The sequence below is a fragment of the Sebastes fasciatus genome, chromosome 3 (assembly GCF_043250625.1).
Source record: "Sebastes fasciatus isolate fSebFas1 chromosome 3, fSebFas1.pri, whole genome shotgun sequence".
In the NCBI taxonomy this organism is placed as follows: domain Eukaryota; kingdom Metazoa; phylum Chordata; class Actinopteri; order Perciformes; family Sebastidae; genus Sebastes; species Sebastes fasciatus.
In genome coordinates, this window is record NC_133797.1 from 38,628,893 (window position 1) to 38,762,644 (window position 133,752).

The 133,752-nt window shown below is 40.5% G+C and overlaps 8 protein-coding genes, 2 long non-coding RNA genes and 9 other non-coding genes across 25 annotated transcripts in view; 16 read left to right on the plus strand and 3 right to left on the minus strand.

Annotated features, from left to right (window-relative positions):
- Positions 1–4,193, minus strand: part of atf4a (activating transcription factor 4a) — a 5,516-nt gene extending 1,323 nt beyond the window's left edge. The window contains exons 1-4 of the mRNA XM_074630861.1: positions 3,995–4,193; positions 2,086–2,265; positions 1,523–1,840; positions 1–434 (exon numbers count right to left, since the gene is read on the minus strand). The exon at positions 1–434 is cut by the window's left edge and continues 1,323 nt beyond it. Coding sequence (XP_074486962.1) covers positions 1–434; positions 1,523–1,840; positions 2,086–2,134 — 801 coding nt within the window. The 5' untranslated portion in view covers positions 2,135–2,265; positions 3,995–4,193. The remainder of the gene's footprint in view (positions 435–1,522; positions 1,841–2,085; positions 2,266–3,994) is intronic.
- Positions 4,194–7,254: 3,061 nt separating this feature from the next.
- Positions 7,255–10,143, minus strand: rps19bp1 (ribosomal protein S19 binding protein 1). Its single transcript, XM_074630860.1, has 4 exons — positions 9,904–10,143; positions 8,295–8,483; positions 7,864–7,961; positions 7,255–7,678 (listed from the first exon to the last, which is right to left on the minus strand). Exons 1-4 carry the CDS (start codon positions 9,956–9,958, stop codon positions 7,529–7,531), a joined length of 492 nt encoding a protein of 163 aa, XP_074486961.1. The 5' UTR covers positions 9,959–10,143; the 3' UTR covers positions 7,255–7,528.
- Positions 10,144–21,610: 11,467 nt separating this feature from the next.
- On the plus strand, positions 21,611–22,852 carry LOC141765041 (uncharacterized). Its single transcript, XR_012593358.1, has 3 exons — positions 21,611–21,766; positions 22,474–22,567; positions 22,745–22,852. It is a non-coding gene; the product is annotated as an uncharacterized LOC141765041 (long non-coding RNA).
- A 903-nt stretch (positions 22,853–23,755) lies between these two features.
- LOC141765373 (uncharacterized) lies at positions 23,756–24,816 on the plus strand. The gene is made up of 3 exons (XR_012593468.1): positions 23,756–23,922; positions 24,017–24,106; positions 24,291–24,816. It is a non-coding gene; the product is annotated as an uncharacterized LOC141765373 (long non-coding RNA).
- A 3,110-nt stretch (positions 24,817–27,926) lies between these two features.
- Positions 27,927–30,085, minus strand: LOC141762892 (ecto-ADP-ribosyltransferase 4-like). The gene is made up of 2 exons (XM_074627052.1): positions 29,985–30,085; positions 27,927–28,841 (listed from the first exon to the last, which is right to left on the minus strand). Exons 1-2 carry the CDS (start codon positions 30,060–30,062, stop codon positions 27,927–27,929), a joined length of 993 nt encoding a protein of 330 aa, XP_074483153.1. The 5' UTR covers positions 30,063–30,085.
- An 11,670-nt stretch (positions 30,086–41,755) lies between these two features.
- LOC141765438 (small nucleolar RNA U3) lies at positions 41,756–41,971 on the plus strand. Its single transcript, XR_012593489.1, has one exon. It is a non-coding gene; the product is annotated as a small nucleolar RNA U3 (small nucleolar RNA).
- Positions 41,972–43,023: 1,052 nt separating this feature from the next.
- LOC141765466 (small nucleolar RNA U3) lies at positions 43,024–43,239 on the plus strand. Its single transcript, XR_012593515.1, has one exon. It is a non-coding gene; the product is annotated as a small nucleolar RNA U3 (small nucleolar RNA).
- A 743-nt stretch (positions 43,240–43,982) lies between these two features.
- Positions 43,983–44,198, plus strand: LOC141765447 (small nucleolar RNA U3). The gene has a single exon (XR_012593498.1). It is a non-coding gene; the product is annotated as a small nucleolar RNA U3 (small nucleolar RNA).
- A 597-nt stretch (positions 44,199–44,795) lies between these two features.
- Positions 44,796–45,009, plus strand: LOC141765436 (small nucleolar RNA U3). Its single transcript, XR_012593487.1, has one exon. It is a non-coding gene; the product is annotated as a small nucleolar RNA U3 (small nucleolar RNA).
- Positions 45,010–45,447: 438 nt separating this feature from the next.
- Positions 45,448–45,663, plus strand: LOC141765440 (small nucleolar RNA U3). The gene has a single exon (XR_012593491.1). It is a non-coding gene; the product is annotated as a small nucleolar RNA U3 (small nucleolar RNA).
- A 582-nt stretch (positions 45,664–46,245) lies between these two features.
- Positions 46,246–46,461, plus strand: LOC141765455 (small nucleolar RNA U3). The gene has a single exon (XR_012593504.1). It is a non-coding gene; the product is annotated as a small nucleolar RNA U3 (small nucleolar RNA).
- An 853-nt stretch (positions 46,462–47,314) lies between these two features.
- On the plus strand, positions 47,315–47,530 carry LOC141765442 (small nucleolar RNA U3). The gene has a single exon (XR_012593493.1). It is a non-coding gene; the product is annotated as a small nucleolar RNA U3 (small nucleolar RNA).
- A 595-nt stretch (positions 47,531–48,125) lies between these two features.
- On the plus strand, positions 48,126–48,341 carry LOC141765449 (small nucleolar RNA U3). The gene has a single exon (XR_012593500.1). It is a non-coding gene; the product is annotated as a small nucleolar RNA U3 (small nucleolar RNA).
- A 1,995-nt stretch (positions 48,342–50,336) lies between these two features.
- LOC141765448 (small nucleolar RNA U3) lies at positions 50,337–50,552 on the plus strand. The gene has a single exon (XR_012593499.1). It is a non-coding gene; the product is annotated as a small nucleolar RNA U3 (small nucleolar RNA).
- A 19,988-nt stretch (positions 50,553–70,540) lies between these two features.
- Positions 70,541–72,907, plus strand: LOC141765038 (SUN domain-containing protein 3-like). The gene is made up of 8 exons (XM_074630866.1): positions 70,541–70,681; positions 70,863–71,263; positions 71,478–71,572; positions 71,705–71,828; positions 71,947–72,065; positions 72,207–72,377; positions 72,472–72,561; positions 72,746–72,907. Exons 2-8 carry the CDS (start codon positions 70,918–70,920, stop codon positions 72,851–72,853), a joined length of 1,053 nt encoding a protein of 350 aa, XP_074486967.1. The 5' UTR covers positions 70,541–70,681; positions 70,863–70,917; the 3' UTR covers positions 72,854–72,907.
- An 8,053-nt stretch (positions 72,908–80,960) lies between these two features.
- LOC141765040 (SUN domain-containing protein 3-like) lies at positions 80,961–83,169 on the plus strand. Its single transcript, XM_074630868.1, has 6 exons — positions 80,961–81,067; positions 81,193–81,331; positions 81,446–81,573; positions 81,713–81,883; positions 81,995–82,084; positions 82,253–83,169. Exons 1-6 carry the CDS (start codon positions 81,008–81,010, stop codon positions 82,358–82,360), a joined length of 696 nt encoding a protein of 231 aa, XP_074486969.1. The 5' UTR covers positions 80,961–81,007; the 3' UTR covers positions 82,361–83,169.
- A 1,713-nt stretch (positions 83,170–84,882) lies between these two features.
- Positions 84,883–90,375, plus strand: LOC141765046 (3-mercaptopyruvate sulfurtransferase-like). Its single transcript, XM_074630887.1, has 3 exons — positions 84,883–85,475; positions 86,100–86,164; positions 89,382–90,375. The coding sequence occupies exons 1-3, from the start codon at positions 84,949–84,951 to the stop codon at positions 89,678–89,680; spliced, it is 891 nt and encodes a 296-aa protein (XP_074486988.1). The 5' UTR covers positions 84,883–84,948; the 3' UTR covers positions 89,681–90,375.
- Positions 90,376–91,434: 1,059 nt separating this feature from the next.
- LOC141765044 (uncharacterized) lies at positions 91,435–119,847 on the plus strand. Of its 6 annotated transcripts, XM_074630880.1 has the most exons (12): positions 91,435–91,745; positions 95,843–95,995; positions 107,080–107,138; positions 112,546–112,766; positions 112,870–112,984; positions 113,078–113,180; positions 114,097–114,184; positions 114,277–114,416; positions 114,600–114,804; positions 116,564–116,657; positions 116,801–116,879; positions 117,944–119,847. In XM_074630880.1, exons 4-12 carry the CDS (start codon positions 112,667–112,669, stop codon positions 118,940–118,942), a joined length of 1,923 nt encoding a protein of 640 aa, XP_074486981.1. In that variant the 5' UTR covers positions 91,435–91,745; positions 95,843–95,995; positions 107,080–107,138; positions 112,546–112,666; the 3' UTR covers positions 118,943–119,847. The 6 variants fall into 6 exon arrangements, with proteins under 6 accessions (XP_074486981.1, XP_074486982.1, XP_074486984.1 ...); XM_074630881.1 differs by lacking the exon at positions 95,843–95,995; XM_074630883.1 differs by lacking the exons at positions 91,435–91,745; positions 95,843–95,995 and adding an exon at positions 106,565–106,810.
- Positions 119,848–122,829: 2,982 nt separating this feature from the next.
- tmprss6 (transmembrane serine protease 6) overlaps positions 122,830–133,752 on the plus strand; it is a 16,922-nt gene continuing 5,999 nt past the window's right edge. Inside the window, exons 1-14 of one of the 2 annotated variants that reach the window (XM_074630870.1) lie at positions 122,830–122,972; positions 123,192–123,414; positions 124,506–124,629; positions 125,880–126,022; positions 126,104–126,171; positions 127,508–127,665; positions 127,757–127,798; positions 129,275–129,479; positions 129,817–129,953; positions 130,059–130,171; positions 130,362–130,471; positions 132,034–132,176; positions 132,290–132,388; positions 132,669–132,782. In XM_074630870.1, the coding sequence (XP_074486971.1) occupies positions 123,340–123,414; positions 124,506–124,629; positions 125,880–126,022; positions 126,104–126,171; positions 127,508–127,665; positions 127,757–127,798; positions 129,275–129,479; positions 129,817–129,953; positions 130,059–130,171; positions 130,362–130,471; positions 132,034–132,176; positions 132,290–132,388; positions 132,669–132,782 (1,531 nt within the window). In that variant the 5' untranslated portion in view covers positions 122,830–122,972; positions 123,192–123,339. The remainder of the gene's footprint in view (positions 122,973–123,191; positions 123,415–124,505; positions 124,630–125,879; positions 126,023–126,103; positions 126,172–127,507; positions 127,666–127,756; positions 127,799–129,274; positions 129,480–129,816; positions 129,954–130,058; positions 130,172–130,361; positions 130,472–132,033; positions 132,177–132,289; positions 132,389–132,668; positions 132,783–133,752) is intronic. The other variant, XM_074630871.1, reaches the window with a different exon arrangement.

Sequence of the window (133,752 nt, forward strand, 5' to 3'; positions counted from 1 at the left end):
GATGGTGGCTGTGAGGGATAGGGGTGTTTTCTCTGCATCCAGGACATCCACTTCACTCCCTAGCTCCAATGTGTAGGCTGGTGAGGGAGGTGACGTAGACGGAGCCAGGGAGGGAGGCTCAGACTTCATAACAACCTCCTGATCGGGAGCCACCTCGGTCTTCTTGGCCTCGCCTGCCCCAGGGAGAGGGAGCTCCAGAGGGAGTGAGGGGATGCTGGGCAGCGACAGACCCACCTCCAGGCTGTCCTGCGGGACGGGGATGGTTGTGTCAAAGGAGTCTAGATCCAGATCCATGTGGGACTCGAGGGAGGCCAGGAGATCCTCGGGGGAGCTGGGAGACTCGTCGGATGAGTAGGAGCCAATGAGGGAATCCAGGTCAAATTCACTCAGGTCGATTTTCTCTGACATCCAGTCCATGCCCGCAAAAGCATCATCTGCCGGCAGAGATGATTTATTCATAAATATTTGATCAAAACAATTATGAAGATAGATAAAATTATACAAACGCAAATTACGGCCACCCCCTCTTAATCGATTAGTCAAGTAATCGGTCGTTTCGGTCTCGGTAGATTAAGATTTCTTTAGTTGATAAGTCATTATTCAAAATGCTGAATGACTTATTTCCACCTCTGGTAAATACCAGATTTAAAGTGGTGCTTTTGTGTGATTCTTTGTGGAGTTGTTTCACATTATATTGAGTCTCTTGATAATTTATTCAATGATTACCTCAAACACAAATTCATCTTTGAGATTCCCAACCTGTATTGTTGAGATTTCGTGACTAATAAACACGTGCAATCGTATATCCAGAACACCAGGAACCTTTTGCTTTTAACGGCTGCCAGGAGCCACAATGAGATTCATACCAGTGACGGAGGTTATGGCAACAAAAGGGGAGATGCGTCATTATGAAATACCACATTTAACAAAACCAGTTTGAGGCCGCCTCAATTACACACTTGAGTCACACCTACCAGCTGCTAACCAATGATCGTCTTCAAGGCCCCACACACCCACCAATTACGCATTCATGCCCTTCAGTTTGGTGTGGGACAAACGTCAACTCCCATATATCTTTTGAACAACTTGGCTATAGGAATGTCATTATGTGGCACTGTCTTTTAAAAAAAAGGGACAATGTCACAGAGCACAACCTAATTTTAACATCTAGGACATGCTGCCTGCAGGGCAACCCTGAGTGCTTTACTGACACAGAACGGCCCCTATAAAATATTAACCACTAGCCTGAAAGCAGTCAGCATTCCTAACTTTACAATGGCCTCGCTGCGGTGGAAAATGTTCAGCCCTTAAATTTACTTTCCACAGAAGATCTCACTGATAAAGCATGTTTCTAACTTAGCCTGTAATTCTACTTTGCAAATCAGCTCCCTTTTAGTTAGTGATTTATCTTCCTCTGCTCTCATACAGTTGCTGTAACCCTTCTTCAACTGTGCTTCCAATCTTTGCCCCTTCTGATTATCAAGAATATTTGATATATAAATGTGAATTTTAAGTTGCTCACCGTTGCCATCGTCTGCTCCAACGTGGGAGTTGAGCAGGTCGCTGGCACCCAGCCAGGAGAGAGACAGGGAGTCCACTCCGGCCTTGGTTCCCAGGAACGAGGAGGGATGGGTGGGGGGAGGAGGAGAGGGAGGCGGGGAGGCGGAAGAGAGCGGGGAGGACGACATGGTCTGGTAGGGAGACGGGGAGGATGCATAGGAGAAAGAGAGGGGGGGCGAAGCTGGCGCCTTCCCCTCTAGAGAGGAGGAGGGAGAAAGAGCTTCTTCTTCATCTTGGTCCAGAAGGGGCCCCATGGGGTCAGCCATCAGAAACGAGGACCCTGTGGACAAGGACCTCCTCATTAATACTTATATCCCTGCTAAGTGTAGCCATCAGATGATCAGACTTAAAAACCAGAGATGCTTTAAATAAATGAGATTATCTTATAGGTGAACTGTAGGTTAATGCCACAAATACAAATCAATTCATGGTAAACCGTCCAGCGGTTTTATCCAAACTGAGTTGCTCTGTATTCAGTAATGTCTGTAATAGTGCTTAAGGAACATTTGTCATCACAACACCAACCTAAGTACAGGGCCTCCACGTCCTCCATGGCCAGCTGGGAGAGGGTCATGTCTGCTGCTGGTCAGTGTTAGCCGTGAACGGGTGAATAAAATCAAAGGGGACTCTGTTGACGTTAGTAAGTCGAGGCGTTCGGTACTGCTGTCGACGGCAGCAAAGCTGTGGGTGGTTGCTGAGAGAGACCTGGGTAAAGGAGACAGAGATGCACATTTTTGAGTGTTGATTTCATGGGTTAAATATGGGTTCTTAAGAAAATGGAAAATGTAAACGTATTGAAGTCCTGTGGAAATATGCCACGGGGCTTACGTCACTTTAAAGTAGGCTAACCTCATCGTTTATCTGAAACACTCCCCACATAATGTCTGCACTTTATCTTTGATATCTGTAACTTCTACTGGAAAATGTGCTTTTTGGTTATTTATGGTTCAACATAAGATATGAAACTTATAGAATATTATACTAAGACATTTTCATGCCATACAAAACTGCGGCTTTTAATGAAATACTATGCTATGACTATTCTTCGTCAATGTCTTTCTCTCATTGTGCTCTTTGGTTCAACAGAAGATATGAAAAAGTATTTCCTAATCATTCTCATATTTTTTCAGTTTTATATTCATGTAAATTCACTAAAGTAAAACCTCACTTTCATGGTTTCCACATAGGAGTTGAGCTAAATATTACATGGCAAGGCAGCTACAGGGCAATTCAACGTGCTTTATATAAACATTCAAGAACATTGCGACAAAGTGCAAAAGAACATTAAGACATAATTAAAACAGTTATAATAACATTAAAGATTATAAAATAAAAACAAGCTAAAAATTACAGCTAGGATAGAAGCTAAAGTAGAATATAACACAAGAGTAAAAGCTCTAGTACTGTTATTTAGAGGAACTTTAAGATATGTTGTTCCCATGTTTTTTTTGGGGCTTTTATTGCTATATTCCTATGTATTTATATGGATCTTATTGTAACTTGTCCCTCCAACTGCCCCATGCCTTTAATATGTTTCCTTTGACTTAACCAATTATTGGTTGTATGTATGGATGTATGGACTGGGAATGCTACAAATGAATTGACCCCTTGAGGATAAATAAAGTTGTCTGAACTGCAAAACTGATCTGATTTGAAGTGTTATGGTTTATTTGTATCATTGTCCATCGCATGATTGTCCATAGTTTATCGCAATTAATGGCACATTTATTATCTGTTCAAAATGTACCTTAAAGGGAGATTTGTCAAGTTTTTAATACCCTTATCAACATGGGAGTGGACAAATATGCTGCTTTATGTATGTATGTATGTATGTATGTATGTATTATTGTAAATAGATTAACAACACAAAACAGTGACTAATATTGTCCAGAAACCCTCACAGGTACTACATTAAGCCTTTCTCTTTCTCATGGTGAGGATGGGGATGCTAATTTTGGGTTAATCTGTTCCACTGAAGTGACGTAGTGACGCTGAAGAGACAAAACGCCCCGCCCACCGCCCACCACCCTCCACCGGGGGATAACATTTCCTAATTTGGTCATGCTTTAGACGGTGACTCCGCCCTCCTCCTGTATACGTCACCGCTGAGATGAGGAAGGAGGGCAAACCGCCATTTTCACAACAGAGCCATCTGGTAACGGACAGACACTGCGCGCCATTTTGGACCCGCCACGTTGTCAGTGTTTTAATAAACACAACCTAACTCCACCTGACAGGCTGTAATCTGACACCGCCACCAAACACAAACATCTACAGAGTCCTCCACCATGTTAACAACGAGTCTAATGTAGTAGATAGACCCAGCGGAGCTTATTCAACAGGTGTATTATTAACTTTAGCAACACCAGCCTGTCCAGTTGACATTTAGACATTTAGGCGGCTGAAACATGTCAGTATTAAAATAAATACTTACGCCATTTTGCCAGAAATAGCCTGTGCACTTAGCCGCTGCACTGCCGGGTTGTTGCCGCTGCAAAGAGAGCCGCACGCCTTTATACAGCCATGTTAGCGCGGGAGAGCTTTCACCAATAGTCTGTATTCACTTTGTAGATATATGAGGACGAAGAACAGGCGGAGGGAGCTACACTGGTATATATATAGAGCCGAAACACCCCCGTTGTATTCCTCCGCTGAGGGCGTTTGCTTTTAATAGCTAGTAGTGATGAGTCGGTTACGAACGATTCGGCTTTTTGAGCCGGCTCTTTTAAGTGAACGATAATGGTACGTGTCAACAGCGGCGTTTTTTTATCGCGAGGGGACGCGACGCTACCCTACATTGGACACTTGGCTGTCCCCACCTGATTGGACGAACGCTTTCCCTCCGTGGGCTGCTGCTCCCAGCTTTCAAACCGGAAACAGTATGGAAGTTCGTTTGGAAACTTTATTCTCTTATTTCACGAAAATAGATCACCGAAATGTGACGCCACCAGAATGCATGCTTACATAGACAATGAATTGGGAGTGTGGAAAGCACGGTACCTGTGGACACGTACCATAAGAGCCGGCTCCCGTCCGAGAGACTTTTTTTTTTTTCTTTTCTTTCTTTAATTAATTCAAGGCCGAATGATAGGACGATCTTCTCCGCGCCACGGGCACTTTATGCGCTGACTGTGAATGAATGTTGTGTTAATGACGTCCGTGCGACCAATCAGGTGATGAAAGACAAGGATCACACCATCACGCAGGGAGGGGCGGGGGTGCGCGGTGCGCTGACGGTCTACAGGTACAGAGCAGGAGGGAGAGGAGGACAGAAAGAGAAAGAGAGGAGTGCGTGAATAGCAGACAAGATGAGTGACAGTCGGAAACGAAGCGGCATGTAGAATTATGGTATTCTGGAAATTATAAGGTTTAGTATAATTCTATTGAATAATTTAAGTGATATATGTGCACACATACTAATCATAGGTCAAAACAGCTAAAGCTAAATTTGGCTGAATTATAAAAGGCAGAAGTGGTAAAACGGAGAGCCGTTTGGGAGCCAACTCTTCTTGGTGAGTTGAGCCAAATGATCTGGCTCACTAAAAAGAGCCGTAATTCCCATCACTAACTAGCAGCGCTGGCTGAGAGGCGTTTCCCTTCAGTAGTAGTGGTTAACCCAAACACCGCTGCGATTACTCCGCGCTCCAGTCTGATTTGTGATTGGTCGGATGGATAACGTGTATACAGCTGATAAAAGTAGACCCATACGGGGCTTTAAACACGAGATGTACGTCATATGTAGGTCAAATGCAAAATGTAAACATTGAGAAAGGAAACACGTTTTGTGAGTCTTTTGCAAATATCAGTGCTGAGGAGACACACCAACATAAACTAATAAATACTTCAAGTTACATTTCCATCTGAAATCATTTTATTTTATTATTATTTTATTAGATCAGCACGTTTCATTTCCGATGCCCACTTATTTTAGAGGCACATCTCTAATTAAATATGCTCAAAACCACTTAAATTTAGCCTGTTTTATTTATTTATTTTGACGCATCCAACGACACTTCAAAAAAATAACCTTATTTATATTTTAAAATCATGTTGTTTATGGACAATAAAGTTAATAAATAACAGGAGGAAGAAAACTTGTCTGTCACTTCCAGCTTTTTGTGGACTGTCCCTGCACCATAACTATATATGTTATTCCTATGTATTGTATATCTGTACATTAGCAACATGCAGTCTCTTGTGAATTCATTGCAGCTAGTGGTTAAACTGGATGAACCCGTCTGTGGTTCACAGCAAGAACTGGACTGCCCTCTGGTGGTTAGCTGCAGATGTGGATGAAGTATTTCAGTCTCTTCAGTCTTTCATACATTTCAGGATATTGTACAATGGAACAGGTTATAAACAGCTTAGTGTGAGAAAGGCGAATCACTTACTTTAGATTTCTTTACATATTTATGTAAGAGCACACTCAAGTGACAAATAATACCAGATATTTAAACAGGAGAAGCAACCAAACATGCATCAGGAAATTCTGCATAAAACACCACAACACAAATTAAAAGGATAGAAAGAATTTTAAAAGAAATTAACACAATTTTATTTTTTGTGTGTCCAGTCCAAGTAAACTCTGAGGGCAGGTCCAGTCTGAAGCTGCAACGACTGGAGGTTAAGTGACAGTAGTTGGGTGTTTCTGCAACTATGGTCACTTTTGACTCTCCCAAATAAAATAGAATCAACCTCTGTGAATTATATAATTATATTATAGATATATAATAATCATCAGAGTATATAATACATATAATCAGGTACACAAAATTACATTTAATGGTCAACATTTAATCTGTAACATGTTTTTTTACAATGAGGCTTATTTTATACATTTTACTTTTTTAATTTCTATAATATTTTGAAGACATTTAAATTCATTTTCATCAAGCTGTGTGCATCATTGTAAATATTGATATAACAAAATGTTTTTAAAAATATGGGATTTCATGATTTTCTCTACATCCCGAAAAAATAAGACAGTAACCATAGATGTCTTCATACACAAAAATATATAACATGTTGTGTTACATGACAGATATTGTAATACTGTCTTTAAGAACATGTTGAAGAAATCACATCTTTGCCAATATTGCAGATAAATGGCAGCTAGCAAGGTCTGCTAAATTAGCTTTGACTCTTAGAGTTTAATATATACATTATGAATTTAACAGTAATATGAAGTTATTTTTGAAATGTAGTTCAAAATACACAATTAGTAAGCTGTATGGTGAGGACACACAATAAATACTTCAGAAGAGAACGTGGTCGTGTTTTTCTTGATCTTGAGGGTCACCTATGTGGGCGACTCAACCTGTCATCCATGTGCTCACTTACTCATTTGTTCAGGACTCAGAAGTGTGGGACAGGTGCATTTAGATGAAACAAATCATATAAATGATTTGTAAACAAATAAATAATTATAATATGGTGTAAAGTAATATGTATATCAAATAATTCCAATGAATTAGCTCATTGTACGTATCTCACAGTTGTGGAACATGAAGAAAAGTGGTGTTTGGACCCATAAAATGATTACAAGTTTTGTCAAATATTATTTAGCAATTTTATTTTTTATGTAAACATTGCTAGTAACACATTTATCTTATTATAATTAATAATAATACTTCACCCTGTTTTTCTGGAAGGAGTCTAGTAAGCTGTGATCATGGAAAAACTTATACCAAGCCATCCATTTTATGCATATAGATTTATTGCTGTTACACCCTGAATAAAAATAACAAAGTCAACCTGTGGTTCTTGATATTGAAAAATTAATACAGTGTGTTTGAATTTCTGCTTAATAAAAAAAAAAGTCTGAATACAATTAAATTCAAGTCCAAACTGGACTATCCTGATTGTGACTGGAGGAGACCACCACAACGATATATAAAGAAGAATGTGAAGATCAGCAGCTCTGGTGTTTCCACTGTGGACGAAGTGTCTTTGTGTTTCTCGGTGTGCTTTATTTCTTCTTCTCAACAGTCCTGCCAAAGTATTCCTTCTGGAACTGCTTGAACTCCGCCTCCGTGAACAACGACTCCGTCTCCTTGGCCTTCTTGGGGGGTGGCTCCGGCCGATTCCTGGACTGTCTCCCTGAATTATGGCTCAGGATCTAAGTGAGACAGAGCGCAAGTCAACACTGGATCACAAACTCACTTACAGACACAGGTATGCAAACCCATCAGGGGTGAAAAAGATGACAAAGATGCAATGTATTGAAAAAACACATAAAGTAAAGAAAAGGGTCACCATCACTGATGATAGCTGTAATAAGTGAGCGATCTCGGCCTTTCTTACCTTCATAGTGTCTGAATCTCTTGTTTTAACGCCAGCTTCCATAAAGTACTTGAGGTTCGCGCTCATCTGGCTCTTCCTCTGCTTCTTCCTGAACTCCTCTACAGTTAACACCAAAGAAGAAGAGGGAGTTTAGAGCATGAAGAGAGTACAGATGTAATGCAAAACAAACACCAGAGGACTCCAATTACACTACTGTTAATAAATCATGTTTTATTTTACACTTAAAAGAGATTTAGATTGTGACAGAACGGTTATTTAGATCATAGAATTTGTTGCAATTCTTCTTAGCCACTGAAACTGAAACACCGTGCAACAGAGCCACCTAGTGGTTCTGCACTGGGTTGCACCAGCTATGCATAAGTTCAAACGTAGCCTAGTTTGAATGTAATTTCTTGAACGCTGATGCTGAGCAGGACTAGGAGCAGACTGACCCACTGCAGACTTGATCCTCTTGTCTTTGACTGTAGCTTTATTTCTGCCGGGACCCAGGCGACCCTGCAGCCGCTTGACCTGCTTGGTCACCCCCTGCCGCTTTGTGCTCACCAGCTCCATCACTGTGGCTGAGCTGGGCGTCTGCTGCTGCTGCTGCTTCTTCTTCTTCTTCTTCACTTTACTGGCATCTGGGACATAGGGAAAGGCAGGTGTTACATTAAATCTACAAGATTTACTTGGTTTATTGTCCCTATACATTGCACATCTTTACTGTAAACTTTTGCACATACATTTGCAATACCTAAGGAATCCATTGACCTCTGACCTCCAGATATGTGAATGAAAATGGGTTCTATGGGTACCCACGAGTCTCCCCTTTACAGACATGCCCACTTTATGATAATCACATGCAGTTTTTTTTTAATGCAGTATAAAATAGTTATTTTCTCCTATTCTAAAATGGTGTATTTGAATATTTCTGCATACTGGTATACTTAAAAGGTCCTGAATTACATAAATTGGGTATCACTGTAAAGCTGAGACTCTTGTGGATCCAATGAGCCCAACTGTATTCATGTGTGATGATGTTAGTGACCTGTGGTGACCTCTAGGATAATCACAGCCTCATGAAACTTTACAGCCACAAACTAGAGACCTAGAACATTCAGAGGATGGATGGATCAGACTAGAAACCTAGAACATTCAGAGGATGGATGGATCAGACTAGAGACCTAGAACATTCAGAGGATGGATGGATCAGACTAGAGACCTAGAGCATTCAGAGGATGGATGGCTTTCCTAGCTAGATGGACAATAATGGGGTTTCTGAGCAGTTTACGCAACAGAAGTGCAATCGCTGAAATGTGCAATTCTTGCAGAAATCTCCAAATGTCAAATGTTTTTGATCCTAAATCACAGCATGGCATTTTCTATGGTGTTCCTCAAGGTCTTAGTGTCTTAATGTGGTATTTTGGAGGGATTATTGATCATTTTTATCAATTCTTGACTTGTAGTGGGTTGTTTTTGAATGACATGATGAATAATAATGAAAACAAAATGAGAATTAAGTCGCCAGTTGTTTATTATTATTATTATTACTATTATCATTACCATTATTATTACTATTATAATTATAATTACTATTATTGTGATTATTATTATTACTATTATTACATTATTATTATTATTACTATTATTATTATTATTATAATTATTATGACCATTATTATTATTATTACTATTATCATTACCATTATTACTATTATTATTATAATTACTATTATTGTGATTATTATTACATTATTATTATTATTATTACTATTATTATTATAATTATTATGACCATTATTATTATTACTATTATCATTACCATTATTATTACAATTACTATTATTGTGATTATTATTACTATTATTATTACTATTATTATTATTACTACTTTTTTTATTATTATTATTATTATTATTACATTATTATTATTATTATGATGTTAGACAGCAGCAGTGAGGGAAGATGCTGAACTGTCTGTTGTAATCAAACTGCACACCGATGCTAATGCTAATGCTAATGTTAGCCGACTGTAGCTAGGAGCTAAAAGGCTGAACTGACCTTTAATGTCTTCGTTCAGCAGCTCCAGTCCTCTCCGGATCAACGACGCAGACATCCTGAACTTAATACAACCAGCTTTTCTTTAAATGACTACAAACTGCAGCGATGAGAGTTGATGAGCGATAAAAGATGAGAGAGTTCAACTACAACTCTGAACGACGGCAACGTGTGAAGATCAACATCCGGTGAGCTGCTCTTGTGCACCACTTTAAAGTAACCGGCTGGAAAACAGTCGAAGATGTGTAAAGGAAAGGTCCTTCTTTTTTCTTCTCTTGGTTTTATTGGCGGACTGCAAACAGTTTAAAGGTGCATATCGCCACCTATTGTACAGGAGTATGCAATATCACATCATTTCATCGTATTCCTTATATCCTACACTGTAAAAAAAAAAACTTTTTATAGTTTTATTTCAAGACATTTTATATTTTTTGTCTGTATTTCAAAATAACAGAATTTTTTTTAAAAATTACACATTTCATTTGTGATTTATATGTAAATGGTGTTAGATTTACAGTATTTTTTGTAATCACAATCGTACTTATCTGTATTTAAGCTTTTCTTGATAATTTTTAAAGATAATTATTCTGTTTTTTAGAGGTGTATGACTCTATTTAAACAATTAATTTATGTTAGAAGAAAAGGATTTCATGGAAGTCTAAAATATTTCTTGTAAAAATACAGATTTTTTTTGCAAAACTTCTGAGAGTTAATGTAAATTTGGGCTTTTGCAACGTAAAATGACATGTTTCATTTGTGATTTATATGTAAATATAAGATTTGTGATTTACGGTGTATGATTATTCTAACAATAAATATATGTTAAAAGTAAAATATTTCTTGTAAAATTACAATAATAAAGGCTAATTATATAAAGATAATTATTTTATTTTTTTTACAGTTTATTTATGTTAATAAACAGACAGTATTTTTCCGTTTTTTAACAGACATTTTCTGGCGCCCCTGCTGCCAAAATTTCTGTTATTTTACACTTTTCTTTTTTACAGTGTACCCACCAACCCTGTGTTGTTTAAAAAGGAGGAAAGTGCCCTCCCAGGGGGGCTTCATCAGCTAATGTCATGATTCAGGGAGTTTTAAAAAGAAATTTCAAAGAAGTTATTTGCTAATTATCATTATGAAATTTGCAGACCTGTAAAATGAAGTGTTGCCACTTTCGTTGTTGTTGTTTTTTTGGCCGTTTAATGCCTTCATCATAGTGTTATTATTTCTTATGTGTTATTATAGCGAAGCTCCTCCTATAACATTTAAACATTATAATTTAAACATTACAGTAGTAGGCCTACAGTAGCGTACAGGCCTACAGTTATAGGAGGAGCGAAGGAGCAGTGTTAATGTAAATGTACGTTGTTTTGATTTCAAATGTAAACTCACTTTCATTGGGCAGACTATGAACCAATGTGTCAGCTGTTGCTAGGGGACAGGGGGGCCCCAGCAACCAGCCTGACGAATCTGAGCGAAGCTCCTCCTATAAAATTTAAACATTATAATTTAAACATTATAATATACATTTAAACATTATATACATACATTATATACACAGTTATAGGAAGAGCGAAGCTCCTCCTATAACTGTGTATAGGCCTACAGTAGCGTACAGGCCTACTGTTATAGGAGGAGCGAAGCTCTCTTTCCACTGTTCCAACAATCACAAACTCTGGTTTTGGTCAAAATAAACCCTTAATTCATACACTCTAAAAAAAGATCCACTGGCTCAACTTAAAAAAATTAAGGTAACAAATTGCATGGATCTTTTTAAATATTTCCAACTATGGCATTATTGAGTAAATCCTATGAGTCTTTTGTAGTCTGACTAACCCATTTGATTAAGTTCAACCAACTTGATATTAATCCAAACATTGTGTTGATATTAAGTTGGTTGAACTTAATTAAGCCTTTAGAGGTCAAAGCAAATCAAGTTGGTTGAACTTAATCAAATGGGTTAGTCAGACTACAAAAGACTCATAGGATTTACTCAATAATGCCATAGTTGGAAATACTTAGAAAGATCCATGCAATTTGTTACCTTAATTTTTTTGAGTATTAGTGAATCATTTCACTTAAGTCAAAATAAATAACATATTTCAGTTTCAGTTTTTATGATCAAACAGTTTATTTTAGACATTTTAAACACTTTGTCCACTAGCTTCTTTTAACCATGAACATTTATTATACCATGGTGTGTGCACAAAACCATGTCCAATGTTCCTCATTCCCAATGAGATCAGGACAGTAACCAAAACTTTCACCAGGAAACAATTTGTCAAAAGATTTTTTTGGAGATCCTAACGTGTCTTTATTACACGGCTGTGTTGAATACTCAAATCTGAATACGCGATCTGCGGTCTGTAATTTCTTTATAGCAAACCGTTGCTATGTATAGCAGACAGTTTGTGTGTCAGTACGTAGCCGTGTAATAAGCAGGATAATGTACAGCTAGCGGGTCATTGTTGTGAAAGAATCCCCTTCAGGGTGCTTCACGTGGCCCTGTCTGGGATTCTTTCACAGCAATGACCGGCTCGCTGTACATTATCCCTTATATAATAAACATTCTTACAAATTACAGAGGCAGTTTGAGCCTTGAACATGATATGCTGATGTAGGCAAGCTGTATGTTGACAAAAGATTACATACAGTACATAACTTACAATTTCCTGCTGAATTTGAGGACAGCTGTCTGCTTTTTGACATTTTTAGGACAGCAGTTTATTTTTTAGCGACATTACCTTCGGGCTGGCTTTCAGTCCATCTAGTTCGAGAAGTATCTTTTGAAATACCTCAAAAGTTTTCATCAGTTGTTTTGGGTAGCTGAGGTTGAGCGCGTATATCAGCCCCATCAACAAGGCACAGGCTCTTGGCACATCCAGGTTTTCCAGGACTTCTGTCCACTCGATCACTATCCTTGCACTGGCTGGATCAGTCATTATGGCACCCCTGGTGATGACAATCTTCATCACTTCATCAGTATCCTGCATTTCACCATCCTGGAATAAGTAGATCAGAATAAAAATTCATTCATCAAACATTCAACAAGTCATCACATGTAAAAACAGTATATAAACTGTATATAAAGATAAATATACTGTCTATGGTGTTGTAAATTACGTTTTCAGGTTTGGGATTTTTTTCTGTTAATTTTCAGATAGATTTTCAACATAAATGAATATAACCATAATTAAAAAACAAATACAAATTATTGGGGACCCACTCAAAACCTAAAAACACAAATTGTATTGGGGGACCCACTCAAAACCAGCATCACTGCAATGTGTATGAGTGTAACACAAAGTGCAGTGTGTCAGAGCTTAAGCATCTGATTTACTTACCAAGTGTTCTTTGAAGAGATCCTCCTCCTTTTCTCGGAGACACACCACCAGGCAACGGATAGCGACCTCTCTCCTCTTTTCCACCGAATCATCCTGTGAAGGAGAAAAACAAATCTTAAAACTGCTCCTCCATAAGGATGTGTTTTTAATGATTACATCACTGGGAAAGAAGACTGAAGGGTGAGGTTTATGAGGCCTGGAGTGTGGCAATTATTGATTTTGAGCATGTTTACTTAAAATTGATAAATAAATTGATAATTTTAAAGAAAGTCTTTGTAACTCAATTAGTTTACATTTCAATTATGCATTACAAAAGTCAAAATAAAAAATAGATTTCCTTAATCTGTGCTAGAAAACAGTTTATTAACACATCTAGGAGACACTGAGCAAGATTAGTATTCATTTGATTCATTGTATTTTTTACCAGATGGCAAATTTAAAGAGTAATTAAAACCTCAAACCACTTTTTTCATCTTAAAACCAATGTGTGTGAGTATTTAGTGGTGCTGTTGATCGATTCAGATCCAAATCTTGACATTTTAGTGCAAAGTATTTGAATTCTACATATTGTGTTATAAATATGCATAGTTACTGTCCTATACTGGTTGAAACCCGGCTATTGCAATTGAATTTTGCTATTGGTTTCTCTGGTGGCAGGTGACGTATATGGTGGCAGCTTTCGTCAACAACCAACATTCATACATACCTCTAGCAGCATGTTCCTTATCCGCTGAATCTTCATTTTTGCAGCCCCTCCTGTTGACGAGGCCAAGGTCATTATTTTGGGGTAGTACTGGTCCAGTTTTGCCATGAACGTTGTTTCCAGGTTAGCAGTGGTGATACTTCTGAATTCTTTGTTTATCTGTTTAAAATAAGGCACAAATAAAAGGCACAATTTGTTGATGTAGACGCTTGCATACAAGTCATACTGCAAAAATACTCACCTGTGCTGCATCAAAAAGAGCAGGCCATCGATCTTTGAAGTCACTGACTGGTGGTGCTAGATTGACAACTTCATGCCTGCGAATGGAGAATGTCTTAGCCATTTTTTCACCGATGGTCTGACAGTTGTTCCTCTTCTTAACTTCATTAAGGAGCTCCACTCTTTGATGTTCCAAGCTTTCTTCTGTTTCTTCTTGTGGGTGAGGGGGTAAATAGTTTACCTCTGCCTTTCTTGGCTTTTTTATATTCTTTGCAGATGCCTTCTCATGTGCTCTTTTTTTTTAGCGAGAGTTCACATCAAGCTCAGGGCACCCGAGCCCTCTAAGTTTAGATCTATAGTTTCCCATTTTATATTTAAGTCTTTGTTGCCATCCGTAGCATCCATTATATGATCCTGGTTCTTTAAGGCAAGGATGCTTCTGAATCAACGCCTCAGCAACATTAGCAAATTGCGCACTTGTCGGGTAGGCAACATATTGAAAGATGCTTTCAGTTAATTTCTCAAGGATGTCTGGAAGGATTGTGGTAAATTTGAGTTGAACTCCATCCTTCTTGAAAGCCTCATTTCCAGAGGCAAGAACAAGCTCTGTGTCGTAGGCAAAGCGAGGTACTGGAAATTCAATAGGCCAACACTGAGAACGCTGAGTCACGTGTTCAGGTGATGAAAGAATCAGGGTATCCTGCGATCCAGATGACCAACTGCTGTTAGAAGGATGGACGGAGGTCGCTGCATGGACGGAGATGTCTGATGCACTTTCGAAGGAGCTGTCCACATCAGTTAACGTCAGAGTGACTGTGGGAGGTTCAACAATGTGTACCAATTTGATTGTGTCCTTGTCCTTGATGTCATTTGTTGAGTTGAGAGAAAAATATTCCTCTCCAAAATCAGCATCCTTATAATGCAAAATAAAGTCCCTGTCAAGCCCAAATGTCTCTCTTACAATAGACTCAAGTTCAGCCACTGTCCCAGGGATTCCTTGAGGTAAGTCCAGTTTCCGTATGTCATGGTCCTTGAGTACGATTCTAAGTTTGGCCTGATGACACATTTGAGCATCTGTATAAGAAAATACATCACTTCAGTTAGAGTTACATCATTCCCACCCTAACCCCCACATTCAATAGTAGAACAGAATAATAACACTGATAATTACCTAAAACCTAAGCTCTTGAAAAAATGTAATCTTTAAAAGGCATACCAAACCATATATAATTTTCTTATGTGAACCTGCACATGCTGCTAACTGGTGACAGCTAAAAGTTTACGCGCGGAAATTCTGCATAGGTGAATCAATTTACATGCTGTGCATTCTGCATGTGGCTGCGTGCATATACTGTAGCTTTAATATTCCGCCTGCCAAAGTGGCTGGTAATTCTTAGTACTTACTGCCTTTTTTCTGATCCCATTCCGTGCTCAAATGCACAGGTGCGCCAAGTTAATAATCCTGATGAAAACTCCTATGGTGCGTGCATATTACCGTGCGCGCGTGAACGTGCGTTACACTTGTGTCCCGGTATGAGGGTTTGATAATATGGTAACCCAATAGTAACAGTGACTCTCTTGATCACCACTGAATTGTGCTAATATCAAGCCCTGCTTATATGGCGTTTCCACAACGTGGTGTCTGTTTCCCAGACGCCATTACTGCATTTTTAGCTGCAGCTCCATTAACCAACATTGATTTTAAACCGAAGTATACCAGTAAAATGTCAAACAACCCACCCATGGAGCTGCTGACCAAACCTTTATCAACCCAGTGCCAACTTTAAATTAGAACAAAAGTAAACACATCCATTTGCATTTGCAGTGTTACAACTAACAATGTATAAATTCACATGTGCTAAAATGTGAGAATAACAGACTACTCTGAAGACACTGCTAGCTAACGCTAGCTAACGTTAGCTATCAGTGCTTCGGTCTTCCCTTTAGTGCATCATGAAAACGACCACCTACAATGTGTGCTGATGCAGTAAGCAGCTGTTGTGAATGAAATAAAGAAAAATGAATTACTTACCAAGTAACTTGGATGATATTCAGGTAAAACTCCTGTTGCTCCCCCTCCTTGATAGATGCAGTTTTGCAGCAAAAAACAAGCGCGAACATGTCTCCGAGAGTCGTCCGCCTAGTGCCGCCCTACTGTGCTCTGATTGGCTAGTTCGAACCTTCACATGACCTCTTTGTCCTATCCCTAACCACTTCCGACCTGGAGTGTGTTAACTCACTAGATATGAGTTACATTGACTTAGTATTTATTCTAAATTAATATAATTTTAAGTAAAGACAATGTTGTTCATTTTTCAGTTTGACCGACTTATTTTATTCAGTCTTCAACTGACTAAATCAAGTACATGTAACAAACTTAATTTTTTTATGCTGAAAAACATATTTATTTTAAGGGCTATCTACTAACCCCAAGAATCGTTTTTTAGAGTGTAGCATCAACAGATAGATATTCAGTTTGTTCAGTTCAGTAACATTTCTGACTGCACGGCGCTGTTGTGTGTGTTCGTGCGTGTGTTAATCTCCCAACAGAGGGCGCAGAGGACAGAAGCTGCTCGCAGTTTAAACAACACCAATAGCTTACTGTGTGTCACCTAGAATAGTTTTTATAGCATGACTAACTCGAGTTTTGAACTAATGTTTCCCGCCAGTAGTTGGCTAATCACGTTGTTTTGATTTCAAATGTAAACTCACTTTCATTGGGCAGTAATGAACCAATGTGTAAGCTGTTGCTAGGGTTCAGGGGGGCCCCAGCAACCAGCCTGACCATGTTTCCCGCCAGTAGGTGGCTAACCACGTGGGGTGTCTCCTTTAGTCATAGAGCAGTGTTAATGTAAATGTCCGTTGTTTTGATTTCAAATGTAAACTCACTTTCATTGGTCAGACTACGAACCAATGTGTAACCTGTTGCTAGGGTTCAGGGGGGCCCCAGCAACCAACCTGACGAATCTGATGACACTTCTCAAATTAAAGAACTCTGATTGGCTCTTTGTTTTGTGGCCTTCACTTAAATACCGTCTTCACGTCTCCTTCTGCCTCTCTGACTTCTGTTTGAGGTGAGTCTCACGTTAACTGTGTATTTAGCTAGCTAGCCTCACAGATTAGCATTTTAAGGCTGAACTTTATGAAAACATGTAAATGTCCTGTTACTGTTGCTGTGAACATAAATATCTATATAACAGTATGTAAAGAAGTCATAAATTCTCCTCAATGTATATAACGTTACTGCTGTGGTCTAACAAAGGCAGAGGTGTGTGCGTACGCGCGCGTCTCTGTATGTGCGTGTGTGCGCGCGTCTCCTCTAGAGATTTGAGGTCTCGAGCAGCGCAGTTCACAGCAACAACAGTGACTGCTCTTTTGACAGTGCATTGACATCATACCAGCAACATTAAAACAGTTTAAATGTCTCTATCTGTAGAATAACTTTTTTCTGTCTAAAATAATTATAAATTATATTTATAATGAAATGAAATGGCCATTACAAAAGGCAAATTCTATGTAGAATTAAAGGGCTGACAGCAGCAGCTGGTGTCAACAGATTGTTTTATGTGATTTAACTCTGATACAGCCTTTGATAAATTGATAATTTTTGAATGTGTGTTTTTGAGATGCATAATAATAATAATGTAATGAACAACTTTTTTTTCCTACCAGGTTTTTGTTCTGGACTTCCCTCCACGTCTTAACGTAGAGGTGGCTCAGCAGGACTTCATGCCACAGGAGTTTCGTCGCGTGGCGGCACGGATGGGTATGTTAATGAAAGATTTTAGTTCAAGTACAGTTACATGTGTAAGGGGTTATATCTTCTTAGACAAACTGATTGAATACATCATATGATTTCCATAAAAGTCATTGTGGTTTTGTAATTTACATAAAACAGAGTTAAGATTTGTGTATGGATATTTCAATAATTCCTGATGTTTTCTTTTTTTAGGTGTGAAGTACTATTCCATGGCGGAGTACTTTCCGTTTGACCGCCTTGACCTGTGGACTAAAGATGGCGTAAGTAGAATATGTTGTTGTGACATGGCGAATGGAAAAGTTTTATGTACACCTCTTTGTAGTTGATATGACAAGTTCAGTTCATGGCAAATACATATTGAGAGCAAAATATCTGTTTTGTAAATTAATTAGCACTTGCTTTTGCAGGTACACCTGAGTGATCGTAGTGGAATGGAGATCCTTGTGGATTTACTGTGGAGTGCTGCTTACAAGGTTAGCCTTTTTATAAATGCTCTCTATTTGCCTTTCCTTTTGTTTATCTTGGTAGTGTGCTTTAATTCTTGTCTATGTATCTTGTGTATGTAGGTACAGTTTTATTTGTATGTGTGTGTTTTCTTGTATATGTGAAGCACATTGTAAATGTTTTTAATACCTGCTACATAAATACAATTTTTATTTTTGTTATTATCAGCAACTGTACACCCCAGTACCAGTACCAGCACCACAGCCACAGGTTTCTCCCAGACCATCACTGCCAAGGTTCTCTCCAATTGTTGTTGTGAGGGGAGAGGTCAACGTGCCACGTCGACTGAACCCTTACGAGTGGACACTTGTTGGACGGGGCAGGAAGGTAGGTTGAAAGGAGTGATATTTCCTAAAGAGTTTACCTTAGTAATGATCAAAGGGTACCTGTTTTAATACAATCTATGCTATTTGTCATTACAGAGGAGCCAACCTGGGCTACTTGAGCCATCACATGGTGCACCCAAAAAGAGGATGGTCCAGCAGCAAGTTTGTTACGTTTGTATTATGCTTTAACTTAAATGATTAGGATATGTTTGATTGTTGCTTTTTGACGAGACAAATTGTCTACAGTAGTCTTTCTGCATTTTTATTTCACAGGTAGTTCTGAAGGACTGTTCCATCCCGCTAACACCAGTCAGGTTTAGCAGTGCCATGTTGGCTGAGATGGACAAACTTGTTCCATCGCATCTTCCCAGCCCTGTGGAGTGCACAGCAACTGTTCCACAACCCAAAAAGGTAATTTGCATGCAAATTCTGTCAGTTGGTTGAAGCCTAATTATAAAGTGTTTCCTTGTTCCTGACACACTCTAAATTAATAAGAGTCAAGACTGTTTATGTTGTGTAAATGGAGCTATGCCCCAAATATGGCTTAATAAATTTTTTTGTTTGAAATATATCCAGTGTTTTTAATTTGAATCAAGTGAGTGCATTGTGTGACTTAATGTCTTAAACTTGGTATCATGTGTTATCAGACACCCAAACCACAGAGAACCCCACGGTCAAGAAGCTCCCGGATGACGGATGGTGCACCCTCCTGCTCCCGTTATCCAGCTAACAAGGTAGGGATCTTTTCCCCACACACTGCACATTTAAATACAATACACAATGTCTTGAGTTTCATAAACTTTGTATCATGTGTTATCAGATGGCCGAAACACAGACACCTCCACCACAGAGAGACTTCTGGATGATGGAAGAGGCAGGCTCTCCCTCTCCATCTCAACAGGTACATGTATTTTCCTCCACAGGATACTTGTATCACAATCAGTAACATCTTTCGTGGCATGTCACTGTCAGTAAAAATACACAGTGACATCTGCACTAATTCTGCTGTAATGTGAGTGTAACCATTACTCTGGCATTTTTTGTTTGGAATATCCAGTGTTTTGAATTTGAATCAAGTGAGTGCATTGTGTGACTTAATGTCTTAAATTGGTATCATGTGTTATCAGACACCCAAACCACAGAGAATCCCACGGTCAAGAAGCTCCTGGATGACAGACGATGCAACCTCCTGCTCCCGTTATCCAGCTAAAAAGGTAGGATTTATTTCTACATAATTGATACACACAGGACGCATTTAAAACATTTTATGTATTCCAGCTAAACTATCTTTGAAATATGTATGAGTAAAAATAAGCAACAATTTTAGCTAAAATTACGGAAAAAAATAAATAATTTCCATCTCACTAAACTAAATGACTACGGAGGACGTATCCTGCAAAAATCAATTAATGAATAAATAAATGACTTGATAAATTAATAAATATGTCATTAAATGTAGCAAAAAAATATTACAAATAAATGTGGGCATTAATTGATCAAATGTGACATAAATTAATATTTATGTTTAAATGCGTATAACTAAATTTAGAAAATTATAAAAATAAATACTTAAATAAATAAAAGGGAAAATTAAACCGAAGAGTAGATAAATAAGGGAATTGATCCAAAGATAAATAAATAAATTTATTTGGCCTATCATCCCCCTTCTTATAACCTCACTGTGGTCCTCAGACCCCCCCCCCAGCACCAGGCACACTGGTCAAAATGTCTTGCGAAATGTTCTAGTGAAGTCTTACTATTCCTCCTCTTACGGTTTTTGCCGCGCTACTCCTGCCGCAGCGTTGCCAACACCTGTAAAAAAAAAAAAAGTACATCAAAACGTGCGGAATGACCGGGAATGGTGTGCTATGACCTGTCTAAGAGATTCGCGTAGCGGTCTCCGAAAAAAACGCGCGAAAGCGCGATTTCTTTGCTCCACAGGAATGAGTGGCAAATCGATGTGAAGAGAGTTCAAAAACACACGTCTTTAGGGCCATACAGAGTTGCCATACTTTAAACTTTGAATCATTTTTCTACGTTAAAACGGGTCACGAGACTTGGGACTTTATTGGGCCTATCATCCCCCTTCTTCTAACCTCATTATGGTCCTCAAATCCAGTCATGGACATGAATTTCCTTTTGTACATTTCCTAATATAACTAAAGTTTCTAATTGTGCAAAAAAACAAAACAATATTTTCAACTTGATGTTAGGTCAAATAGTTTTGTTAAAAGACTTTCATGCACAGGTGTGTAGTTCCTGTAAGCCTATATTCAACTGGGTTAGGCTGTAATGGAGCACTGATTGAATTTATACTTATTCAAAAACTCAAAAACTGACACAGATAAGTAATAAAAGAGGATAAATATAATTAAAGATAAAAAGCTGTAGCTGAGCGGATGACAGACATCATAGTGTAACATTATACAGACATAACAAGGCTGCTGAATGAGAGAGGCATCCACCGATACGTTACATTGAAACACAGTGTTAATAATAAGCCGACCACCTCACGGTATCGAGTACAATTCTAGTTTATTTATTTATGCACAATCTTCCCTTTGTATTTCACCCCTTATTTATTTCCCAAAACTTATTTATTTCTGTATTCTTTTCTTCATACATTTCTTTATGCATTTCTGCCTTATTATGAAAAATGAAGTGTTACCACTTTTGTTGTTGTTTTTTGCCTTTATCAAAGTGTTATTATTATTATTATTATTATTATTATTATTCATCATAGTGACATTGATGGTTGCCTAGCTACCGGGGCGTGACTATGATCTACGTTTAGGATGTCATTCTAGAATTCTCTGACGCATTACAGCCGTTATGGAACTCAGTGAGATTAGGACTCTGTCTGATTCACTTATTCTCTCACAGCAAGTTATCTGGAGACTCAGCTGAGGACTTTTCAGTGAGCTCGACGCAAAACCGCAGAGAAACCAAAACTCAACGCAAAACATCCACTTCTTCATTATCACAATGTCATCACACAGGCAAAGTGAAGGTAAATCATTGTTTCTCTCCCAGATCTGTGAAACACACACTCAGTAAGCAGAGCAGCAATACCTCTGTATGGTTTCTGTTAGAACAGGTTCATATGTAACCTGATTAATCCTACCTTTGAGAGATTAATATTCAGACTGTGTGAGAGAGATGTTTCTAATCATTTTGTCCAATGGAGTTTGACAAAATGTTAGAAACACCTTTCAAGAATTCATATATATACAATATTTTCAACTTGATGTTAGGTCAAATAGTTTTGTTTAATGACTTTCATGCACAGGTGGTAGTTCCTGTAAGCCTCTATTCAACTGGGTTAGGCAGTAATGGAGCACTGATTGGATTTATACTTATTCAAAAACTGACATTGAGAAGTAATAAAAGAGGATAAATATAATTATTTATATCATAAATATTAAAGAAAAAGTTAAATAAACATCAGTCTATATTCACAAAAAGAAGAGAAGATGGTTAAAAAGCTCATCCAACACAAACTACAACCTCAAAAATGACTTTAGTTGATTCCACACATCTCTGACACAGTGTTTTTTTGGCTCCGGTGTGTCTGACACTCAATAACAGAAAACTATTGACATGCACTGAGTTGCTTCTAATAGTAGAAGTGTTGTAGTTAGAAAAGCCAAAGTGTATGACATAACTAGTGTCAGTGAGTGACTGACCACCTCCTCTGCTCTCTTGTTTGGTTTACAGTCATGTTACGTAGAAGCTCTCGACTGACCAACGCAGGATATTACAACCTTCGAGGAGAACCAGTCATTTCCTACAAGGAGATTTCTACTTATAGGTAAGCTGACGTGTGTGTGTGTGTGTGTGTGTGTGTGTGTGTGTGTCACAGTCATGCTAGTATATGTTCTGTAGCACACAGGCTATGTACAGTATGTGTTTAACAGTCATAACGTCTTCATTATACATCTTCAAAGCTCTCACTCTCTTTCTCATTTTCATTGTAAAATACTTTCAGAAGACCTAGGAGGGTTGCTCCAGACAGCCCAAGAGACACCACCAAGAAAACCGTCAGGTTTGCACCTGGGACCAAAGAGGCCAGCTGGGACGACGAGGACAGCGGGGCCATTCACTGGCTGTTCTACATGCTGTCCGTGTGTCTTGGTAAGCGATCTCTCCTTCTACAAACAATCATATCTTGTTCATCAGCTTGTGTGTTTTATACTGTAGAGTGTCTGTCTTTTGAATTAAACATCACTGACCTGTTTCTCCAATACTTTGTTTCTCTCCATCCATCAGGAATTGTATACGTCACCCTGGCTCTATCCATGAACAGCAACTCTCTTGACTCAGGACCCTCAGCGTCACTTTTCCCATCAACCAAGCGGGATAAGGTATGACCTTCTTTTTATTCTTAATGTGCACCTATAAAACACAATCACAGCCCAAATATGTTCTCACCTACATGTTGAAACACACAATGATGTCAACATCCACCATTCAAATGAATCTCCTGTCACTTACAGGCCTTGAGCACATATGAATGGATGGGGGAGCGGATGAGAATGCTGCAGGACGAGGTGCTGAGGTTAAAGTGGGTCAAGGAGCCACCAGGGGACACTATGCTCAACTTTGCCCTGGAGTCGCAAGGTGAGACATCTAAATCACCCTCATCATTTTTTTCAATCTGTCAGATTGTAATTCACACATGTGATTTTTAGTTTTGAGATCCCTTTTTCACTTTCTTTGTGTGTGTTTTTGTGTGCAGGGGCCTTTGTTTTAGCTCGATTGTCCTCGGAAACATACCAATGCACCGGACCAACCTGTTTTCTTGTATACCTGATACGTCTTTGGAGACCACCTGTAGACCCAAGTATTGTGACTCAGGTAGGAACTAGGAACTACACACACAAAACACATGGCTATGCGGTTTGGCAATATCATCTAATGATTTGGATTGTTTTACTGTCTATTTTGTTATACCTCATACCATCTAAACTTTTTTTTATACTCTTTTTTATTCTTCAGGGAGGACCAATCGTGGACGGACGCTGCTGGCCATTTGATGGTGAGCGTGGACATTTAGTCATAGCTCTGTCCCACCCAGTGACCATCAGCCATGTGACACTGGGTCACATTTCAAAGACCGTGACAACTGACAGCATCTCGAGCAGCCCAAAGATGTTTGCTGTCTATGTAAGTCACAAATTTAAAATTGTTACACTGCAGACGTCACATACACGGAGAACAACAAGGTGCTCAACTGGATCTCTATCTTTCTCTCTTGCAGGGCATGAAGACTAAAGAGGATGAAGGTACCCTACTAGGAACCTTTCTTTATGATCAGGACGGCGAGTCATTGCAGACTTTCAAACTGTCTGTGAGTATTACATCGTGCAACGAAACACATGCACATGCATTTTTTAAATTTCACCCACAAGCTAATATATCATAAGAATTACAGTTTGTCTGTCCTCATTGTAGGCTACTCATTATATCCCTTATTTCCCATCCTCTCGGTTTGTGCTCAACTAACTCTCTCTGTTCATTTCTCTATCTCTCAGGATCAGGAAGCAGGTGTCTTCAGCCACGTGAAGCTGCAAGTCGAGAGCAACTGGGGAAATCCTGACTACACTTGCGTGTACAATTTCAGGGTCCATGGGACCATATAGAAGACGGTGTTTGCTTCTATATGGGATATGGTGTACTGTGAGTGTTCACCATACTTTCTCCCAGCAAACCTCCTGCTGGGGAGAGGTGTGGTGTACTGTGAATGTTCACCATACGCACCTGCTGGGGAGAGGTGTGGTGAGTGTTCACCATACTTCCATAGTTTGAGGGCTGCACGGTGGCAGAGTGATCTGCACTGTAGCCGCACAGAGGAAGGACTGGTGATTGGTCTCTGTCTGTGTAGAGTATTCTCTCCGTGCATGCATGGGTTTTACCAGGTACTCTGGTTTCCTCCCATACACAAATAATAATAATGATTATTGTTCAATAAAAATCAAAAAAATATTTCTGCTTGTTTTATCATCTATTTGAAACCCACAAGTGCAGTGAACTTGATACAAGTATAAAATAACATACAAATATCATTCTTCCATCTTACAAAAGCACATTAATGATCATGTAACAATTCCAACATATAATTTAACATTTACAAATTGAATAACAAACAACATAAATGCCAGATTCAGGTGATATGAAATAAAAAATAAACTTGAAAAACTTAACCTTGATGAATTTTGATTCCAACCATCAGAGTATGTAACACATTTAAACAGGTCATTTTAAAACTCACAGTATTCGGACAACCATGAAAAGTTTCTGTATCTCAATCTGTGGAGTGAAACTATGGAACAGTTTCATTGTGGAGCTAAAGCAATGTCCAAACTTAAACCAGTTTAAAATAAGGTATAAAGACATGATGTTCACAAGGTACAGGGATGAAGTGGGGGTTTGACAATCACAAGGTGTTTACAGGGGTTACTGTTTATTTATCTATTACTGTTTATTTATTTATTGGTTACTTAATATTTATTCTGTATTAGTCTATCTTCATATTTTTTCTGTAAAGAATAATGCAAATTTAAAATTCAAAATCAAATTTAGAATAATGTATTCATGGTCAGATGCTGTGTATTGTATATATATATACGTATGTATACATATATGTATATGTGTATGTGGTGTGCAGTGTGCGCATGTAGTGCAATATGCAATGTATACATATATATATATATATGTGTGTGTGTGTATGTGTATTGCATGTTGTATTGCATGTGCATATTGTATATTATAAATTGTATATTATCAATAATAATATGCGCATATACGAAAAGATAACTAGTCAATATGATTAAGTTAAATATATAAGTAAGTAATTGGTATTGTGATTAAGTTATATTATAAGTAATGAATTGGTATTCTGGATTGATAACAAATTTATAGTTTGATAAGGATAATTATATCAGTAATTAATTCATATTTCTGTATGACAGAGATAAAAGGTAATTATAGTAGACAAATTTAAGAACATTTAATTAGAGTATATGTATGGCTCAATAAGGAAGCTGGTTAATTATTAATGAATGAGTTATGGAGAAGGGGTGGGATTAATAATAATAATAATAATACATTTTATTTAGTGGCGCCTTTCTGGACACCCAAGGACACCTTACAAAAATCAGTTAAAACATTGACAGATAAAATAATCTAAAAACAACAGGACATGACAGAAACATATTTGTACAGAGACATATGATGGGTGATGATGAGTACTAGAGAGAGTAGGCCAGTTTAAACAGGTGGGTTTTCAGGAGGGATTTGAATGATGTGATATTGTCAGACTGCCGGATGTGTGGGGGGAGTGAGTTCCATAACCTGGGATTAAATAAGTTTGTACTTCTTACTCCTTTTCGAATATATAAATCAAGGCATGAAGTGTTTGACAATTTGCTTTTCTTTTGCTTTTCATTGTATGTAAATACTACTTCTTTCTGGTTGTCCACTTGTTGGTATGATCGTTCTCTTTTTCTTTATTTTTTTTGTATTCTACATGTTCTAAATACATTTTTAAATGAAATGAAAAGAAGCTTTGTAATTTGAGGTACCAAACTGTGAGAACAGTCTTGAACTACTGCACCATTTGTGTTTGAGTGAAAAATACAAGGATGGTGCAGATAAATAAAAACATAAATAATCAAAACAGCGACTGCTCTGTTTAATACAAATCTGTAAAGTGAGGGTATTAATTTGGCTGCTTGGTGAAAACGAGGCTGACACTGAAGAAAGATCCACGACTATGAAGCTGGACCGGCCCGCCTCCATGCTGCTGCCTGCACATGCTCGACCTGCATTTCCACCAGATCCGTGATGGAGGGTGTCTCAATGCAGGAGAAGCAGTCGCCAGGAGATTCAGCAGTGGCATCGCCTATTTCTTGCTTCAAGTGTTGTCAGAAGTAGATTTGTTTAAGAAGTTTATATAAGTTGCCTCCAGCTTTCTGTGTGCAGAACCTCCCATTAAACACATGGTGGCAGCAGCACTCCACTGACAGGAGTCAGTCAGCCGGGCATACATGTTACTGCAATATTAGTATTAATGTAACTAAGCACATTTACTCAAGTACAGTACAATTTTGAGGTACTTGTACTTTACTTGAGTGTTTTCATTTTCTGCTACTTTATACTTCTACTCCACTACATCTCAGAGGGAAAGGTTGTAGGTAGTTTTTACTGCACTACATTTATTGGACAGCTTTAGTTACTTTGCAGATTTATATTGTGTATTAATAATCTGAATCAACTAATACATTATGATATACAGTATATATACATATATATATATACATATACATATACATATACATATACATATATATATACATATATACAGTACATAACCAGCTGCAATATTAATGTGATGTTTACAGTACTGCATCAAGACATGTACCATTCAGCATAATAATAATAAACGGTACTTTTAGATACTTTAAGTACAGTATTTTTACACTGTGGTATTACTACCTTTTCTTAACGATTTTGGTAACATTTCATTTTATAGGTCCGCAAATTTCATAGTAATTAGCTGATAATTAGCAAGTAACCTATTTGAAATTTCTTTGGAATTACTGCCAAATTACTCAATTTATCAAAAATGACTTTATTATAAACATGATTTAATAATTGTATGCTAAAATAGCATATAATGGTTAAAATAGGGCCCTTAGGCTTGAGGAGCGTCTGCTCTTCATCGGAGGTGGAAAACTAATAGAAGACACATCTGATCAGGCACAAATCTCACCATTGTGTGACTTATTGAAAAAGAAGAAGTCCATATTCAAAGAAGTTATTTTCTAATTATCATATATTTAACAGCAGACATGGAAATAAAGCATATGAATTAACTTTGTATTCTTTTGAGCCGGCTCGTTCGCGTCCGACACATCACTAATTTCATGACAACTGGGCTACGTCCATCTGCTGAGGAAGATGATGTCATACAATCTAAAGCTCCAGAACAGCTACTAAATGGTCGTTGTGGTGCGACTGTTTTGCTTCAAAGGTCAAGAATGAACTCTCAATCTCTAAATAGACATTTGTTTTAATGAATTCAAGACAGTGAAGCATAATAGAATAGACATGTTGCTGATCTGGTGACAGTAGCTAAACTGATATAGTGTTAAAAGTGGACACTCCTGCTAATTATAAAGGTCCTCAGCCTGGCAGTTGAGACTGCTGTAAACCCCGGCAGTCTCAAGCTTGTAGAAAGCATCACAGTGTAAGTCGTTCTCTCCCGTCACGTTCACAGAGACAATAGTGAACATCTCATACGGAGGAATCAGTACTTCATCTTTGTCCGAGTCAAACTCGGAATAGGACTTGAGGTAGGCGCCAAAACATGTTTCTATCTCAAAGCAGGTCCTCCGTCCAAACTGACGCAAGTCCTTGTTGTGGGAGCTGGAGGCGAATGAGCCGAAGCGAATGGTTTGTCCTAATTCCCCGATGAAGAGCAGTTTGCTCCTCCGGTAGGTGGTGAAGCAGCTTCTTTGGTTGAGTTTGAGGAGCCGGATGGCGTCAGACAGCAGGAAGTGGAGGGCGTGGAATTGAAACGATGTCTTGTAGGAAGCCTTCCCCCTACGGACTGCTCGGTTTAGGTCGTCGTATGACCCCGCTGTGTAGGCACACAGAGCCCTGAAGTGATTCCAGGACAGCGGGTCATACATGTCCTTATTCTTCATGGCTTTGAGGGCACACAGCTTTGTGTATGTGGAGTGCAGACCTTCCCTGGTGCTCCTGGGGAGGTAGTGGCGTTTCACGTTGATCAGCATCTTCTGGGAGCAGCCGTAATACATGTCATCGACGGAGTCCAGAGACAAGCTGAGAGGGATTCTGATGAGCCTGGACAGACCTGACGGGACCTGTACTGCTGCCTTCAGCGAGGCGTTTGTGGTTTTCTGCACGGCAGCCTGAACGGAGGTATTCTGAACATTTACAGGCTCTTCAGATGCTGAAGATGGGTCCACTGTAGCCTCCTGTGGAGAGGATGTCTCAACATCGACCTTTTGGACATCAGAGCGTTTCAACAGGGCCTTTATGGTGTCATGTTCAGGCAACTGTTGAAAAAACAGAACATGTAGTTTTATTTAGATAATGCATTTTACAAAATAACATTAAATTAAATTTTAACGAGGAATAACTGTCATGGCCATTTTTCAAAGGGGTCTCTTGACCTCTGACCTCCAGATATATGAATGAAAATAGGTTATATGGGTACCCACGAGTCTCCCCTTTACAGACATGCCCACTTTATAATCACATGCAGTTTTTTTGCATGCAGTATAAATGGGTCATTTCCTTCTATTCTAAAATGGTGTATTTGAATATTTCTGCATGGGGTCCCTAAACAGTCTTGAATTACATAAAATGGGTATCACAGTAAAGCTGAGACTCTTGTGGATCCAATGAGTTCAACTGTATTCATGTGTGATGATGTTAGTCTCCATAGTAGCAATTTCATTGTAGTGGGACCATTTATTGAAACCTGACCGCACTGTATGAAATGACCTGTGGTGACCTCTAGGATAATCACAGCCTCATGAATTGTTACAGCCACAAACTACAGACCTAGAACATTCAGAGGATGGATGACTTGCATAGGTAGATTGACAATAAGGGGGTTTCTGAACAGTTTACACAACAGACGTGCTCGCCGTCCTATCGCCGAAAAATTCAATTCTTGCAGAAATCTCAAGATGTCAAAAGTTTTTGATCCAAAATCACAGCATGGCTTTTTCTGTGGTGTTCCTCAAGGTCTTGGTGTCTTAATGTGGTATTTTGGAGGAATTCTTGATATTTTTTATTAATTCTCCAGTGTTAAAAAATGGTTAAATTTAGCACCAAATTAAATATTAAATGGTATCAACCCAAAATTGGCTGCAACAATTTATGAGTCATAATAGAGCATGAGAACAGAATCATATACTTCGATCATAATGTTATAAACCCTTACACACTTTTACAATTAATTTTAATTCATTCAGTCATTCATTTTTATTTATGATTTATGACTATAAGAACTTGATCAACTTAATCAAATTCAATTAGGTCAATTTCAGACTTCATCGTCATCAATCATTTTGAATGCGTAAGACATTTTACTAATAATTAGAATACAAAAGTATTTTTTACAGAGTGGTGAAATATTGTAAAATCAGTGGATATTAGTGGCATGTTACTGTATGCATTAATTATCTTACCGTCTTTGCATTCAGAGGTCTTATCCTCACACAGAGGCAGCAAAGGACGATAAACATCAACATACTCTCCTTCATCATGATTGAAGATACCTAAAAAGAAAGCAGGCATTTATTATTCCTGCCTATTAATTCAATCCAAACTTTATTGCAGACTCAAGGTACAGATAAAAAACAAGACATTACATATAAAACATTACATTACAAGATGCACAATAAAAAGTCATGATTAAAATAGATTAGAAATATAAATACATTAATGCCACATATAAAGAACTATACCAATGCCTCCACCGCTGTGATTGGTACCGTGTAGTGTTAAATCTTATGTTAGACAACCGCAAGATTATTTCAATCTCAGAGTCATTTAACCGGCATATAAATTTGTACATGAGATTTCTTAAGACAGTTTTTAAAGTATTTATGCCTGCAGACATAAAACATTTCACTTGCACTGCAACATCTCGGTCTTTTGAGTAATATTCTCACTGCATCATTATATGCAACTTGAAGTCTCTGTAAGCTCACTTTTTTATAGTTTGACCACAAATGGGCTGTAGACAGTACAGTGGTGTACAATATGCTCTGAACAGAGACATCTTCACTCTATCTTGAACACATACTAAACTTCTGTGAGAGAATGTTTGCTTGTGCATACATCTATAGCGGCATTGCCTATAAATATCATCATCTGTCATGTCTTCAGTAATGAAATGTCTAAGATATTTTACCTTATTACAGACACAAAGATTGTTAACAGACAATTTGAAGTCTGGAAATTATAGACATTTTGAGTGTGCTGTACTGGCATATGTATTGGATATCATGCACACCATACACAGAACATACATTGAGGAACTATTAACTTTAAGTGAATAGAAATGCATCACATTCAGATTATAAATCCATTAGCACCAGAGACATTTTATAATAATACAATTATAACTAAAAATCACTTACTTTCACTTTCTCCAAAAAAAATGAAACCAACATTTTTTTTTTTTTTTATTTGAATGATTTCATAAATTGCAACTTTTTGTCCAAATGAAAAGAATACCATAAAATTTACCCCAACTGTTCTCTACATCTTGCAAAGTTAAAAAATAAAAGTGTTTTATTGTGTGTTTATGTGTTGTCATAGCCCGGCTCCTAGGCCATGACAAATACGGGAAAGGACGCAGTGATTGATTGTAAATTAAAGATATTTATTACAAATAAATTAAGGATATACAGAAATAACTACAAATGTGGAGTGTGTCAGTCAGTAACATCAGTAATGTAGATGTGGATGTGTGAGCATGATGAAGTGTGATGTGTTGTGAGTGGAAACTAAAGAAAAGCCAAACAAAGGCAGCCCGGCAGGTTCTGACAGGGATGAGTCCAGGTGAAGGAAAAAAGGGCAGAGCAGCACTTGATTGGGGCTTTTATACTCAGGACGCGCCAGCATCAGGTGCTCTGCATCAGGCATCCTCTCCCGTGATACCTTCAAGGACACAGGGAAAGAATGAATGGCCAAATCCACACTGGCATCTCAGTAGTGAGGCAGGGGCCGTCACACCCCCCCACCCCCTTAAAGTCGGTGTCCCAAGGGAACACCGGCATACTTTAAACCCATCCCACTAGAACAAATACCACTACTCAAAAGGACTAACTAACAAACAAAAGGCAAACAAAAACAAATAACAGAAATAATATACGACCTTAGCACTGAATATTCTTCCCGCAGCTTTCTACCCCATCATCAGCAACCCCGGTACCTGAGAAGCAATTTAAGAAGGTGGCACAGAAAGAACAGGTGTATGAAACAGTACAACAGGACAATATATCATTCTAGCCAGTCACACTAGTGACTAATCAATACAGAGGGGCGCGTGATAGCGCATCAGCAATAATGTTGTCTGTTCCTTTAATATGTCTAATCTCAAGGTTGTAGGCCTGAAGAAATAAGGACCACCTTGTCAGCCTCTGGTTTGGGCATCTAAGAGAATGCAGAAACGTCAGAGGATTGTGGTCTGTATGAACCAAAGTTGGCCCTCCCGCTCCTACATACACGTTGAAATGCTGTAATGCCCAAATGAGAGACAAAGCCTCCTTCTCAATAACAGAATAATTTCCCTGTTAGCTGTTAAACTTCTTTGAGAAGAAACTAACTGGCCTCACCACCCCCTGGTGGTCTCCCTGGAGCAAGACGGCACCTGCTCCCACCTGGCTGGCATCTACTTGGAGCATGAACGCTCGATCAAAACAAGGAGCAGCTAGAACAGGAGAAGAGCATAACATCATTTTTATGTTATCAAAAGCAGTCTGACATCCAGACGACCAATCAAATTTCGCCTTGGTTTTAAGCAGTTCAGTGAGGGGAAACGCAATGGTGGAGAAGTCTTTACAAAAACTCCTGTAGTAACCCACTAAACCCAAAAACCTTTGGAGTTCCTTCTTTGTTGTGGGTTTTGGATATCCAGCTATTGCCATAACCTTGGCCTGGACTGGCGCTACACTACCATTTCCCACCACACGACCGAGGTATGTCACTGTAGCTCTTGCAAAGTCAGATTTGGCCAAATTAATGGTGAGCTGTGCTTCGGCCAAACGGTCAAACAACGCACGGATGCGCTGAAGATGTGAGTGCCAAATCATCAAGATACACAGCACAGCCTTTTAACCCAGACACGACACGAATCATCAAACGCTGAAATGTTGCGGGGGCATTCTTCAACCCAAATGGCATCACCTTGTAGGAATACAGGCCAGACGGTGTGATAAATGAAGATATTTCTTGCGCCCGCTTGGACAAAGGTACTTGCCAATAACCTTTAAGCAAATCGAATTTGCTAACAAACTTGGCGGACCCCACCTGATCAATGCAATCATCCATACGTGGCAGAGGAAATGAGTCCGATTTTGTCACAAAATTCACTTTCCTCATATCTGTACAGAATCTAGGTGTTCCATCCTGTTTGGGCACCAAAATGCACGGTGAAGCCCAACTAGATGACGATGGTACAGCAATATTATTCTGAAGCATGTACTCAACCTCAGCATCCAAATTGTCCAAATTACAAAGTGATTCTGAGTTTTTCAACCTTCCATACAGCAGACTATCGTCAGGTTCTGGCACTCCGTCTCCCTCATGCACCGAACCCTCCGAAGTCACAGTAAGAGCTGGATGAACACCATCTTTCACCTCCTGATCTAGGTCTGTGTCAATTTCTCAGAATTTTTTTTCGGACATCTTTTTCAGACATTTTTCAGATATTTCTTTTCAGAATTTTTTTTTTTAGACATTTTTCAGATCTTTTTTTTTTTACTTTTTTTTCAGACTTTTATTTTCAGAAATTTTTCAGATATTTTTTTTCAGAATTTTTTTAGACTTTTTTTTCAGACTTTTTTTTCAGATATTTTTTTTCAGATATTTTTTTTCAGACTTTCTGTCGGAAATTTTTCAAATATTTTTTTTCAGACTTTTTTCAGATCTTTTTTTTCAGACTTATATTTCAGATCTTTTTTTTTTAGACTTTTTTTGTCCGAAATTTTTCAAATATTTTTTTTCGGACATTTTTCAGATCTTTTTTTTCAGACTTTTTTTTCAGATCTTTTTTTTCAGACTTTTATTTCAGATCTTTTTTTTCAGACTTTTATTTTCAGAAATTTTTCAGATCTTTTTTTTCGGACATCTTTTTCAGACATTTTTCAGATCTTTTTTTTCAGAATTTTTTTTTTCAGACTTTTTTCAGATCTATTTTTCAGAATTTTTTTTCGGACATCTTTTCCGACATTTTTCAGATATTTTTTTTTTCAGACTTTTTTCAGATCTATTTTTCAGACTTTTTTTTCGGACATTTTTCAGATATTTTTTTTTTTTACTTTTTTTTCATATCTTTTTTTTCAGACTTTTATTTTCAGAAATTTTTCAAGAGTTTTTTTCGTACATCTTTTTCAAACATTTTTCAGATATTTTTTTTCAGAATTATTTCTTTCAGACTTTTTTCAGATCTATTTTTCAGACTTTTTTTCGGACATTTTTTCAGACTTTTTTTAGATCTTTTTTTTCAGACTTTTATTTTGAGAAATTTTTCAGAATTTTTTTTCGGACATCTTTTTCAGACATTTTTCAGATATTTTTTTTCAGACTTTTATTTTGAGAAATTTTTCAGATATTTTTTTTCAGAATTTTTTTTCGGACATCTTTTTTAGGTAAATCAGCTACCCAGTAGGAACACTTAAATAGCCCTCATTTAAATTACTATGTACTAAAAGTTTAAATAAATCCTGTCCAACTGGGGGTTTGTTAACTTTATCTCAAATCTAGCGTAATGTGCTTTAAGGTGAGCTAACTTGGCTTGCCATAGTCAGCAAATTTCAGAAAACAGCATAAGCGATATTTTTCTCCATTGGAATGCATTGAAAATCGACGTGAAGAGTGCTCATAAACACTCCTCTTTGGGGCCATACAGAATCGCCATACTTTAATGTACAAGCGTGATTAAAAGTTTAAACGGGTCACGAGACTTGGGACTTTATTTGGCCAAATGGAATTTTTTTGATAGCTGGCACGGTTTTCACGAAATCGCAGTTTACGTTTTGTGAAATTTTCAGACCGTTTCAGATTTTATAATGGGTGTGTATTGCGTGGGTCGTTAAGGGCTAGAGCGCGTGACATCATCGCTAGAGTGCGGGAAAGCTTTGAAATCTTTTGAGAATTTTCCGAACAAATTGCTCTGTAGCCCACAATGTCCACTCCTCATACACAATGAATACATCAAAACGTAGGTATTTTTGTGCCGGTCGCAAACATCTAGCTATGGAATCAGTCGGACTTACACATTTGACGACACATGCCTGAACGTGAGAGCAACTGCAGGCTTCGCTCCCATAGGGCCCCATATTAAATTTCACAGAATTTTTTGGATCAGAGAAAAAAGTTAATAGTTTTGGAAACTGCCGCCGAGGTCACATTTTTGAAACTACAGACCCAAATGTCGCACCATTTGTTCATCAGAGACTCCTAACTGGTCTCATGAACAATCTAAGCGATAGGAGTCACGGTTTCTGTCGTAGAAGCACTTTTATGACATGTACGTCTCTGGTTAACTCCTATTATAAACTGCCCCACTGCAGCAGTGGCCAATCACCACGGCAACTTCAGATTGCTGCTAGACAGCTGATTCACATTAGCCAATCAGAGCAGGCTGACTAACTAACACACACACACACACACACAAACACACACACACACACACACACATTTTAACTATGTAACTCTTATTAGCAAATAGGCCCACAGTTATAGGAGGAGCACAGCTCCTCCTATAACATTTATACATTATAATTTAAACATTATAATATACATTTAAACATTATATACATGCATTATACACAGTTATAGGAGGAGCGAAAGAAAATACATTTTCAGATCACCAACCACTCAAAAACAACCAGTGTTGTAATTAGGTAGAATGAATAAACCGTTTCTATATTCATACCAAACCATAAATACCAGTATATTATCAATTTTAAATACATAAAATATATTAATAAGACAACCATTTCTAGTCTCTTTGGTTCAATGTGCTCTGCAGCGTAATTTCAATCTGGCATTGCAGAACAGAAGCTGCGGCCTACAGTAGCGTACAGGCCTACAGTTATAGGAGGAGCGAAGCTCCTCTTATAACATTTAAACATTATAATTTAAACATTACAGTAGTAGGCCTACAGTAGCGTACAGGCCTACAGTTATAGTAGGAGCGAAGGAGCAGTGTTAATGTAAATGTACGTTGTTTTGATTTCAAATGTAAACTCACTTTCATTGGGGAGAATATGAACTAGTGTGTCAGCTGTTGCTAGGGGTCAGGGGGGCCCCAGCAACCAACCTGACGATGTTTCCCGCCAGTAGGTGGCTAACCACTTGGGGTGTCTCCTTTAGTCATAGAGCAGTGTTAATGTAAATGTATGTTGTTTTGATTTCAAATGTAAACTCACTTTCATTGGGCAGACCAATGTGTAAGCTGTTGCTAGGGGTCAGGGGGGCCCCAGCAACCAACCTGACGAATCAGAGCGAAGCTCCTCCTATAACATTTAAACATTATAATTTAAACATTATAATATAGATTTAAACATTATATACATACATTATATACAGTTATAGGAGGAGCGGAGCTCCTCCTATAACTGTGTATAGGCCTACAGTAGCGTACAGGCCTACAGTTATAGGAGGAGCGAAGCTCTCTTTCCACTGGTTTTCCACTCTGGTTTTGGTCAAAATAAATCAATAATTCATAGCATCAACAGATAGATATTCAGTTTGTTCAGTTCAGTAACATTTCTGACTGCACGGCGCTGTTGTGTGTGTTCGTGTGTGTGTTAATCTCCCGACAGAGGGCGCAGAGGACAGAAGCTGCTCGCAGTTTAAACGACACCAATAGTGTGTCACCTAGAATAGTTTTTATAGCATGACTAACTCGAGTTTTGAACTAATGTTTCCCGCCAGTAGGTGGCTAATCACGTTGTTTTGATTTCAAATGTAAACTCACTTTCATTGGTTACACATGAACCAATGTGTAAGCTGTTGCTAGGGCTAAGGGGGGCCCCAGCAACCAGCCTGACCATGTTTCCCGCCAGTAGGTGGCTAACCACGTGGGGTGTCTCCTTTAGTCATAGAGCAGTGTTAATGTAAATGTCCGTTGTTTTGATTTCAAATGTAAACTCACTTTCATTGGTCAGACTACGAACCAATGTGTAACCTGTTGCTAAGGTTCAGGGGGGCCCCAGCAACCAGCCTGATGAATCTGATGACACCTCTCAAATTAAAGAACTCTGATTGGCTCTTTGTTTTGTGGCCTTCACTTAAATACCGTCTTCACGTCTCCTTCTGCCTCTCTGACTTCTGTTTGAGGTGAGTCTTACGTTAACTGTGTATTTAGCTAGCTAGCCTCACAGATTAGCATTTTAAGGCTGAACTTTATGAAAACATGTAAATGTCCTGTTACTGTTGCTGTGAACATAAATATCTATATAACAGTATGTAAAGAAGTCATAAATTCTCCTCAATGTATATAACGTTACTGCTGTGGTCTAACAAAGGCAGAGGTGTGTGCGTGTAAAGTGTTGTTAGCATCATGCTACAGTAGACAGGAGAACATAGCCGCCATGACGCAGCTCTGTATTATTTAACCCTGTGAGGGAGGGAGAGGTGCGTGCGTGTGTGCGCGCGTCTCCTCTAGAGATTTGAGGTCTCGCCATTTCACCGTGAGCCGCGCAGTTCACGACAAAATGGCGCTGCTCATATTATTTTACCCTGTGAGGGAGGGAGAGGTGTGTGCTTAGGCGCGCGTCTCTGTATGTGCGTGTGCGCGCGCGTCTCTGTATGTGAGTGTGTGTATGTGTAACATGAATTGTTACAGCCACAAACTACAGACCTAGAACATTCAGAGGATGGATGACTTGACATTTCCTAATATAACTGCAAAGTTTCTAATCGTGCAAAAAAACAACAACAATATGTTCAACTTGATGTTAGGTCAAATAGTTTTCTTTAATGACTCATGCACAGGTGGTAGTTCCTGTAAGCCTCTATTCAACTGGGTTAGGCAGTAATGGAGCACTGATTGAATTTATACTTATTCAAAAACTGACATTGAGAAAAGTAATAAAAGAGGATAAATATAATTATTTATATTATAAATATTAAAGAAAAAGTTACTTGTATGACTGTGGAAAATAAACAGCAGTCTATATTCACAAAAAGAAGAGAAGATGGTTAAAAGGCTCATCCAACACAAACTACAACCTCATAAATGGCTTTAGTTGAATCCACACATCTCTGACATAGAGTGTTTTTTTTTTGGTTTCTGTGTGACACTCAAAAACACAAAACTATTGACATGCACTGAGTTGCTTCTTACAGTAGAAGTGTTGTAGTTAGAAAAGTCAAAGTGTATGACATAACTTGTGTCAGTGAGTGACTGACCACCTCCTCTGCTCTCTTGTTTGGTTTACAGTCACGGTACGTAGAAGCGTTCGACTGACCAACGCAGGATATTACAACCATCTAGGACTGGTCATGTCCTACAAGGAGACGGCTACGTACAAGTAAGCTGACGTGTGTGTGTGTGTGTGTGTGTGTCACAGTCATGCTTGTATACAGTATGTTCTGTAGCATACACAGGCTATGTGTTTAACAGTCATAAGTTCTTCATTATACATCTTCAAAGCTCTCACTCTTTCTCATTTTCATTTTACAATACTTTCAGAAAAAGGAGGTTTTCTCCAGACGGTCTGAGAAAGTCCATCGCCAAGAAAATCAGCATGGCCAGCGGGATCATAGGGGCCAATTGGGCCATAGGGGCCAACGGGGACAGCGGGGCCAGCTGGGGCAACGAGGCCAGCGGGGCCAACAGGGACAGCGGGGCCAACAGGGACAGCGGGGCCAACAGGGACAGCGGGGCCAACAGGGACAGCGGGGGCAACGGGGCCAACAGGGGCAACGGGGCCTGCTGGAACGGCATTATTCGCTGGCTGTTCTTCATGCTGCTCATGTGCTGCTCGGTCTCTGTCTGTGTAGAGTATTCTCTCCGTGCATGCATGGGTTTTTATTGTTCAATAAAAATCAAAAAAATATTTCTGCTTGTTTTATCATCTATTTGAAACCCACAAGTGCAGTGAACTTGATACAAGTATAAAATAACATACAAATATCATTCTTCCATCTTACAAAAGCACATTAATGATCATGTAACAATTCCAACATATAATTTAACATTTACAAATTGAATAACAAACAACATAAATGCCAGATTCAGGTGATATGAAATAAAAAATAAACTTGAAAAACTTAACCTTGATGAATTTTGATTCCAACCATCAGAGTATGTAACACATTTAAACAGGTCATTTTAAAACTCACAGTATTCGGACAACCATGAAAAGTTTCTGTATCTCAATCTGTGGAGTGAAACTATGGAACAGTTTCATTGTGGAGCTAAAGCAATGTCCAAACTTAAACCAGTTTAAAATAAGGTATAAAGACATGATGTTCACAAGGTACAGGGATGAAGTGGGGGTTTGACAATCACAAGGTGTTTACAGGGGTTACTGTTTATTTATCTATTACTGTTTGTTTATTTATTTATTGGTTACTTAATATTTATTCTGTATTAGTCTATCTTCATATTTTTTCTGTAAAGAATAATGCAAATTTAACATTCAAAATCAAATTTAGAATAATGTATTCATGGTCAGATGCTGTGTATTGTGTATATATATATATATATATATGTGTGTGTGTGTGTATGTGTATTGCATGTTGTATTGCATGTGCATATTGTATATTATAAATTGTATATTATCAATAATAATATGCGCATATACGAAAAGATAACTAGTCAATATGATTAAGTTAAATATATAAGTAAGTAATTGGTATTGTGATTAAGTTATATTATAAGTAATGAATTGGTATTCTGGATTGATAACAAATTTATAGTTTGATAAGGATAATTATATCAGTAATTAATTCATATTTCTGTATGACAGAGATAAAAGGTAATTATAGTAGACAAATTTAAGAACATTTAATTAGAGTATATGTATGGCTCAATAAGGAAGCTGGTTAATTATTAATGAATGAGTTATGGAGAAGGGGTGGGATTAAATAAGTTTGTACTTCTTACTCCTTTTCGAATATATAAATCAAGGCATGAAGTGTTTGACAATTTGCTTTTCTTTTGCTTTTCATTGTATGTAAATACTACTTCTTTCTGGTTGTCCACTTGTTGGTATGATCATTCTCTTTTTCTTTATTTTTTTTGTATTCTACATGTTCTAAATACATTTTTAAATGAAATGAAAAGAAGCTTTGTAATTTGAGGTACCAAACTGTGAGAACAGTCTTGAACTACTGCACCATTTGTGTTTGAGTGAAAAATACAAGGATGGTGCAGATAAATAAAAACATAAATAATCAAAACAGCGACTGCTCTGTTTAATACAAATCTGTAAAGTGAGGGTATTAATTTGGCTGCTTGGTGAAAACGAGGCTGACACTGAAGAAAGATCCACGACTATGAAGCTGGACCGGCCCGCCTCCATGCTGCTGCCTGCACATGCTCGACCTGCATTTCCACCAGATCCGTGATGGAGGGTGTCTCAATGCAGGAGAAGCAGTCGCCAGGAGATTCAGCAGTGGCATCGCCTATTTCTTGCTTCAAGTGTTGTCAGAAGTAGATTTGTTTAAGAAGTTTATATAAGTTGCCTCCAGCTTTCTGTGTGCAGAACCTCCCATTAAACACATGGTGGCAGCAGCACTCCACTGACAGGAGTCAGTCAGCCGGGCATACATGTCACTGCAATATTAGTATTAATGTAACTAAGCACATTTACTCAAGTACAGTACAATTTTGAGGTACTTGTACTTTACTTGAGTGTTTTCATTTTCTGCTACTTTATACTTCTACTCCACTACATCTCAGAGGGAAAGGTTGTAGGTAGTTTTTACTGCACTACATTTATTGGACAGCTTTAGTTACTTTGCAGATTTATATTGTGTATTAATAATCTGAATCAACTAATACATTATGATATACAGTATATATACATACATATATATACATATACATATACATATACATATATATATACATATATATATACATATATATACAGTACATAACCAGCTGCAATATTAATGTGATGTTTACAGTACTGCATCAAGACATGTACCATTCAGCATAATAATAATAAAAGGTACTTTTAGATACTTTAAGTACAGTATTTTTACACTGTGGTATTACTACCTTTTCTTAACGATTTTGGTAACATTTCATTTTATAGGTCCGCAAATTTCATAGTAATTAGCTGATAATTAGCAAGTAACCTATTTGAAATTTCTTTGGAATTACTGCCAAATTACTCAATTTATCAAAAATGACTTTATTATAAACATGATTTAATAATTGTATGCTAAAATAGCATATAATGGTTAAAATAGGGCCCTTAGGCTTGAGGAGCGTCTGCTCTTCATCGGAGGTGGAAAACTAATAGAAGACACATCTGATCAGGCACAAATCTCACCAAGAAAATGTATTTTAGATTTGTGTGTGTGTGTCTAGCGATGGCAAGATGAAGCTTCATGAAGCACTGAAGGTCTCCAGCAAATTGGTTTGCAAAAGGGTTCATCTCACGCGGCTTCATGTGCTCAGGAAACCACCTGTTGGTCAAAGAGTGTAAAGCAGGCAGATCTATTTCAGATATGTAGCAGTGGTTTAACCGGGCAGAGGACAGTGAATGTGGTTCTGTAACTAGAGGAAAATGATAGATGGGAGACATTTTTCGTTTTTCTTCATGGAGCTTTGATGAAGGGATTATGATCAGAGTGGATCTAGCTGTGTTGTGAATTATCAATATAAGTCAAACTGGTTTGAGTTTCATTCTATAATGTGTAGTGGTAGTAGCAGATATGTTGAAAAATAAATTAATAAATACATTGTCCAAACAGCCTGGTTAATTTGAAAGGTTTGGGCTTGTACAGGCTTTTAATAAATCAACAAATATGATTAAAATTCCCAGATGTTTGTGACATTGTGGGTATTATGAAATTGAACTTTTAACATTAGATCAACAGCTTTAGCAACAGTTTAGACTGAAGTTTTAATGTCATGGTTTTATTACAGTTATACTTTGTTTACTGGTCGTTTTGGTCATGTGTGACGGCGAGGTGCAACCATGAGTGAGAACGATTGTCCTGTCAATGACTTTCTGTTTTCACCCTCAGAATCACTAAGACTATACTTTCAGGGATCATTTCTATAGTTTCTGACTTGAGAAATGTGTTTCTAAAGTGTTTGGTCTTGCTAACCACGATGATGAGTTGTGATATTCCCTTCAGAGTGTGAAGCGGATAGAGAATAATGATTCAGTTCATAAGTTCTCTATCATTGATGATTGTTCATTACTTCTTTATGGAGCTTTGATGAAGGGAATATGATCAGAGTGGCAGCAGGACAAATGTAAAAATAAAAATGTTGTATTGTGATATTTGAACTTAAGCATTATTGCTTTTGGTATCTACTTTAGAGCAATGTTGAAAAGATTTTTAGAGTAGTTGTTTGAGAGACTTTTAAGGTTTAATGAGGAAATAACTAGATTATTATTGTGTTAGTGGACTGACAGAAAGGTAATCAACAATTTTAATAGTTAATCATGTTATTAATATAATCACCTCTGGAGGACTTGACATCTAGTAATGATTTAAAAAACAGATCAGTTGAAAGAAATAAAGCAACAGTTTTACAGCATCATGAATGTTTATTGGGACTTGAACACATCTTCTTCCAATCAGTCAGAGAAATTAGTCTTTTGTCTTGCCAGTATTTGAACCATCAACTTTTCCTACTTTGATTCTTACTTTTCTTGCTTTCTCATTATCGTCCTTCAGTTGTGCTTTTCTCTTCTATCTGTGTGCTGTCAGAGTCATGCAGGGATTGGCTGCTGTGACACAACAACTGGAGGAGCTTGTTGATGGCAGAGAGGAACCCTCAGTGAGAATCACTTTGCAGTGAATGAGATCCAGTTGTGGAGTATTGAGGTTGGGAATATGATCAGAGTGGTTTCCTTAAATTGTAAATGTAATTAAACACATCTATTTGTGGAAAAAAATAACTTGATTTAATTCATAATAATATATGTCAGAAAAACTTTTACCAGTTCAGAAGAGAAATTAGCTTTTTGTATTGCCAGTATTTTTGAACTTTGACTCATTGTGATCAGTGTACATTTTTGTGCTTTTCTTATTTTGTTACTTACTTCAGACCTTTTATACAAGTGTTTTCTTTATCTCAGTTCTGCCTCTCTGCCTCGTCTGTGTGCTCTCTGTATCACAGCTGTGCTGTCAGAGTCATGCAGTGATTGGTTGGGCTCTTTCATTTATATAAACACACATGTCTGGACGAGACGCAGCTACTGGAGGAGCTTGATGATGGTAGAGAAGAACCCTGAGCGAGAATGATTCTCCTGTGAATGAGATGCAGTTTTCACCCTCAGTCAAGCTAAGACTATACTTTCAGGGATCATTTTTATAGTGTCTGACTTGAGAAATGTGTTTCTAAAGTGTTTGGTCTCGCTAACCACGATGATGAGTTGTGATATTCCCTTCAGAGCGTGAAGCTGACAGAGAATAATGATATACTTCATATGTTCTCTGTCATTGATGATTGTTCTTTACTTCCTTGTGGAGTAATGAAGGAGGGAATATGATCAGAGTGGTAGCTTTAAAATGTTACATTCAAACATGTGGATATCAATAATGGATTATGCAGTAAATTTCTAAATGATGATTATAAAAGTGACATGAACTTTTTTCAGTCAGTAAGAGAAAATAACCTTTTGTGTTGCCAGTAGTAATGGCAAGATGAAGCTTCATGAAGTAATGAAGCTGTCCAGCAAATTGGTTCACGAAAGGGTTCATTTCACGAGGCTTCATGTGCTCAGGAAACCACCTGTTGGTCAAAGAGTGTAAAACATGCAGATACTGTATATTCCAGATATGTAGCAGTGGTTTAACTGGGCAGAGGACAGTGAATGTGGTTCTGTAACTATGGGAAAATGATAGATGGGAGACATTTTTTTGTTTTTATCCAGGAATAATAAGTTCTTAACTGTATTTCGTCTTTGGGCTTCTTCAATGACGTCATTTGTCTAAAACGATACGAGCCTCGATACGTGCTTCACAGAAAACTTCCTGGATTACTCAACACACGCGCTGAAACCTTGGCACAGCACGTAACATCACTAGGAATATGATCAGAGTGGATCTAGCAGTGTTGTGAATTATCAATATAAGTCAAACTGGTTTGAGTTTCATTCTGGTATAATGTGTAGTGGTAGTAGCAGATATGGTTATACTTTGTTTACTGCTGGATGTTTTGGTCATGTGTGACTGCGAGGTGCAACCATGAGTGACAATGATTGTCCACTGAATGACTTTCTGTTTTCACCCTCAGAATCATTAAGACTATACTTTCAGGGATCATTTTTATAGTTTCTGACTTGAGAAATGTGTTTCTAAAGTGTTTGGTCTCGCTTACCGCGATGATGAGTTGTGATATTCCCTTCAGAGCGTGAAGCTGACAGAGAATAATGATTCAGTTCATAAGTTCTCTATCATTGATGATTGTTCTTTGCTTCTTGATGGAGCTTTGATGAAGGGAATATGATCAGAGTGGCAGCAGGACAAATGTAAAAAAAAAAATGTTGTATTGTGATATTTGAATTTAAGCATTATTGCTTTCGGCATCCACTTCAGAGCATTGTTGAAAAGATTTTTAGAGTAGTTGTTTGAGAGACTTTTAAGGTTTAATGAGGAAACAACTAGATTATTATTGTGTTAGTGGACTGACAGCAAAGTAATCAACAATTTTAATAGTTAATCATGTTATTAATATAATCACCTCTGGAGGACTTGACATCTAGTAATGATTTAAAAAAAACAGATCAGTTTAAAGAAATAAAGCAACAGTTTTACAGCATCATGAATGTTTATTGGGACTTGAACACATCTTCTTCCAATCAGTCAGAGAAATTAGTCTTTTGTCTTGCCAGTATTTGAACCATCAACTTTTCCTACTTTGATTCTTACTTTTCTTGCTTTCTCATTATCGTCCTTCAGTTGTGCTTTTCTCTTCTATCTGTGTGCTGTCAGAGTCATGCAGGGATTGGCTGCTGTGACACAACAACTGGAGGAGCTTGTTGATGGCAGAGAGGAACCCTCAGTGATAGTAAGTTTCCTGTGAATGACTTTCTGTTTTCACCCTCAGTCAAGCTAAGACTATACTTTCAGGGATCATTTCTATAGTTTCTGACTTGAGAAATGTGTTTCTAAAGTGTTTGGTCTCGCTAACCACGATGATGAGTCGTGATATTCCCTACTGAGCGTGAAGCTGACAGAATAATGATTCAGTTCATATGTTCTCTATAATTGATGATCGTTCATTACTTCCTTGTGGAGTATTGAGGTTGGGAATATGATCAGAGTGGTAGCCTTAAAATGTTAAATATAATTAAATACATCTATATGTGGGAAAAAAAACTTGATTCAATTCATAATTATATATGTCAGAAAAACATTTACCAGTTCAGGAGAGAAATTAGCTTTTTGTTGTGCCAGTATTTTTAACTTTGACTCATTGTTGTCAGTGTACATTTTTGTAACTTTTCTTATTTTGTGACATATTTCAGACCTTTTATACAAGTGTTTTCTTTATCTCAGTGCTGCCTCTCTCCCCGCCTGTGTGCTCTCTGTATCACAGCTGTGCTGTCAGAGTCATGCAGTGATTGGTTGGGCTGTTTCATTTATATAAACACACATGTCTGGACGAGACGCAGCTACTGGAGGAGCTTGATGATGGTAGAGAAGAACCCTGAGTGAGAATGATTCTCCTGTGAATGAGATGCAGTTTTCACCCTCAGAATCATTAAGACTATACTTTCAGGGATCATTTCTATAGTTTCTGACTTGAGAAATGTGTTTTTAAAGTGTTTGGTCTCGCTAACCATGATGATGAGTTGTGATATTCCCTACTGAGCATGAAGCTGATAGAGAATAATGATTTACTTCATATGTTTTCTGTCATTGATGATCGTTCATTACTTCTTTGTGGAGTATTGAGGTTGGGAATATGATCAGAGTGGTAGCAGAAGATATGTGATAAATAAAATAAAGGTTTGTATATTATGGTTGATTAAGTATCAATTTCAGAGCAATGTTTATACGATTTTTCTAAGTAGTTGTTTGAGAGACTGTTTAGGTTTGGTGAGGAAACAACGATCATTATTGTGTTAGTGGATTGACAGCAAAGTAATCAACCATTTTAATAGTTAATCATGTTATTAATATAATCACCTCTGGAGGACTTGACATCTAGTAATGATTTAAAAAAAAAAAAGATCAGTTGAAAGAAATAAAGCAACAGTTTTACAGCATCATGAATGTTTATTGGGACTTGAACACATCTTCCAATCAGTGAGAGAAATTAGTCTTTTGTCTTGCCAGTATTTGAACCATCAACTTTTCCTACTTTGATTCTTACTTTTCTTGCTTTCTCATTATCGTCCTTCAGTTGTGCTTTTCTCTTCTATCTGTGTGCTGTCAGAGTCATGCAGGGATTGGCTGCTGTGACACAACAACTGGAGGAGCTTGTTGATGGCAGAGAGGAACCCTCAGTGATAGTAAGTTTCCTGTGAATCAGATGCAGTTTTCACCCTCAGTCAAGCTAAGACTATACTTTCAGGGATCATTTCTATAGTTTCTGACTTGAGAAATGTGTTTCTAAAATGTTTGGTCTCGCTAACCACGATGATGAGTTGTGATATTCTCTTCAGAGCGTGAAGCGGACAGAAAATAATGATTCACTTCATATGTTCTCTGTCATTGATGATCGTTCTTTGCTTCTTCATGGAGCTTTGATGAAGGGAATATGATCAGAGTGGCAGATATGTGGAAAAGTAATTTGAGTCAAGATATCAGAAAGTTACATTAAGCACTGTTTGCAGTTAATATGCAACTTATATTTTTAACTTTGTGTTTAGAAAAGGCATTGTAGGGAGATTTTAAGATGGCTGTGTGGGGCTGGCTAAGGTTTAGCACTGAGTCAGTCGGTCAGTTAAACTTTCTCAGTCGACAGAAAAAAACAATGACGACAATTTAGATAATCATTCATTGTCAGTCCTTTTTTGTTTCCAGCTTCTGAAATGAGTGTATATTTGATAATGAAAGTAGTTGTTAGTTTCAGCCCTGCTCAGGTTACTTGAGGGACTTTCAAAGTGTATCGTCTGCTGACCACAATGTTGAAGAGTATTTATACTCCTGTTTGAGTGTGAAGCCGACACTAAATAATGATTCAGTTCATCTGTTCTCTCATTTATGATCTTTTTTGAGTGTATTTTGGGTCTTCAACACAGCCTGTAATCTTTGAACAATATCAGCTTACTTTTCTTTAGTAGAGTAGATGGATACCTCCATACTGACCATCATCTACTGAAAGTAATACAAGGACTATGAATAGGTACCTCATACAATCCTACTTTAAAACACCCAGACTATATCTTTAATCCTGCTCTGTGCAAATAAATGAATGGTGCTTTAATGTAGAAAACAAGTAGGTTGAGACAAACGGTGACTGAAAATCTAATTCAATTAAACATATTAGTCTTCTTAAAAAGCGAAATCGATTTTTCTCTCCTGAGTCATGTGACGCACGTAATGATTATCTTCTGTACCTCTGAACCCTGAGTGAGAATCACTTTGCAAAGAATGAGATGCAGTTTTCACCCTCAATCAAACTAAGACTATACTTTCAGGGATCATTTCTATAGTTTCTGACTTGAGAAATGTGTTTCTAAAGTGTTTGGTCTCGCTAACCATGATGATGAGTTGTGATATTCCCTTCAGAGTGTGAAGCTGATAGAGAATAATGATTCAGTTCATAAGTTCTCTGTCATTGATGATTGTTCATTACTTCTGTATGGAGCTTTGATGAAGGGAATATGATCAGAGTGGCAGCAGGACAAATGTAAAAATAAAAATGTTGTATTGTGATATTTGAACTTAAGCATTATTGCTTTTGGTATCTACTTTAGAGCAATGTTGAAAAGATTTTTAGAGTAGTTGTTTGAGAGACTTTTAAGGTTTAATGAGGAAACAACTAGATTATTATTGTGTTAGTGGACTGACAGAAAGGTAATCAACAATTTTAATAGTTAATCATGTTATTAATATAATCACCTCTGGAGGACTTGACATCTAGTAATGATTTAAAAAAAAGATCAGTTGAAAGAAATAAAGCAACAGTTTTACAGCATCATGAATGTTTATTGGGACTTGAACACATCTTCTTCCAATCAGTCAGAGAAATTCGTCTTTTGTCTTGCCAGTATTTGAACCATCAACTTTTCCTACTTTGATTCTTACTTTTCTTGCTTTCTCATTATCGTCCTTCAGTTGTGCTTTTCTCTTCTATCTGTGTGCTGTCAGAGTCATGCAGGGATTGGCTGCTGTGACACAACAACTGGAGGAGCTTGTTGATGGCAGAGAGGAACCCTCAGTGATAGTAAGTTTCCTGTGAATCAGATGCAGTTTTCACCCTCAGTCAAGCTAAGACTATATTTTCAGGGATCATTTCTATAGTTTTTGACTTGAGAAATGTGTTTCTAAAGTGTTTGATCTCGCTAACCACGATGATGAGTCGTGATATTCCCTTCAGAGCGTGAAGCTGACAGAGAATAATGATTCAGTTCATAAGTTCTCTATCATTGATGATTGTTCATTACTTCCTTGTGGAGTATTGAGGTTGGGAATATGATCAGAGTGGCAGCCTTGAAGTGTTGAATACAAAGAAATGCAAGTACCAGGAAAACATTTTGTAGTTTTATTTCATAATTCTTATTAGAATGACTTCTTCCAGTTTAGGAGAGAAATTCGTTTTTTATTGATGATTTATCTTTTAAAGTCCATTTAAATTTTTAAGATTTAAAGAAAAAGCATTTATAATGTGTGTGTGTTACAGTTTTTCTCTATTGTTTACACACATTTTCTGAAAGGATGCCTCATACTCTCAGAACTCTACACACAAATCAAAAAACACACACACAATGGGCAAAATCCCTCAATTCTCCTGCAAAATGAAACTTTACATTCAAAACAATGTTATTTCTTCTCAAAATGGTATTTTGTTTTCAAATGACACACACAAACCATCATATGAATAGACATTTATAAGAACCAGTTGAACACTGATGTGCTCAATGTAAAACACTATGATGAATGGAAAACACTTCTTCTCCATTCATCATAATGACTTAGGCCTTTTTTTTTGTTCAGTGTTACACTTACTACAGACAGTACATACATTACTACAGACAGTACATACATAAGTGTGTTGTAAAATATTTTAGAATATTGTTTTTATACTCAGAACACACAAATACACGGTAACAAATATATTTTATTTTCCCCACAAAAACAATGTACACAGTGTACATCCCAACCAACACAAAGTTGCACATACAGTGGTCTACATACAAAACAATAGAATTTACTGTATACAGTTACTGTAAAAAAAAAACTATGCTGCATCCTCTCTTCTGTTTCGGTCTGGCCACAGCACCTCATCCACATCACAAGCAATGTTTTCCCTGGCCAAGCAGCGGGGGAAATATCGCTTAGCATGTCGAATCCAGCCATGAAAAGCATCAACTGCTATATCTCCACATGCGTCTTCCATAGCTTGGAGAAGGGGTATACGCGTTTGTGGATTTCGGTCATACACTTTCCATGATTGCTAATTGTAACACTGTGTGACAGGTGTTTGCCCATGTGATGAGTCAGTGTGCATAGTAGGGCAATTGACTTTAGAATTTTGAATGACAGTGTGTTCCTTGTGAAAACGAGATTTTCTTCATGAAAATTGTGCCAAATGCAGAGAATTGTGTGTAGTGTTTTGAAAAAAGTGTGTTTTAGAACTGCAATTTGAGTGTAAAGCAGGAATTGTGCTTGTAGTTTAGCAGAATTGGTTCAGGGGGTTGCTGCATGAGTTACATGTTGTGGTCATTGTGTGTCAAGTACCAGTATTTGTGTGTAAACAATTGAGAAAAACTGTAATAGTGATGGTAAGATGAAGCTTCATGAAGCACAGAAGCTCTCCAGCAAAGTGGTTTGCAAAAGGGTTCATTTCACGAGGCTCCATGTGGGCTCCATGTGCTCAGGAAACCACCTGTTGGTCAAAGAGTGTAAAACAGGCAGATATATTCCAGATATGTGACAGTGGTTTAACCGGGCAGAGGACAGTGAATGTGCTTGTGAAACTAGAGGTAAATGATAGATGGGAGACATTTTTCGTTTTTCTTCTGCCTTCTTTATGGAGCTTTGATGAAGGGAATATGATAAAAATAATGAAATATAATTATCAGCAGAGTGTGTTGCATTATTACGTAATATTTATACAAAGTACAATAATTACTTCCAGGTCAGGAGAGAAATTAGACTTTTGTGTTGCCAGTATTTTGGACTTTGACTCATTGTGATCAGTGTAAATTTGTATAGCTTTTCTTATTTTGTGACATATTTCAGACCTTTTATACAAGTGTTTTCTTTATCTCAGTTCTGCCTCTCTGCCCGTCTGTGTGCTCTCTGTATCACAGCTGTGCTGTCAGAGTCATGCAGTGATTGGTTGGGCTCTTTCATTTATATTAAACACACATGTCTGGACGAGACGCAGCTACTGGAGGAGCTTGATGATGGTAGAGAAGAACCCTGAGTGAGAATGATTCTCCTGTGAATGAGATGCAGTTTTCTTCCTCAGTCAAACTAAGACTATACTTTCAGGGATCATTTCTATAGTTTCTGACTTGAGAAATGTGTTTCTAAAGTGTTTGGTCTCGCTAACCACGATGATGAGTTGTGATATTCTCTTCAGAGCGTGAAGCTGACAGAGAATAATGATTCAGTTCACAAGTTCTCTATAATTGATGATCGTTCATTACTTCCTTGTGGAGTATTGAGGTTGGGAATATGATCAGAGTGGTAGCCTTAAAATGTTAAATATAATTAAATACATCTATATGTGGGAAAAAAAACTTGATTCAATTCATAATTATATATGTCAGAAAAACATTTACCAGTTCAGGAGAGAAATTAGCTTTTTGTTGTGCCAGTATTTTTAACTTTGACTCATTGTTGTCAGTGTACATTTTTGTAACTTTTCTTATTTTGTTACTTACTTCAGACCTTTTATACAAGTGTTTTCTTTATCTCAGTACTGCCTCTCTCCCCGCCTGTGTGCTCTCTGTATCACAGCTGTGCTGTCAAAGTCATGCAGTGATTGGTTGGGCTCTTTCATTTATATAGGGTGCGTTCCAAAGCTCTTAATTTTCGTTTCCTCGCTCCTCGATCCTCGCTTGAACCGGAAGTTGTTCTGGTGCGCCATTTTGAAGACCGTCCCAAAGCCCTTATTTGTGCATCGAGGATCGAGGATCGAGGATCGAGGATCGAGGAGGCTTGCCGGAGGAGCTATGAGCGAGGATACACCAGTGTATCCTGCACGGAAGTCTTTTGCCGACCGACACGACCCCTAACTGGATATCAGTTACTGATTGGACGCTGCCGATCAGACTGATCTGATAACTTTACCTCTCAACATCACTTGAGTTTTATACCAGAGTGAAGACAGATCACAGATTAAACGTTTTATAGTTTAGTTGTCTTCTGATTCACCATCTAGTTATAATCTGTGTTAATTGAAGCTCTGAACAGCAGCAGAAGGACCTGCAGTATCTCTGCTTCACACAGCGTCAGTGAAGCAGCCTGACAGTCAGAGGGGTTTATAAAACCTGACAAACTGACTTAAAATAACTTTCTTTATTTATTAGAATGATTTGTCTTTTCATGATCTGTTATTTCCCCCGTTAACTTTTATTAATGAAACTATTAAAGTCAGAGCGAAAAGGAGAGTCTGTCTGTCTGTCAGCAACAAACACCTTTTACATCATTTATCCTCATTTCCATTCAGTCACATGAGGCTGATGATTCCTGAACGTCGGTTTGATATGAGTTACATCATTTACATTTTCCCTTTAGCCTAATAAATAATGTCCAGTGTTCAAAAGACACCACAGTCATATTCTGGGTTATGAAATAATTAACTCACAATCAGAATATCAATAACTACAGACGCTAATAATGAATAAATAATATAAAGTTATTGATCCAGTAGAGATGGTTCCTGAGCCTCTAAGCAGTCCACAGTAGAAATACAGGCTGCAGCTTGCACTTGTCTTTATTAGTATTAGTACAGTTCAGACACAAACAGCTGTTAAAGCTGACTGACAGCTGATCCAGATGTGATCAGCTGCTGCTGTCATCAGAAACGGACGTCGCTTCACGTGACGCTTCAGAGGAAACGACCGTCCCATGTCGCTTAAATCGTATTTCCTCGTTTCCTCTCTCCTCGCATGGTTTCCTTGCGTCTCTCCATGCTTCCTTGGTGGGAGGGACTAAGACGCAAGGATGAGACGCAAGTGAGGGAAACAGGGATGCAATTAAGAGCTTTGGGACGTACCCTTAGTCCCAAAGTTCTGAATCAGCTGCAGCTGTCTGATCGATTTTTTAGGAAGACCAGTAAAGACGCCGTTACAGTAGTCAAGTCGGCTGAAGATAAATGCATGGACTAGTTTTTCCAAATCCTGCTGAGACATCAGTCCTCTAATTATTGCTATATTCTTCAGGTGATAGAAGGCTGTCTTTGTAATTGTCTTAATATGGCTGTTAAAGCTCAGGTCAGAGTCCATGACTAGACCAAGATTCCTGGCTTGGTCCGAGCTTTTTAACATCACATTTTTTATATCATTGTTGTAGGTCTATGGTGATTCTTACATTCTCCAATTGCATAAATCTGTAGCCTATACTCCTATACGTATCATTTCAGTCAACTAAAATGGGCGTAATAGCCTATGTACGTCTACAGCCGGCGACTTATCCTCTAATTTTGTCGAACCTCAAAAGCTCAATAGGCTAGCTATGGATTCCAAATCCCAACAAAAAGAAGTCTCTGAAGAAAATAGAGAATTTAATAGTGCCGGGACAGATTCGACAACAAGTCATTTAAAGACATTTCCAGAACAAGCAGCAGCTTCCAGCCAAATGTCCTGAGATGTTTCTTCAATGTCCTGCCTCTCATTTGCACTTGGGCCCTCACTGTATTAGACTTACTGTAATAAGCTGTGTTACCTTCATCACAAAGCTCAAATGTTTTGCGGCTCCAGACGGATTTAAAAAAAAAAATAAAAAATTTGGCCTAAAATTGCTCTTTTGATAGTAAAAGGTTGCCGACCCCTGAGTTAGCATAAGGCTAACAGGGAGTTAGCAGCGGAAGTCTCTGGAGCACATTCTGCAGAAGTAGTGCGACGGAGTGAGATGGCCTACGAGAAGTTACTGTAACTGTAATCAAACCTCACCCGCGCTTGGGCGTGGATTCAGTGCAGAGAATACTGATTATTTTTTCACGATTTGGAAGCTTAATTTTATGTGTTGGCCGTTTTTTTTTTTTTTTTATCATTTAAATTTGTCTGGGTGGTTAATAACACATTTTCCTGTGATGTGACTTAGATTGTTCTGTATTGTTCATCCAACTGGTTTCTTTCCCAGGAATTCAGGCAGAGCCACGAAACAAACGGCTCTAAGCTGAACATGGCTTGCCTTCCACTATTTGGCAGCCTTTATCTGGAGGTGGTTCTTTTGTTCCTCCTATGGGTGACACCCATGATGCAGTGGGGCTCCAGTCACTCCACATTGACTTGAAATCATTTCCAGATATCTTCGCTCGAACGCGTGCCTCGTACCTCTCGCCTTGTATCAGCTCATCGAGGTTCAGCTCCACGCTGCAGTCCCGTTTACAACTTGTATCTAAAACATTGCTTTCCTGCGTAGACGGATCGTGAAAAGGAAGAAATGTCATGTTCATGTACTGTTGCTTGGGTTCCCTACAACCACAAGTCATTTGTGCAAATCATTTAACATTCAATCTCCAACACTTCTTTCTATTCATCTCTGACAAAAAACACACTCTCATTAATGCATAACATGGAACAGATTATATACATACACTCCATGACTGATTCTAGTGTTTCCACTGCAGTTGGCAGCTGAAAGTGTCTCCGTCGAAACGGGGATTGTATACAACTTGGGAGGACCAGGAAGCGGTGGTGAAGTTGATACGTGGTTGTGGCGGAGGATTCAGCTTTACTGCAGCATCACACACACACAGATCATTTGTTTTAGGTCAACATGAATAGCTCACAGTCACAAGGAGGCGATATATTATTCATTGTACTCACTGTGACAAGCTGGCATGAAGTAAACTTTCAGAGTTTGGTTCCCGGGGTTACAGTTCAGATTCATGAACAGATTATCGTAGCTCACAAACTGAGAAGAAAAAAGAATATTTCTCTTCATCAAACATTCATCATACAACAATACAGAATGAAATGAGATCTAAATTAGTGTACGGGCTTTTGGGCAGGTGAACTCATAAATTGATCTGATTAAAAGCTCCAGCTAATAGCCTTCAAGCTTCAGTAGGCAACAGGTTTTTGGCATCATTGGGCAAAAAATCCACAATAACCTTTCAGCATATTCAAGTGTTCTGAGAGAAAACTAGACCTCTGCACCTCCTCATGGCTCTGTTTTCAGGCTTTACAAAATCTAGCCCATGACGGGAGACTTTGGCCAATCACAGGTCACTTCATTGAGAGAGCGTTCCTATTGGCTGTGCTCCGGCTGGTGGGCGGTGCTTGGTATTTCCTCAACTTGATCTCAACATGGCTGCCGGGTCACAAACTTTCTCATTTTACAGCTAAACAGTACACTACAAGATGTTTCTGAAAACATCTGAGGAGATAAATAGGCATTACAGTAACAGGATATTGATTCATATTTGATCAGCGCTGCCTAGTTTGACCGTTTGATCGGAGTTGGCGATTGATTGACAGCTGCTTCGAGACGGCAAGGCTCCAGCTCGGCTCTGATTGGTTGTTTTCCTCCAATCTGTGAAATTTTGCAGAGATGCCATTGTGACTATTTCACAAACTGCAGTGAGACTGTGTTGGCCTTTTTTTTTTTAACATTAAAGCATGTAAACATGTTCTAGTAGAAACCCAAAATACAAGTATGAACCTGGAAATGAGCGTGATATGTAGCTGTAGTCTTCTATTTAACAGATAGACATGAGAGAGAGGTATTGATCTGTTCATTTAACTCTGCAAGAAAGCAAATCAGTATATTTCCTAAAGTGTTGAACTTTTCCTTCAGTGTCCCCTGGTACATTCTTCTCTCAACAGATATCCTCATACTCACTCTGCCGTCTATGTTGAAGATCAGGGTGCACTTCCTCAGCGTTGGTCTGGAGACGTCAACAGGCTCCAGTTTACATTCGGCGTTGTAGTTGACATATTTAGAACTGGAGGAAAACATGCTGTTTTTATTATTTAACCGCACTCATAATGTTATCTGTGTACATTTACATCTACTCCAAGTACATTTCGGTCCTTACGTCCATGAGGCCTTTAATGTGCACACATTGTCTGGAAGATCAGATGCAGATGTGCTGTTCCACACACAAGTGATGATACGATTGTAGTCACTTTCGCAAGAGAGATCCGTGCCAGCTAACGGAGACAAGAACAAATGAAAAAGGTGTAACAAAAGATCTTGAAATCAATTCTGCTACAATATAATAATATATATCAAATCATCAAAACTATCACTGACCGATGTCTGGGTCGCTCGGACAGATCTCAGTTTGCGCAGCGCCGATGCAAAGCAGAGCCAGAAGAAACATCAGATTGGTTTTCTTCTTTCTCTCCATTTAAGTTGTCAGATCTCGAACCACCAGGATGGTTGTTTCACAAAGCTGTGGGGGGTTGGAAGGGGATGAAGGATTGTTCTTGCTTCGGGATGTGCCTCACTGCTTCCTCCTCCTTCTCCTCCTGTGCAGATGGATGAAAACACAACTGCATGTTGCTCTGCTTCTTTATTTAGTGGTATTTGACAGAGTTTATTTCTGCACCCGACACCCGGTTGCCCCCGTACCACAAACGCAGCAAGAGACGGTTGTTACACCAACAGAAATAGAAATGTTTCGGATCCTGCCTCAGTTTGTCCGCTTTGGTTTTACTTATACAGACTGATATAAAACACCTGTGTAAATGTGAGGTAACAATATATACATATATATATATATATATATATATATATATATATATATATATAATCCAAACAACATTTGAAGCAGCAGCGCTGTGTGTGTGTGTTTGACCAATCAGCGATGGTCATCCCTGCAAACTCCATCCCCAAAGTTCCTGTACTTTCAGAAAGTACTACCCCCCGACAAGGACCTTTTGGGGGGCGCAAAATGTCCCAAGAACTTAATTTAGACGCTTTGAGTCCCTCAAAAGGTTCTTAGTTCTGGGGGAAAAGTTCCTGCAGTGGAAAAGCGGCTTATGTCCGGATGTAAAGAATAGTGATGTCACGAGAACCGATACTTCAGTACCAAGTCGATGCCAAAATAAAAAAAAAAGTGATGGTACTCTTTTTCTAAAGTACCGAAGGTACCGTACGATGCCTGTGAGGGTCGTTGGTAGTGATGTGACTGAGGAAAATTCCCACCGGTAATAAACTTGTGACAACACTGGTGTCACCGATTACACCGGACATTTTACAAGAAAAGATGACGGTCAACATGCGCAGAGCGCTGACTCTGATCTTTACCGTCAGGTGGCGGTATGCCTGGCCTCTCCGGTAAAGCTTTTGCTGCGAGGCTCCGCTAAGGAGGTCTACTTTGCGCCGCTGCTTCGTGCATACCGGCTGTGACGGCTCCATCCACCTCGCGGCGATTACCTCATTAACGTTATGGTTCCCTTATAGCGTTGGGATTAAAAGTGAAATATTGCCAAATAGGTGCGTTTGCTTTTCACTTCGACAATAAATCCTCTGCCTCCTACTCCTACCCCAGGTACTCTGAGCTGACGGACCAGATGCATTCACGGTCAGTTTGTAACGTCCGTCGTCTGACTATCGATTGATAACATGCCTCTGATGCGCCAAAATGAACAAAATGGGTCAATTATTTTTATTTATTACTTAAAGGCTACATGCCTCTGTTTTTTGTAATGTTCAAATGTTCAATGTTGCCAGATCTCACGAGAGAAACACGCAACCAAGTCTCTAGAAACAAGCCGAAGAGAAGCAACTCTCCCAACAAAAAAAGGCCAAAACAAGCGACCTTACCTACCTACCACGACCTGCCACAATATGAGAGAGAGGCGGCCACTACCACCACAAACGTCCGTCCCCTTTCATATATTATTATCCTCTATCACAATATGGTTCGCTATTTTGGAGAGCCCCCCCACAATAATTTAATTATTTAGGCCTTACCAGCATACATCAGCTATAGGCTACAGCAGCCACTCTCTCCCTGGCAAAATGTTTAAGCAAAATCTGCTTACCTTTTATTGGTGGCCACCTTCGCCACAGAGAGAGAAACCACCGGACCACTGCAGCAGGCTGCGCCTTGAGGATCGTCCTCGTTGCTCTTGCCAACACCTGTTTTTCGTGACGCCAAATATGTAGGTGAAAAACCAGACTCAGGAGAGAGAAGTTGATGGAGATGCAAAAGACCCTTTATTGCATAAAAGACCTGAGCCTTACGTCTCTGCAGTCAACACAAGAACTGATTTGTATTTTCGAGTACATCAGTATATCAAGACGTAACACACACCCTTGATTAAGGTAATGATTAATCCCCTTCTGACAGGTTTTTCCCGTAATTCCCCGATCTGGCCTGTTCTGGTCTAATACAAATAGACACAAGATATCTCAGTATCAAAGTCTAATGTCATGTTGGCTGTTCCTGCACTTTCTAGAGCAGTGGTTCTCAAACTGTGGTGGTACGTGAGCTCTTTGTAGTGGTATTTTTTAAAAATGAATAAGAAATAGGGCTGACCCATAACTCGTATTTTCATCGTCATCATATGAACATGTGCGATGAACACATCGCAAAAGGCTGTCTGAAACACGATGAATAAGAGAAATCATTATATGTAGGGATGGTTAACGCTGCGTCTTCTCCTCTGCTGCTCTGTCGGAGCTCTCCACTCACATCAACAGACAGAGCAGTCAGTCAGTGAACAGCTGATCAGAGAGGCCGCGGTGGGGACGGCTACAACTACTCGTAAAGCCAAGACACGTTATCATTACACCTGTACATCAGCTGGCTGAAACAAAACAGCTCCTCTTCCCTCTATCAGCCCTAATGTTACCTGCAGCAGAGTGAGGAGGACAGGAGGACAGAGGACAGAGGAAGGACTGATACTGACTGAAGTCTGTGTTCTTCAGTCTTTATAAACGTCACTTAGTATTTTCATGTCAGGAATATTATATATTAACATATTTTAACATGTTAGATTTGTTTCCAGTGAGATATTAATGAGTTTATATGGTGACTTTGCTGTTGTAAACATTACTGTTGCTGCTCTAGAAACAACATTTAGCCTAGTTATATTTTAAATACAGTATATGTAAATGTATAGCTAATATGCACACTTCAATATTTGTTTATTTATCGCAAGTCATATCGTCATCGCAATATTGAACAGTGTTATTGCACATCGCAGATGTTCCTCATATCTTGCAGTCCTAGTGTGAGAGGCTGCCCCTTGCGTAGTGTGAGAGTTGTGTGGAAGAGTTTAAGTGCCAGCTCTAGTGCTAACCCTTTGTACAGCGTGGCTGTGGCTGACAAAAGCCAACAAGAAGTCATATTCTTATTAGGAATAAATCTGCCTCCTACGTGAACTGTGCTTTGCTGAATAGGGTAGGCCTACGCTACTGTATTTTAACATCGCTCATAATGGTGGTTCTTGGAGAGCCAAATATTTTCTGAGGTGGTACTTAAAGTTTGAGAACCACTGCTCTATACAATTTGTAAGATTGAAGCACAGGTGGTTATACCTGCTGGGCATTTCTGCCTGTCGCACCTCCGACGGTCCCTAAGAAATGTTCTTTTTTGCTGTGTGTGTGAATATATATACTGTATATACATATACATATATATACTGTATATATACTGGAAAAACAAAGTTCAGAAACTTGTGTTTGGTGGATTATTTCTCTGTTGTTCCAATGCTAATTGGCATTGTATTTTACATCGTTGGAAAGCCTGTTTATTTACCTTTGCAATGATGTCCAACTTGTAAGGATCATGCATTTGTGGGATGAGCAGCACAGCTGATTATGTGGGGAGCGCCCAAGAAAAATTTGCCAAAATGCTCTGCCAATGGTAAACAGTGTATTCTCATAAGGCTACCAGGAAGCCTGCAATGACTGCCCTTCACCGTCAGGCCCGTTGGCGCTGGTGTCGACAACACAGACAATGGAACCTGAACATGTGGGGGAATGTCATGTTCAGTGATGAGTCCAGGTTCTGTTCTGCCAAAGTCGGATGGCAGGGTCAAAGTATGGAGACGACGTGGAGAACGCTATGCTGATTGTTGCACTGATGGAGTAACAGCTTTTGGTGGGGGCAGTGTCATGGTGTGGGGCGGCATCTCCCTCACTGGTAAAACAAGGCTTGTCTTCATTGAAGGCCTTCTCAATGCAGTGAGATATCGGGATGAGATTCTGCAGCCAGTGGTGATCCCATATCTCCACAATCTGGCACCTAACTTCATCCTCCAAGATGACAATGCTCGCCCCCACAGAGCCAGGGTTATCACAGACTACCTCCACAATGTGGGAGTAGAGAGAATGGAACGGCCTGCCAAGAGTCCAGACTTCAACCCAATTCAATACTTTTAGGATCAGCTTGGGCGTGCTGTACGTGTTAGAGTGACCAACACAACCTCGTTGTCTGACCTGCAACGAATCCTGGTTGAGGAATGGAACGCCATCCCACGGCAACGTGTGACCAGGTTGGTGACCAACATGAGGAGGAGGTGCCAGGCTGTTGTGGCTGCGTATGGATCTTCCACCGCTACTGAGGCTCCTGACGGTGTATTAAATGAATGAAGTGTAAAATTGCCAATATGTCTTGTTTGTTCCTTGTTACTGATAGAGAGTTCAATCATCCAATCCACCAAACAACTCAAAACAAGAGTCAATACCAACAGGAGAATACACTGTTTACCATTGACGGAGCATTTTGGCAAATTTTTCTTGGCCGCTACCCACATAACCAGCTGTGCTGCTCATCCCACAAATGCATGATCCTTACAAGTTGGACATCATTGTGAAGGTAAATAAACAGGCTTTCCAACGATGTAAAATACAATACCAATTAGCATTGTAACAACAGAGAAATAATCCACCAAACACAAGTTTCCGACTTTGTTTTTCCAGTTTATATACATAAATTTACGTTTAATTTTGGTGAGGAAAACTCCCATGGCCATTTTCAAAGGGGTCCCTTGACTTCTGACCTCCAGATATGTGAATGAAAATGGGTTCTATGGGTTCCCACGAGTCTCCCCTTTACAGACATCGAGTACATCAGTATATCAAAACATAACACAAACCCTTGATTAAGGTAATGATTAATCCCCTTCTGACAGGTCTTTCCCGCAATTCCCCAATCTGGCCTGTTCTGGTCTAATACAAATAGAAACAAGATATCTCCGTGTCAAAGTCTAATTTCATGCTGACTGTTCCTGCACTTTCTAGAGGACAGGTCACTATCACTGTCAGAATGATTCTCCATTAACCCTTCTATGACAACATATCATACTGTAGTTATACAGACGTAGGCAAAGTTGTTGGTAACGTTCCGTTAAAGAGAGAAAAACCCACAAAGGTCACTGAAATAACTTGAAACTGACAAAAGTAATAATAAATAAAAATTCACTGAAAATTAACTAATGAAAATCAGATATTGTTTTTGAATTATGGTTCAGCAGAATCATTTAAAAAAACAAACTAATGAAACTGGCCTAGACAAAAATGATGGTACTCTTAACTTAATATTTTGTTGCACAACCTTTTGAGGCAATCACTGCAATCAAGTGATTTCTGTAACTCTCAATGAGACTTCTGCACCTGTCGACAGGTATGTTGGCCCACTCCTCGTGAGCAAACTGCTCCAGCTGTCTCAGGTTTGAAGGGTGCCTTCTCCGAATGCATGTTTCAGCTCCTTCCACAGATGTTCAATAGGATTTAGATCAGGGCTCATAGAAGGCCACTTCAGAATAGTCCAATGTTTTGTTCTTAGTCATTCTTGGGTGTTTTTAGCTGTGTTTTGGGTCATTATCCTGTTTGAGGACCCATGACCTGCAACTGAGACCAAGCTTTCTGACACTGGGCAGCACATTTCGCTCCAGAATGCCTTGATAGTCTTGAGATTTCATTGCACCCTGCACAGATTCAAGACACCCTGTGCCAGATGCAACAAAGCAGCCCCATAACATAACCGAGCCTCCTCCATGTTTCACATTAGGTACAGTGTTCTTTTCTTTGGATGCTTCATCTCTTCGTCTGTGAACATAGAGCTGATGTGACTTGCCAAAAAGCTCCAGTTTTGTCTCATCTGTCCAAAGGACATTCTCCCAGAAGCTTTGTGGCCTGTCAATATGCATTTTGGAAAATTCCAGTCTCGCTTTTTTATGATTTGGTGTCCTCCTGGGTCGTCTTCCATTAAGTCCACTTTGGCTCAAACAGTGACGGATGGTGCGATCTGACACTGATGTACCTTGACCTTGGAGTTCACCTCTAATCTCTTTGGAAGTTGTTCTGGGCTCTTTGCTTACCATTCGTATTATCCGTCTCTTCAATATGTCATCAATTTTCCCCTTGCGGCCACGTCCAGGGAGGTAGGCTACAGTCCCGTGGACCTTAAACTTCTGAATAATATGTGCAGCTGTAGTCACAGGAACATCAAGCTGCTTAGAGATGGTCTTATAGCCTTTACCTTTAACATGAAGGTCTATAATGTTCTTTCTGATCTCCCGAGACAACTCTCTCCTTAGCTTTCTGTGGTCCATGTTCAGTGTGGTACACACCATGATACCAAACAGCACAGTGACTTCTTTTGACCCTTTAAATAGGCAGACTGACTGATTACAAGTTTGAAGATACCTGTGATGCTATTTACAGGACACACCTTAGTTTAACATGTCCCTATGGTCACATTATTTTACATCTTTTCTAGGGGTACCATCATTTTTGTCCAGGCCAGTTTCATTAAGCAATGTCTGATTTTCATTAGTTAATTTTCAGTGAATTTTTATTTATTATTACTTTTGTCAGTTTCAAGTTATTTCAGTGACCATTTGGGGTTTTTCTTTCTTTAACGGAAGGGTACCAACAATTTTGCCTACGTGTGTAGGTGACCTTCAAGATCAAGAAAAACATGACCACATTTTCTTCTGAAGTATGTATTGTGTGTCCTTACCATACAGCTTAGTAATTGCGTATTTTGAACTACATTTCAAAAATAACTTCATATTACTGTTAAATTCATAATGTATATATTAAATGCTAAGAGTCAAAGCTAATTTAGCAGACCTTGCTAGCTGCCACTTATCTGCAATATTGGCAAAAATGTGATTTACTACAACATGTCCTTAAAGACATTAGTATTACAATATCTGTCATGTAACACAACATGTTATATATTTTTGTGTATGAAGACATCTATGGTTACTGTCTTATTTTTTCGGGATGTAGAGAAAATCATGAAATCCCATATTTTTAAAAACATTTTGTTATATCAATATTTACAATGATGCACACAGCTTGATGAAAATGAATTTAAATGTCTTCAAAATATTATAGAAATTAAAAAAGTAAAATGTATAAAATAAGCCTCATTGTAAAAAAAAACATGTTACAGATTAAATGTTGACCACTAAATGTAATTTTGTGTACCTGTTTATATGTATTACATACTCTGATGATTATTATATATCTATAATATAATTATATAATTCACAGAGGTTGATTCTATTTTATTTGGGAGAGTCAAAAGTGACCATAGTTGCAGAAACACCCAACTACTGTCACTTAACCTCCAGTTGTTGCAGCTTCAGACTGGACCTGCCCTCAGAGTTTACTTGGACTGGACACACAAAAAATAAAATTGTGTTAATTTCTTTTAAAATTCTTTCTATCCTTTTAATTTGTGTTGTGGTGTTTTATGCAGAATTTCCTGATGCATGTTTGGTTGCTTCTCCTGTTTAAATATCTGGTATTATTTGTCACTTGAGTGGGCTCTTACATAAATATGTAAAGAAATCTAAAGTAAGTGATTAGCCTTTCTCACACTAAGCTGTTTATAACCTGTTCCATTGTACAATATCCTGAAATGTATGAAAGACTGAAGAGACTGAAATACTTCATCCACATCTGCAGCTAACCACCAGAGGGCAGTCCAGTTCTTGCTGTGAACCACAGACGGGTTCATCCAGTTTAATGACTTTCATGCACAGGTGGTAGTTCCTGTAAGCCTCTATTCAACTGGGTTAGGCAGTAATGGAGCACTGATTGAATTTATACTTATTCAAAAACTGACATTGAGAAAAGTAATAAAAGAGGATAAATATAATTATTTATATTATAAATATTAAAGAAAAAGTTACTTGTATGACTATGTGGAAAATAAACAGCAGTCTATATTCACAAAAAGAAGAGAAGATGGTTAAAAGGCTCATCCAACACAAACTACAACCTCAAAAATGGCTTTAGTTGAATCGTGAGTTACGTATGTAACTACGGTTCTATGAGTTCTGGATGACTGCCAGAGGCAGTGTTTAACACTGGATGTTATCCATCTCGCGCACGCGCAGGTCGAGTATTTAATATCAACAAAGTCACATGTGACCTGGGATGACGTAGTTTATATAAGCCCACGTCATCATCAGAGATGTCCCTCCAGAATCTTCTCGCCAAGATTCCGAGTGACAGCCAACTCTGGCAGTCATCCAGAACTCATAGAACCGTAGTTACATACGTAACTCACGTTCTATTTCGTTCTTCCTGACTGCCAGAGGCAGTGTTTAACACTGGATGACGACTACCAACGTAGTCACGAGGAAAACCCACCTCACCGGGAACGGCCTGTGGATTCCTGAAAAACCACCGATGCTACTGCATGGGGAGCAGCAACATTGACCCTGTAAAAACAGGCAAAGGTGCATGGAGTAGCCCAGCTGGCCGCAGCGCAGATATCACTTAGGGGGATCCCCCGTAGCGCTGCCCAGGAAGTGGAGACACTCCTGGTGGAGTGGCCTCTGATATTAAGAGGTAAAGGCAGTCCTTTTGACCTGTATGCTTCCTCAATGGCCTGAACAATCCACCTGGAAAGCCTCTGCTTGGACAGGGTGTGCCCTTTCCTATGGCCCCCATAGCAGACAAACAGACTATCAGAGCGGCGAAAGCTCGCAGTCACCTGTATATACTGCCTTAAGGCCCTCACTGGGCAGAGCAGTTCTGCTGACTTAGCATCTTCCCCCTGTAGGCATGAAGGGTCATAAGCTGCCAGCTCAATGACCTGATTAGAGTGGGCCGGAGCCAACCTCTTCGGGAAAAATGATGGGTTAGGCCAAAGTGCTACCCCTGTGCCATCTGAGTTCCAGCGAATACACGTTTCACTCACTGACAAGGCGTGAAGTTCACTCACACGTTTTGCTGATGCCATCGCCAAAAGGAAAGCCACCTTTACTGAAGACCACTCCAGCCCCGACTGCTCCAGAGGCTCGAAGGGGGGGAGACAAAGGGCTTCTAGCACCAGAGGCAGTTCCCACGAGGGAACCTTGACAGCCTGCGGGGGGTTCCGCCGCTGGGCTCCTTTAAGAAATCGGGTCACCAGAGCGTGAGACCCCACGGTCTGGTTATCCACTCTGACATGCCCGGCTGAAATAGCAGCTACATAGACCTTCAAGGTAGAAGGAGAGAGTTTCTTCTCCAGCAAAGACTGCAAAAATCTCAGTATTATTGGCACAGAGGCACTCTGAGGTACCTCCTCATGAACTTTACACCACTCTGAGAATATTTTCCACCTGTTGGCACCATGGAACTCCGTCCAGAAGCCTGTGCATCCCCGGAAACCAGGGTCTCCCCGGCCAGTTTGGGGCGACCAACAGGATGCCGTGCTGTATTCTGTGTAGCGTTACTGCTATCAGTGGGAATGGTGGGAAGGCATAGAGGAGGCAATCTGGCCATGGGTGTGCCAGGGCATCCTGTCCCAACGGGCTTGCTGTCTCCGTCAGGGAGAACCAAAGAGGGCAGTGCGTTGAGGCTTCTGAGGCAAACAGGTCCACCTCTGCTGCGCCATATTTGCGCCATATCTCCTCTACCACCTCTACCACCTCTGGGTGGAGCCTCCACTCGCCCGCAGGGGGTTTCTGGCGGGAGAGAAAGTCTGCCACCACATTCTGTGGCCCTGGCAGATACATGGCCTTGAGGCTGGAAAAACAAGGGAAAGCCCATACCAGAAGTCTCCGTGCCACCTGTAGCAACCGGGTTGATCTGGTGCCCCCTTGCCGGTTTACATGGTAGACAGCTGACTTGTTGTCGGACCGTACAACAACATGCCTGCCTCTCAAATGTGGTAGGAATTTGCGAAGTGCCAAATATATAGCACGGAGCTCGAGCACATTTATGTGCTCCGCCGCTTCCTGTGCTGTCCAGAGCCCCCTTATCGCTCTGTGCTGCCATACTGCCCCCCAGCCGGAGGGCGAAGCATCGGTCACCACCACCTCGCGACGTGAGGGAATCGAACCCAATGAGATGCCTCTGGCCAGATATGCCCCGGCTCTCCATGGCCGCAATGCAAGGAGGCATCGGCTGGACACCCTGACTCTCTTGGATCTGTGGGCCTTTGGATCTAATTGGAGACCATTGATCCAAATTTGGAATGGCCGTAAGTACAGGAGGCCCAGTGGCACTACTGATGTTACTGACGTCAACATACCTAACAGCCTGAGAAACAGGCTGTACCTCAACCTCCTGTTCTTCCGGAACCGGAGGAGGAGCTGGAGTATGGCGTTTACTCGTCTTGGTGTTGGGAAGGCCAGCATATGGCGGGAGTCCAGAGTTAAACCAATGAACACTACCCTTTGGCTGGGTATGAGACAACTCTTGGCATGGTTGACGGTAAGGCCCAACCTCGTCACGTGATGCAGAAGGGACGCAGTGTCTGCCTGTTCCCTGGTCAGAGCACAAATTAGCCAATCGTCCAGGTATGGGAGGATAAGCATACCCCTGGCTTGCATCGGGGCGAGTGCCGCCCTCATGCACCTTGTGAAGACCCGTGGGGCAAGGGAAAGACCAAATGGGAGCACCCTGAATTGGAAGGCCTTGCCTTCGAATGCGAAGCGCAGGTACTGCCTGTGAGGTAGTGCTATTGGGACGTGAAAGTATGCGTCCTTCAAATCGATGGATGTGAACCAACTGTGCCGTGTCACGTTTTGGAGCACATCTGCTGTACTCAGCATGTGGAAGGGCAACACCTTCAGAAATGTGTTCAGCCCTCGTAAGTCCAGTATAGGGCGAAACCCACCCTCTCTCTTTGGAATCAGAAAATAAACTGAGTAAAACCCACCTTGCTGTGTCTCTAGCCCCAGCTCTTCGATGGCACCCTTCCCCAGGAGGGTGGATATTTCTTGTCTGAGTGCCTGGGACTTTGTGGGATCTCTGACCGTGGTCAGTCTGATCCCACTGAAAACTGGGGGCCGGCGTCGGAATTGGAGATTGTACCCTTGGGAAAGCGTAGCCACCACCCAAGGGTCTGAAGTGCTGCTTTCCCAGCAGCTGAGTTGCTGCTGGGAGAAGCGTCCGACTGCCGGCCCCGGGGCATCAGGATCTTCCCCTCTGGCCCTTTGGGTACCTGGGGGGGCGATACCCTGACCCCCGACCCCTTCTCGCTTGAGGCACCGGCCGTGCCGGAGCCTGCGAGGTCCTCGGGTACGTATCAGGACGAGCTGGAAGCCGAGGGCGACTGGTACCACCACCCTGTGGGGGCCGCTGTCGCAATAAAGGCGTAGGTTCCCGGAAGCTAGCAAACTGCTGCCGAGTCTGGTTCGCCTGGATTCCCCGCTCCAAGGCCTGCTGTGCTGCTGGGCCAAACAGCTCCCACGGAACCACGGGGAGAGTGCGGAGGGCTCTCCGGCCCGGCTCCGAAAGCGGAGATTGGGCCAGCCATACCTGCCGGCAAGTCAGCGTAAGGGTCGACATTAGTCTGCCAAGCTCCCTTGTGATAAGACCGAACGCCTGCAGGGATGCATCACTGAGGCTCTGGACGGAAGCATCCACGCCAGCAGCTTGCAGGGACTGGGACAAGGATAGTATCAGGTGGGAAAGAGAGTTTCCAAGACGGCCCATGCGTGCCGCTGTTTCATAAGCCTTGACTAGAAAGTCGTCTGTGATGCGACACTGGGGCCTGGGACAGCGAGCATCAGGCCTCAAGACCTCATTGGGAGACACAATAAGGGCGGCAATAGATGGCTCCACTGCTGGCATCTTACCCAGTCCGTAAGTGTCAGCGTTCTGCATTGAAGCTAAGGCCCTGCCGTCAGTGGTGTGGTAGGAAAGCGATTTCGGGTCTGGCCAGCATTTGTGGAGCTCCTCAATGTATGGCTGGGAGGGTGGAACAGAGAAACCCGCCAGGGGCGGGGCCCACCTAAAAAATGCACTGGATGAGGTGCCCGCAGTCGGGGCCTCATCCAAGACTAACGCCGGGGCCACACAGCGCGCATCATGCTCGCCTGACGGCAGCGTCACGTCGTGGCCGCGTCATGCCCACCTAGGGTGTTCACACTAGACGCGAGTTACCCACGTCTCGGGAGCGTCCCGGAGCTACCTGTCAGCTGTGTTTTTGCTGTTGCTGACAGCCCTTTCTTTCTACATAGAGTTTGCCTTTTAATGGCCATTTAACTTCATAATAAATGTGATTTATATTTATTTAAGACAAAAAAGGGTAAGAACTGTGTGGTAATTTGTAAATATTATTAAAAACAAGCAAATAAATTCATACATAAATATTAATATATAGCCCATATAAATCCCTCTTTTCTGTCAGTGAAGAGGGATTTATATATATATAAATCCCTCTTCACTGACAATGAGGAGGGATTTCTATGGGCTATATATATATATATATATATAAATCCCTCTTCATTGACAGTGAAGAGGGATTTCTGTGGGCTATATATTAATACAAAAAAATAAATAAATACATTAGTAGTAAGAGAGAGCCTACAGCAATCCCTCTTCACTTTGACTGGCACAGTTTTAAACAACATTTCCAGGGGGTTTCGGGTTCCTGTTCTACAGCATTCCAGGTTGCGGCTTTTATCGAAAACGACTTAATTTACATCTGGGGCGGGACAGCAATTTACATTATAAATGCTGATGTTCCGACATCTCAGGCAACTTGGAGCTTTTCACCACCTTGTTGCTGAACTGCGCCTTGATGGAGAAAAACACCTGAAGTATTTCAGAATGATAAATATAAGTAAAGTGTTTTTTTTTTATTATTATAAAACAAAGCAAAATAAACAGTTTCGTTATTTGTTAACCTTTAGAAAACGAAAATTATTATTAAATATCTTTAAAAAAATTAAATAACACCTCTAAAAGAAAGAACAATAAAGTTACGTGGTGTTTGTTGAGAGAGAGAGAGAGAGAGAGAGAGAGAGCAAGAGAGAGCGCATTGGAAAAATACTGCCAACTATCACCTGATGTTCTTATAACCTATTAACCCAGTCTATTATATGTATAGCATATGTAGGGTTTCTGCTATGACTACTACAGTGTTTACATAATTAAAAGCCTGTACTATATTAACTTGATGGAAACCTGCAAGCAGACAACTGCTTTATTTAGAGTATTTCAGAATAAAAGCATTGTGTTAATGAATGAATGATTCTGTGCACTAAAAACGCTAGAGGACTTTTATTTTGAAATCTAGATAGGAAGTGTAAAATATTGATGGTCAGTGACATATTCTACAGATGTCTAGACATGGAAACTGTAGTAATCTTGCTCATATACTGTCAATAGATCACCTTCACTGTCTGTTGCTGCTGGGAGACGCAGCCGAGAGGTAAGCGGCAAGCGTGAAAAATAGGCGAGCCTTCTATTCTATAAAATAGACGCACGTCTGACGTGCGTCTGACAGGCGTCTGACGCGCGTCTCATGCGGGCAGTGTGTCCACTCTAACCTGTTAACATGGACGCCGAAATAAAAAACAACACGAGACGTTGCCGTCACGCGAGCATGATGCGCGCTGTGTGGCCCGGGCTTAAGCGTGCCAAAGCCATACGGACCACTGGCTTAACTGTCGCTGGAGCAGACTCTGAGCCTGCCCTGGACCCACTTCCTGACTGCTGGGAACAGGTGTCAGAAGCGTGGGAGGAGGCTACTAGCTCTCCCTGTCCAGGCCGGTCCTCACAGAACTGGCTACAGGAAGCCCTCGTAGACAGGGCATCCTCATCCCATCCCGGTGGGGTAGGTGTCATAGCCTGCGGGCTGTCATTCTGGGTTGCGTTCACCCTGCCTGGCTGAAGGTTAAGGAGCAGCGCTTTAATCTCAGCAAACTCTGATGTTAGCGTGTCGACCTTAGTTGCCAAACAGTCCACTTTCCGTGCCTTTTTTGTAGGTGGGGCCCCCTTAGGTGGGGCCCCCTTAGGTGGGGCGCGTCTCCGCCCACTCCGTGCATTTGAAGGTACACCCGATAGGGGCAACTGGCACTCGAGCTGCTCTTCTAGCTCAGCTAATCGAGCTATCTTCAGCTCCCGTGGCATAAAACTACAATTCATGCACTGACTGTCGGACAGCCCCTCCCTCAGGTGTACCACACCGAGGCATGTGGGGCATTCATCATGGCCATCAGTAGCTAGCAGTGGAGCCATGCAGGCACGGCAAACATGCTCACCTAACATGGTGCTGCTGATATTTATAATAATTCTTAGTATTAATTTTATACTCTTATATTTAATTAAATAATGTATATCTTACTTATATAATGTGTTTACTTAGTTATGCAAACCATTGGTTACACTGGAGTGAAAGCACTCTCTAGTAACAGAGAGAAAAAAAATTACATCAATTTGCTCAACAGCAAACTGTCTCAGTAACTAGACACTAGCTTTGAACTAGGACTGTTATTATACAAAAAACGGGAGATAATAACTTCCCCTTTAACAGCAGCCACAAAATAAGTTAACCCACAAGCGAAATCACTTACTGGGGAGCGGTCGCTCTATCTATCAACAAAGGAGATGTCTGCTTTAACGAGCGAAATCACTCGCTGCTGAGCAATACACACTGTAAAAGGAACTGAATTAGCCGACAACAGCCCAACGGGCTCGTTGTCCGACGGAGGCTCGCCGATACTGTAGCGCAAACACTTAGCTCGGCGGCAATAAACAATAAAGGAGACCGAAAACAGACTCCTATCAACAAACGTAACTTAAACTCTAACGACGGGAGGATATACTCACCTTGTTATCCTAGCTCACCTGTCGTTAGCCTCGCTGAATTGAACCGGCGAAAACACCGGTGTTACAGCGTCTAAAGTGTTAGAGTGTAGCCGTGATTAACTAATCGCAGCCCTTGGAGGACGGAACCGTAGCTCCAACCATGCGGTTGCAGGGCTTCCAGCGAAAAGTCAACGGCTTATCTCTTTAATCAACCTGCATTCGCGGATTACCTGCCGCGAGAAGATTCAAGGGACATCTCTGATGATGACGTGGGCTTATATAAACTACGTCATCCCAGGTCACATGTGACTTTGTTGATATTAAATACTCGACCTGCGCGTGCGCGAGATGGATAACATCCAGTGTTAAACACTGCCTCTGGCAGTCAGGAAGAACGAAATAGAACCACACATCTCTGACATAGAGTGGGTTTTTTTTGGTTTCTGTGTGTCTGACACTCAAAAACACAAAACTATTGACATGCACTGAGTTGCTTCTTACAGTAGAAGTGTTGTAGTTAGAAAAGTCAAAGTGTATGACATAACTTGTGTCAGTGAGTGACTGACCACCTCCTCTGCTCTCTTGTTTTGTTTACAGTCACGGTACGTAGAAGCGTTCGACTGACCAACGCAGGATATTACAACCATCTAGGAAAACCAGTCATTTCCTACAAGGAGACGGCTACGTACAAGTAAGCTGACGTGTGTGTGTGTGTGTGTGTGTGTGTGTGTGTGTGTGTGTGTGTCACAGTCATGCTTGTATACAGTATGTTCTGTAGCATACACAGGCTATGTGTTTAACAGTCATAAGTTCTTCATTATACATCTTCAAAGCTCTCACTCTTTCTCATTTTCATTATACAATACTTTCAGAAAAAGGAGGTTTTCTCCAGACGGTCTGAGAAAGTCCATCGCCAAGAAAATCAGCATGGCCAGCGGGATCATAGGGGCCAATTGGGCCATAGGGGCCAACGGGGCCAACTGGGCCAGTGGGGCCAACAGGGCCAGCGGGGCCAGCGGGGCCAACAGGGACAGCGGGGCCAACAGGGACAGCGGGGCCAGCTGGGGCAACGAGGCCAGCGGGGCCAACAGGGACAGCTGGGCCAGCGGGGCCAACAGGGCCAAAGAGGCCAGCGGGGACAACAAGGACAGCGGGGCCAACAGGGCCAGCGGGGCCAACAGGGCCAGCTGGGCCAACGGGGCCAGCGGGGGCAACGGGGCCTGCTGGAACGGCATTATTCGCTGGCTGTTCTTCATGCTGCTCATGTGTCTTGGTAAGCGATCTCTCCTTCTACAAACACTGCTGGAACGGCATTATTCGCTGGCTGTTCTTCATGCTGCTCATGTGTCTTGGTAAGCGATCTCTCCTTCTACAAACAATCATATCTTGTTCATCAGCTTGTGTGTTTTATACTGTAGAGTGTCTGTCTTTTGAATTAAACATCACTGACCTGTTTCTCCAATACTTTGTTTCTCTCCATCCATCAGGAATTGTATACTTCACCCTGGCTCTATCCATGAACAGCAACTCTCTTGACTCAGGACCCTCAGCGTCACTTTTCCCATCAACCAAGCGGGATAAGGTATGACCTTCTTTTTATTCTTAATGTGCACCTATAAAACACAATCACAGCCCAAATATGTTCTCACCTACATGTTGAAACACACAATGATGTCAACATCCACCATTCAAATGAATCTCCTGTCACTTACAGGCTTTGAGCACATATGAATGGATGGGGGAGCGGATGAGAATGCTGCAGGACGAGGTGCTGAGGTTAAAGTGGGTCAAGGAGCCACCAGGGGACACTATGCTCAACTTTGCCCTGGAGTCGCAAGGTGAGACATCTAAATCACCCTCATCATTTTTTTCAATCTGTCAGATTGTAATTCACACATGTGATTTTTAGTTTTGAGATCCCTTTTTCACTTTCTTTGTGTGTGTTTTTGTGTGCAGGGGCCCTTGTTTTAGATCGATTGTCCTCGGAAACATACCAATGTACCGGACCAACCTGTTTTCTTTCATCCCTGATATCTCTTTGGAGACAACCTGTAGACCCAAGTATTGTGACTCAGGTAGGAACTAGGAACTACACACACAAAACACATGGCTATGTGGTTTGGCAATATCATCTAATGATTTGGATTGTTTTACTGTCTATTTTGTTATACCTCATACCATCTAAACTTTTTTTTATACTCTTTTTTATTCTTCAGGGAGGACCAATCGTGGATGGACGCTGCTGGCCATTTGATGGTGAGCGTGGACATTTAGTCATAGCCCTGTCCCACCCAGTGACCATCAGCCATGTGACACTGGGTCACATTTCAAAGACCGTGTCGCTAACTGGCAGCATCTCGAGCAGCCCAAAGATGTTTGCTGTCTATGTAAGTCACAAATTTAAAATTGTTACACTGCAGACGTCACATACACGGAGAACAACAAGGTGCTCAACTGGATCTCTATCTTTCTCTCTTGCAGGGCATGAAGACTAAAGAGGATGAAGGTACCCTACTAGGAACCTTTCTTTATGATCAGGACGGCGAGTCATTGCAGACTTTCAAACTGTCTGTGAGTATTACATCATGCAACGAAACACATGCACATGCATTTTTTAAATTTCACCCACAAGCTAATATATCATAAGAATTACAGTTTGTCTGTCCTCATTGTAGGCTACTCATTATATCCCTTATTTCCCATCCTCTCGGTTTGTGCTCAACTAACTCTCTCTGTTCATTTCTCTATCTCTCAGGATCAGGAAGCAGGTGTCTTCAGCCATGTGAAGCTGCAAGTCGAGAGCAACTGGGGAAATCCTGACTACACTTGCGTGTACAATTTCAGGGTCTATGGGACCATATAGAAGACGGTGTTTGCTTCTATATATAATAATAATAAAAATAAATTGCATTATAAATGTTGTATTTCATGTACACATTGTATATTATAAATTGTATATTATAAATAATAATATGCGCATATAAGAAAAGATAACAACTAGTCAATATGATTAAGTTAAATATATAAGTAATGAATTGGTATTGTGATTGAGTTATATTATAAGTAATTAATTGGTATTCTGGATTGATAACAAATTTATACCACAGAGATGGAGTTCACCTGGAGCACCGCCTTGATGGAAGTCTATTCAACATCCGACGGCTCCAGGCCTACACAAAGACAAAGACATGCCAAATCCATGAGCTCCAATACGCAGATGACTGCGCTGTCTTTGCACATAGCCCAGAGTCCATGCAGCATGCCCTTAACACAATCTCCAGCCTATACCAGTCCTTTGGTCTCCAGGTCAATATTCAAAAAACCGAAGTCATGGCACAACTCACTACCCAACCTCCTTCACTCCCTAACTTTCAAATAGGTGGTGTTCCACTCACAGTAGTTCACCAGTTCACCTATCTTGGCTCCACAATCTCCTCAGACTGCTCCCTTGACACTGAAATAAACAGTTGCATCAACAAAGCCTCATCAGCCTTTGGGCGACTCCGTAGAAGGGTATTCCAAAACAAAAACCTGAAGATCAGTACCACGGTGGCTGTTTACAACGCGGTATGTGCCTCCACTCTGCTCTATGGGGCAGAAACATGGACCCCATACAGACGGCATATCAAAAACTTGGAGGCCTTCCACATTCGATGCCTCCAAAAAATCCTCGGCCTCTCTTGGGAAGATCGGGTGCCTCACACAGAGATCCTTTCCATGACCAACTCCATCTGCATGGAAGCAGCATTAGCAAAAAAACATCTCCGCTGGATAGGGCATACTATCCGCATGCCTGACCACCGCTTGCCCCGCCAAGCCCTCTATGGGCAACTCAGCAACGCAAAACGGGCTGCTGGCGGACAAAAGAGGCGCTACAAGGACTACACTAAAGACCTCCTCAAGCTCGTATCGTATTACTCTATTCTAACAATAAATATATGTTAAAAGTAAAATATATTTTGTAATATTACAGTAATATAGAAATGAAATTTGCGGACCTGTAAAATGAAGTGTTGCCACTTTCGTTGTTGTTGTTTTTTTGGCCGTTTAATGCCTTCATCATAGTGTTATTATTCCAGTGTGCCTAGAAGCACAAGGCAAAGCAACAAAGTGGACGGGTTGCTGCTGATGGTCAGTACCAACAGAGACTTTTCCCTCTCTTCGGTCTTGTGTTTTACTGAGTCGTGGTTGTGTGGAACTATACCGGACTCTGCGCTGCAGCTGCCCGGCTTCCAGCTGTTCCGAGCCGACCGCGACCCGGAGCTATCACACAAGTCAAAAGGAGGGGGAATATGTTTCTATATTAACGACGGCTGGTGCAAGGAAAATTCCTAGTGTATACCTCTTACACCTGGCAATAAACACCTTTCTGATTCTGATTCTGATTCTGATATACACAGTTATAGGAAGAGCGAAGCTCCTCCTATAACTGTGTATAGGCCTACAGTAGCGTACAGGCCTACTGTTATAGGAGGAGCGAAGCTCTTTCCACTGTTCCAACAATCACAAACTCTGGTTTTGGTCAAAATAAATCAATAATTCATAGCATCAACAGATAGATATTCAGTTTGTTCAGTTCAGTAACATTTCTGACTCTGCACGGCGCTGTTGTGTGTGTTCGTGCGTGTGTTAATCTCCCGACAGAGGGCGCAGAGGACAGAAGCTGCTCGCAGTTTAAACAACACCAATAGCTTACTGTGTGTCACCTAGAATAGTTTTTATAGCATGACTAACTCGAGTTTTGAACTAATGTTTCCCGCCAGTAGGTGGCTAATCACGTTGTTTTGATTTCAAATGTAAACTCACTTTCATTGGTCAGACTACGAACCAATGTGTAAGCTGTTGCTAGGGTTCAGGGGGGCCCCAGCAACCAGCCTGACCATGTTTCCCGCCAGTAGGTGGCTAACCACGTGGGGTGTCTCCTTTAGTCATAGAGCAGTGTTAATGTAAATGTCCGTTGTTTTGATTTCAAATGTAAACTCACTTTCATTGGTCAGACTACGAACCAATGTGTAACCTGTTGCTAGGGTTCAGGGGGGCCCCAGCAACCAGCCTGATGAATCTGATGACACCTCTCAAATTAAAGAACTCTGATTGGCTCTTTGTTTTGTGGCCTTCACTTAAATACCGTCTTCACGTCTCCTTCTGCCTCTCTGACTTCTGTTTGAGGTGAGTCTCACGTTAACTGTGTATTTAGCTAGCTAGCCTCACAGATTAGCATTTTAAGGCTGAACTTTATGAAAACATGTAAATGTCCTGTTACTGTTGCTGTGAACATAAATATCTATATAACAGTATGTAAAGAAGTCATAAATTCTCCTCAATGTATATAACGTTACTGCTGTGGTCTAACAAAGGCAGAGGTGTGTGCGTACGCGCGCGTCTCTGTATGTGCGTGTGTGCGCGCGTCTCCTCTAGAGATTTGAGGTCTCGAGCAGCGCAGTTCACAGCAACAACAGTGACTGTGCTCTTTTGACAGTGCATTGACATCATACCAGCAACATTAAAACAGTTTAAATGTCTCTATCTGTAGAATAACTTTTTTCTGTCTAAAATAATTATAAATTATATTTATAATGAAATGAAATGGCCATTACAAAAGGCAAATTCTATGTAGAATTAAAGGGCTGACAGCAGCAGCTGGTGTCAACAGATTGTTTTATGTGATTTAACTCTGATACAGCCTTTGATAAATTGATAATTTTTGAATGTGTGTTTTTGAGATGCATAATAATAATAATGTAATGAACAACTTTTTTTTCCTACCAGGTTTTTGTTCTGGACTTCCCTCCACGTCTTAACGTAGAGGTGGCTCAGCAGGACTTCATGCCACAGGAGTTTCGTCGCGTGGCGGCACGGATGGGTATGTTAATGAAAGATTTTAGTTCAAGTACAGTTACATGTGTAAGGGGTTATATCTTCTTAGACAAACTGATTGAATACATCATATGATTTCCATAAAAGTCATTGTGGTTTTGTAATTTACATAAAACAGAGTTAAGATTTGTGTATGGATATTTCAATAATTCCTGATGTTTTCTTTTTTTAGGTGTGAAGTACTATTCCATGGCGGAGTACTTTCCGTTTGACCGCCTTGACCTGTGGACTAAAGATGGCGTAAGTAGAATATGTTGTTGTGACATGGCGAATGGAAAAGTTTTATGTACACCTCTTTGTAGTTGATATGACAAGTTCAGTTCATGGCAAATACATATTGAGAGCAAAATATCTGTTTTGTAAATTAATTAGCACTTGCTTTTGCAGGTACACCTGAGTGATCGTAGTGGAATGGAGATCCTTGTGGATTTACTGTGGAGTGCTGCTTACAAGGTTAGCCTTTTTATAAATGCTCTCTATTTGCCTTTCCTTTTGTTTATCTTGGTAGTGTGCTTTAATTCTTGTCTATGTATCTTGTGTATGTAGGTACAGTTTTATTTGTATGTGTGTGTTTTCTTGTATATGTGAAGCACATTGTAAATGTTTTTAATACCTGCTACATAAATACAATTTTTATTTTTGTTATTATCAGCAACTGTACACCCCAGTACCAGTACCAGCACCACAGCCACAGGTTTCTCCCAGACCATCACTGCCAAGGTTCTCTCCAATTGTTGTTGTGAGGGGAGAGGTCAACGTGCCACGTCGACTGAACCCTTACGAGTGGACACTTGTTGGACGGGGCAGGAAGGTAGGTTGAAAGGAGTGATATTTCCTAAAGAGTTTACCTTAGTAATGATCAAAGGGTACCTGTTTTAATACAATCTATGCTATTTGTCATTACAGAGGAGCCAACCTGGGCTACTTGAGCCATCACATGGTGCACCCAAAAAGAGGATGGTCCAGCAGCAAGTTTGTTACGTTTGTATTATGCTTTAACTTAAATGATTAGGATATGTTTGATTGTTGCTTTTTGACGAGACAAATTGTCTACAGTAGTCTTTCTGCATTTTTATTTCACAGGTAGTTCTGAAGGACTGTTCCATCCCGCTAACACCAGTCAGGTTTAGCAGTGCCATGTTGGCTGAGATGGACAAACTTGTTCCATCGCATCTTCCCAGCCCTGTGGAGTGCACAGCAACTGTTCCACAACCCAAAAAGGTAATTTGCATGCAAATTCTGTCAGTTGGTTGAAGCCTAATTATAAAGTGTTTCCTTGTTCCTGACACACTCTAAATTAATAAGAGTCAAGACTGTTTATGTTGTGTAAATGGAGCTATGCCCCAAATATGGCTTAATACATTTTTTTGTTTGAAATATATCCAGTGTTTTTAATTTGAATCAAGTGAGTGCATTGTGTGACTTAATGTCTTAAACTTGGTATCATGTGTTATCAGACACCCAAACCACAGAGAACCCCACGGTCAAGAAGCTCCCGGATGACGGATGGTGCACCCTCCTGCTCCCGTTATCCAGCTAACAAGGTAGGGATCTTTTCCCCACACACTGCACATTTAAATACAATACACAATGTCTTGAGTTTCATAAACTTTGTATCATGTGTTATCAGATGGCCGAAACACAGACACCTCCACCACAGAGAGACTTCTGGATGATGGAAGAGGCAGGCTCTCCCTCTCCATCTCAACAGGTACATGTATTTTCCTCCACAGGATACTTGTATCACAATCAGTAACATCTTTCGTGGCATGTCACTGTCAGTAAAAATACACAGTGACATCTGCACTAATTCTGCTGTAATGTGAGTGTAACCATTACTCTGGCATTTTTTGTTTGGAATATCCAGTGTTTTGAATTTGAATCAAGTGAGTGCATTGTGTGACTTAATGTCTTAAATTGGTATCATGTGTTATCAGACACCCAAACCACAGAGAATCCCACGGTCAAGAAGCTCCTGGATGACAGACGATGCAACCTCCTGCTCCCGTTATCCAGCTAAAAAGGTAGGATTTATTTCTACATAATTGATACACACAGGACGCATTTAAAACATTTTATGTATTCCAGCTAAACTATCTTTGAAATATGTATGAGTAAAAATAAGCAACAATTTTAGCTAAAATTACGGAAAAAAAGAAATAATTTCCATCTCACTAAACTACATGACTACGGAGGACGTATCCTGCAAAAATCAATTAATGAATAAATAAATGACTTGATAAATTAATAAATATGTCATTAAATGTAGCAAAAAAATATTACAAATAAATGTGGGCATTAATTGATCAAATGTGACATAAATTAATATTTATGTTTAAATGCGTATAACTAAATTTAGAAAATTATAAAAATAAATACTTAAATAAATAAAAGGGAAAATTAAACCGAAGAGTAGATAAATAAGGGAATTGATCCAAAGATAAATAAATAAATTTATTTGGCCTATCATCCCCCTTCTTATAACCTCACTGTGGTCCTCAGACCCCCCCAGCACCAGGCACACTGGTCAAAATGTCTTGCGAAATGTTCTAGTGAAGTCTTACTATTCCTCCTCTTACGGTTTTTGCCGCGCTACTCCTGCCGCAGCGTTGCCAACACCTGTAAAAAAAAAAAGTACATCAAAACGTGCGGAATGACCAGGAATGGTGTGCTATGACCTGTCTAAGAGATTCGCGTAGCGGTCTCCGAAAAAAACGCGCGAAAGCGCGATTTCTTTGCTCCACAGGAATGAGTGGCAAATCGATGTGAAGAGAGTTCAAAAACACACGTCTTTAGGGCCATACAGAGTTGCCATACTTTAAACTTTGAATCATTTTTCTACGTTAAAACGGGTCACGAGACTTGGGACTTTATTGGGCCTATCATCCCCCTTCTTCTAACCTCATTATGGTCCTCAAATCCAGTCATGGACATGAATTTCCTTTTGTACATTTCCTAATATAACTAAAGTTTCTAATTGTGCAAAAAAACAAAACAATATTTTCAACTTGATGTTAGGTCAAATAGTTTTGTTAAAAGACTTTCATGCACAGGTGTGTAGTTCCTGTAAGCCTATATTCAACTGGGTTAGGCTGTAATGGAGCACTGATTGAATTTATACTTATTCAAAAACTCAAAAACTGACACAGATAAGTAATAAAAGAGGATAAATATAATTAAAGATAAAAAGCTGTAGCTGAGCGGATGACAGACATCATAGTGTAACATTATACAGACATAACAAGGCTGCTGAATGAGAGAGGCATCCACCGATACGTTACATTGAAACACAGTGTTAATAATAAGCCGACCACCTCACGGTATCGAGTACAATTCTAGTTTATTTATTTATGCACAATCTTCCCTTTGTATTTCACCCCTTATTTATTTCCCAAAACTTATTTATTTCTGTATTCTTTTCTTCATACATTTCTTTATGCATTTCTGCCTTATTATGAAAAATGAAGTGTTACCACTTTTGTTGTTGTTTTTTGCCTTCATCAAAGTGTTATTATTATTATTATTATTATTCATCATAGTGACATTGATGGTTGCCTAGCTACCGGGGCGTGACTATGATCTACGTTTAGGATGTCATTCTAGAATTCTCTGACGCATTACAGCCGTTATGGAACTCAGTGAGATTAGGACTCTGTCTGATTCACTTATTCTCTCACAGCAAGTTATCTGGAGACTCAGCTGAGGACTTTTCAGTGAGCTCGACGCAAAACCGCAGAGAAACCAAAACTCAACGCAAAACATCCACTTCTTCATTATCACAATGTCATCACACAGGCAAAGTGAAGGTAAATCATTGTTTCTCTCCCAGATCTGTGAAACACACACTCAGTAAGCAGAGCAGCAATACCTCTGTATGGTTTCTGTTAGAACAGGTTCATATGTAACGTGATTAATCCTACCTTTGAGAGATTAATATTCAGACTGTGTGAGAGAGATGTTTCTAATCATTTTGTCCAATGGAGTTTGACAAAATGTTAGAAACACCTTTCAAGAATTCATATATATACAATATTTTCAACTTGATGTTAGGTCAAATAGTTTTGTTTAATGACTTTCATGCACAGGTGGTAGTTCCTGTAAGCCTCTATTCAACTGGGTTAGGCAGTAATGGAGCACTGATTGGATTTATACTTATTCAAAAACTGACATTGAGAAGTAATAAAAGAGGATAAATATAATTATTTATATCATAAATATTAAAGAAAAAGTTAAATAAACATCAGTCTATATTCACAAAAAGAACAGAAGATGGTTAAAAAGGTCATCCAACACAAACTACAACCTCAAAAATGACTTTAGTTGATTCCACACATCTCTGACACAGAGTGTTTTTTTTTGGCTCCGGTGTGTCTGACACTCAATAACAGAAAACTATTGACATGCACTGAGTTGCTTCTAATAGTAGAAGTGTTGTAGTTAGAAAAGCCAAAGTGTATGACATAACTAGTGTCAGTGAGTGACTGACCACCTCCTCTGCTCTCTTGTTTGGTTTACAGTCATGTTACGTAGAAGCTCTCGACTGACCAACGGAGGATATTACAACCTTCGAGGAGAACCAGTCATTTCCTACAAGGAGACTTCTACTTATAGGTAAGCTGACGTGTGTGTGTGTGTGTGTGTGTGTGTGTGTGTGTGTGTGTGTCACAGTCATGCTAGTATATGTTCTGTAGCACACAGGCTATGTACAGTATGTGTTTAACAGTCATAACGTCTTCATTATACATCTTCAAAGCTCTCACTCTCTTTCTCATTTTCATTGTAAAATACTTTCAGAAGACCTAGGAGGGTTGCTCCAGACAGCCCAAGAGACACCACCAAGAAAACCGTCAGGTTTGCACCTGGGACCAAAGAGGCCAGCTGGGACGACGAGGCCAACATCCCCAGTGGGGCAAACAGGGCCACCGGGGCCAGCTGGAACGGCATTATTCACTGGCTGTTCTACATGCTGTGTCTTGGTAAGCGATCTCTCCTTCTACAAACAGTCATATCTTGTTCATCAGCCTGTGTGTTTTATACTGTAGAGTGTCTGTCTTTTGAATAAAACATCACTGACCAGTTTCTCCAATACTTTGTTTCTCTTAATCCATCAGGAATTGTATCCTTCTCCCTGGCTCCCTGCATGAACGGCACCTCTCTGGACTCAGGACTCTCAGCGTTACTTACCAAGCTGGATACGACCGTATGACCCTTAAAAGCAGCTTGGCTTTCTTTTTTATTCTTAATGTGCATCTATAAAACACAATCACAGCCCAAATATGTTCTCACTTGTACACATGTTGAAACACACAATGATGTCACTTACAGGTCTTGAGAAGAACTCAAGGGCTGGAGCAGCAGGTGAAAATGCTGCAGGACGAGCTGCTGAAGATGACAGAGAGGATGAAGAGGATCAACGAGCTGCCACCAGCGGGCACTATGCCCAACTTTGCCCTGGAGTCGCAAGGTGAGACATCTAAATCCCCCTCATAATTTTTATCTGTCAGATTGTAATTCGAACATGTGATTTTTAGTTTTGAGATCCTTTTCTCACTTTCTTTGTGTGTATTTTTGTGTGCAGGGGCCCGTGTTTTACCTCAATTATCCTCGAAAACCTACCGAAGCACAAATCCATCCCTTTCCATTCGTATCTGGAATTTCCTGACATCTTTTTGGAGACCAGCTGCAGACCAAAGTATCGTGACTCAGGTAGGAACTAGGAACTACACACACAAAACACATGGCTATGCGGTTTGGCAATATCATCTAATGGTTTGGATTGTTTTACTGTCTATTTTGTTATACCTCATACCATCTAAACTCTTTTTTATACTCTTTCATTCTGCAGGGAGGACCAATGGAGGTCGGACGCTGCTGGCCATTTCCTGGTGAGCGTGGACATTTGGTCATAGCTCTGTCCCACCCAGTGACCATCAGCCACGTGACACTGGGTCACATTTCAAAGACCGTGTCGCCAACTGGCAGCATCTCGAGCGCCCCAAAGATGTTTTCTGTCTATGTAAGTCACAAATTTAAAATTGTTACACTGCAGTCGTCCTGTGTATTTCACTGTCACATACACGGAGAACATCAAGGTGTTCAACTGGATCTCTATCTTTCTCTCTTGAAGGGCGTGAAGACTGAAGAGGATGAAGGCACCCTACTAGGAACCTTTCTTTATGATCAGGACGACGAGTCAGTGCAGACTTTCAAACTGTCTGTGAGTATTACATCATGCAATGAAACACATGCACATGCATTTTTTAAATTTCCCCCACAAGCTAATATATCAGTTGTCTGTCCTCATTGTAGGCTACTCATTATATCCCTTATTTCCCATCCTCTCAGTTTGTGCTCAACTCTCTCTGTTCATTTCTCTATCTCTCAGGATCAGGAAGCAGGTGTCTTCTGCCATGTGAAGGTGCAAGTTGAGAGCAACTGGGGAAATCCTGACTACACTTGCCTCTACAATTTCAGGGTCCATGGGACCATATAGAAGACGGTGTTTGCTTCTATACTATGTTGGAACAAACACCGTCTTCTTGGCTGGGTGCAAAGGCAGGTGAGAATGTATTTGTTCCAACAACCAACCATCTGTGAATAGATAGGCTTAATTTAACTTTGTGTTGTGGAATTTGCAGTCATAAAAATATTAGCAAATGGCTGGCTGGAACACCTGTGCTGGTGTAGACACAGGGTGGGTGGGTGGGTGCTGGGGAGAGGTGTGGTGTTCCGTGAGTGTTCACCATACTTCCTCCCAGCAAACCTCCTCCCTGCCAGGTGAAGGAAACTGCTTGAGGCTCCATGTTGATCGGAAGAGATACATGGCTGTCTACAATGCAGTGTGAATGCTGGTATTTTCTGTCACTCCAAATTCCACAATTCCTACTTATTCACAGATGGTTTGAGGGCTGCACGGTGGCACAGTGATCAGTGCTGTAGCCACACAGAGGAAAGACTGGTGATCGGTCCTGGCTCTGCCTCTCTGTCTGTGTAGAGTTTGCATATTCTCTCCGTGCATGCATGGGTTTTCTCCGGGTTCACCGGTTTCCTCCCATACACAAATAATAATAATAATAATAATAACTGTACAATAAAGATCATGAAAATGATTTCTGCTTGTTTTATCTATTTGAAGTGCAGTGAACTTGATATAAGTAAAAAATAACATACAAATATCATTCTTCCATCTTACAAAAGCACATTATTGATCATGTAACAACTCCAACATATAATTTTACATTTACCAAACAACATAAAGGTCAGATTCAGGTGATATGAAATAGAATTGATGCCATAAAATGCATAAATGTCTCTTGGTTTGAAGTGAGAAATAGATTGCTGTATTCATTGATGGTTTTCTTTAAGAATGTTATAACAACAAATATTATCCATATTAAATTATGATATTTATCTGTTCGATCATGATAGATTCAGTCGGAGCCTCTCTATTTTCTTTGTGTTTTTTTCATTTAAACTGTGTCAGTTGTTATTGTTTTATTTACAGTTGACGTGTATTACTATGTGTTATGTTAGAGTATGATGAGTAGTGTGAATGTGTATTTTTGTATTGTCACCATGTAAAATATGTTGACCCCAGGAAGAATAGCTGCTGCTCTGCAAAAGCTAATGGGGATCTGAATAAACAAACAAACATTAGTGTAACGCGTCACCGCCTCCATTCACTTCCAGCTGTTGACCTGTGAACTGTGGGCGTGTTGCTTGTTGCTCATTCTCTACCACTCTCAACCTTTAGCACAAGATTATAGGTCGATCACATTAGTCAACTTTGTAGCCTGACTACCTCTCTGGAATCAATGTAAACTAGTTGTCTACTCAAAGTTTTCTATTCTTACATATACTTTTATGAACTAAAATGTGGGCCAATGTAGTCCCAAGCAAAAGCAGTACACTTATTAAGTATACAGTACTTTGATATTAGTATACAAGTATGCTTGGGTAATATATACTTGAACTTTTACTTAAGTATACTTCATAAAATAAACTTGAATTATACTACTTTTTCGTAAGAATGTGAGGTTTATTTCTAAACAGAGTAATCACTTACGATACGATATGATACAACTTTATTGTCAGTTTGCACTGAAATTCATTTTGCATCCACAGGCAGCTCAGTTTGAGAAAAAGTACACATACAACAGACATCCTGTTACCATAGACAGACAGACAAGTAAGACCCATCAGACAAAAAACAAAACACATCACAATTATTCATACATAACCCATTACAAAATGACCATCTGTCCTCTGGATTTACATGTCTTTAGCAGCACATTAATTATTATTTAGCAACAACATTGGTGTGTTTTTACATTTTTTTCAAGAAATTTTACATTTTTTGTCTATTTCAAAATGACAGAAATATTTTTTAAAAATTACATGTTTCATTTGTGATTTATATGTAAATGGTCTTAGATTTACAGTATTTTTTTGTAATAACAATCGTAATTATCTGTATTAAGCTTTTCTTGATAATTTTTAAAGATAATTATTCTGTTTTTTAGAGGTTTATGACTCTATTTTAACAATTAATTTATGTTAAAAAAGAAAAAAAAGGATTTTGTTACCATGCACACCTTTATGTCACATGTTTCATTTGTGATTTATATGTAAATGGTCTTAGATTTACGGTGTATTACTCTATTCTAACAATAAATATATGTTAAAAGTAAAATATATTTTGTAATATTACAGTAATATAGGCTAATTATATAAAGATAATTGCTTTTTTTTTACAGTTTATTTATGTTAATTAACGGACAGTATTTTTCCGAAAATGTCGGTTATTTTACACTTTTTTTTCTTACAGTGTATACTTCATAAAATAAACTTGTAGTATACTTGTAGTATAGTGCTTTTTCGTAAGGATGTGAAGTTTATTTCTAAACAGAGTAATCACATTAGTATAACGCGTCACTGCCTCCATTCACTTCCAGCTGTTGCTCTGTGAACTGTGGACTCTGGGCGTGTTGCTTGCACTGTCACTCTCAACCTTTAGCACCAGATTAGGTCGATCACAGTACAGTCAACTTTGTAGCCTGACTACCTCTCTAGAACTAAACCATGGCGCTTCAAGCGAGAGCTCTGTTATCCTCTAAATGGCTCGCGGAGGCTGTGCAGCTGCAGGTGCAGCTCCAGAGGAAAATGCGCATCTTGGACTCTTCTTGGTTTTTGCCCAAACTGAGGCGCAACGCGAAGAGCGAGTTCAAGAAGAGGCACATCCCGGGCGCAGCTTTCTTCGACATAGACCAGTGTTGTGATAAAACGTCTCCTCTGGACCACATGCTGCCGTCAGAGAAGAGTTTTGCAGATTATGTGGGTAGGTTGGGGATAGAGCGAGACACGCACGTGGTGGTGTACGACGCCAGCGAGTTCGGCGCGTTCTCTGCGCCGCGCGTCTGGTGGATGTTCCGGGTGTTCGGGCACCGCGAGGTGTCGCTGCTCAACGGAGGGCTCCGGACCTGGCAGCTGGAGGAGCGACCGGTGAGCGACCGGTACGTCAGACCTACACCGGCCGAGTTCAGGGCCTCTCTGAACCGCTCCTGGATCAAGACCTATGAGGACATCCTGGATAACCTGGACACCAAAAGGTTCCAGGCCTTTTTCAACATATTATACTATGACTTTCTTAATATTTTTTTTTTCGACATAATATACTATGACTTTTTTATTCATTAATTTTCGACATAATATACACTATGACTTTTTTCGACATATTATACTATGACTTTTTTAATCATTTTTTTTCGACATGATATACTATGACTTTTTAATCATTATTTTTCGACATAATATACTATGACTTTTTTAATAATTTATTTTTGACGTAATATACTATGACTTTTTTCGAAATATTATACTATGACTTTTTTAATAATTTTTTTTCGACATGATATACTATGACTTTTTAATAATTATTTTTCAACATAATATACTATGACTTTTTTTTTTAACTTTTTCGACCCACTATACTATGACTTTTTTCGACATATTATACTATGACTTTTTGAAGATTTTTTTTCGACATAATATACTATGACTTTTTTATTCATTCTTTTTTCGACGTAATATACTATGACTTTTTTAATAATTTTTTTCCAACATAATATACTATGACTTTTTTATTCATTCTTTTTTCGACATAATATACTATGACTTTTTTATGACTTTTTTCGACATATTATACTATTTTTTTTTGATGATTGTTTTTCCAGGTTCCAGGTGGTGGACGCCAGGCCAGCGGGCAGGTTCAGAGGCCTGGACCCTGAACCCAGAGACAGTGAGTATAGTCTGCAATGATGACTCTGTTCTCTTCAGGTCTCCAGCAGGCTGAACGCAGCTATACATTATGGATCCTATTCACAGGAAGATTGTTTAGGTAGATTATTACTAAAGGTCTGTGGAGGACGGAACCTGCCAAAATAAAATAAATAAATAGATCAATGACTCGATAAATAAATAAATATGTCATTAAATGTAGCAAAATAATCTAAAAAAATATTTGTAGCCATAAATTGATATTTCTGTTTTAATTTGCTTCTTAATTTATTTATTTTTGTTTTAAATAATTGATAAAAAAAATAGCTAATAACTAATTAAGCCCCCTCATTTGCACAATGAGGCAGAAATGCATAAAGAAATGTATAAAGAAAAGAATACAGAAATAAATAAGTTGGGGAAATAAGTAAGAGGTGAAATGCAAAGGGAAGATTGTGCATAAATAAATAAATACATGCAAAAATAGATAAATGATTCGATAAATAAATAAATATGTCATTAAATGTAGTCAATTAATCTAAATAATATTTGTAGCCATAAATTGATATTTCTGTTTTAATTTGCTCCTTAATTTATTTACCTTTGTATTAAATAATTGATAAAAAAGTAGTAGTAGTAATAGTTAATAATTAATTAAGCCCCTTCATTTGCATAATGATGCAGAAATGCATAAAGAAATGTATGAAGAAAAGAACACAGAAATAAATAATTTTTGGGAAATAAATAAGGGGTGAAATGCAAAGGGAAGATCGTGCATAAATAAATAAATAAATAAAAAATACATGCAAAAATAGATAAATACATAAAAATAAATGCAAAAATAAATAAATAAATGTAAAAAGTAATATAAATACATTATATGTATATATATATATATATATATATACATATAATATATATCAATATTCAATGCAATGAACTACAGTTTGTCCCAATGTTACATTAAACTCTTAACGTGTAAACATAAAGTTCAGTAACTTATTTTGTTTGTTTTTATCATAGACTGTATAACCACTGTATAGAAGTGGATGTCATCAACGTGACGTCACCCAGTGTCGCCATTAACCATTTCCTAACCCTAACTAAGTGGTTGTGTTGTCTAAACCTAACTTCCTGTGAAAACGGATGTTTATTTTGAAAGGACACTATGCATGTAACAAGCTTATATTGACACGCTGTCCCTGGTTTAACAAATAAAAATGTACGATTGCGATTTTGAAATTGATTTTTTATTGCCAGAGTTGATATATTTGCTTCATTTGAGTCTATGCGGAGGTAGAAGGAAGTTACCGCTTTTATTGTTGTAGTCTGAGTAAAGTGACGTCATATCCGTTCCGTATCCGTCAACCAAAGCCGAAACGAGAAAGTAGAAAACGGTGGAGCGTCCGCGTGGATACGACCTGCACCCTCACATGTTAAATCCAGCGTGCTAAACACTATACAACACTTTGGGTTTCCCATGTTGACAGGAAAAGCAGAGCTAGACATCAAAGCTAAAACTGCATGTTAACTCTGTCACGGACAGTTAAACGTTATCGCATTGGGGTAACGTGCGGTCAAGCCAGCTATCACTCTCATCTCCGTGGTAAATGGGCCGACGCTACAACTGTAGATAACCCATATACTGACATTTATGTTAAATGCATTCAAGCGGCCCCGATCGCAATACATATTGAATCAGCACCCAGGTATCGCGATAGTATCGAATCGGGAGATAGGTGTATCGTCCCAACATCTAGTAACTATAGTAACCCCATCACAAAAGCAAAACAAAACATGCCTGAGGCTGCATGAGCTCAGCATGAATTGAATTTCCCCCTCATGGAACAGTCTTGTTTTTGCATTCGGTGAGAAACACATAATGGTCCAGTGATTCCACGACTTCCTTGTAGGCTTTTTGCAGAGTTTACTCTGGACAAACACACAGACAGGCAGGCAGCAAGCTGAGCCTAAACCACCGGACAACACAAACACATAGGGAGAGCGAGCAATAAGGATATGCTCGCATAAACATGTACTTTATCTACGCTGACCCACACACACACTGCAGAAAGACAGTAGCCAGTAGACTGAATGACCTAGATATTGTCCACTCTTAGATATGTAGATCTTTTCAGATAGCAGTCTTGATAAGACACCAGTAGTACGTGCCTTATCTCACTCACACACACACACACACACACACACACACACAGTAATACACACAGGTGTGCTGTTAGAGAGCCCATCGGCAGGCGAAACTACATATGAAAGCAGTCTCGGCAGTGAACTTTGACCTCAGGCAAAGGAGATGTTTTTCCAGCCGTATGTAATTTAGGGAAGTGTGAGTGAAACTGGTACTTTCCTTTTTTGTCAAATCAAGTGAATTATATTTGCTCCTTAATTCCCGTATTTATAACATAGAATATAACTCTCCATTTTTGTTACAGCTGTGATAATCCTCACAATTATCTTGGTATCTTTCCTCTACTCTCCTCTTTTGGTACAGACCGAAATAGCATTGAATAACTTTGAATAAGATATTTGCCTTTAAAATATGACTGTATTATAGTTAGACAAAGTTGTACAGCTGGAAGTTTGTCCTCTTTTGTTAAAAGGCATTTTTTTTTACCTTTTTAAAGTATTGAAAAACTGTTGTTTTGCTAATAAAACTATTGGTGATCGTAGTGAAAAATGTCAAACAATGATTCTCTCTACTCGCTATATGTAGTCTCTAAGATGTCGGCGACCCCGACGACTCATTTTAGCTAAACTAATCAGCTGTTCCTCGTCCATGTTGCAGCACACTCAACGTGAGCGACAGGAAAAAAAATGGAACAGGGCGTCCGACAAAAGTTCAGCTCAAAACGTTGCACCATGTCGCATCGCATCCGGTTAGTACACTGTGTGAGGCAAAGACTAGAAACCCAAGCTGAAACAGCCTGTAGTTCTTCTACCAACTACGTCACTGCCACGTAAAATGACGGCGCTGGACGCAGGAAGAACAGATTTTGCAGCAGAGTACTTATTGCTTCAATCGACTACATTTAGCATCAACACTGATCTGATCTACATAAAAAGGTGCAGAATTTTCCCTTGAAGCTGAATCACAACCATCAGTCTGAATGTCTCAAACAAATCCTGAACATTATGAGCTTCTGTGTGGCGCAGCGCTACTTTATGAGAAGTCGCCTTTATCAAAAAATCTCACTGTCATCCTCTCTCTTTCTGATTGACAGACACAGAGCCAGGCCACATCCCCGGCTCCATCAACGTGCCCTTCCACTCCTTCCTGTCTCCGTCGGGTCACTTCCTGCCCAAGGAGCAACTCCAGGCTCTGTTCGCCCGAGCCGGCGTGGACCTCGGCCGTCCCATTTGTGTCTCGTGCGGCTCGGCCGTGACTGCGTGTCACATTGCACTGGCGGCCCATGAATGCGGGCACCCGGGGGTGTCGGTGTACGACGGCGGGTGGTCGGAGTGGTACACCCGTGCCGTCCCCGAGCACGTCTTATCTGAAGGACGGGGGAAACATGTGTGATTGGTTCAGGATAGCAGGAGGTGATGGGTTAAGACTGGATCCGACTGGATGACAAGAAAGATGACGTTATTTGATTGTTTTTGTGTGCAAAGGTTTTAAAGGAATGGTTTGACATTTTGGGAAATACTTCCTGCTTCTTTGCTGTCTTGGCGAGAGACACACAAATCTGCCATCCAGCATCTACGAGTTTTACTAATTTACACGTTACATCTTGTCCGTTTAGTCTGTGCACAAAAAGAAAAGTAAAAGCGACAAGTTGTCGTTGTCAGAGCGAGGCTAGTCGGCTTGCCGCGGTGCTCGGGCACACACTGATTACATCACGCACCCACCGCCCCCAACAGAAATAAAACCCATTAGTTCATTTTGGCGTATCAGCGCGTCCTGATTCAACATCCTGCGTTGCTGTATAGCTTCATATTCAGTGTACAGTTATGAGAGTGATATCAATTTTCTCATTTATTTCTCGGCAAAAAAGCTATGAAGCAAAATTCCCAAAATGTCAAACTATGTGAAATCCATATGCTCCACTAAGTGACTTTTTATTTTCACTCCAAAGATATTAATAGAAACCTCGACCAAAGAGCCACTAATATGTGAACACTAAACTTGACTGTTTAATCAGTTTTAAAACTAGAAAAAAGGTTTGTTTACAGCTGTAATGCTTATGTTGGAATAAAAAAAACGTTGAATCACAATGAGCCGGGAGTTGTGGAAATCTCATGTACATCGACTCCTCATGTAAATATATGTGTTTGTGTATTTGAAGGGACTTTAAGCCGAAGATAGAAGGGACACAAACTGACCTGAGATAATCACCAGTTAAAGAAAAAGTGCCCTCACAGAATGATTTGAGTCCAATAAATGTTTAAAATTACAGCCATGTTTTGTTGTTTTTAAATAGTTCTTTATATTGTCACATCGCAATTACAATACACTTTAAAGCTCATTATTATCTTTATTTATCTGCGGCAACCTTTGTCAGGTTCCCAGGCTGTGTTGGTGGTAACAAATATTACATTTAGCTATTTATTTGTTCGTATTTATTTCTTTTACTATTTGATATGATGAGTATGATTTATTATTCTAGTTTGCTTTATTTAGATTTGATTTTTGATACTGTTTACTTTTGCTAGTTATTTGTTTAGTTTAATTATTTTCTTGTTTAGTATATTTAGTTTTTTGCACAATTATTATTTTGTTTTCTTTCTTTTTTTATGAATTGGGTAAAACTGTGTGCACCTGCGGTTATATAGATAGGTAGACAGGTAGGACCAGCATGCACCTGGGTGGGCTTATGGTGTTTACCAGCACAAGAGAGGCAGCGACATCCATGTTTTCTTTGCGCTTCATTTGCTTGCTTTTCTTGGATAAATAAAATCAGAAACACATAAATTTTTGCATGTATAATGGACTCTTTTGCCTGCGTAAACCACATACCCACGGTGCGCCAGACTCAGTGGCCTTTTGATTTAGATTTTTCCGCCACTACAACTATTACCTCGACATGTTCGTGGTCCACCTCTTTACCTTCTTTCTTAACCCTCAATTGCATGGTGTTGCCAAATGACAACTATTACTTTATCTCAAAATTACTAAAAGGTACTATTATAACATCCATGCTCTACTGTTTAGTTGTGAAAATGGGATCTCATGCTTAAAATGTGACAACTAATTGATCACATCACATGAGCGGTAAATCCTGTTGGCACTTTCCCATGTGACACTGAGAAGGTCTGAGGGCAAACAAAGGTGACTAATTGTTCTATATTTGGGCAAAATTCCTTCAAGACAAAGAAAATGATTATTTAAGAGAAGTCAAGTGACAAATATTCCAGGTTCAAAGAAAAGGGAAATGGAAGTTTCTAAAAGTCCTCATTTCCTCTTCTATAGTGTGAAGCAGCCACTTGTCAAGTCATGGTCATTCCGGAGTAATAAGGTCCTCTTAAAAGTCTGTTTTTACGGATGTCGTACAAATGACACAAAAAGGAGTCCTACCTAATTCTTCATCTGTGCTGTTCCATCTTTCCAGCCTGAGGGAGTAGCCGTCTCGTCCTGGCTCTAACTGGTGAGTGTGGTGATCTGATAAAGATTTCTGTTATCTCGCTGTGAACATGAGGTCCACTGTGCTGAGGATAGATCGACCTACAGGGGAAATACACAGCCTTTCGGGAATATATATATATTTTTTAAATATAGGTATATTAAAACCACGTAATTTAATGTCTGGATTTCAAAATGATGAAAACAGACCCGAGACCGGCGGGATGCCGACCGACTTTACTGTCTTTCAGAGGCTGTGCTGGTTCAGTTTTAGGACTAGAGTAAAGACACAGATATCATACTAGAAAACCTAAAGAATCCATTGGTACCAACCATGTCATGCTACCATGTCGGCAAGGAGGTTAAATAACACTTCAAATTTGGGTTAGTTTTTAGCGAGGAAAAACTGGCATGGCCATTTTCAAAGGGGTCCGTTGACCTCAAGATATGTGAATGAAAATGGGTTCTATGTGTACCCACGAGTCTCCCCTTTACAGACATGCCCACTTTATGATAATCACATATTTTTGAATGCAGTATAAATGTGTTATTTCGCCTATTCTAAAATGATGTATTTGAATATTTCTGCATACTGGGCTCCCTAAACAGTCATTAAACAATGACATAAATTGAGTATGACTGTAAAGCTGAGACTCTTGTGAATCCAATGAGCCCAACTGTATTCATGTGTGATGATGTTAGTCCCCATAGGAGACATTTCATTGTAGTTTTTTTTAACTTGGCCTTACTGTCTAAAATGACCTGTGGTGACCTCTAGGATAATCACAGCCTCATGAAACTTTACAACCACAAACTAGAGACCTAGAGCATTCAGAGGATGGATGGCTTTCCTAGCTAGATTGACAATAAGGGGGTTTCTGAGACAGTTTACACAACAGTGCTCACTGAAATCGCCGAAAAATACAATTCTTGAAAAAATCTCCAAATGTCAAAAGTTTTTGATACCAGATCACAGCATGGCTTTTTCTATGGAGTTCCTCAAGGTCTTGGTGTCTTAATGTGGTATTTTGGAGGGATTATTGATCACTTTATCAATTCTCAAGTGGTAAAAGAAATGGTTAAATTTAGCACCAAATCTGTGTAACAAATGGTATCAACCCCAAAAATTGCTCCAACAATTTATGAGACATAATAGAGCATGGCGATGACCATCATACACTTTAATCATAATGTTTTAAACCCTTTACAAGTTATTCTAATTAATTTATTAATGTTTATTTCTGATTTATGACTATAACAACTTGCTTAGCAGCATCTCAAATTCATCTTCAGGTTCTCAGCTTTCAGATGATGTACACCACTTCTATGTGACATCTACTGTTGACCTGCTATCTCCCCCTAAAGACTCCCTGTATCCCCCTAAAATGGGTCTATTGTGGGTCTCAGAGTGTTAATGACAAAAAAAAAAAAAAGTTCATGATGGTGGATTCAAACAGTTTCCACTTGAGGGCAGCATAACGTCTGACAATTGAGTTTTGGACCCGATGGAGAGACGAATATCTCCCTACTCTTTAACCACGGAGCAACTCTTCAGACCTACCTGTTATATAACCAAGTGGTCTAAGATGTTAATGTTAGGTTGTTCATATTTACCTGTTGCTCACATAGCAGTATATTAAGTCTATTTTTGTGTCTTATTTTTCACTCCAATGTCATTAAAGTCATTAGAGGAGCGAGCACGCTCACTCTCAGACTACCGCTGCCTCGATCGATTAGTTTGTTTGTGCTATTGTGTGACTTTGGTGAATCCGAACTAAACACAAACAAACTAACCTACCGTGAAGACAATGGAGTAGAAGCGCTGCTGGGTCTCTGTGGTAATCACATACAGGTGCTCTTTGGATTCCTTCAGGTGTATTGGGCTCATTCAGTCTTGTGAAGGACTCATTGAATGGGTGAAAAAAGTACAAAATGCAAGTCTCCCTCAAAAATAATCCAAGGCACACTGTAGTGTTTGAACAAAATTAAAATGCCTTTATTTTACATGTTTACAAACAATTATTGCCATGTAAAAATAAAGGCATTTTAATGCCCTTTACATCCCTTCTCAAGACTGAATGAAACTAACCTACCGTTTCGTGATGTAAAATTACTGTTTTTTTCAATGGAGTCTGGTTGCTTTGGCAGAATAGTTCCATATTATAACTTTAAACCATGTTTTATTCTGCATTATAAACACAACCAATGAGGTTTTATGAAATATAATCACATGAACCTCTTTTTCATAGACCTGCTTTTGTCTTTTTTAGGGGGGTACAGGGAGTCTTTAGGGGGAGATAGCAGGTCAACAGTAGATGTTACATAAAAGTGGTGTACATCATCTGAAAGCTGGGAACCTGAACATTAATTTGAGATGCAGCTCAGCACCGTGTGTCATGTTGTTATAGTCATAAATCAGAAAAAAAAAGATTATTTAATTAATTAATTAATTAATTAATTATATTAAAATAAATGATTAAAGTGTATTAGGGCTAAGAACATTATGATAGAAGTATAGGGTGGTCATTCCCATGCTCACTTATGTCTCATAAGCAGCAAATTGTGGGTTGAAACCATTTGTATTGTTTGGTGCAAAATTTAACCATTTAGGAAAAGCGCTGCAAGAAGCTCACAACACAACGGAAACAATTTCCAGGGGACTCTAAAAAGTGATGCACACGGCTGGGACACTTGTTGCCATGGTTTGTGGCGTATGAAGTTATAGAGAGCTCCGAGGATGATGTATTTTTGTAGTCCAACCAGGAAGTTAGCATCGGCTTGGTTCCCTCGACAAAAAGCCAATGGGATTGTTTCAATGGGTTTTGGATTGTTGCAGAAAATAAGCTCTCTCACACTATCACTCATTCATCACACCCACTCATCTTCAACCGCTTATCTGGGGTCGGGTTGCGGGGGCACAGCTCCAGCAGGGGACCCCAAACTTCCCTTTCCCGTATCACATTAACCAGCTCTGACTGGGGGATCCCGAGGCGTTCCCAGGCCAGTGTAGAGATATAATCTCTCCACCTAGTCCTGGGTCTTCCCGTGGCCTCCTCCCAGCTGGTCGTGCCTGGAACACCTCCCTAGGGAGTCGCCCAGAGGGGACATCCTTACCAGATGCCCGAACCACCTCAACTGGCTCCTTTCAACGCAAAGGAGTAGCGGCTCTACTCCGAGTCCCTCACGGATGACTGAGCTTCTCACCCTATCTCTAAGGGAGACGCCAGCCACCCTCCTGAGGAAACCCATTTCGGCCGCTTGTACCTGCGATCTAGTTCTTTCAGCCATGACCCAACCCTCATGACCATAGGTGAGAGTAGGAACGAAGACTGACCGGTAGATCGAGAGCTTTGCCTTCCGGCTCAGCTCTCTTTTCGTCACAACGCTGCGGTATGCAAAGCGAATGCAATACCCCCCCCTCCCCCGCTGCTCCGATTCTCCGGCCTATCTCACGTTCCATCGTCCCCTCACTCGCGAACAAGACCCCGAGATACTTGAACTCCTTCACTTGGGTTAAGGACTCATTCCCTACCCGGCGCACACTATTAATACTACATCAATCGCTCTGACCGTCAAAAAACGCCGCGGGTGGGTTTACATTGGAGTTATCTGAAAGCCCAGTTTGTCACATACTGTTGCTAAAGGGGGCCTCCGTGCATCGATTTCCGATGCCGAGGGGCGCCGACCGAACGGTGGTAATTGACAAGTTGGGAGTGAGAACGGGTTGAATAAGCACATTTCCCCAAAAATGTCAAACTTTAAAATAGACTCACAATTTACCTCCCCTTTACATATGCAAAGCAAGGTAACAAGGAGGCACAAAATAGTGAAGGTTCCTTGAGTTTACATTAAGACGTGTGTGTGAGGGTATTTTTCAGGGTTGTTGTAGGGCCTAGTCTGGGAAAGCACACACTTACTTCTCAGTGAACCGAAACTTCCGTTTCTTCTGTGCCTGAAACTATAAAGGGATGAACGTGAAGTGAACACGAACAACGGTAAAAGAGAGCCAACACTTAAAAGGGGTTTTCACCTTGTTCTTCTACACTTCTTGAAACATGGGATTGTGTACCGGCATTCAGGGGAAACCACACTAACCACAGTTTTTTCTATCTCTTTACTCAGAAACCTTTCCTATACGTCACTTTAGGTCGAGATAGTCTGGAAGCTTTAGAAGGGAAACAAAAGGTTTCAGTACATTCTGAATGAGTCTACAGACATGGATCGATCATTTTGAACGTACGTGATGAGAAGGAAGAAGAGAAAGACTCTGGACAGGTAGGTTTGTGTGTAAATTATCGTTGGTTAAGAGCTATTTCTTTTATGTAGATCAGCCATAGTTTTCAGTGTCATGAATGAATGAGTCAGTGAGGGGAAATGATGCTATAGCAGAAGTGGTAATGATGATGGAGAGGAAGATAAAGCAAGTTTAGAAGTGGTTTTAGTGCGTGTGTCTGATAATGACGACGATGATGACCACATTTATCATGATAATGGTGAAACAACAAGATAAGAATAAGACATTTTGTAGTAAAAGTACTCCATTGACGTTTGATAAAATCTGTCTTCTTGCTTAATGGCCTCATGTTCTGCCAATGAAATATGACAATGACAGGTGTTTTGGACAGGAAATAGATGTCTTGGGTTGAAAGTATGTAATTGTGGAAACAAACTTTTCTAGCCTTAAAAAAAAGTCAATTTAGAGGTTGATTAATAGTCATGTCTGTGAGCTTTTTCAAATTAAGAGTTTCATCCCAGTAACCATAACAATGTTCACAGGTAAATTATGATGTGATCCTGCCATACATACATTATAAGTTTTCATACAAACAGACATGTGGGGAGGTGAGAGATGGTGGAGGAAGTGTGGGGGAGTGAGGAGAGAAAGATAGTGACCCAGATAACTCTTAATGGGTGTGATTAAAAAGCCACATCAGTAGTGTAACATGATCTTGTGTGTCAGCCACTCTGTGAGGCTGCGCTTTGGGTTAAATGCTAATGTCAGCATGCTAACATGCTCACAATGACAAACATGCTGATGTTACCAACCAAAGTATGTGGACAAATTTAGCAATTTTGACCGGATGCTGATGCCAGAGGAAAAGTGGGGAACATTAATGTTTGTACCAAATTACCAAAGATAACAGTTTACATGACATTTCACTCACACGTGTTTTGGGACACATGGTCTGAATCATGAATGTCACATCGCTGCTGCTGCTGTTTCAGGTTGTGCTGTTTACTCCTACGTGCTGCACGCTGCTGTCGCAAGTTATGTTGCTTCATCCCACCGTAACCCCACTCTTCCAGTTAACCCAACCAACGAAGGCATTTTACAACACTCTACATTTCAGTGAAACGTGTCTGCTGGGTTGCAGGTTTTAATGTGCTCCTCTCAACATCTTAACATTAACATTCTTAACTCTAGTGCAATGCACCATACAAATAACTGGTTAATTCAGTTTTCCAGCAGGCGGCAACCTGTCTCACCAATAGCCTGTATATTAGAAGTGGACGTAGTCACCGTGACGTCACCCATTGGTTTGTGGACTACGGCTCTGAAGCTTCGAGTTCGACATTTTGTCCATCACTATCTTGTTTTTGGAACCAGCAGTGACAAAGAGGGTGGAGATTAGCACAACTGAACGCCGCATAAGACATTTTTAGGCGACCAAAAAGGTTATAATTAACTTTGACGAACTGAAAACACAGTGTGAAAGGGTTAAAGTCACACGGACAACTCCCAGACCGGACAACGGCGTGGTAGCGACCTGTCAAACACATGGTAGCCCCGCCCTACAGCATCCCCTGCTTTATGGTCTACGGGTCTTTTTCATTGCGCCAACGTGTCTCCTCGTTTCCTTTCCTCGCGTCTTAGTCCCGCCCACGGGATATGCGAGCGGAGGAGGCGAGGAAGAGATGCGAGGAAGCGAGGAAATATGTTTTGACATGAGACGTACTTTCTTCTTAAGCGTCACGTGAAGCGATGTCTGTTTCAGATAAGTGCAGCAGCTGATCATCACAGCTGGATCAGCTGTCAGCCGGCTTTAACAGCTGTAGAGACTTTAGATGGAGTTTGTGTCTGAACTTATCTAATAATACTAATAAAGAAACAGTTATCAGTGTTTTGTCTCTGTAGCCTGTTACCTGTTTAACAAACATCTGCACATGAATAACAGCTGCAGTCTGTATTTCTACTGTGGACTGAGTCCGGCTTAGAGGCTCAGGAACCATTTCTACTGTCAAAATGCCTTTCTATCTTTTATTCATTATTAGCGTCTGTATTTATTGATATTCTGATTGTGAGTTCATTATTTAATAACCCAGAATATGACTATAGCGTCTTTTGAACACTGGAAATGATTTATTAGGCTGAATGTTTGAGGGAAAATTGAAATGATGTAACGCACATCAGTCATGTGACTGAATGGAAACGACGATAAATTATGTAAAACAGATAACAGATCATGAAAAGAAAATTCTTTCTAATAAATGAAGAAAGTTGTTTGAGGACGGTTTGTTGTCGAGCTTTAAACAGCTCTTTCAGTGACAGACTCATTCAGCCGCGGCATGTGAATATAATCCAATCAATCTTATTTCCATATATGTATTTTGTATATGCAGTTCCCTTTGTTAACACTTTATTTTGAAAACCGGATGTAGTCACACTTCCTCTAGCTTCTCCAAGTGCATCGCTGGCTCTCCCGTCAGCTTCGTTCTAACATAAATGTCAGTATATGGGTGCTCTACAGTTGTAGTGGCGTCGGATGATTTGACCACGGAGATGAGAGTCCGCGCGTTACCGCAATACGATCAAAGAGTACAAGCAGCAAAGAGACAAAACTCTGGACTTCTGGATTGAAAACGCTTATTATATCTACAATATTGTATTGTCCAACACAGGCCATTTCAGTAGAATATGACAATAGAATAGAAATAATTTTGTTTTACATTTGTACGGCAATTTTTAGGGCGGACGTTCGTTTTTTTTTACTAGTCGCTTTCAGCACAAAATGGCGATGTTGCGATCACTTCTTGGCATTAAGGATGCTAATTTGAAAATGTTTCTTAAAGGGACTGTTTGTAACTTCTTACACGCATAAATCAATCCGGGTCGGTGCCCCATGCGCGCTCGCGTGTGGCTACGCTGTTCAGACAAGACTCCAACACAAACTACACGGAAGCACCAAAAACTCAAAGTTGTATCTAGTGAAGCCCGTCTGTTAAACAGTGTTGGCCGCGGTCGGAGGACGCGGGAGAGACCGTAGCTTTGGTCTCCAGGGCCGGAGTCTCTGCTGTACTCTGCTCCTCTGCTCCTCTGCCTGCCTTCACTTACAGCTCGCTCCACCTCACGTGCACCGCGCACACTCCACACTGCAGAAGAGTTAGTAGCTCTGAGAATATCTAGTGAAGGATCAGTTTGTGCAGAAATAACTGCTGCAGCTCCTCCAGACCAACAGAGGTTTCCCGTGTCTTGTGAAGTGACGGGGCTCCGCAGAGAGTTACGTTATCGTCTCCGACCGGGTGCCGGTGTCTTCCCTGTTTCCTCCGGCCGCGGTCGGGAGGCTGAAGCATGAAAAGCCGACACTAGGATCAGTATTGATTCATGGAGAGACCTTCGTCTGGTCAGCTAACATTACTGCCAAGCAGGTAAAATATATTGATCTTGTGGTTTTAGCTGATGTGTGTCGCCTCACTGTTTTGACGGATGCTCACTCACATTCACGTAGCGCGTGCACACGGGTGAGCGTGAGCAACAGGACGCTGACTTTCGTTGACTTAACGGCAACAGGTGACGCTGTTACAATCAATTTCTGAATCTTACAAACAGTCCCTTTAACCGATAACCGACCCTCGTTAAACTATTATTAACTGTTAACCGACAAGATTTGTGCGTTGCATGCAGCGCTGCGCCAGCTGCAGAGTATGAGCACAACAGACAACTGAGTCCCCAGTTCACCATCAGGACAGCTACTGTAGCAGCAATGCTGCTGCGTGTAGTGTCGCGGACATGCAGCCACTTTCCTAGTAAAAGTCTCCACTGCACATTTAGTATAGTTTAGCAGGTTGTCAGCTGTGTGTCGGCCCGGCGTAACTTTAGCGAGTGTCCAACAATGTGAGTGTATGTATTTGTGCTACGTTAGCAGCTCTAGCATTGCCGGTGACTTCGTGCTCGTCTGTCTGTCAGAGAGGCGAAACTTTAGCGAGTGTCCGACAGACCGCGTGTGTGTGGCAGCGGTGAGTGTGGGGTTGTTGGTGGCGTTATAGCTGTGAACATAGCAGTGTGTGTACAGTTTTTTTGTTGGTGAATACATGCTACAACTCCTCCGCTCCACACCGCTCGAGAGACCGAAGCCAACTTCCTGTATCCTGCAACTCCGGCTCCGCCTCTTAAGGCCGCTCCTCTGAGCCGCTCAGCTTTTTAATTCAATATTAATATTTCTTTTAACCGTTTAACCGCGTGAATTGCTTAAAATACTCGGTCGGTCAACAGTTAATTATTAACATCCCTTCTTGGCATTACATGTTCTTTGATACGATAGACGGATTTAAAATGTGAGGGTGCAGGTCGTATCCACGCAGACGCTCCGCCGTTTTCTGCTTTGTCGTTTTGTCTCGTTGCGGTTTGTTTTGGTTGACGGATACGGAACGGATATGACGTCACATTACTCAGACTACAACAATAAAATCTGTAACTTCCTTCTACCTCGGCATAGACTCAAATGAAGCAAATATATTAAATCTGGCATTAAAAAAACCCTAATGTTAAATGAAACTAGCCACCTCAGCAGGCAGTATTAATACATCTAAATTAAATGCTATCTACTGCCTTCCAACATGGCAGCTTTTAGAGGCTGTGTCCTTAGTCGTCTTCGCATCAGTAACATCCTACTTGCCGGGTAGTGAATGAGGTTTTTTTTCTTATTTGAACCAACAGTAGCTTTCTGGGAAAGAGAAAGGGGTTAGGAAGTGGTTGAGTTTGTGTTTTCTGTGCACATGTGTGTGTATAGTTTGTGGTTCTTTCCGTGCTGTTTTTTTTGAGAGGGAAGTGAGAGAAAACAGTTTCAGCTGCTGGAGCCGTAGGGGAAGTCCAAATGTCAGTAGACAGATATAAAGAGAACAAAAACGTATCTCAGTTAAAGAGGTTAGAAAGAGGTAAACCTTTGAGAAGACTGAAGATGTGTTGTCCTGATTCAAAGTTGCTGCTTCCCCACTGAGGTTTTTCCCACTATGTGCGTCACTGATCACACCGTCAGCTGGGGAAGTTGTACAGCATGACTTTGAATCGTGTCATTGTGTGTCACAAAAAGTTATCTGATTACACTGAATGTGTCTCGTCACAGTTCCAATCAGCAACTTCTTCGTATTTTTTTTTGTTACACACTGACCGGTAAATGACAATTTCCAACTAAATACTCCAAGTTTGCAGCGTACTCACATGACGCCCGTGGAGTGATTTCAATCGTCATCCATTCCAGATAACAAATGACCTAAAAGGAAGTTGTAATCAGTGACATAATTCAGACGATAACTTGGCACTTTTGGTTCATTTGGTTAAACTGAATATAAAATATCACCTTCTGTTATTGGCACTATTTACCATCAGTTTACCAGTGGTGGAATGTAACTAAGTACATACAACACAGTCTCACAGCAGTTGGTGAAATATAGTCATGAAATTTGATCTATTTGATTTGTGTACATAAACCTCAATTTTTTCAGCACGACTTTCAACAACAAAGTGTTTTCCTACGAATGTCCAGGAACATGTGATGCACGTGTCAATTTCTGCTAGTACTAAAAATACTTAGTTAGGTTTAGGAAAAGATTGCGGTTTGGGTTAAAACAACTCCAGAACTGCTGTAACTTAAAGCAGCAGTGGGTAGAAGTGGAAAAAAAAACGTGTCTCTGTGTCCTCCGGTGCGCCTACTGGCATCTGCAAGATTTCACAGACCGGAGGAAAACAAGCAGTCAGAGCCGAGCTGGAGCCTTACCGTCTCTGAGCAGCTGTCAATCACTCGCCAACTCCGATTAAACAGTCAAACTAGGCAGCGCTGATCAAATATGAATCAATATTCTGTTACTATGATGCCTATTTCTCTCCTCAAATGTTTTCAGAAACATCTTGTAGTGTACTGTTTAGCTGTAAAATGAGAAAGTTTGAGACCCGGCAGCACGGAGCACAGCCAATAGCCAATCTCTCTCTGAAATGACCTGTGATTTGTCAAAGTTTAGATTAGATCGATTTTTTAAAGCCTGAAAACAGAGCCATGATGAGGTGCATAAGTCTAGTTTTCTCTCTTCACTTGAATTACAACATGCTGAAAGGTTATTATGGATTTTTTTCCCCCAATGATGCCAAAACATTTCTGCCTACTGCAGGTTTAAATACTGAAGTTACGTGACAAATAAATCAAAGTTAACTTCTGGTTTTACACATGACATGAACGCCGGTCACCTGAGTGAAAGTCCTGTGTTTTTTGACCCACCCATCCATCCGCTTTTCTTCCCCTACGCAGCGTTCGCCGCTCTCTATACTTCCCGGGTCGCACCTATGTGGATTACATAAGAATTGATTTTGTGCTGACCATCACAATCATGAATCAATACATTCAATTTCGTGACTATTTCACGATCTGTTGTGCGACTGGGCTGATATATCACCTTCTGTTATTGGCACTATTTACCAGCGGTTTACCAGTGGTGGAAGGTAACTAAGTACATTCCACGGTACTTCTATACTTCTACTCTACTATATTTCAGAGGGAAATATTGTACTTTTTACTCCACTATTTATTTGACACTTCTGCAAAATGCAGCGCTTTCGCTGGACATTTTAATGCTTAAGCTACAGCAAAATTATCAAGTTGCTAGTGAGGATGAGGATGTCCCCCGTGTGTGCAATCAATGCAATTCTTAATGGTTTTATCATTTTGCTAATTTTGTCAAACGCTGAGGACGACTCTCCACTCTCCACTCGGTAGAAACAACCTCTCAGCTGAAGGCTCACATTCATATAGAGACGTGTGGTGGCGGAACTGATACAGACAGGCACGTTTCTCTATCATCATCATCATCATCAGCCAATTTAGAAAAAAACCCAAAGGGCCGATCGACCTGTTTCATGGGCCTGTCGGACAAAATTTTTAAAAAGACCCAAAGGGCATGTCGGCCCACGCGGAAAAGGCCCGGTCTATCAGATGGCCAGTCCAGTCCTGGCATCAGTATTAACTGAGACAGTTTCATAACCATTTAAAAGTTCCTCATAGTACCTCTGACTATGGATAAACACCTCATACAACCCCACTTCAAATAATCCAAACTATCCTTTTAAAGGAATCTATGTAAGAATCAGAAATTGCTTGTAAACAGCGACACCTGTGGCCGTTAAATCAACGAAAGTCAGCGTCTCTCGCTTTTGCTTGCTCTACATAGACATGAACGAGCATCGCTCAAAACAGTGAGGCGACACACGTCAGCTAAAACCACAATATCACTCTATATTTCACCTGCTTGGCAGTAATGTTAGCTGACCAGACGAAGGTCTCTCCATGAATCACTGCTGATCCTAGTGTTGGCTTTTCCTGCTTCAGCTTCCCGACCGCGGTCAGAAGAAACAGGGGAGACACTGGAGTTTTGGTCGGAGACGATAACGTTACTCTCTGCGGAGTCCCGTCACTTCACAAGACACGGGAAACCTCTGTTGGTCTGGAGGAGCTGCAGCATTTATTTCTGAACAAACGTCATTCACTAGATATTCTCAGAGCTAAACTAACTCAGGTGAAATGATGTCCTTCCACTTCCGGATTATGGCCCCAACAGTGCTACTTTGCTTTTACCCATCATGAGATGTTTCTTGTGTGACACCTTGGTCATGAGACACCTTTTTATAGGCCATCAGTTGGGACTGAACCAGTTGATATTAATTTGCACTGACAAGGGGCCGGATTGGTTTCTAATTACTGATAGATTTCAGCTGTTGTCTTGGCTTTCCATGCCTTTTTGCACCTCCCTTTCTTCATGTGTTCAATACTTTTTCCCTGTGTCATTTCACATTATTACACATAACTTAATTTCTGAACTTATTTCTTTTGCACCTTTGGAAATATATTTACTGCGAAAAATGGTGACGTGTTCAATACTTATTTTACCCGCTGTATAACTTTGGTTGTTTCGTGCTTCCGTGGAGTTTGTGTTGGAGTCTGAGTTGTGGTGGGGGCTGGTCGCTTGTTGACGTTAGCGAACGTTAGCTATGGTTGCCCACTGTTAGCCCTGTAGCGGAGCTGAAGAGAGTAAAGGCACTGGTGCATAGTTTATGACGTCACATCCGTTGGATTTTCCCTGAAAAAAACGGGTCCGGGTTTTTCACATTAAAATACGGTGACCAGACGTCCCGGTTTGTCCGGGACAATCCCGGTTTCCGGTGTCCCGAGTCCCGACACATATCTGTAAAACACTCAAATGTCCCGGTTTTCAACAGTCACTAACAAATTGTTTTTAACAGTTTTCACAACAATTAAAATAATAATTATACTTACATAGATGTTTATCATGTTCCACTCATTAATTAATTTGTGCGCATGAGATAAGTATATAGAGAGCCAGCACAGTGCACTGCTGCAGTCTCTATGGAGTGAAGTTGCGCACGGTCAAGCCACAATTACGCACGGATGCAACAGCTATCCACTTGTTACATTAAATGTAGTTTTGATCCACAGAACCCTCCGTGCTTATGTGCACATCAAACGTGTCGTTTTGATTAATTATTCTACACAGTTCCTTCTGCGCATCAACAGGCATTTCGCTCCACTTATAACTCCCTCAGGTCCGTCTGTTCCTGTCAGTTTTTCACCCGGTGTCTCCATCCTGGCCAAAATGTCATCTGAGCTCCACAATTATAATTATAACCGCCTGAGACGAAACAAGTTGAAAAATAATGTACGTAGGCCCAGACAACAATACGTTTCCTCTGGGAAACTCTCTACAGGACTCCCAAACTGTCAGTGCGTCATGAGGGGGATGGCCCTGTGATTAAAGGGGGAGAGAGTAGTGAATGTGATAAATCATGATTGTCACTCACAGCCTCTAATGCACCCACCTATAATAATGCCGTCTTTCTGATCCCACTCCGTGCTCAAATGCGCCACAGGTGCGCGAAGTTAGCCATCCTGATGAAAACGCCTATGGTGCGTGCAGATTAGTGCGTGCCTGTGCGCGCATGCATGAACGTGCGGTGCATGAACTTGCGGTACACTAAAGTGTCCCGGTTTGGGGGTTTGATAATATGGTCACCCTACATTAAAAGCATTCTGCAGGCTGATAGAGGAAACCCAGAACGTCGTGGAAGGTCTCATTTTTTAGGTCAGGTTACAACCTGTTCACACATTGGCAATTAAGAGTGATTAAAAAAATATTTTTGATGTGTCCGTTATACAGAAGGACCTTCTGTTATAACAAACTACAAAGAGCTACCGATTTGTGATTGATACTGCTGGGCTGAGTGGCCTGGATCTAATAATACGGTGCTATACTGTGGCTTTAAGAGGATCTATGCAGCTCAGCTTCCCTTTTCTCACCTTTTTTTTAAAACTTTTTTTTTTACATTCTCAAATACCAAAAAAAAGTGACACAGTTACACGATGTTAACTTCCTGATTACTGGCACATTGGCTTGTTATCTATAATGCATAGAACTGGGAAGGTATACACTTCAGCTTTATGCCTCATAATGACAATAAGTTAATGATTATTATTTTCAGCCATTTGATTAGTGCTGTTTTAAGAAAAGGAAGTGAGTTAGCAGGAAGTGCACCTGTCAGTGCAATGGAACATTTGGTTTCTCAGAAAAAACACTCTGACCTTTATTAAAACCGCATAAACAGGTGACCGGGCTGTCTGCAAGAACTTGTGCTGTTTCCCCTGCTGTGCTGTGCAAGGAAATTGTACATATATATAGCACCGTATAATAGGGCTGTCAATCGATTAAAATACTTAATTATGATTAATCGCATGATTGTCCATAGTTAATCACAAATTATCTGTTCAAAATGTACCTTAAAGGGAGATTTATTAAGTATTTAATACTCTTATCAACATGGGAGTGGACAAATATGCTTGTTTTATGAAAATGTATGTTCATATTTATTATTGGAAATCAATTAACAACACAAAAAAATTACAAATATTGTCCAGAAACCCTCACAGGTACTGCATTAAGCATAAAAAATATGCTCAAATCATAACACGGCAAACTGCAGCCCAACAGGCAACAACAGCTGTCAGTGTGTCAGTGTGCTGACTTGACTATGACTTGCCCCCAAACTGCATGTGATTATCATAAAGTGGGCATGTATGTAAAGGGGAGACTCGTGGGTACCCATAGAACCCATTTACATTCACATATCTGGAGGTCAGAGGTCATGGGACCCCTTTGAAAATGGCCATTGGCGTTTTTCCTCGCCAAAATTTAGTGTAAATTTGGAGCTTTATTTAGCCTCCTTTATAACAAGCTAGTACGAAATGGTTGGTACCAATGGATTCATTAGGTTTTCTGATTTCATAGTAATATACATATATATATATATATATACACACACAGCAAAAAATAATATTTCTTTTTAACATTTATATTCTTACAAATTGTATAGAGTCCTTGAGAAGGTGTACTGTTATTGTTATTGTTATTGTAGAGAGTGAAAAGTGAAGGTTAGTTTTCGTATTCGGGGCTGTGGGTGTTTGTGGGTCGCTGTGCAGTGGGCTGTAATAACCACACACCGCAAATCATACCTGACACACACACACATGTATATTTGTCATCCTGTTTTTGACATACTTTAAATGTCAGTGTGGTTCAGATGCAAAAGCAACAACCGTTCATTATAACTGAATGTTGTGAAAAAGAGAAGAATCACACATGAAATCAAGAAGAGACATCAAACACCATAACAGACTGGGGAAATGACAAGCTGCAGGGAAGTAAAGGACGGTAAACAATTAACTTGTACAGGGGGGATAAAAACTGTAGCATCAACACTGAAGTAGCCAGCAGCCACCTGTGTTAGGACTCTATTGACGGATCGGTTTCTAGAAAGAGGTGCACAACAAGTATTACCACTAGAATATGTACTTATTGATCAGTTGAAGGAAAATACAAGCGGAAACTGCTCTGAAGTGTTAGCCACCAAAACTCAGAGGTGATGACGACACCCTCAGCGTAGGTGGACTTTTCTTGATTTGTGATAAGGTTTCTGAGTAGTGACCTTCAAGGAGTACAACTTCTCTATCTTTATCTTTACTGGTTGGCGGTTTGCAATTTCCTGTGAGGGGGAAAAACTTTAATTATAGTCTGCTGTTCTTTCGCAGGGCATCAAATGGAATGAAAGCAGCACTTTGTCTCAGATCCTGAGCAGCTTCACCAACAGGTAAGACACTCAAAGTAGAGACGGTTGTTTAGTATGGTGTTAAAAAGAGGATGTGATACTTACGCAGGCAGACAGCTGCTCTACTTTAATGTGGAGTATTTTCCTATTTTTCATGAGACACTGGTATGATGAGCGTTTAACTTTAAAGCACATTATCAAAAAATGATTTGCAGAGTTTTACACCCACATCTAATGGAACAGGCTGTGGTTTATTAACAGGGGGATTATTCATGGATCAACTGCTGTAACTGTAACTTCATATAATATGTCTAACGATCATTTCAAGTAGTTTGGTTTTGTTTATTTCACATTGAGAAGGAGCACATTAAAGCAAAATATTATGATGTCTTATTACATGGCTTTGTTGAATACTCAATTGGTCAATTGGTGATTGGTCAATCACGGCGTTCTACGGTCTGTTATTTCTTTATAACAGACCGTTGCTACGTATAACAGACCGTTGCTATGGGCGCAGTTCTGATGTTGAACTCTGTCGGACCGTTTTTGTGTCAAATTATTGATTTCTTGAGTAAGTAGCCATTGTGGTGGAAAACTGCTACAGGCCTATGTTAATCATTGTAAAGCGACGCATATATAACTACAGTATGATATGTTGTCATAGAAGGGTTAATGGAGAATCATTCTGACAGTGATAGTGACCTGTCCTCTAGAAAGTGCAGGAACAGTCAACATGAAATTAGACTTTGACACAGAGATATCTTGTGTCTATTTGTATTAGACCAGAACAGGCCAGATTGGGGAATTGCGGGAAAAACCTGTCAGAAGGGGATTAATCATTACCTTAATCAAGGGTGTGTGTTACGTCTTGATATACTGATGTACTCGAAAATACAAATCAGTTCTTGTGTTGACTGCAGAGACGTAAGGCTCAGGTCTTTTATGCAAATACAGGGTCTTTTGCATCTCCATCAACTTCTCTCTCCTGAGTCTGATTTTTCACCTACATATTTGGCGTCACGAAAAACAGGTGTTGGCAAGAGCAACGAGGACGATCCTCAAGGCGCAGCCTGCTGTAGTGGTCCAGTGGTTTCTCTCTCTGTGGCGAAGGTGGCCACCAATAAAAGGTAAGCAGATTTTGCTTAAACATTTTGCCAGGGAGAGATTGGCTGCTGTATAGCTGATGTATGCTGGTAAGGCCTAAATAATTAAATTATTGTGGGGGGGCTCTCCAAAATAGCGAACCATATTGTGATAGAGGATAATAATATATGAAAGGGGACGGACGTTTGTGGTGGTAGTGGCCGCCTCTCTCTCATATTGTGGCAGGTCGTGGTAGGTAGATAAGGTCGCTTGTTTTGGCCTTTTTTTTGTTGGGAGAGTTGCTTCTTTTCGGCTTGTTTCTAGAGACTTGGTTGCGTGTTTCTCTCGTGAGATCTGGCAACATTGAACATTTGAACATTACAAAAAACAGAGGCATGTAGCCTTTAAGTCCATCCATCCATCTTCAACCGCTTATCCGGGATCGGGTCGCGGGGGCAACAGCTCCAGCAGGGGACCCCAAACTTCCCTTTCCCGGGCCACATTAACCAGCTCTGACTGGGGGATCCCGAGGCGTTCCCAGGCCAGAGTAGAGATATAATCTCTCCATCTAGTCCTGGGTCTTCCCCGTGGTCTCCTCCCAGCTGGTCGTGCCTGGAACACCTCCCAAGGGAGGCGCCCAGGAGGCATCCTTGCTAGATGCCCGAACCACCTCAACTGGCTCCTTTCGACGCAAAGGAGCAAGGACTCTACTCCGAGTCCCTCACGGATGACTGAGCTTCTTACCCTATCTCTAAGGGAGACGCCAGCCACCCTCCTGAGGAAACCCATTTCGGCCGCTTGCACCCGCGACCTCGTTCTTTCGGTCATGACCCAACCCTCATGACCATAGGTGAGAGTAGGAACGAAGATTGAACGGTAGATCGAGAGCTTTGCCTTCCGGCTCAGCTCTCTTTTCGTCACAACGGTGCGGTAAAGCGAATGCAATACCGCCCCTGCTGCTCCGATTCTCCGACCAATCTCACGTTCCATCGTCCCCTCACTCGCGAACAAGACCCCGAGATACTTAAACTCCTTCACTTGGGGTAAGGACTCATTCCCTACCCGGAGTAGGCAAACCACCGGTTTCCTGCTGAGAACCATGGCCTCAGATTTAGAGGTGCTGATTCTCATCCCGACTGCGTCACACTCGGCTGCGAACCGATCCAGTGAGTGCTGGAGGTCGCAGACCGATGATGCCAACAGGACCACATCATCTGCAAAAAGCAGCGATGAGATCCTCAGCACACCGATCTGCAAACCCTCCTCCACCCGACTACGCCTCGATATCCTGTCCATGAATATCACGAACAGGATTGGTGACAAAGCGCAGCCCTGGCGGAGGCCAACCCCCACCGGAAACGAGTCCGACTTATTGCCGAGGATCCGAACACAGCTCTCGCTTTGGGCGTACAGGGATTGGATGGCCCTGAGAAGTGCCCCCCTCACCCCATACTCCCGCAGCACCCCCCACAGTATCTCCCGGGGGACCCGGTCATATGCCTTCTCCAAGTCCACAAAACACATGTAGACTGGATGGGCATACTCCCAGGCCCCCTCCAGGATCCTTGCGAGAGTGAAAAGCTGGTCCGTTGTTCCACGGCCAGGACGGAATCCGCATTGTTCCTCTTCGATCTGAGGTTCGACTATCGGCCGAACCCTCCTTTCCAGCACCTTGGAGTAGACTTTACCAGGGAGGCTGAGCAGTGTGATACCCCTGTAATTGGCACACACTCTCTGGTCCCCCTTTTTGAAAAGGGGAACCACCACCCCGGTCTGCCACTCCTTAGGCACTGTCACCGACTTCCACGCGGTGTTGAAGAGACGTGTCATCCAAGACAGCCCCTCCCCACCCAGAGCCTTCAGCATTTCTGGGCGGATCTCATCAACCCCCGGGGCTTTGCCACTGTGGAGTTGTTTGACTACCTCAGTGACTTCCACCAGGGTAATTGATGATGGTCCCCCATCAGCTTCCAGCTCTGCCTCTACCATAGAGGGCGTATTGGTCGGATTCAGAAGTTCCTCAAAGTGCTCCTTCCACCGCCCGATTACCTCCTCAGTTGAGGTCAACAGTGTCCCATCCTTACTGTACACAGCTTGGATGGTTCCCCGTTTCCCCCTCCTAAGGTGCCGGATGGTTTTCCAGAAGCACTTTGGTGCCGACCGAAAGTCCTTCTCCATGGCTGCTCCGAACTCCTCCCACACCCGCTGCTTTGCCTCCGTCACGGCAGTGGCTGCTGCTCTTCGGGCCCGTCGGTACCCTGCAACTGCCTCCGGAGACCTCCGAGATAACATATCCCGGAAGGCCTCCTTCTTCAGTCGGACGGCTTCCCTGACCACCGGTGTCCACCACGGTGTTCGAGGATTGCCGCCCCTTGAGGCACCTAAGACCTTAAAACCACAGCTCACCGCCGCAGCTTCAGCAATGGAAGCTTTGAACATCGTCCACTCGGGTTCAATGCCCCCAACCTCCACAGGGATGCCAGAAAAGCTCCGCCGGAGGTGTGAGTTGAAGATCTCTCGGACAGGGGCCTCCTCCAGACGTTCCCAGTTCACCCTCACTACGCGTTTGGGCTTACCAGGTCTGTCCAGAGTCTTCCCCCACCCTCTGACCCAACTCACCACCAGATGGTGATCAGTTGACAGCTCCGCCCCTCTCTTCACCCGAGTGTCCAAAACATGCGGCCTCAGATCAGATGATACGATTACAAAATCGATCATCGACCTTCGGCCTAGGGTGCTCTGGTACCACGTACACTTATGAGCATCCTTATGTTCGAACATGGTGTTCGTTATGGACAATCCATGACTAGCACAGAAGTCCAACAACAAACGACCACTCGGGTTTAGATCAGGGAGGCCGTTCCTCCCAATCACGCCACTCCAGGTGTCTCCATCGTTGCCCACGTGCGCGTTGAAGTCTCCCAGGAGAACTATGGAGTCCCCTACTGGAGCCCCATACAGGACTCCATTCAGGGTCTCCAAGAAGGCCGAATACTCCGAACTGCTGTTTGGTGCATACGCACAAACAACAGTCAGAGTTTTCCCCCCCATAACCCGAAGGCGTAGGGAGGCGACCCTCTCGTCCACCGGGGTAAACTCCAACGTAGCGGCACTCAGCCGGGGATTTGTGAGTATCCCCACACCCGCCCGGCGCCTCACACCATGGGCAACTCCAGAGAAGAATAGAGTCCAACCCCTATCCAAGAGTACGGTTCCAGAACCGAGGCTGTGCGTAGAGGTAAGCCCTACCAGATCCAACTGGTAGCGCTCCACCTCCCGCACAAGCTCCGGCTCCTTCCCCCACAGAGAGGTGACGTTCCACGTCCCCAGAGCCAGCCTCTGCCGCCCGGGTCCAGTCCGTCGAGGTCCCTGGCCTTCACTGCCACCCGTGTGGCAGCGCACCCGACCCAAGCGGTTCTTCCCGCAGGTGGTGAGCCCACAGGATGGAGAGGAGGGGGGTGCCACGTTCCTTTTTCGGGGTATCCCCGGCCGGGCTCCGTGGCAAGCCCGGCCACCAGACGCTCGTTGACGGGCCCTCCGTCTGGGCCTGGCTCCAGACGTGGGCCCCGGGCTTCCTCCGGGCCGGGTAACTCCTCCTCTGCCTCGTGTCGTCATTGGGTTTTTTGTGAACCATTCTTAGTCCGGCCCCTCACCTAAGACCAATTTGCCATGGGAGACCCTACCAGGAGCACGAGGCTCCAGACAACACAGCCCTCAGGGTCATAGGGACACACAAACCTCTCCACCACGTTAAGGTGATGGTTCCCGGAGATGTCTCAAATGTTGTTTGGTTTATCTATCTATATATATATATATATAGTTACATAATACTGTAACTCAGTCTGAGCACTGGTCCCTCTAAAGTCGTCCCTATTTTTCATCTCCAGAAACGCGCGTTAAGAATTATTAACAGTGTACATCAAACTCTTTCCTCTCAACCTTTGTTTTTGCTGTCCGTGTTTACCAATTCAACCAACTTCACATCGCTTTATTTGTGTCCAGCTCTTTGAACAGGACCCTTCCCTCATATTTCCATGAAGGGTATTCCTATTATCAACAATTCCACAATTATTCGACTCGAAATAAACTTAAAACAGACTGTAAAATGATCACATTATCACTGCATCTCTGGGTATATTCATCACATTTACACAGGTGTTTTATATCAGTCTGTATAAGTAAAACCAAAGCGGACAAACTGAGGCAGGATCTGAAACATTTCTATTTCTGTTGGCGTAACAACCGTCTCTTGCTGCGTTTGTGGTGCGGGGGCAACCGGGTGTCGAGTGCAGAAATAAACTCTGTCAAATACAACTAAATAAAGAAGCAGAGCAACATGCAGTTGTGTTTTCATCCATCTGCGCAGGATGAGAAGGAGGAGGAAGCAGTGAGGCACATCCCGAAGCAAGAACAATCCTTCATCCCCTTCCACCCCCCCACAGCTTTGTGAAACAACCATCCTGGTGGTTCGAGATCTGACAACTTAAATGGGGAGAAAGAAGAAAACCCATCTGATGTTTCTTCTTCTGGCTCTGCTTTGCGTCGGCGCTGCGCAAACTGAGATCTGTCCGAGCGACCCAGACATCGGTCAGTGATATTTTCGATGATTTGATATATATTATTATATTGTAGCAGAATTGATTTCAAGGTCTTTTGTTACACCTTTTTCATTTGTTCTTGTCTCCGTTAGCTGGCACGGATCTCTCTTGCGAAAGTGACTACAATCGTATCATCACTTGTGTGTGGAACAGCACATCTGCATCTGATCTTCCAGACAATGTGTGCACATTAAAGGCCACACAGACGTAAGGACCGAAATGTACTTGGAGTAGATGTAAATGTACACAGATAACATTATGAGTGCAGTCAAATAATAAAAACAGCATGTTTTCCTCCAGTTCTAAACGGGTCAACTACAACGCCAAATGTAAACTGGAGCCTGTTGACGTCTCCAGACCAACGCTGAGGAAGTGCACCCTGATCTTCAACATAGACGGCAGAGTGAGTATGAGGATATCTGTTGAGAGAAGAATGTACCAGGGGACACTGAAGGAAAAGTTCAACACTTTAGGAAATATACTGATTTGCTCTCTTGCAGAGAGTTAGATGAACAGATCAATACCTCTCTCTCATGTCTATCTGTTAAATAGAAGACTACAGCTACATATCGCGCTCATTTCCAGGTTCATACTTGTATTTTGGGTTTCTACTAGAACATGTTTACATGCTTTAATGTTAAAAAAAAAGGCCAACACAGTCTCACTGCAGTTTGTGAAATAGTCACAATGGCATCTCTGCAAGATTTCACAGACCGGAGGAAAACAACCAATCAGAACCGAGCTGGAGCCTTGCCGTCTCTGAGCAGCTGTCAATCACTCGCCAACTCCAATCAAACGGTCAAACTAGGCAGCGCTGATCAAATATGAATCAATATCCTGTTACTATAATGCCTATTTATCTCCTCAGATGTTTTCAGAAACATCTTGTAGTGTAATGTTTAGCTGTAAAATGAGAAAGTTTGTGACCCGGCAGCCATGTTGAGATCAAGTTGAGGAAATACCAAGCACCGCCCACCAGCCGGAGCACAGCCAATAGGAACGCTCTCTCAATGAAATGACCTGTGATTGGCCAAAGTCTATCGTCATGGGCTAGATTTTGTAAAGCCTGAAAACAGAGCCATGAGGAGTTTTCTCTCAGAACACTTGAATATGCTGAAAGGTTATTGTGGATTTTTTGCCCAATGATGCCAAAAACCTGTAGCCTACCGAAGCTTGAAGGCTATTAGCTGAGGCTTTTAATCAGACCAATTTATGAGTTCACCTGCCCAAAAGCCCGTACACTAATTTAGATCTCATTTCATTCTGTATTGTTGTATGATGAATGTTTGATGAAGAGAAATATTCTTTTTTCTTCTCAGTTTCAGAGCTTCCATAATCTGTCCATGAATCTGAACTGTAACCCCGGGAACCAAACTCTGAAAGTTTACTTCATGCCAGCTTGTCACAGTGAGTACAATGAATAATATATCGCCTCCTTGTGACTGTGAGCTATTCATGTTGACCTAAAACAAATGATCTGTGTGTGTGTGATGCTGCAGTAAAGCTGAATCCTCCGCCACAACCACGTATCAACTTCACCACCGCTTCCTGGTTCTCCCAAGTTGTAAACAATCCCCGTTTCGATGAAGAGACTTACAGCTGCCAACTGCAGTGGAAACACCAGGATCAGTCGTGGAGTGTATGTATATAATCTGTTCCATGTTGTGCATTAATGAGAGTGTGTTTTTTGTCAGAGATGAATAGAAAGAAGTGTTGGAGATTGAATGTTAAATGATTTGCACAAATGACTTGTGGTTGTAGGGAACCCAAGCAACAGTACATGAACATGACATTTCTTCCTTTTCACGATCCGTCTACGCAGGAAAGCAACGTTTTAAATACAAGTTGTGAATGGGACTGCAGCGTGGAGCTGAACCTCGATGAGCTGATACAAGGCGAGAGGTACGAGGCACGCGTTCGAGCGAAGATATCTGGAAATGATTACAAGTCAATGTGGAGTGACTGGAGCCCCACTGCATCATGGGTGTCACCCATAGGAGGAACAAAAGAACCACCACCAGATAAAGGTTGCCAAATATGAACAATTGGTTTAGTTTAACAAATACAGTCAGTGGAAGGCAAGCCATGTTCAGCTTAGAGCCGTTTGTTTCGTAGCTCTGCCTGAATTCCTGGGAAAGAAACCAGTTGGATGAACAATACATGTTTTTAAAGTCCGGGTAAAGCAAACAATAAATATGTGTTCTGAGTCACATCACAGGAAAATGAGTTATTAACCACCCAGCCAAATTTAAATGATAAAAAAAACAAAAAACGGCCAACACATAAAATTAAGCTTCCAAATCGTGAAAAAATAATCAGTATTCTCTGCACTGAATCCACGCCCAAGCGCGGGTGAGGTTTGATTACAGTTACAGTAACTTCTCGTAGGCCATCTCACTCCGTCGCACTACTTCTGCAGAATGTGCTCCAGAGACTTCCGCTGCTAACTCCCTGTTAGCCTTATGCTAACTCAGGGGTCGGCAACCTTTTACTATCAAAAGAGCAATTTTAGCCCAAATTTTATTATTTTTTAAAATCCGTCTGGAGCCGCAAAACATTTGAGCTTTGTGATGAAGGTAACACAGCTTATTACAGTAAGTCTAATACAGTGAGGGCCCAAGTGCAAATGAGAGGCAGGACATTGAAGAAACATCTCAGGACATTTGGCTGGAAGCTGCTGCTTGTTCTGGAAATGTCTTTAAATGACTTGTTGTCGAATCTGTCCCGGCACTATTAAATTCTCTATTTTCTTCAGAGACTTCTTTTTGTTGGGATTTGGAATCCATAGCTAGCCTATTGAGCTTTTGAGGTTCGACAAAATTAGAGGATAAGTCGCCGGCTGTAGACGTACATAGGCTATTACGCCCATTTTAGTTGACTGAATGATACAGGTTTTAGTATAGGCTACAGATTTATACAATTGGAGAATGTAAGAATCACCATAGACCTACAACAATGATATAAAAAATGAAAATGTAAAAAAAAAAAAAAAAAATTATTCATTTCAACTAAATTTTTTCAAAAATCCACGGGGAGCCACTGAAGAGGGGCTAAAGAGCCGCAGGTTGCTGACCCCTGTGCTAACTTGACCGAGGATAAAATAATTCAATCATGCATCTCTTCTAGACCTTCCAAATGTTAAGAAGAACCGAATCGATCAAATTCTGACAGAGATACGAGTCAATCAAATACGTAGAGATGTCTGGGTAATATCCGGCCACTGTGTTGGACGGGGGAAGACTGAAGGGACATAACGGCGATCAACCTTCATTTATTAAGGAAACGCCAACGCTTACGTTCAGGCAGGATTGAAGAATAATTATTAGACGTGTGTATAAAACAAACATTTGTATAACGACATGAATGCATATGAATTTGCCAAAATTACAATCCAAACATACGTCAGATTGCATTGAAGTCTGTGGGATCTCTGGTTTTCTTTCCCCCCAAAGAGGGGGCGCGGCCTTGACTTGTTGCAAAGTACCCGTATGTACCGGTCTGACGGTCTGACGTATACCAGGACAAATCCCAGAGGTCCATCAAAAAATCCATAAATATGTTACCGGCTGTCTGCTGTAGCCTACACCGTTGCTGGTGTACTGAATGTACTGTGCATGTTGTGCTATTTATTGTATTTACTGTCATTTACTATGATGTGTTTTAACCAACCTCTGAAGCCGCAGGCAAATTTCCACATTTGTGGACAATAAAGATTATTATTATTATTATTATTGATATAAATGCAGTATATTAACACTCTGATATGCTCTGTCCTGTGTTTGTCAGGTTTTCCTGGGGGCTTTCTGGCCATTATTGCTGGTGCGGCAGCGTTTTCCATATTTCTGGTTGTCTTACGCTTTAAGACCGACAAAACCACCTGGTAAGAGCACACAAAGTACTTTTCCAAGACATTTGTGTCACTTGTGATGCAAAAAACATGGAACTAATCTGATCTTCTGTGTTCAAGAGCTGCACATTTCTTTCAACAACTGCACTTTAAGGTGACCTCATTCTGTTTTGTAGGGTTTACGTGGTGAAGACAATCAGAGGTAAACCCATACCAGACCCAGCAGACTCCTTCCTGCAGCATGGAGATTTCAAGGTGAGATTTTCCTTCTTAAAAAATGTTAACACTGTAGAACCTGTGTTTGAACAAGATCACATAATTACGACGCCCTATTGGGTCCATTGTAGGTAAAAAAAAAAATTATTACGAAGCCAGGGGAGGGGAATAATATACCGAGAAAAGAAATAATTTTACTGCTGGGCAGTTAGCATGTTTATCAGAGCTTGAAATCAATACGTACAGTATGTAATCCGTTTAATTGTGAACTGGGAAGTATAGAGAGCTGTGAACGCCGTGTAGGGAGGAGGTCGGGGTGGGTGTTTTTCGGTGGTTGGACCCAGGAGACCAGAAGTCAAAGTTGATTTATATATCACGTAACTTCTGTACTTAAGTTACGCTACTTCCAGAGTTATTTCAACCCTAACCAGGATCTTGTCCTAAACCTAACTAAGTACTTTTGTTGCCTAGTTTCATTTTGAAGACTGGAGTGGAAATTGACACATGCGTCACGTGTTGCTGGATTCGTAGGAAAACGCACAAAAAATACATTGTTGAAAGTCGTGCTGAGCGTCACGAAAAAAAAGCTAAATCATGTCTATGTACGCAAATCAAATTTCGTGATTATTTCACAAACGTCATTTGATCCATGGTTAAGATAAAAAAAATATTCATTAGTGTTTGAAGTATTACTTTTAAAATAGAGAAACGTTAGTGTATGTTCCAAGGACATTCAAACCACATTCGATTTTTGTATAAGACACCTGTTTAATAAACATAAAACATTTCCCATCTGATATGTGATAAAGTAAAATTAGTTAGAGCTTTAAATATAGTATATATATAATGTAAAAAAAAAACAGAGTTCAACATGACGCAAATCAGCAGGATGAACAGCCCACGTAGGCTGTGAAACCAGACTGAAAATTAGTCAAAAGACGTATAACCTTTTAGATCATAAAGGTCAAAACCGTGTCACTGCAGCAGCAGAGAATAGAGAAAAAAACATTTTAAACACTGGATATTTACAGACTGTTTATTCAGCTTAACAACGTTATTATGCAAATTTAATTTATTCTGTATTTTCAACCTTTCCCTTCTAGAATTGGTTGAGACCTCCCTTCACCAGCGAATCCTTTCTTTCCCCCTGTAAACTGGTGGAAATCGTCTCCGTCGAGGTGACCTCTTCTGTGGATACTTTCGCATCCTGCGGGCCAGAGGCAGCACTTCTAGAGAAGATGAGAAGTGAAAGCAGACACGAGTCGACCAGTTCCAACTTCTCCAACCCCATTTACTCCCAGCTGTGTCCGCCTCCTCCTCCGCCTCCTCCTCCTGTCTCCTCGCTCACTGCGGGGAATCTGGCGCCCTGCGCCGCTGAAACACCTTATGGGCCTGTTGGTGGTCAAGCTGAAGGTAAAAATGCAGAACAGGATGAGGATGAAGTGAGAGCAAAAGAAGCAGAGATTCGCCAGTTGCTCTCCAAAGGCAGCAACAACAGTGAGCCTATGCTGGTAGTTTCAGACTATGAGAAGGCTGAGAAGCTCCACGTCGAGCGCGCCAGGCTCCAGAGTTTAGATTCAGGCGTGTGCAGTGGCGAAGAGGTCAGTCAAGAGAGCCTGGAGGCAGATAGCATCAATGTGACAGACGAGGGGCCTGAAGGCGAGGAGGAGAGGGAGGCGGGGAACGAAAAAGACGTAGTTATTCAGAAGTTGTTTGAAGGCAGTGGAGGTGATTTTGGCAAAGGGCCCATTCAGGTTTGTTCCGGTTACGAGCAAGTCCAGAAGCTGCAGGCTGACAGCCCCGAGCTGGATTCAGGTATTAGCAGCGGGGGCGAGGAGCAGGTGAGTCAGGAGGAGAGTCAGGAGGAGAGCCTGGAGGAGAGCCTGGAGGACGCTGATAAATCCACTGAATCCACCAGCCTCCTGTTTCCTCCTCCTCTTCCTCCTCCTCCTCCTTACAGCGTCTCACCCTTTTTCACACCACAGCCGTTGAACTTTTTCACACATTTGAGTCCAGCTCTGCATCCTCAGCATTTACTTGAGACCACTGCTCTAATGTCAACTACCAGGTCAGTGGAGCCCTCTGGTGACGGATATATGTAAGACAGACGGCAAATGCTGTACAACACAGTATGTGGTATCATAACAGCCCGACAGCCAGAGGAGTCAGTTTGTTAATTGTTCTCTTCATTTAATGCTCAATGTTCAACTCTCAAAGACTTCACCGATTTCAATGAATGTAGGTTTCCAAGCCCAAAGTGTTCAGTATTATTGTTTGTTGTCTTTTGTCGTGGCTCAAATTGCTGTGAACTGGAATGAGCCACGAACATGAAACTCGGCCCAATAACTGGAAATGATGTGCAAATGCTTCCCGAGAAATATGACTCCAATCAGTCGCATGGTGGCGCTGCAATTAACGGCCCAAAAAACAGATTTGGGAAAAGCCACGCCGCTCAAACAGTGAGTCCGAAATATCCAGCTCCATGTGCTCCACAAAAAAAGCCTCTTCGACCATAAACGTCCGACAGCAAATTATGCATACAGCCTTGTGGGACTGGGATACACATTTCTATAATCAATGAGCAAGATTGGTTTAAAAAACATGGCCGATATCAATCAAAAAGTCTTTGCAAAGGGCGGGGCTTAGAGGGAAATAAGCTTTTAAAGCGTTTAACGTTTAAAGGGAGTATACATGCAGATTATGTCAAATGCAAAAGCTAATTTTTTGACAAACATTTAGATGTACAAAGGCATTGTGTCCAGGAGAAATAAGAGGATTGTATTTGATGTTCAAAGCTACTGAACCCTAAAATGTAATTTCTATTTTCCCACATTTGGTGTCTTAGACCACTGACTGTAGCCTACGACGGCATATTAGGACTATTGCAGATAAAGCACAAAAAATGACTAATATTCAGAGAAAAAACTCTGAAATTAAAGTGTATATTTTATATTTTATATTTTATAATAAATATAAATAAATGAATGAATGAATGAATAAATAAATATAAAGTCATAAATTTGCATGAAAAGAATTGTAAAAAAAATTGTGTATTTTTTAAACATATATTTATGTTATGTTATTAATAGTTATTTATGTTCATGAAAGAAAACAAAAACGTGTTTACGTATCTTTGAGGGCATCAGAAACGGCAATCTTTAGGATTTATTTGATAACCCATTGGCAAAATAAAACCTATAACGGGTCTAACATGAGGATAAAGTGCATAATGATATCAGAGTTATATTCATTAAATAACACAGAAAGAACATGAAAGAAAGGCATACATGTATCTTTCAGGATCTTCTCCTCGCTCAGAGGCCATTCTTTAACATAAGAACCAACCCGTTCTCACTCCCAGCTCGTCAAATACCATCCAATAACTCTACTTTAGGAGCAATGACGATGACGATGGCTGGCGTTACCACGGTTTTGCACTCTTTGGAGGCTCATGTTATCGCCACGGTTAACGGAGGCGTCTGTGGTGTGATGAGTTTTTTAACCTCAGAGAATTTCAGATTTTTTTTTTCACAACTTACAACTTTAAAGGTGAAGTAGGCGAGATTGGAGCAAATATATTTATAAAAGTTATTTATATAAACAGTCGCTACATCATGACAGTAGTACATAAACCAGGTAACCTGAAAAAAATCATGTTCCTCTGTGTCCTCCGGTGCTCATAACGGCATCTGCAAGATTTCACAGACCGGAGGAAAACAAGCAGTCGGAGCTGATCTGAGGTCTGCTGTCCAGCTGCCGGCTGTCAATCAGAATTTCTCAGAAAATTAACCCACTCCCCCGGCGCCGTGTTTATTTATTTTTTATTTTTTTTATTTTTTTACGTACAATGGCCCGATACGCCGTCGTAGCAGCCTGTCTGATTCATGATGAGTTTGTATACCGAGCAGATCATTACAGTATCTTGTTGTCATTGTAAAGAATCATCGATTTTCTCACATCCAGCGTGCAAGGCTAACAATGCATTCCCTACCTCATAAAGCATTTGTTTTTTAATGTTTTGTAACCAGAAAGGTTTATTGAGTCTCTCATGTGCTTATAGATCAGTGTGTGTTCTCTGCTGCTTCAACAGGACATACAGTATAAACAATACATTGACACAGTCACTCATCAGAACATTGCTCTCTAGCGCCTCCAGTGGTACGGCAGCTATATTTAAAGTACTGACTGTGAAGACGCTTAAGTTATTGACCTCTGTAAAATCTCTCAAAAAAAAATATTTCATGTTTTTATTAAAGGGACTATTTGTAACTTTCAGAAATGCTTGTTAACAGCGACACCTGTGGCCGTTAAGTCAATGAAAGTCAGCGTCGGGCTCGCGCTTGCTCGCTCTAAATAGACATGAACGAGCATCACTCAAAACAGTGAGACGACACACGTCAGCTAAAACCACAATATCGCTCTATATTTCACCTGCTTGGCAGTAATGTTAGCTGACCAGACGAAGGTCTCTCCATGAATCAATGCTGATCCTAGTGTTGGCTTTTCCTGCTTCAGCGCAGGCTGAGGCAGCGGGGCTCCGCAGCGAGTAACGTTGTCATCTCCGCCCGCAACTGAAGTGAACAAGGAGACACTGGAGTTTTGGTCGGAGACGACAACGTTTCTCTCTGCGGAGCCCCGTCACTTCACAAGACACGGGAAACCTCTGTTGGTCTGGAGGAGCTGCAGCAGTTATTTCTGCACAAACGTCCACTCTACATTCACTAGATATTCTCAGAGCTAAACTAACTCTTCTGCAGTGTGGAGTGAGCGCGCGTTCACGTCTAGAGGACGCATATGACCCGACCCGGTACATTTATACGCTTAAAAAGTTACAAACAGTCCCTTTAATGAACAACTAAAAAGTGTTCTGCTATAGCCATTCATTTGTCATACCACCACTTGTTTTGCTTTGATGTAATGACGGAAATATATGATGTTTGTTTGTTTATGGAAGTAAAAGTGTAATTCCTAATAAAACAAATGAGAAATCTGAGTATTATGAGTACTTATTGTAAACTTATTTCTTTCATCCATGAAAAGCTGCGGCCGTTTGACTCTGAGGCGAAATGCGGCCAAACTCATAGTTGGGTTAACTTTTGGCAGCGAAGTGCGGCCAGAGAATAGCCACAGCCAATCAGTGAACAGATCCTGTGATTCCTGTGACATGTTGACCTGTGTTACAAAGAATATCTTCCCACCTGAAACACATGAACACACCTCCCGGCCTCAGAAAAATTTTATTATCGTGGCGAGCCGCACTTGGACGCTGCCTTTGGTGTGAATTTGGCGTATTGGCCATTTTGAACGAATTGTAGTTTTCCTGTTTTGAGTCTTTTTTTTTTAACTCCAGTGTTTAATCTCACGTGAGGCAGCTCGTTTTTGTTTGTATGAAAGTCCCAAATAAAAGGAGAAAATAGTCAAATGTGATGAAGTATGGTATGGTTATTTTAAACCATTTCTTTATTGAATTTATAGAACAACTACTGTATCGTGATATAGAATTACATTTAAAGTGATTGAACATTTTGGCCATGTCGCCCAGCCCTATAGTAAAGTAAGTCATAAAAATGTCATATAAAAGTCAAAGTATAGTATGTCTAAAAAGTCATAAAGTCATGGTATAGTATGTCATAAAAAGAGTCATAAAGTCATGGTATAGTATGTCAAAAAAGAGACATAAAAGTCATTAAAAAGTCATAGTATAGTATGTCATAAAGTCATAACGTCATAGTGCAGTATGTCAAAAACATTAATAAGTCATAGTATAGTATGTCATTAAAAGTGTTGGCGTGATCCCCAAAACTCAATTCAACACAATACTCTGAACATCTGATGGAGAAATACACAATTCATCTGCTTACACCTTCAGAAAGAATAAATCAGTACCTGATGTATTAAAATATTGAATAGTCTTTATTGCATCATGAGGTAGACTCTCAGTAAATCTCTGGCTCAACCTCAACCTCTGTGCAGAAAACTCCCTTTATGGCCCGTTGGGATTCCTTGTTTGCATGGAAAGTGAAATGAACTCTGGGAAACGAGTCGAGTAACGTAAATAGCCTGACCCTGCTTCATCCCCAGGAGATTTACATGTGCAGGCGGGGAGTTGACTGGGAGCATCATTGTTGCTAGGTAATGATTAGTGACATCAGCGTATACCTGTACCTATCTGCCTCACTGCTGCTGCTCTATGATAACATGTCTGTAAAATCAAGCCATAAGTTATGACTTTGTGGATGTATTTTTGGTTTTATTCCATTCTATAGAGATAACTCATCTCTCTCTGAGCAGATCCAAACGAGCGTTGGGAAATATTGATTGACTTTTTTTTACCTTTGGACTTACAAACAGAGAGAGAGCCGTTCTCTCTGTCTGTCAGAGCAACATGTCTGGTTACGTGCTTACCAGAGATGCTAAATAAAAGAACAGGAAATTCACCAATGAGCCTCAACGGACAGTGAGATGATTTCTCAAGGAGCAAAGGACACGGAGTGATGCAATGGCGCTCGGCCACGGCTCTACGAAGTCGATTTCATGTGAACAGGGGGTCACGCCTGCTTCTCTGAACAATGGGGTCAGTAATGCTAGAAAATAGCTCCACACTCTTCAGATTAATGTGGATTTGTTTGAGTAAACTAACAGAATGTTATATATGTAGGCTGTTTTCAAAATGAAGGTTTTAAATGTTGTTGCGTTCATATAATCGTCACAGATTGAAAAGCCGATTAATCCAGCAGGAATAAAACTGTATTTATCTGAAAGGCTTTAGTTCAAGGCTTGTTGGTGCAGCTGAAATGTGTCTGGTTTTATGGTTTCCTGCACTTAAAAAACACTTCCTGTCATGTGTTCTTCTTCTTCTAAATGTCTTGCCATGTACTATAATAGCCTCAAAGGGGAACTCCACTCAGGGTACATATGAAAGTCTTGGGACGACTATTACATGTGTGAAACAGGTTGGAGCCTTTAAAGCCTTTTGTGGCTCCAGCGGAGCTGCAGGAGTCATGTAGTCATTTGACTTGTTAGGGATGAAGTTTACAAGTTTGAAAATATAAACTAGAAGTGTGGAGTTAGAGAGACCAGACCTCTGTAAAGACCTCTGTAGATGGAGTTGCATTGTGGGTAATGTAGGCGGCAGATTTTGACAGGGAAGAAGAATGCTGCATCAGTTTTGATCAGTTTTGGTTGGACCGCAGAGCGTCGTTTTGTTAAAAAGGATCATTTACAGAAAAGCAAAAAGTAAATTTTACTAATATAAAACTGTAATGATTCCTGAATCATCAGCATAAACACTTCAGGGGTAATGTTTATGTCATTTGTAATTAATACAGAGCATAACAAGGAAATCAATTAGAAATATATAACTAATGGGAATAGGAATAGAACTAAATCATTAGTTGCTTAGATGTGGGCGATAAAAAAAAATCATTTTAAAGTAATGATGGATGTTTAGATCATGTTGTCGTCTAAGGATAGATTTCACCAGGGGAGAGAAACTGTACAACCACGTGGCTATACATAATCCGCTGGGAAACCATCTCAGTGGTCGGACTATTCCCTCCCTCAGACACGGCAAAGAGAAAACACCTCAGACTGGATTTTACATACAGCAGACGATTTTATATTTCTAACCCAAAACAAAGTCAAAGTTTTGTCTGTTCTCTACAGGAGGACGCTGGTGGCCAAGCCGTGGCTCCGCCCACCAGGAAGGCCCGGGCCTGTAAGTGTCTCCTGGCCTTCATCATCATCATCCTCGCAGCCACAGGAGCCACACTGGCCTGGTACTTCCTGGGTAAGGACTCTTCTCTTTCTCTTTATTTATTAACCTCTAAAGCTCCTAGGGTGCTGAAAGGTGTGGTTTGCCTAGACAGACATACCCAAAATAAATCAAGAATAGCTCCACAACTACCACGTCTATATGCATGATCTTGGTTTCTATGGATAGGTAAGACTTCAAAGAATTCATCCCCAGTGTCAGTAACATTGTGACTGTTACTATGCCTGAGTAAACTGGGATGAACCAAAGGAAAAATTACATTTTTATCCTTGACTAAAATGTTGACAGTGGATAACACCATCATAGCAATGATGCCATGCACAGAGACGCCACTGAATTCATTCAGCAACTCCTCGAATACGACTGTGCCAAAGCAGATATAAATAACACAAAGCACATAGATTCTACAAAGGTTTTAGTGAGGATAGGACCAGGCGGACTCTCCATTTGGCCACTTGGATACCTCTTGAAAGGGAATCTGGCGATAAAACATTACTGATGTACAGGAGACTATGTGCACACAGTGGAGCCTGTGCAGCATCACATTCTACCATTGTGCTCAGTATAACATCAATAAAAAAACAACTAAATTGTATAATTTTGACTCCAAATGGAATAGTTTTATTATAATAATGAAATATGATCAAGTAAAACTGAGACAATAACAAATAAGATCAATAACAATGTAAATAAGATAACAAAAAAGAATGCATAGTCAAGTATGGACAGTCAATATAAAAACAAAAATATTATATAGTACAAATATAATTTCTTGTGCGTTGATTTTGTAACTAAAATATTGAAATTACTGCCAAACGTTTTAAAGTTTGAGCCCAAACAGCCCTGACATGTTTAGCTGGCCCGTGTCACATGACTGTGGAAACCTTGTGACATCGGAACCTAGCGCACAGCGGCCGCACAGTCGTTAGTCAGTGAAGTTAACGTCAACCACGACCGTTCCTAACCCTAAGTGGTTGTGTTGCCTAAACCTAGCTTCCTGTGAAGTTTATTTTGAAAGGACACTATGCATGTAACGAGCCTTTATTGACACGCCGTCCCTGCTCCGTCCAAAAGTAACATTAGAGGGGAACCCCGTGCGTCGGTCTCCGATGCCGAGGGTCACAGACCGAGCGGCGGTGTCGAGTTGGGAGTGAGAACGTGTCGTCTCCTCACCTCGCCGCTAGATCCCGCCAGATCCTACACACTGTTCCTTTAAGTCTTGTTTATTTCTGCTGTGTTGATCTTCCCACCTCTCTCTGTGACAGAGTACCGGGTTTGGGTGTTGGAGCCTCGTGTCCAGCAGCAGTACTCGGCCTACCTGTCCATCCTCAACAGGAACTTCTCTGCTGATCTGTCCTCTCACAGCAGCCCGACATTCAAGAAAGAGGCCATGGGGGTACAGAACCTGGTGAGCAGGGACCATGAACTCCTCTGATACGGCTACTGGTGTTCACCAGAATGACTCGGTTAACATCCTGTTGTCTTTCAGGTAAAGAAGATAATGAAGGGCTCGAGTCTTTCTCGATATTTCAACTACACCACTGTGTTCGCCTTTGGGTACGTGGATCAAACCTTTTCAAACTAATAATAACCGTATATCCAATACTTATAGTGGATGATTTAACTCAGCTCACTCTGTCACCACGTGTTGATGGTTAATATTCAATTCAATTGTTTCTATAATCAATGCTTAGCTGATTGATAAGAGCATTGACTTCTAGAGCATGTGACTGCAGATCAAGCAACACAGTCTCATGGCAGTTTGTGAAATAGTCATGAAATTAAATCTATTTGATTCGTGTACAAAGACACAAATTTTCCTTTTTCTTCCTGACTCTCAGCACGACTTTCAACAACGTGTTTTTTGTGCATTTGATTTTCCTACGAATGTCCAGCAACACGTGTGTCAATTTCCGCTCCAGTCTTTTCAAAATAAAACTACTTAGCTTGGTTTAGGAATAGATTCATTTGGTTAGACTTAAGCAACAAAACTACTTAGTTAGGTTTAGTACAGAAGTTACGTGACAAATAAATCAACATTGACTTCTGGTTTCACGCGGGACATGAACAGCAGTCTTCTGGCGAAAGGGTTTTTGACCCACCCATCCGCGCCGACTTCCCCCCTACGTGGCTTTCGCCGCTCTCTATACTTCTTGGTTCACAATAACATGAATTACATATAAATTGATTTTATGCTGACTATCACAAAAATAAAAAGTGAAATTTGTGTCTATGTACACGATTCAATATATTACATTTCATTGACTATTTCATGAACTGCTGTGCGACTGGGCTGGATCAGGCGGTCCCCATTTAAAATGGGTCCCTCTATGTTTGTGTTGCACTCGATTTTAACAGTAAGCACCAGACAGATCCCCAAAATCAAGTCTGGGTTTTGAACAGATGTATGGAATATCATATCAATAAAAAAGGAGCACTTGAAAATTTAGTTTTGTGCCTGTAAACTGTATTTCAAGCTCTGTGCTTGTAGGCTTGTAGGCTTTTTCAAGTCAAATCTGCAACAGTCTGCAACAATCTTAGCTTCGTGGCGCTCCAAACAGACCATGTGGAGAAGATACCGCTAGTAAAGTTCAAATGGCTGGGTGAAAACAAAGCCACGGCACAAATTCCCGTCAACAAGACACCTGAAAGTTGGTCCATCTGTAAATGCAAATGGTAATGCAGTTTGATAAGACTTCAGCCCCGTTTCCACCGCAGGAACTTTCCCCCGGAACCATAGGAACCTTTTAGTTCCTTGAAAAGAAGTTCCAGGGACTAAAAGTCCAGCTTAACACTGCTTTTCAGCCTGATACATCTTAACCATTTGCATCGTTTATGGTTTGTCATCTTTAACTGCTGTGAGAATTTTGGTCTCGGCTTTGCGTTTCTGCAGGGAGGGGAGCGTCATGGCTCACTTCTGGATAGTGATGTCTGTGCCAGGCAGCCGTGTTGGGAGGGTCACACTGGAGGAGGTCACCAGCAGCCTGGAGAAGGGCCTGAGGGGGTACAGAGGGTCGTACCTCCTCCACCTCCCCTCGCTGTCTGTCAGTGGTGAGAGAAATGAAATGAGTGTGAGGACGTGTCATGTTTGATTCTTTTAAACTTTAATTTCTCTTCTGTCTTTTTGTTCTGCTCCCAACAGAAACCGACTTCAAAGTAATAGAGCTTTTGAAAGCCTCATTTGGTATTTATTTTCATTTTGCTTGTTCATAATTTCTTATACTTTGTATTAATGTATTCACTTTGATTGAACTGTGATCAGCCTGCAGCACAATGTGCACTGACCTCCAAACTCTTTGTATATCGAATATGCTTCAACATGTTGGGAAATCCAACGCTTTACAGACGTGCAGTGATTAGTCACTGATGCTACGTTATGATTGGACAATCGCTGTTCAAGGGAGGGGGTTGTGCTTTATTCAATACAGTATAGCTGCAAACATAAAATCAAGGCAAAACATGCACACATTTACTTCAACACAAATTCAGACATTGAAACCACAGAACATCTTTTTTCTCTTGCAAATTATAGGACCTTTTGGGATTTTTTTTCAATATTGGATAACAAATATATATATATATATATAAAGTTTGGTCAAAGTGTTTAGAAGCAAGAGACGAAACAGCTGCTGCCCCTATTTTGGACTTAAAACGCTTATTATGTTTATAATATTCCATACACAGGCCATTACTGTAGACTATGACAATAGAATATAAATCATTTTGTTTTACTTTTTTACATCACTTTGTAGACGGACGTTTTACTGGCGTCCGGTAGTCGCTTTCAAACCAAAATGGCAGAAGCGTAGCTCTGCTGCTGGGCGCTGATGTTACAATGGAACGAACAATTGACTTTCACTTCTTGGTGATATACGTTCTTTGGAGGACAAAAAAAACGAGTTTGGGAATAATAAGGAAAATTTTGTAAAATTCAAAAAGCCCCATATCTTCAATTCCTGATTGACAGCTTGTGTGTTTTCATTATTATTTATTTTTGTTCTGTAATTTCCTTTTTGTTTGTTATTTTTATCGCTCGCTCGGTTGGTTTATTATTGTAACACGTGTCAATAACAAAAATTCTGACAAGAAAAAAAACAAACAAAAAAACTCTTAAAGGTCCCATATTGTAAAAAGTGCGATTTTCATGTCTTTTTTATCATAAAGCAGGTTTAAATGCTATATAAATACTGTGAAAGTATCGAAACGCTCAATCCACAGAGAAATACACACAGTCAATATTTAGAAACTGAGCATTTGAAACAAGCCGTCAGGATTTCTGTAATTTTGTGATGTCACAAATATACAATATATATATAGTTTTAAGTTATAGTTTTTAAACGTAAACATTCTAAATGTGCCCCAGTTTATTTCCGGTTGCAGTGTATGTGAATGTCATCAGCGGACAATTCCGTTGCAATTCTGTTGAAATGAGCTAAAAACGAAGCGTTTCAGACAGAGGGTGATACGGGTATATTCAGACAGACAGTATGAGGAAAATAAAGTGTTTTTAAACATTACAGCATGTAAACAGGGTCTAGTAGAAACACAAAATACAAGTATGAACCTGAAAATGAGCACGATATGGGACCTTTAACACAAATCCCACACAAGACCAGCTCAACTCTAACTCTCAGTGTTTTTTTGGAATCCTTTCAACAAGACTGTTACCGCTACCAGAAGGTGGTGTCCAGCAGCCCCGTGGCTCTCCGTGGCCCCGACACGCAGCGCTCCTCCTGCATGTGGCACCTCCAGGCCGCCCCTGGCTCCCAGCTGGAGCTCCACATGGAGTGGCTGCTGCCGGAGTGCCGGGACAGGCTGCTGGTGTACGACTCCCTCACCCCCTCCGATACTCACCTCGTCACATCGTGAGTTTTATCCACAGAGTTACACACATTATTTTACATTATCAGGCTAATATTTTGGATATTGGTCGGTCCATCTCTAAAGAAATACATTTACATGTCATTGCATCATATTATTACCTTTTTTTGGGTGTTTCTGCACAAAGTTCAAAATGTTCACTTGCTGCCTAATATATCCCACCTACTGCCAGGTGCCATTGTAACCAGATAATCAATGTTATTGTATGTAATTTAGTGTGTTTATAGGTGTACATACTTGTGATTGAGTTACTGAAACACTCTTTTATTCAATAAACTCTTGAATTTTTCACTTAAGCTATCTTTCCCTCTGTCCTCCCAGTGTGTACGGCTGCAGCAGACATGAGCGTGTGGTTCGTGTCCTGTCTTCAGGCGAGTGGATGACAGTGGTTTGGAAACAGGGTCTCTACAACTACAAGGACCCCTTCTCTCTGTCTGCACAAGCCTGGGACCGCCAGGGTAAGACCACCTGAAAGCCCGGCCAGATTATGTGTTGTAGTTGAAATTCACTGATGCCACGATGCAGAATGGGTTTTTATCGTAAGACTTGTCTGTCTTCGTCAGACTGTAACTCCACTATAGAGCTGAAGGCGGTATCAGGGGTTCAGGGGACACTGAGGACGCCTTTCTTCCCCAGCTACTACCCCCCCGACACCAACTGTACCTGGAGCTTTACTGTAAGACACTCCCTCATCCATGTGTCTCCCACTTCCTGATTGATTAATTGATTCATGATTTCTTTTACAGCCGCTCATATTAACCCTCTGAGACCCACAATAGACCCGTTTTTGTCTTTTCCTCAGGGTAGGCATGTTTTTGACTTGAACTTGATTGTATTTTTGTGTTTATTGTCCTGTGTGATTCCAGATGCCCAGCGTAGGGATGGGCTTGTCTCTGGAATTTGACGGCTACGAGCTGAGCAGAGCCAGCTACAACCAGGCCTGCACCCAGGGCCAGTGGAGCATCCAGAACCGCAGGTAGGCTGAGCCACAAGAACTATAATGATGACAGTCCCTCCTCTCTTTTGCTGTCTCACAATCAGCTTTCATCTAACTTTTAATTTGTTACTACTTACTATTACTTCTTTTATTAAAATATTATGTTAGTCCTTTCTTTTTGATCATAATTCATATTTTAATGAATATTTATTTTTTATTTATTTTTTATTTTTATTTATTTATTTATTCATTTTATTTTAATTTGTTAGCACTTAATTTATTATAATAAAATGTATTTCCTTTCCTTTTGACCATGATTGTTATTTTAATTTATTTTCTACTCTCTTATTTACTTACCATACATTATACATACCATGTACAGTCTAATAATAATATTAATAATAATAATCACCATCATGTTATTATTATTTTTGTGTGTTTTTATGTGGCTGTTCCTCCTTGCTTTTATTTTATTTTAATTTATTTATTAATTTAATTTTAATTTGTTAGTACTTATATTATAATATAATGTATTTCCTTTATTTTTTAACGTGATTATTATTTTAATAAATGTATTTACTTATTTACTTACTTAATTATTATTATTATTATAAATAATAATAATAATAATAATAATAATAATGTGTGTTTTTGTGGGTCTGCTCCTCCTTGATTTTATTTTATTTTATGTATGTATTTATTTTTCTTCTTCTTCCTTATTTTTTCTATTTTTTCTTTTCCCCTTCACATAATGCACATACTGCTTAAGGTGATTAGTTTGTATTTTGGAGAACAAAGTGTGTGTAAGGATTAATTGAGTCACTAAATACATTTTAAAAAAGAAGAACTGAGGTTGACTCAAACTTGGTGGTCAGATTAAGCTGCAGTGTTAATTAATCTAAGACTACAGCGGTCCAAACCTGATACTGAACATTGATAACAGCCAATGTGAGTTTAGCTCAAGGGGCGGATATTATAGTATACATTTGTATGACTTGAACATGATTTTTAAGAACAGACTTTTTTTTTCGGATAGCTTTTCTTGCCCAAAATGGCCACGTGTAAATACTTTATAAAACTCTACACACAGATGGCAGCAATGAATAGACTATATATTAAATAACAGGATACTCCTGGTACAACTAAGAGCAGACAGAGATCAGACTAAGTTGTGTGCCTTGTCCTCTTATTAAATCTATTTATAACGGCCACCTGTGTGTGGTTTTGTGTCTGACTGGTGACGCCTGTGCATGTAAAAGGTTTCCATAGAGGTCACATGACCTTTCAGTTAGTTTCATAATACGTAAAAAACACAAATAGACCAAATTACACAGTAAAAGTATTGTTTTCATATCATCAAATCATTCTATTCTGTACTGAGCAACAGGGGGCAGCAGCGTCCCGTATGAGCCTCACATCCTAACCAGTATCTAGCCAGGATATGTTTGTCATTAGTGCTTTAGACAAACTGAGAGTTAAGTGTGTTGCTCAAGGGCACTCCAAAAGTATTTAAACAACATTTCTTAAACTTCCTGTTGTCTCTGCAGGGAAACATACCCAGAGTTTCTATTTGATTTTAATGTCTCCGTCCTTTCTCTCAGACTGTGCGGCACTAGAGGCCTGCAGCCATACAATGAGCGCCTCTTCCTGCTCTCCACGACGACCACTGTTGTCATGACGTCAGAGGTGTCACTCACAGGGCCGGGACTTCAGCTGCACTACCGAGTCTTCAACCTATCAGACCGTAAGCCATAGAAATGTGGATAAATGAGCTGCACAGTAACATTTAGATTTTGCTACACCTGTGTTTATGAACAGATTATTGTATGTGCATGTTTGTTTGTGTGTGTTCTATAGCGTGCCCGGGCCAGTTTCTGTGCACTGTTAACGGCCTGTGTGTTCCTGCCTGTGATGGAATCAAGGACTGTCCCAACGGACTTGACGAGAGGAACTGTGGTATTCATTTATGGTTTAATTTAATTGATTCACACATAATTTGTTGTACATTATTTTCTGACAACGTATCCTCATACGGTTCATACGATATCTTACGAAAAGTTTCTTGTTCGTTTTCTTACAAATGTCCAGCAACACCTGTCGATATACCCTCTTTACATACATGCATGCAGTCTTTTCAAAATAAACTTCCATCTTTCCTATCACCTTAGTTCATGTGACTGAATGTTATTGAGCATATGGACACAAGCTGGTACATTTCCTTGTTTGTGTGTTTCAGTGTGTGTGGCACAGTACCAGTGTCCAGAGGACAGTCAGTGTGTGGACTACTACAAGGTGTGTGACCAACTCCCAGACTGCCCCGAAGCAACGGACGAGATGAACTGTACTGATGGTAACAAACCCACTGATGTACACGTACACACACCATCACAAGCACATCACACACACACACACACAACATGTCAGGTGCCAGCCTTTTGCAAAATCTAGTACCTTAATGTGTGGCATTATTTTACCTCCTGAACAAACTGACAAACTGACCTGAGAAATCGTGTATTCTAGATGCGGCTGTCAATCGATTAAAATATTTAATCGCTATTAATCGCATGATTGTCCATAGCTAATCGTGATTAATCGCACATTTTTTATCTGTTCAAAATGTACCTTAAAGAGAGATTTGTCAAGTATTTAATACTCTTATCAACATGGGAGTGGGAAAATATGATGCTTTATACAAATGTATGTATATATGTATTATTGTAAATCAATTAACAACATAAAACAATGACAGATATTGATCCATAAACCCTCACAGGTACTGCATTTAGCATAAAACAATATGCTCAAATCATAACATGGCAAACTGCAGCCCAACAGGCAACAACAGCTGTCAGTGTGTCAGTGTGCTGACTTGACTATGACTTTCCGCAAAACTGCATGTGATTATCATAAAGTGGGCATGTCTGTAAAGGGGAGACTCGTGGGTACCCATAGAACTCATTTACATTCACATATCTTGTGGTCAGAAAAAATTAGAAAATGGTAATGCCGGTTTTTCCTCACCAAAATGTATGGTAAATCTGGAGCGTTATTTAACCTCCTTCTTAACTAGTATGACATGGTTGATACCAATGGATTCATTATGTTTTCTAGTTTCATATGATGCCAGTATCGTCACTCTAGCTTTAAGTTTGAGCCCACTACAACCTAAAAATCACAAGTTGCGTTAATGTGGTAAAGAAATTAGTGGCATTAAAACAAATTTGTGTTAACACGTTATTATTGCATTAACTTTGACAGCCCTAATTCTAATTCTTCTGTGATAAACCAACTCTCAGTCCTGAAATGTACTGCGTTGAGAC

Coding starts and splice junctions, on each gene's coding strand:
- LOC141765046 (XM_074630887.1), top strand. CDS start 84,949: ATGGCGCTTCAAGCGAGAGCTCTGTTATCCTCTAAATGGCTCGCGGAG. Junction 85,476..86,099: donor GATAACCTGGACACCAAAAG/GTTCCAGGCCTT, acceptor TTGTTTTTCCAG/GTTCCAGGTGGTGGACGCCA. Junction 86,165..89,381: donor GGACCCTGAACCCAGAGACA/GTGAGTATAGTC, acceptor TCTGATTGACAG/ACACAGAGCCAGGCCACATC.
- LOC141765044 (XM_074630880.1), top strand. CDS start 112,667: ATGGGGAGAAAGAAGAAAACCCATCTGATGTTTCTTCTTCTGGCTCTG. Junction 112,767..112,869: donor TCCGAGCGACCCAGACATCG/GTCAGTGATATT, acceptor TGTCTCCGTTAG/CTGGCACGGATCTCTCTTGC. Junction 114,417..114,599: donor ACCAGGATCAGTCGTGGAGT/GTATGTATATAA, acceptor CCGTCTACGCAG/GAAAGCAACGTTTTAAATAC.
- rps19bp1 (XM_074630860.1), bottom strand. CDS start 9,958: ATGTCTGCGTCGTTGATCCGGAGAGGACTGGAGCTGCTGAACGAAGAC. Junction 7,962..8,294: donor GAGGATCAAGTCTGCAGTGG/GTCAGTCTGCTC, acceptor TGTTAACTGTAG/AGGAGTTCAGGAAGAAGCAG. Junction 7,679..7,863: donor GAGATTCAGACACTATGAAG/GTAAGAAAGGCC, acceptor TGTCTCACTTAG/ATCCTGAGCCATAATTCAGG.
- LOC141765040 (XM_074630868.1), top strand. CDS start 81,008: ATGAACGGCACCTCTCTGGACTCAGGACTCTCAGCGTTACTTACCAAG. Junction 81,332..81,445: donor CTTTGCCCTGGAGTCGCAAG/GTGAGACATCTA, acceptor TTTTGTGTGCAG/GGGCCCGTGTTTTACCTCAA. Junction 81,884..81,994: donor CAAAGATGTTTTCTGTCTAT/GTAAGTCACAAA, acceptor TCTCTCTTGAAG/GGCGTGAAGACTGAAGAGGA.
- LOC141762892 (XM_074627052.1), bottom strand. CDS start 30,062: ATGATGAAGGAGAGTATGTTGATGTTTATCGTCCTTTGCTGCCTCTGT. Junction 28,842..29,984: donor GACCTCTGAATGCAAAGACG/GTAAGATAATTA, acceptor TTTTTTCAACAG/TTGCCTGAACATGACACCAT.
- LOC141765038 (XM_074630866.1), top strand. CDS start 70,918: ATGGCCAGCGGGATCATAGGGGCCAATTGGGCCATAGGGGCCAACGGG. Junction 71,573..71,704: donor CATCAACCAAGCGGGATAAG/GTATGACCTTCT, acceptor TGTCACTTACAG/GCTTTGAGCACATATGAATG. Junction 71,829..71,946: donor CTTTGCCCTGGAGTCGCAAG/GTGAGACATCTA, acceptor TTTTGTGTGCAG/GGGCCCTTGTTTTAGATCGA.